Here is a 144,179-nt window from a genome sequence, read left to right as displayed (position 1 = left end):
GGTTGGGAATGGGTGGATGGATCTGGGAGGATCCCGATGGGGATGGTGAGTGGGTGGCGGCGGAGAGGAGAGGGATTTGGTGGATGGGACAATGTCCCTAGATTTTAGGGTTTGCCCTGTATATATATATATATATAGCAGGCCGTTTAGGTTTAGGGGAAAAGGTCCCTCCGATCTTAATCGGACGGTCACGAATAAATAGGTTAGGGAGACCAAAAAGAAAAACGGAGATGTTTTGTAGATGTTAGGGGATGATCCGGACCCAACGGTGACGACTGCTCGGGTCGGGTCCGGGACAACTTTTTAGATGCGCGTGCGAGGAGTGCCGCGGACTGACAGAGAGGTTAGGTTGGGCCTGGCGGTAGGTAGTGGGCTGTGTAGACGGTCTCGAGCTGAGAGAAGAGAAGAGAGGGAGGCCCGGCGACTGTTTCCAGAGACCGAAAACGTCCGACGTTAGACCGGCTACTATTGCCGCTATAGTTTAACGGTTGGGCTATCAAACGAACTCTGAAAGCGATGAAACTTGACAGGCGGTCTATCTACACTATAATAAGACCGCACGCCAACTTTCAACCCATTCCGAGAACATTTTCTAGCCACTTATAAAATGCTATTTCGGACATGCCGCGGGCGCGTGCAAGTGTGGTTGGGCTCAGAACGGACAACGGAGAGAACTCGGAGAACCCGGACGGATGCAAGTTTTGAAAACATGAAGATGCAATGCACATGATGCACATGGTAAGATGCGACACACAAGCAAATGACATGGCAACAACAGCGAATAACTGGAAGATACCTGGCACATCGGTCTTGGGGCGTCACAACACTCCACCACTACGAGAGGATCTCGTCCCGAGATCTAGAATGGCACCGGAGGGACAATGGAGAAGAAAGAGAAGAGGTAAAACTAAGTTGCTTTTTTGACGAATGAGTGAAACCAAAGAACCTTGAAAAGGTTTAGCCATTTCGAGAAAAGAATACAACGGAGATGAACAAAGTTGAAAGCACTCCGTTAAGAAAGAGGAAAAAGAAAGAACCAATACGGGTAGCACTTCGGTTGAAAAGGGATGAAGCCTTGATAAAATGAAATAGCTTGAGCAAAAGGGACACAACACTCTGGTTTAAAAGGATAAACCAAGAAAAGAACACGATCCTGTTAAAACGAAAAGATGGGTTGAAGAGAGCAACATCACAAAGCCTTCGGAACAAAATTAAGAATGGAATGGAATGAACGAAGGGAAGCAACATCTTGAGGGAGCACGCTTACAACAAATGCTAGAACGGAGTTGTTGGAAAACCAACAACGAAAAGAATAAGCTTGATACAGTCTTATGGAATACAACTCAAAATATGAGGTGACATTCTGCCACTCACGGGAAAAAGAATTGGGTTGATAAGAACAAGGAGATGAGAAAGTATATCGCACCGGAAAGGATAAATGAAGACCTTGGATCATTTATAAGCACCATAATAGAAACAAACCTTAGAGAAGGCTTTAGGTGAAATATGACCCAAGATAACTCCAATGACGAGATTGATGGATTTAAAATATCTCATTCATGACAACATGTGAATCATGAAACATGAATTCAAATTATCAAGAATGACAAAATACCACCTCCAATGATACGGAACAAAGAATTGTACTCCGGATGCAAGATGAAGAATGCTTGAGCTCCTTAGAAAAGAATCTCAATGAACGCTTCGAGAAGGAAATAATCCTTGATGAAGCCTCATGTATAGCCTCCATGAAGAAACTCCGGTAACAAAAGAATAAAAAGAAAGAGAAAATGAAAACACAAGGTGAATCCTTGCAATGATTTAGATGGATCTTCGTGGTGAAAAAATTGTAAAGGTTGGAACTCCGGGAAAAGAGAAGATGAAACAATTGAAATCAGGAATTTGATGAGCCTCCGGAATAGGAAATTAATCACTTGGATGAAATAAGAATAAGGATTACATTATTCTTATCCTTCACCAATTAAATTGATGACAATCAATAGATTTGGCATACTACTTATTCTCATAGAAAGGATGTAACGCCCTCGATGCGGCTATATCTCCTACGTGTCGAAGGACGACTTAGAGGCATAACCGCATTGAAAGCAATGTCGCAAGTTAGGCAATCTTCACAACATCCCATGTAATATAGATAATAAAAGGGGAAGGTACATAGTTGGCTTACACTCGCCACGTCAAACAAAGTACATAAATAGCATTACATCATCCAATCACTCATGGCCCGACTACGGTGCCAAAATAAAAGATAAACCCAACATGCGACATGGTCCCGATCGCCCCAACTGGGCACCACTACTGATCATCAGGGAAAGACACATAGTAACGGCGTGAGTCCTCGTCGAACTCCCACTTGAGCTCAAGCGCGTCATCTAGAACGGAGTCATCAGGCCCTGCATCTGGTTTGGAAGTAAACTGTGAGCCACAGGGACTCAGCAATCTCGCACCCTCGCGATCAAGACTATTTAAGCTTATAGGTAAGGCAAGGTAAATATGTGGAGCTGCAGCAAGCGACTAGCATATATGGTGGCTAACCTGCTCGCAAAAGAGAGCGATGAGAGAAGGCAAAGCGCGAACGAATAACTAGAGAACATCCTGCGGCAAGCATTACTCCAACACCGTGTTCACTTCCGGGACTCCGCCGAGAAGAGACCATCACGGTAACACACACAGTTGATTCATTTTAATTAAGTTAAGGTTCAAGTTATCTACAACCGGACATTAACAAATTCCCATCTGACCATAAACGCGGGCACGGCTTTCGAAAGTTCAAATCCCTATAGGGGGTCCCAACTTAGCCCATGACAAGCTCTCACGGTCAGCGAAGGATATTCCTTCTAGCGGGAAGACCCGATCAGACTCGAAATCCCGGTTACAAGACATTTCGACAAGGTAAAACTAAACCAGCAACACCGCCCAAATGTGCCGACAAATCCTGATAGGAGCTGCACATATCTGTTCTCAGGGCACACTCAGATTGTCTTAGGTACGGGTAGGCCAGCCCAGAGTTGCCCCTGGTGGCCACCGGCAGCTGACAGGTTGGACCAACACTCAGAGGAGCACTGGCCCGGGGGGGTTTAAAATAAGATGACCCTCGGGCTCCGGAAACCCAAGGGAAAAGGAGGCTAGGTGGCAAATGGTAAAACCAATGTTGGGCATTGCTGGAGAAGCTTTATTCAAGGCGAACTGTCAAGGGGTTCCCATTATCACCCAACCGCGTAAGGAACGCAAAATCTGGGAACATAACACCGATATGACGGAAACTGGGGCGGCAAGAGTGGAACAAAACACTAGGCGAGAGGCCGAGCCTTCCACCCTTTACCAAGTATATAGATGCATTAAGATAACAAGATAATATAATGATATCCCAACAAGAAAAAAATAATGTTCCAACAAGGAACGGTCTCCAATCTTCACCTGCAACTAGCAACGCTATAAGAGGGGCTGAGCGAAGCGGTAACATAGCCAATCAACGGTTTGCTAGGACATGGTGGGTTAGAGGTTTGACATGGCAATTTGGGAGGCATGATAAGCAAGTGGTAGGCATCATAGCATAGGCATAGCAAAAGAGCGAGCATCTAGCAAAGCAAAGATAGAAGTGATTTCGAGGGTGTGATCATCTTGCCTGCAAAGTTGTCAGAGTTGACTGGATCCTCGAAAGCAAACTCAACGGGCTCCTCGTTAGCGAACTCGTCTCCCGGCTCTACCCAAACAAGACAAACAAGCAACAAGAACACAATCAACCACGTGCAAAGCTCAAACACATGATGCAAACATGGTATGCTATGCGGGATGCGATAAGTGATGCATATGGAAGATTTGACAAGGAATGAATGAACCTGGCCTCAACTTGGAAATCCAAGTGTGCCACTGGAAAGGGGAGATGGTTTCGCTTGAAAATGATATAAAGAACGCCGGAATCGGAGACACGGTTTGGAAATGACAAGCAATTCAAATATGGCACCGGTCTGCGATATACAGCAAGTAGCCATCTAAATGCAACAAGCTTAACATGCTACAACACCCAAACATGGCAACACAATACATGGCAGTGATCCATTCATGAAGCTTAATAAAAGATGAACACTGAGCTACGGCCAATTCATCCATTAACAGGTTCTAACAAGCATGGCAAAAGTGCAATTGATAAACAGATTTCAGACTTAGTGAAATTAACACTTGTCTGGAATTTCAGATCAGGTAGGCACACTTTGGAGCATGAAACCTATATGCTACAGGGCCTGAACATGGCAAAGTAAAGCATGGCATGGAGCTACTCAAAGAGCTTAACAAAAGTCATCAACATAACATACACCCATCAAGAATACACATTATACAAGTTATAAATGGCAAGAACAATAACATAGCCTGCATGGATCAACTACAACATCCTCGACAAAATCGCTAACAAGTAGACAATCTGCCCAGATTCACGAAAAGCAAAATTAGAGCTCGATTGACTCAAGCTAGTGTGCTCCATAATTGCAAACAAAGACATGGATGGATAGAGCACTACAAGATTAAGAAATCATCCTTACTGATCACCCTCAAAAGGGGCACGGATCAGTAGGAAACAACATGAACATATGGCATATTGATAAAAACAGATCAAGGACTTAGTGGAATTGCTAAGTCCCTGAAATCAGCATTAACGAATGCTCCACTTGGCAAGCTTGTGCTAGTCACCACACACATCACAAAAATACATGGATGACACCTCTGGAAAGATGGCAAAGCATATAACAAAACTCATGTAGAGCTCAGGGGCATATCATGCACACAATAATCATGGCAAAAATAACAAATAGCAATTTGGAGCAGTAGATCTGACAATTATCTCAAATAGCACTCTTCCAACAGCATTTCGGGCATCAAGATGAACTCAAAAGAAAATGATGCAATGAAATGATGTACTCTCTGAGACGAACATTTTGATATGCTATATGCCCAAAACGGATCCACGGATGCAAAGTTACGGTATGATGAAGAATGCAAAATATCTAGGGTTTCGGGAGGAAAGTCAACCGAATCAGATCTCAGATCTGAGATCACTGTAGCATCACGCGAACCGAGGATCGCCGGAAATGTCGATGGGGCTGCCGAAGTCGAGGGAGGTGGCCGGAGAGGGGTCGGTTCGCCGGATCCGGCCGGCTCCTGCCCGGATCTGGCCGGAGGAGTCGCCGGCAATGGCGGGGAGCGGCGTGGCGGCGGGGCGGCGCGGCGTGCCGGCAAGCGGCAGCGGCGGGGCATGTCAGCCGGGAGCTCGCCGGTGCCGGAGCTGAGGGCGGAGAGCGGCGGCCGGCTCGAGCGAGGAAGGAGGAGGCGTGCAGGGGCGGCAGCGCGCTGGAGCCGGGCCGAGAGGGCCTCCCGCGGGCTCGCCGGGCCGGTGGCGCGGGGGCAGCGGCGCCTGCCACGTGGCATGACAGGAGAGGGCGGCGGCGATGTGTCCGGCTGGAATCGGACGTGTCCGGCGCGACGCGAGTAGATTTAGGGTTAGGGGGAAGAGGAGACCCAGGATTTTCGGAGGGGGTTCTTTAAATAGGCATAGAGGGAGCTAGGAGAGTCCAAATGAGGTGCGGTTTTCGGCCACACGATCGTGATTGAACGCTCTAGATGATGGAGAGGGTTTTGGTGGGTTTAGGGCAAAAATTGAGGGGTGTTGGGCTGCAACACAAACAAGGCCTTTTCGGTCCCTCGGTTAACCATTGGAGCATCAAACGAAGTGCAAATGGTACGAAACTTGACAGGCGGTCTACCGGTAGTAAACCAAGGCCGCTTGGCAAGTTTCGGTCCAATCTGGAAATTTTTAATCCCCACACACGAAAGAAAGGTAGAAATGACCACCGGAGGAGAACGGAACACCGGAATGCAAAATAGACAACGGGGAAAATGCTCGGATGCATGAGACGAACACGTATGCAAATGCAATGCACATGATGACATGATATGAGATGCAAGACAACAACAACAATGCACGGAGACAAAAACCCGAACCCGAGAAAATAAAATAACTTAACGCCGGAAACGGCAAGAGTTGGATTACATATTAGGTAAATCATATCCGGGGTGTTACAACACTCCACCACTACGAAAGTATCTCATCCTGAGATCTAGGACTGGAAGAACGTCGGGTACACAGAACGGAGGTGATCCTTGTGTTCCCAGGTGGCTTCACGGTCGGAATGGTGTGACCACTTGACTTTGAGGAATTTGATTGACTTATTGTGAGTCTTGCGTTCAGTCTCTTCAAGAATAGCAACTGGGTGCTCAGGATAAGAGAGATCTTCTTGTAGATCAATGTCTTCGAAGTTGACGGTGCGGTCAGGAGTCTTGAAGCACTTGCGGAGCTGAGAGACATGGAACACATCATGCACATTTGCAAAGTTTGAAGGAAGCTCGAGTTGATAGGCGAGATCGCCTCTCTTGCTGACAATCTTGAAAGGTCCCACGTATCTAGGGGCAAGCTTCCCTTTGATACCGAAGCGATGAGTACCTTTCATTGGAGAGACGCGGAGGTAAACATGATCTCCGATCTCGAAAGCCAAATCATGGTGCTTACTATCATAGTAGCTCTTCTGGCGCGATTGCGCTGCTTTGAGGTTATCTCGAATGACTTTACACATCTCCTCTGCCTCTGTGATTAAGTCATTTCCCAGAAGTTGACATTCATCGGTTTCAGACCAGTTGAGAGGAGTACGGCACTTCCTGCCATACAGAATTTCGAATGGGGCCTTGCCCGAACTTGCTGGAAAATTGTTATTGTAGGAGAATTCAGCATATGGAAGACAATCCTACCACTTCATGCCGAAGGAGATCACACAAGCCCTGAGCATATCTTCAAGAATTTGGTTGACACGCTCGACTTGACCGCTAGTTTGAGGATGGAAAGCTGTGCTGAAGCGGATGTTGGTGCCCATGGCCTTCTGAAAAGAATCCCAAAACTTGGAGGTAAAGATGCTGCCACGGTCTGAAGAGATCACCTGTGGAATACCGTGCAGCGAGACAATCCGAGAGGTATACAGCTCCGCCAATTGAGCTGCAGTGATTGACTCTTTGATAGGCAGAAAGTGAGCCACTTTAGTGAGTTTGTCGATGACAACGAATATAGCATCATTGCCACGCTTGGACTTTGGAAACCCAATCACGAAGTCCATCTCAATGTGCTCAAACTTCCATTCCGGAATGGCAAGAGGTTGGAGGAGACCAGCTGGCCTTTGGTGTTCTGCCTTCACTCTTCTGTAGACATCACACTCATTCACAAATTGAGCAATCTCGCGCTTCATTCGAGTCCACCAATAAGCCTGCTTGAGATCCTGATACCTCTTCGTGCTTCCAGGGTGGATGGAGAGGAGTGAATTGTGAGCCTCGTTCATGATCACTTTACGAAGGTCACCTTTGGGCACAACAATACGACCCTCGAAGAAGAGAGTATTCTTGTCATCAAGGCGATAGCACTTGTACTTGGGTTGGCTCTTGGCAATCCCAATCTTCACCTTCTTCACCATAGCATCAAGAAGTTGATCCTCGCGAGTCTGGTCTTCCAAGGTAGGAGAGACTTGAAGGTTGGCGAGGAAACCTTGAGGAACAACTTGCAGATTGAGTTTGCGGAAATCTTCACAAAGCTCGGGTTGATAAGGCTTGAGAATCAGACTATTGCAATAAGCCTTCCTGCTCAATGCGTCAGCAATCACATTGACCTTGCCTGGAGTATACTCGATACTCGGATTATACTCTTGAATCATTTCGACCCATCAAGTCTGCCTGAGGTTGAGATTAGGCTGAGTGAAGATGTACTTGAGACTCTTGTGGTCAGTGAAGATGTCCACTTTTCTTCCCAATAAGAGATGTCTCCAAGTCAAAAGAGCATGCACAACTCCCGCCAACTCGAGGTCATGAGTGGGGTAGTTCTTCTCGTTGGGCTTCAACTAGCGAGAGGTATAAGCCACAACTTTCTTCTCTTGCATCAACACTGCACTGAGACCTTGGAGAGAGGCATCGCAGAAGACCTCGAACGGTTTGGATTCATCAGGAGGAGTCAGAACTGGAGTAGTGACCAATTTCTCTTTCAAAGTGTTGAAAGCAATGTCACACTCCAGAGACCAAACGTACTTGATGTGCTTCTGGAGAAGATTTGAGAGAGGCTTCGCGATCTTTGAAAAGTTCTCCATGAACCTTCGACAGTAGCTTGCTAGACCGAGGAAGCTACGGAGTTGCCTCACGTTCTGAGGTGGTTCCCAATTCACAATTGCAGTCACCTTCTCAGGATTCACCGCAATGCCCTTGGCAGAGATGATATGCCCAAGATAAAGAACGTCATCGAGCCAAAATTCGCACTTTGAGAACTTGGCGTAGAACTGGTGTTCCCTGAGCTTATCAAGTACCAAACGCAAGTGCTTGGCATGATCTTCCTTGTTCTTCCAAAAGACCAGAATGTCGTCGAGATAGACCAAAACAAAGTCATTGGTGTAGGCGTTGAAGATGAAGTTCATCATGCGAGAGAAAGTCGGAGGAGCGTTGACGAGGCCAAAAGACATGACAGTGTATTCATATGAACCATAGCTTGTCCTGAAAGCCGTCTTGGGAATATCTTGCTCACGGATTCGAATCTGGTGATAACCCATACGGAGATCAAGCTTGGGGAATACTTGGGCACCTTTGAGTTGTTTGAACAGCTTGTTGATGTTGGGAAGTGGGTTTTTGTTCTTGATAGTCTTCTTGTTCAATGGACAGTAGTCAACACAAAGTCGGTCCGTTCCATCCTTCTTCTTCACAAAAAGAACTCCACAACCCCACGGAGAAGAACTAGGCCGGATGAGACCCATTCGCTCTTGAATATCGAGTTGCTTCTTCAGCTCCTTTAACTCTTCAGGTCCGAGCTTGTAGGGACGCTTGCAAACCGGTTCCGTGCCAGGCTCAAGATCGATGACGAATTCAACTGGCCGGTGCGGAGGCATTCCTGAAAGCTCTTCTAGAAAGACGTCTTGATATTCGCAAATGATTGGAATTTGCGAGATGGCATCCAGTTCACCCTTCTCATTGGGAGAAAACAGACGGATTGTATCATCACGACCAGCAAAGACAATTCCTCAGACGAATGAGTCAATTGAATCTGCCTGGCAGCACAATCAAGCTGAGCTTTGTGCTTAGAAAGCCAATCCATTCCAAGAATAAGATCAATATCCGAGTCACCAAGAACCGAAGGAGAAGATAGAAATTTGTAGCCACCCAAAGTGATAGTAACATCCGGAGCAATGGAGTTAGCATGCATGCGCCTACCGGGAGAGACAACTGGTAACGGTCTAGGCAAAATTTGCAAGACCAACCCATGCCTAGATGCAAAGGGTCTTGAGATGAAACAATGCGATGCACCAGTGTCAAAAAGAACTTTAGCTGGAATATCGTTAACAGGGAGGTTACCCATGATGACATCTGACGAGTCCTCTGCCTGAGCTGCATTCATCAAATTGACCTTGGCGTGCTTGGGGTTATGCTTGACCACAACTGTACTTGCCGATCTCATAGGAGGAGGAGGGAGACGCCTCTGGTTGAAGCATTTGTTGGCATAGTGACCCTTCTGTTGGCACTTGTTGCACGTGACCTCTGAAAGCGGACGGTGATACAGAGCACTCGATCTTGGAGCTTGAGACGAAGTCTTGTTCTGAAAGCCAGGGTTGGGTGGGTGGGAAGATCCACTGCCACCTTTGCTCTTTTGATACGGCTGATGGAATGGAGGAGGAGGAAGCCAATACTTCTGCTGCTTGGCCACTTGAGTAGAGGAAGGAGTAGCATCTCTGACTCGCTTCTTGGAAGCATCACACCTCAGTTGAGCAGCCTCTTGCTTCAATGCCATGTTGTAGAACTCATCGTACCTCAAGGGCTCAAAGAGAACAAGAGCTAGCTGGATTTCTTCTCTGAGACCTCCCCTGAACTCGTATATCATGCTCTTCTCATCCGGGACGTCCTGCTTAGCGAAGCGGGCGAGCTTCTGAAACAACTTGTTGTAGTCATAGACAGACAAAGAGCCTTGCTTCAGGTTGCAGAATTCCTCACGCTTGCTTTCAACCATGCTCTGAGGAATATGATGAGCTTTGAAGTCTTGACGGAATTCATCCCAGGTAATCACACGGCCTCCTCTGGAATCCTTGTACTGCTGGAACCATTCTGCATCTTGGTCTTTGAGTTGGAAGGAAGCGAACTTGACAAAGTCCTCAGGCCTGACGTTACTGCACTCGAAATGCTTGCACAAGTTCACGAGCCAATCGTCAGCATCAGTTGCCTTAACACAATTGTTGAAGGTCTTTGGCTGGTTAGCAAGGAACTGGTTGAGTGTAACAAAGTGATTCTGATTGTTGCCTTGGTTGCCTTGGTTCGCTTGATTGCGCTCTTGAAGAATTTGCATGATCAACTGCGTGTTTGCATTGGTTGCGGCCATCACAGCTTGCCATGCCTCCGAAGGAGGAGGAGGAGGTGGCGGATCCTGATTCTGATTTTGACTGCTGCTCTTAGCGGGAGCCATCCTGAAGAGGGTGACATCCGTTAGCACATTGACAGATAAAATGAAGCTGAATCAAGCGGGTTGAAATTGCAACATATAGTCTTCACATCCGAACATAAGAACGAATGCATTCCACTTGAAATGGTCACATATCCATAAATTGAGAAGCCACTTAGAATTTAGGTAGAGGAAAAAATCAACAAGGTACGGATCAAGAACGAATACTCGGTAAGAAATCCCAATCTCAAACCAAATATCCGTGGAAGAAGAACTAGAGCTACAAGAATTCCCACCTATGAAACTCCCGAACCTTTCCGGTTATGCAATCAGGTGTTGGGGATACAGGGAAGCATAATATCTCACCCAAATCTAGCAAATCCTACATCCAGCTGTATCCATCCTTCAACACATAACCGATAAAAACTCCGGAAACCATCTACCTCAACCTTCGAAAAGCATACGTTATACAAGTTATGGCAATACTCCTGAACTCCCGCCCCAGTACTGGGTGGCGTCGAGGTTATCTCACCAACAACTGCATAAAAGAGATTTTCGATGTCGGCATACTAAACTCAGGTATTCCAGAACTGCAACGATAAAATTATGACGACAACACCTCGGAGCTCAACTCCCCGGGACACTGCCACAACCCCTAAATGACAGGAAGCACCAAGAACAATGTTCTCGTCACAAATCCATCGAAACGATTCCAAGATACCCGCGTGATCCTAAATTTTTTTAGTGAAATTTGAGAAGAGAAGAGTCAAAACTCTATGTCAGGATGCCTTACCAGAGTGATGAAGGGACTGGGGAGTAAAAAGAATTCCTAAGCTCTCCGATATATAATTCCTAAATGACTCAAAACATTTTTTTCTAGACTCAACTCGGCTGCTAAAAACGATCAAGCAGTGGGGGCTCCTAAGGTCGGGAAAGGCTCTTATTACCAACTTGTAACGCCCTCGATGTGGCTATATCTCCTACATGTCGAAGCACGACTTAGAGGCATAACCGCATTGAAAGCAATGTCGCAAGTTAGGCAATCTTCACAACATCCCATGTAATATAGATAATAAAAGGGGAAGGTACATAGTTGGCTTACACTCGCCACGTCAAACAAAGTACATAAATAGCATTACATCATCCAATCACTCATGGCCCGACTATGGTGCCAAAATAAAAGATAAACCCAACATGTGACACGGTCCCAATCGCCCCAACTAGGCACCACTACTGATCATCAGGGAAAGACACATAGTAACGGCGTGAGTCCTCGTCGAACTCCCACTTGAGCTCAAGCTCGTCATCTGGAACGGAGTCATCAGGCCCTGCATCTGGTTTGGAAGTAAACTGTGAGCCACAGGGACTCAGCAATCTCGCACCCTCGTGATCAAGACTATTTAAGCTTATAGGTAAGGCAAGGTAAATATGTGGAGCTGCAGCAAGCGACTAGCATATATGGTGGCTAACCTGCTCGCAAAAGAGAGCGAGGAGAGAAGGCAAAGCGCGAATGAATAACTAGAGAACATCCTGCGGCAAGCATTACTCCAACACCGTGTTCACTTCCTGGACTCCGCCGAGAAGAGACCATCATGGTAACACACATAGTTGATTCATTTTAATTAAGTTAAGGTTCAAGTTATCTACAACCGGACATTAACAAATTCCCATCTGCCCATAACCACGGGCACGGCTTTCAAAAGTTCAAATCCCTGCAGGGGGTCCCAACTTAGCCCATGACAAGCTCTCACGGTCAACGAAGGATATTCCTTCTAGCAGGAAGACCCGATCAGACTCGGAATCCCGGTTACAAGACATTTCGACAAGGTAAAACTAAACCAGCAACACCGCCCGAATGTGCCGACAAATCCCGATAGGAGCTGCACATATCTCGTTCTCAGGGCACACTCAGATTGTCTTAGGTACGGGTAGGCCAGCCCAGAGTTGCCCCTGGTGGCCACCGGCAGCTGACAGGTTGGACCAACACTCAGAGGAGCACTGGCCCGGGGGGGTTTAAAATAAGATGACCCTCGAGCTCTAGAAACCCAAGAGAAAAATAGGCTAGGTGGCAAATGGTAAAACCAAGGTTGGGCATTGCTGGAGAAGCTTTATTCAAGGCGAACTGTCAAGGGGTTCCCATTATCACCCAACCGCGTAAGGAACGCAAAATCCGGGAACATAACACCGATATGACGGATACTAGGGCGGCAAGAGTGGAACAAAACACTAGGTGAGAGGCCGAGCCTTCCACCCTTTACCAAGTATATAGATGCATTAAGATAACAAGATAATATAATGATATCCCAACAAGAAAAAAATAATGTTCCAACAAGGAACGGTCTCCAATCTTCACCTGCAACTAGCAACGCTATAAGAGGGGCTGAGCAAAGCGGTAACATAGCCAATCAACGGTTTGCTAGGACATGGTGGGTTAGAGGTTTGACATGGCAATTTGGGAGGCATGATAAGCAAGTGGTAGGCATCATAGCATAGGCATAGCAAAAGAGCGAGCATCTAGCAAAGCAAAGATAGAAGTGATTTCGAGGGTGTGATCATCTTGCCTGCAAAGTTGTCAGAGTTGACTGGATCCTCGAAAGCAAACTCAACAGGCTCCTCGTTAGCGAACTCGTCTGCCGGCTCTACCCAAACAAGACAAACAAGCCACAAGAACACAATCAACCACATGCAAAGCTCAAACACATGATGCAAACATGGTATGCTATGCGGGATGCGATAAGTGATGCATATGCAAGATTTGACAAGGAATGAATGAACCTGGCCTCAACATGGAAATCCAAGTGTGCCACTGGAAAGGGGAGATGGTTTCTCTTGAAAATGATATAAAGAACGCCGGAATCGGAGACACGGTTTGGAAATGATAAGCAATTGAAATATGGCACCGGTCTGCGATATACAGCAAGTAGCCATCTAAATGCAACAAGCTTAACATGCTACAGCACCCAAACATGGCAACACAATACATGGCAGGGATCCATTCATGAAGCTTAACAAAAGATGAACACTGAGCTACGACCAATTCATCCATTAACAGATTCTAACAAGCATGGCAAAAGTGCAATTGATAAACAGATTTCAGACTTAGTGAAATTAACACTTGTCTGGAATTTCAGATCAGGTAGCACACTTTGGAGCATGAAACCTATATGCTACAGGGCCTGAATATGGAAAAGTAAAGCATGTCATGGAGCTACTCAAAGAGCTTAACAAAAGTCCCTTAGTGACCTTGAGCCAAAAGGGATCAGAAAATACAATTGCAAGCATGTGAACATTGCAAAAACTTAAACAGATCACAGACTTACTGAAAAACTGGAGCATGCAAATCAGATATCAAGTAGGCATGTTTACGAGCTCGATGCACTCACTACAGAGCAAGTCATGACAAGCTAAGCATACACCCATCAAGAATACACATTATACAAGCTAGAAATGGCAAGAACAATAACATAGCATGCACGGATCAACTACAACATCCTCGATAAAATCGCTAACAAGTAGACAATCTGCCCAGATTCACGAAATAGCAAAAGTAGAGCTCGATTGACTCAAGCTAGTGTCCTCCATAATTGCAAACAAAGACATGGATGGATAGAGCACTACAAGATTAACAAATCATCCTTACTGATCACCCTTAAAAGGGGCACAGATCACTAGGAAACAACATGAACATATGGCATATTGATAAAAACAGATCAAGGACTTAGTGGAATTGCTAAGTCCCTGAAATCAGCATTAACGAATGCTCCACTTGGCAAGCTTGTGCTAGTCACCACACACATCACAAAAATACATGGATGGCACCTCTGGAAAGATGGCAAAGCATATAACAAAACTCATGTAGAGCTCAGGGGCATATCATGCACAAAATAATCATGGCAAAAATAACAAATAGCTATTTGGAGCAGCAGATCTGACAATTATCTCAAATAGCACTCTTCCAACAGCATTTCGGGCATTAAGATGAACTCAAAAGAAAATGATGCAATGAAATGAAATGATGTACTCTCTGAGGCGAACATTTTGATATGCTATATGCCCAAAACGGATCTACGGATGCAAAGTTACGGCATGATGAAGAATACAAAATATCTAGGGTTTCGGGAGGAAAGTCAACCGAATCAAATCTCAGGTCTGAGATCACTATAGCATCACGCGAACCGAGGATCGCCGAAAATGTCGATGGGGCCGCCGGAGTCGAGGGAGGTGGCTGGAGAGGGGTCGGTTCACCGGATCCGACCGGCTCCTGCCCGGATCTGGCCGGAGGAGTCGCCGGCGATGGCGGGGAGCGGCGTGGAGGCGCGGCGTGCCGGCAAGCGGCGGCGGCGGGGCGCGTCGGCCGGGAGCTCGCCGGTGCCGGAGCTTAGGACGGAGAGCGGAGGCCGGCTCGGGCGAGGAAGGAGGAGGCGCGCGCGGGCGGCGGCGGGCGGGAGCCGGGCCGGGAGGGCCTCCCGCGGGCTCGCCGAGCCGGTGGCACGGGGGCGGCAGCGCTTGCCACGTGGCGCGACGGGAGAGGGCGGCGGCGATGTGTCTGGCCGGAATCGGACATGTCCGGCGCGGCGCGAGTAGATGTAGGGTTAGGGGGAAGAGGAGACCCGGGATTTTCGGAGGGGGTTCTTCAAATAGGCATAGAGGGAGCTAGGAGAGTCCAAATGAGGTGCGGTTTTCGGCCACGCGATCGTGATCGAACGCTCTAGATGATGGAGAGGGTTTTGGTGTGTTTAGGGCCAAAATGGAGGGGTGTTGGGCTGCAACACACACGAGGCCTTTTCGGTCCCTCGGTTAACCGTTGGAGCATCAAACGAAGTCCAAATGGTACGGAACTTGACAGGCGGTCTACCGGTAGTAAACCAAGGCCGCTTGGCAAGTCTCGGTCCAATCCGGAAATGTTTAATCCCCACACACAAAAGGAAGGTAGAAATGACCACCGGAGGAGAACGGAACACCGGAATGCAAAACGGACAACGGGGAAAATGCTCGGATGCATGAGACGAACACGTATGCAAATGCAATGCACATGATGACATGATATGAGATGCAAGACAACAACAACAACGCACAGAGACAAAAACCTGAACCCGAGAAAATAAAATAACTTAACACCGGAAACGGCAAGAGTTGGATTACATATTAGGTAAATCATATCCGGGGTGTTACAAAGGATTAAAAGAGATATATCAAAACTTGAGAACGTCTTCAACGAACCACCGGTAGGATTGGAACAATGAATGAATTGATATGATAACGAATGACGAGAACTCTTGCACGAACCACCGTAAGAATTAAAATGACTGAAGGAAAGATAAAGAAACACCGGAAAGAATTATCAAATGAACGAAGAAGCTTGAGGGGATTTAGATACATCAGAACGAAGAGATCAAGAATTGATTAGTGGATATTTCATTGATGCACCGGTAAGATAGGAGAATGATAACTGACAGCTCAGAATGAATTAAACCTGAATTGATGGACTCCGGATAACAAACTGACAAGACTCTTGAATAGCTCCTGATGGGTGAAAAAGGATTCTCACAATCGAAAATAATTATGAGAGGATGGCAACAAGCTAGCACCATGAATCTTGAAGAGAATGGAGCAAGATATGGAGGAGAACTCTTCTTCGGTCTTCAAAAACTGAGAATGACGACGAGAAACACCACCATGAATTGTTGAGATGCTCCGGAATGAAGAAGAATGGAAAAGTTGAAACAACGATGAAAAGAATTTGGAAGATCTTGGAGAAAGACATTTGACTGATGATAAATCATTCTTACATCAAACTTCGAAAAGAAATTTGAGGATAGCTCCGGGAAAACAAGAAGAGTCAGGTAAGATCCTGGGAAAAGACCTGTGGGTTAGGGCCCACTCAAAAGAAACACCGTTGAAATGATTTAAAAGAGAGGTTTCACTAGTTGAATTAAATGACTTGAATGAGATAACAGACTTGAGATATCTTGAACACTCCGGAACAAATGAATAGCGAAGAGTGGATGATTATGAGGTGCACCGGTATGATAAAACTTATGACACGAGGAAAAGGATATGATCAACAAAGCTTGACTTGAAACCACCGGAGATGAAAAGAATGAAGAATGACGAACGAGTAGAGCATCTTCATGAGAAACACCAGGTAAAAACATGAAGGAAAAAGAATGGAGAGACTTCCATCAATAAAATGGATAGTGATTAAGAAATCTGAATCCTTGAAGAAAAAGGGTGGGTGGGCGGGAAAACAAATGCAACTTGGGGACGGATGAAACAAACACCGTTGATAAGAACTGATACTTGATCTTGCGGTTGTTGAAATGATCGGATCCACTTGAAGAGAAGCACGCCGGTGAAAAAGGATTGACATGACAATCTCAATAAACAAGAAGGATTTGTATTCTCAAAGAAATATGAGAACACCGCTTAGAAAGGGTATGGAATCAACATTTGACTCCGAAGCAACTCGAATACCACAACTCAAAACAAAAACAAAGAATTGGCTTGCAAAATAAGCCGGAACAAACATATGATAGAGATTTCGTCTGAAGTTTTCGTGGTGGGGCCTACACGGGCTCGATCGTACAACACCATCATGTACAAGGCAGTGCACATGACATAGGAAGCGTCCCCGAGTCGGCATAGCCAAGGACTCTTTAAGACACAATGAGACCACTGTAAAACCAACCGTGAATAGGGTGACCACTAGACGTCGAACCCCAATTTCATATCATACATCTGTCGGAAAGATATCCTAAGAGCTACTTGAATTCCACTTATGAACTTCCGAAATTTTCCGGTTATGCAATCAGGTGTTGGGGATACAGGGGAAGCATAATAATCTCACCCAAAACTAAAAAATCCTACATCCAGTTGTATCCATCCTTCAACACATAACCAAGAAACCTTCGGAAATCATTTACCTCAACCTTCGAAAAGCATCTGTTATACGAGTTATGGCAATACTCCCGAACTCCCACCCCAGTACTGGGTGGCGTCGAGGTTATCTCACCAACAACTGCATAAAAGAGATTTTCGATGTTGGTGAAACTAATCTCAGGTATTCCAGAACTGCAATGATAAAATTGTGACGACAACACCTCGGAGCTCAACTCCCCGGGACACTGCCACAACCCCTAAATGACAGGAGGCACCAAGAACAATGTTCTCGTCACAAAACCATCGGAACGATTCCAAGATACCCGCGTGATCCTAATTTTTTTTTGTGAAATTTGAGAAGAGAAGAGACAAAACTCTATGTCAGGATGCCTTACCAGAGCGATGAAGGGACTGAAGAGTAAAAAGAATTCCTAAACTCTCCGATATATACTTCCTAAATGACTCAAAACATTTTTCTAGACTCAACTCGTCCGCTAATTCGATCAAGCAATGGGGCTTTTAAGGTCGGGGAAGGCTCTGATACCAACTTGTAACACCCTCGATGCGGCTATATCTCCCACGTGTCGAAGAACGACTTAGAGGCATAACCGCATTGAAAGCAATGTCGCAAGTGAGGTAGTCTTCACACAACCCATGTAATACATAAGGGAAAGAGATACATAGTTGGCTTACAATCGCCACTTCACACAATTAAATGAATAAAGCATTACGACAACCAAATACAATCAAGGTCCGTCTACGGAACCAAAATAAAAGAGGAACCCCAAATGCGACAAAGGTCCCCGATCGACCCCAACTGGGCTCCACTACTGATCAACTAGAACGAAACAACACAAAGGACAAGATCTTCAAAGAGCTCCTCCTTGAGCTTGGTTGCGTCATCTGCACGGACTCATCGGCACCTGCAAACTGGTTTTGGAAGTATCTGTGAGCCACGGGGACTCAGCAATCTCGCACCCTCGCGATCAAGACTATTTAAGCTTATGGGTAAGGTAAAGGTATGAGGTGGAGCTGCAGCAAGAGGGGCTAAGCGAAGCGGTAACATAGCCAATCAACGGTTTGCTAGGACAAGGTGGGTTAGAGGCTTGGTTCAACAATATGGGAGGCATGATAAGCAAGTGGTAGGTATCACAGCATAGGCATATCAAAAGAGCGAGCAACTAGCAAGCAAAGATAGAAGTGATTTCGAGGGTATGGTCATCTTGCCTAAAATCCCGCAAGGAAGAAGAACGATTCCATGAAGAAGACAAACAGATGTAGTCGAACGGGTCCTCACAAACGCGACGTTATCGGAACCAACCCGAAGAAGCCACACCGGAAAGAAGCAAACAATCATGGTAAACAACCACCACATAAGCATGGCATGATGCACAATCAAGTTTGATGCATGTCCGATTTAAATATGCATGGCAAGGCAAAGTGCACAAATAATCCTACAAATTAAGTGGAGCTCAATATGCAACTCCGTTGCATATTGACGAAACACCACATTTAATTTATTTAGTCCGATCTCGTTTAAGTACCCAACAAAAATTAAATGTTGATTAACATGGCAAGAGGTGAAGCAAAGTAAAACTACCTATCTAGTCAAGTTTAAGTGAGGCCGGAAACAACGAACAACAATTTCGGTAATTCCCCATATGCATAAATTAGGTTAGGTCATGTTCTGCCCTAAACCATATTTTAGAGTTGTTAAACATGCTAGATGAGTGCATCATGTTAAACTAGGCATTTTTCTACCCCATTTACATATAAAGTTTGTTAGGTTTGGAGCTACGGTTAAATAGTTATGAATTAAAGCATTTTAACATGACATAGAGAAAAAATTAATCAAACAACATTTTAAACATGTTAAACATGGATAAAAATGGCATAATATGAAACTATATGAAAAACTAAGCAAGTTTTATATATAATTTATTTAGATCCGATGCACGGTTGTGGAGTTATTATATGCATGATCTAGGGGGACTTTTGTGCAAAACAGGCAGCATCTGGAAAATCGCTGGAAAAAAATGTAACGGGCTAGATCTGGAACAGAGCTGGGGAGCTGCTCACATTGGGCCTCGGCCCGTTCGGAGAGGAGACCGGCTGGTGGAGAGGCTGGGCCTCAACGTCTTGCTAGGCCGTGAAGAAGCACAAGTCGAGGCCGGCCCAGGCACTCGATCGGGACGCAGTGGCGGCTGGTGCGCTGCTGTAGCTGGGCTTCACGTGAAGGAGGGAGCTGGGCCTCGGGGCTTGCGGCTGGGTCGGTTGCTGCCAGGCTGAGGAGGCTCGCTGGGTCTTGGAGGCGCGCGAGGGGTGGCCCAGGCGATCGACGGGGAGGGCGCGGTCGATCTGGAATCGGTCAATGAAGGGCAGGGACGCTGCACTCTGCTCGTTTCTGAAAGAAAACGACAACGACAGGTAAACAGCGGCACGAGCGTTGCCTCCCGGAGATGGAGGTGGAGCAAGGACGAGGCGGCACTGGGAGCTCGCACGGGCTTCCATGGCGTGGGACGCGGGGCGGCAAAGGAGTAGGAGGCTGACGAGGTCCCGTATGGGCGTTTTCACGGATCCATCGGAGACGAACGAGTGTCGGCCCGCACGGCTGGACGACGGCAAGGCATGCTCGGGGAAGGAGCACGGCTGCGACGATGCGGGTCTCAGGGAAGCAGGGGCGCGGGACTTGGCGACGGGGAGCTCCGAGTCGGCGGCCGGGGTCCATGGAGGTTCGCTGCTGCGGCTGTCGATGGCGATCCCCTGCTCACAGAAAGAGAGAAAAGAAGGGTGATGAGAGAAGAAAACAGAAGGAGCCCGGGAAGATGAAGAAGAAGTAGGCATCGGCGCTCATCTTGCTAGCTGATTCGGTCCCTAGCGGCGGCGCCGGACGACAAGGCGAGGAGGAGGAGCACGGGAAGGCTCGGGGCAGGGGCTTGAGGATGGGCGTGCTGCGGGAGGAGGTTGCGCGATTGGATGGATCCAGCGGAGGAGGAGGTTGGCCCGATGCTGAAAACGATGGAGTTGGTCGGGATCGGCTGGGAATGGGCGGATGGATCTGGGAGGATCCCGATGGGGATGGTGAGTGGTTGGCGGCTGAAAGGAGAGGGATTTGGTGGATGGGATAATGTCCCTAGATTTTAGGGTTTGCCATGTATATATATATAGCAAGCCGTTTAAGTTTAGGGGTAAAAGGTCCCTCCGATTTTAATCGGACGGTCGCGAATAAATAGGTTAGGGAGACCAAAAAGAAAAATGGAGATGTTTTATAGATGTTAGGGGATGATCCGGACCCAACGGTGACGACTGCTCGGGTTGGGTCCGGGACAACTTTTCGGACGCGCGCGCGAGGAGTGCCGCAGGCTGACGAGAGAGGTTAGGTTGGGCCTGGTAGTAGGTAGTGGGCTATGTAGACGGTCTCGAGCTGAGAGAAGAGAAGAGAGGGAGGCCCGGCGACTGTTTCCGGAGACCGAAAATGTCCGACATTAGACCGACTACTATTGCCGCTATAGTTTAACGGTTGGGCTATCAAACGAACTCCGAATGCGATGAAACTTGACAGGCGGTCTATCTACACTATAATAAGACCGCACGCCAACTTTCAACCCATTCCGAGAACATTTTCCGGGTACTTATAAAATGCTATTTCGGACATGCCGCGGGCGCGTGCAAGTGTGGTTGGGCTCAGAACGGACAACGGAGAGAACTCAGAGAACCCGGACAGATGCAAGTTTTGAAAACATGAAGATGCAATGTACATGATGACATGGTAAGATGCGACACGCAAGCAAATGACATGGCAACGACAGCGAATAACTGGAAGACACCTGGCACATCGGTCTCGGGGCGTCACATTTTCACTCCAGATTTCTCCATCACCAATTCAAATGGCTGATGCATAGGAAGAGCAGTTGAATATACAAACATTGTTGACAAAAGCAATGAGAAATACAAAAAAGGGATGACATGATATAATTCACATATATGACGCTTGGCTAAACAGCATGGCATTGCATAATTCACATATATAATGCCTTGCAACAAGATATCATTGCATAATTCACATATATAATGTCTTGCAACAAGATGGCATTGCATAATTCATATATATGGTAATTAGACACTAAACAGGTGGCATTCACACAAAGCATATCTAAACTAAGCAAATGACATAGCAATGCAAGATACCATACGCACGATATGAGCATCATAACCCTGCCAAGTTAGAGCATGCACCTCGGGGGGGGGATAGGACTCGTCATCTGTCTCTGAATCATCCTCTGAGGAGCTATCTGTAACCAACAAGACATGCGCTTCATCAAATAGCATTGTCTGCTCTGAAGAACTTGTTTCCACTCTAGATTTTTCCATGACCGTGTCGAATGGCTGATGCACAGGAAGAGTAATTGAATGTACTAAAATTGTTGACAAATTTAACATGCAATAAAAAATGATGTCATGATATAATTCACATATAAGATGACTGGCTAACCTGGGTGGCATTGCAAAATTCACATATATGATTCCTGGCTAAACAAGATGGCATTGCATGATTCACATATATGATAAAGAAACTAAACAGATGGCATTGAAACAAAGCATGTCTAAACTAAGCAGATGACATCTTTGATGTATACAGTAAGCAATGCAAGGCACCATATGCATGATATTACCAACATCAGCATGTCAAGTTAGAGCGAAGACCTCATTGGGTAAATAGGAGTGGTCTTCTGCATCTGAATCCCCCTCAGAACAGTTATCTTCCTCTTGATTACGATCTGAAATGGGTGGAGGGGGGCAGCCATTGCACCCACCATGGAGCGACGTCTGCATGAAATTTTATTGCCATGCAAGGCTCGTCTCTTTTGATCTACATGTTCAGTTCCATTGTGTACAATAACTAACATGCATAGGAATAAAACATAGTGAGATTGTAAGGAGTGCATGGACAAATCCATAGTGATGGTAGCATACTGTGGATAGACCCAAAACAAATGATAGCAGGCAGATAATAGCTTTAGTTAAAAAATACAGATAATGGCTCCTTTAATGTTTGTTTGCACCCAACATGAAACTCATAGCAGACACCCGAGATTAACCAGATAGTAGACAGATAGTACTGATTGCTGCCCCAATATGTACCCCACAACCATTTAAAAACTCAAGTTTCAGCATAAGTTTGGACCCGAGTCAGAGTCCAATAGGTGAACACGACGATAAAGTAGCATGTCATCATATTAAGCGATGCATAACGTAAGCAGAAACGGAAGAGTGCGACCTCTCTCACGGACCCGTGTAGTCCTCAAGGTCATCTGCTCAGTTGATGGTGGTAATGCAGTTGCCGTGGCTGCCGGCGGCGGAGAAGAAGATCTGAGGCGGCGAAAGACAGTCTGGAGAGCAGATCCCTGCTGTGGTGAACCCTTCCGTCGTTGGAGCAGCTGAGCTAGGGTGGAACACAACACCGCTGGAGCAGGACAAACCACACAAGGATTTCTTTGACACATATGTGTAACAGAAGTAATTGTGTAAGGGCTTGTTTGAATTTGAGGATTCTAACAATGCAAGGATAGGAAATAGACAGGAATAGGATAGGAATGCACATGCAAAATAGAGAATTTAAAAACACAGGATTTCTGCCAATCTGGGTGTTTGGTTCACAAGAATTGGAAGATCACAGGATGCAAAGAAGCATGTTGAGATTAAGTCAAACCACAAGAAGTGTACAACCTCTTTGGAGAAGCCATGTCGATCTCAGCGTGATTGGGTTGGCTGGTGAGGATGCTTCGGTTGACTTGGCTGTCGGAGGAGGGGAAGAAGATCTTAGGCGTCTGGAGATGGAGCCCGAGGTACTGCTCCACTGTGATGGAGGGTTTCGTCGTTGGAGCAGCTTCGGTGAGTTGTACGACGCCGAGGCTGAAGCAGGACAAGAGAGACAACGTTAACCTGAGTGGAATTCTAATAACATCTCCAATAGATAACGTAAAATACATAACCACAAAGTGCTAGATGTATACATCAGCCTCTCATCTCTGAACTTAACTGTCGAAACTGAATTTAACTGTCGAAACTAAACTTAACAGTCGAAACTAAATTTTGCTGTCGAAACTGAATTTTACTGTCGAAACTGAACGCACTAGAGGTGAGGCTACAAGTCAGTCGACTGACTTTTCCATCTCCGGTCAGTCGATTTTGCAGCCGTTGGGCACGAAATCAAGGGCCTGCAGTTCATCTTCAACCTCCACCCCCCTGAGCCACCAGCCACCACCGGCCAAACAGCCGCCCCCCCGCGGCCGGCGGTGTGCCGCCCTGCCCGCCCCGAAAACACTCCCCACCACCGGTCCACCGCCGCACTGGCCATCCCTGTAGCCCCCCCCCGTGCCGAGCTTTTTCTCTGGCGATCCCCACGCCACCGCCCCACCACCGCCCCCACCCTGAACCCTAAGATAGGTAGTGGGGTACCTCTCCGGCGAGCCCTCCTCCACGTTGTGGCTGGTTCTTCCTTAACTCCGGCGAGCCCCCCACCCCCTAAAATCGACTGACCCAAAAGTCGATTCAGTGGACTGAAGTGTAGCTAAATCGGAGTAGCATCGCAAGGAAGAGCAAGAGCGAGAGCAGCAGCGCGAGCAAGAGCAAGAGCAAACCATGGAGGGGACCGAGAGCAAGAGCACAGCAGCAGCGCGAGCGAGAGCTAAAGTAGCAGCATCTCCTACTGATGTGGACGTCGCCTCCGAGCGAGCGACACCGTGGAGGAAGTGGCCGGCGATGCAGGCGTGGATGGAGCCGCGCCGTGTTGGCTCGGGACCGAGCGCCGGCAGCACCGTGAGATTGAAACAAGAAGAAAATACGGCGATTAGTGTACGACCTCTTTGGTGGCGCCGATTAGGCTGCAGCTTCATCCGAGGAAATGATGATGATGATGCTCTTCCGATGGTGCAGGTGAAGACGACAGTGTGGGAATGGAGGTGGCGCGAAAGACGAGGGGAACATCGGGGCAACTCCTTGGAGGTGGAGGACGGGGTGGCTGAACCGGCGGAACGACCAGATCGACGGCGGATCCTCATCCGGTACGGTGGATGAGGGACATCAAGGTGTTGCTATGGACGACATCATCGGGGAAGAGGCTCCAGCTGGGTGGCGGACGGAGGAGGGTGTGGGGCTTCGCGGATTTTGCTGGCCTCGGTGTATGAATGGGTGGGCGGATGGGATGGGAGTGGGGAACCATGGTTTAGGGACACGCTTTTCCAAAATGTGGGGTAAGTTATGAAAGTAACCCCACCGATTTGAGGCGGTTCTTTTGGTTCAGGGGTATCACGGGCATTTCGCGTGTCGGGATTTCACAGGAGATGGTAGTTTTCGCGCGCGTTGTAATTTTGGAATAGCAAGGTGCGGGTTGAGATGGAGGGAGTTGTCGGAGCACAGCGAGACAAAGATATATCTTAAATATTTCGGCTAACAAGGTGCGGGTTGAAGAGGCGGGAGTTTCGCAGCACGATAGACAGAGACGCTAGCTTGAAATTTTGGCATAACAAGGCGCGGCTTGAAATTTCGGGAGAACAAGCTTAACGTGTACCAAAAAAAGACAATTTATACTAGTATGATATACTACGTACAATGTGTTTAACACGCACAACACACACACGGACACCATTTAGACTAGTAAGGTACGCGTGCATTGCACGCATGAGATTTGACAACTAAATTATGAATAAATACCACATTATAGCATATAAGCTTTTAGTCATATATGCATGATGTAGATGTTGTTTAATTCTTATAGTTCATTTCATTCAAAATCATCTAGTTTTTATAAGAAAGCTAATCTATTTTAAGATTCATGGAATTATGCATTGTAAGGCATAAAGTAAAAACAAATCATGTAGAAAAACATTTGGGCAATTATGATACGAAAGATTCTAGAACAAAGACGAAGTGCTTGTGTTTTAAGGTTTGTGCATTATGCTTAAGTTCAACCATAGAGTCTTCTAGATTGTACATGTGGCAAAATCTAGTTGAATCTAGATGATATCCAACGGTCAGTAGTGCTCAAATTTGCCAGCTCTGCACCATCGGATTGGCCTCATCCAATGACCATCTTTCAAAGTTAAAGTTATCTGCACACTATATAAAAATAGAAAATATAATATATATATATATATATAGGGGTATAGATATAGATATGTGATGCGAAAGCCACCCATCATCTCCAATTAGAACAGTTTGTCCATGCACGGATGCAATGTGGACAAACATATCTGCCGTCGGTATCTCAAATTCAAACCAATTTGATCTTGTTCAATGTGTATACATTTCAACATGCTCGTTTCCAAACCACACCGTGTAGATCTCCGTTATATTCATGTATGCATGGGTTTCAAACATCATGATCTCTTATTCAAATATTTGAATTCAACTTTACATTGATTATGACCTCACCAAGTCTTTTACACCCACACATTGGTCTTCTCTTTATAATTGTACCACTAACTTTCTCTTGTGCATGCATGCACACACACTACCAGTCGGCATTATCCATCGCACACATGCAATCTTTTTCTTCAGGTCGGTCTCCCATGAAGGCACACACACACACATCCCCCTCTCCATCATATCAGGCATTCTTTATCTCTGACGTGCATGTGCAACGATTGATTTTCCTCTATGTGTGTGTGTGTATAGCTAGGTCTTTCATAGTTTTCCACATAAACCGATCAATCTATATATCTAGTGAGGTCTCACCCTCTTTCCCACGTCCACATCGATCAATCTATACCTATCTATATAGGATTACATATATAGCTAATACACCCACATTAATTATATATCCAACATGAAGGAAATATGCCCTAGAGGCAATAATAAAGTTATTATTTATTTCCTTATATCATGATAAATTTTTATTATTCATGCTAGAATTGTATTAACCGAAAACATAATACATGTGTGAATACATAGACAAACAGAGTGTCACTAGTATGCCTCTACTTGACTAGCTCGTTGATCAAAGATGGTTATGTTTCCTAACCATAGACATGAGTTGTCATTTGATTAACGGGATCACATCATTAGGAGAATGATGTGATTGACTTGACCCATTCCGTTAGCTTAGCACTTGATCGTTTAGTTTGTTGCTATTGCTTTCTTCATGACTTATACATGTTCCTATGACTATGAGATTATGCAACTCCCGATTACCGGAGGAACACTTTGTGTGCTACCAAACGTCACAACGTAACTGGGTGATTATAAAGGTGCTCTACAGGTGTCTCCGAAGGTACTTGTTGGGTTGGCGTATTTCGAGATTAGGATTTGTCACTCTGATTGTCGGAGAGGTATCTCTGGGCCCACTCGGTAATGCACATCACTATAAGCCTTGCAAGCATTGCAACTAATGAGTTAGTTGCGGGATGATGTATTACGGAACGAGTAAAGAGACTTGCCGGTAACGAGATTGAACTAGGTATTGAGATACCGACGATCGAATCTCGGGCAAGTAACATACCGATGACAAAGGGAACAACGTATGTTGTTATGCAGTCTGACCGATAAAGATCTTCGTAGAATATGTAGGAGCCAATATGGGCATCCAGGTCCCGCTATTGGTTATGGACCAGAGAGGTGTCTCGGTCATGTCTACATAGTTCTCGAACCCGTAGGGTCCGCACGCTTAACGTTCATTGACGATATAATATTATATGAGTTATGTATGTTGGTGACCGAATGTTGTTCGGAGTCTCGGATGAGATCACGGACATGACGAGGAGCTCCGAATGGTCCGGAGGTAAAGATTCATATATTGGATGATATGGTTTGGCCAAGGGGTCAGGCCCATGGGGCTATAAGTCGGTGCAAAAGGAGTTTTGCGGAGGCCAGGGGGCCAAACGCCGGAGACCCTGGCATCTGGCCCTAGGCCAGACGCCGAGGCCCATGGCGTCTGGGCCAGACGCCAAGGATTGTGGCATTTGGTCCTGGAGTCCGAGTGGGACTCTTGCCTTTCGGGCAAAACCGACTTTGAGGAGGCTTTTGCTCCAAGTTTCGACCCTAGGGCTCAACATATAAATAGAGGGGCAGGGCTAGCACCAAAGACACATCAAGAAACACCAAGACGTGTGCCGGCAACCCCGTCCCCTCTAGTTTATCCTCCGTCATAGTTTTCGTAGTGCTTAGGCGAAGCCCTACGGATATTGTTCTTCACCAACACCGTCACCACGCCGTCGTGCTGCCGGAACTCATCTACTACTTCGCCCCTCTTGCTGGATCGAGAAGGCGAGGACGTCACCGAGCTGAACGTGTGCAGAACTCGGAGGTGCCGTGCTTTCGGTACTTGGATCGGTCGGATCGTGAAGACGTACGACTAGATCAACCGCGTTGATATAACACTTCCGCGTTCGGTCTACGAGGGTACGTAGACAATACTCTCCCCTCTCGTTGCTATGCATCACCATGATCTTGCGTGTGCGTAGGAATTTTTTTGAAATTACTATGTTCCCCAACAGTGGCATCCGAGCCAGGTTTTATGCGTAGATGTCATATGCACGAGTAGAACACAAGTGAGTTGTGGGCGATATAAGTCATACTGCTTACCAGCATGTCATACTTTGGTTCGGTGGTATTGCTGGATGAAGCGGCCCGGGCCAACATTACGCGTACGCTTAAGCGAGACTGGTTCTACCGATGTGCTTTGCACACAGGTGGCTGGCGGGTGTCAGTTTCCCCAACTTTAGTTGAACCGAGTGTGGCTACGCCTGGTCCTTGCGAAGGTTAAAACAGCACCAACTTGACAAACTATCGTTGTGGTTTTGGTGCGTAGGTAAGAACGGTTCTTGCTAAGCCCGTAGCAGCCACGTAAAATTTGCAACAACAAAGTAGAGTACGTCTAACTTGTTTTTGCAGGGCATGTTGTGATGTGATATGGTCAAGACATGATGCTAAATTTTATTGTATGAGATGATCATATTTTGTAACCGAGTTATCGGCAACTGGCAGGAGCCATATGGTTGTCGCTTTATTGTATGCAATGCAATCGCCCTGTAATGCTTTACTTTATCACTAAGCGGTAGCGATAGTCGTGGAAGCATAAGATTGGCGAGACGACAACGATGCTACGATGGAGATCAAGGTGTCGCGCCGGTGACGATGGTGATCATGAAGGTGCTTCAGAGATGGAGATCACAAGCACAAGATGATGATGGCCATATCATATCACTTATATTGATTGCATGTGATGTTTATCTTTTATGCATCTTATCTTGCTTTGATTGACGGTAGCATTATAAGATGATCCCTCACTAAATTATCAAAGTATAAGTGTTCTCCCTAAGTATGCACCGTTGCGAAAGTTCTTTGTGCTGAGACACCACGTGATGATCGGGTGTGATAGGCTCTATGTTCAAATACAACGGGTGCAAAACAGTTGCACACGTGGAATACTCAGGTTAAACTTGACGAGCCTAGCATATAACAGATATGGCCTCGGAACACGGAGACCGAAAGGTCGAGCGTGAATCATATAGTAGATATGATCAACATAGTGATGTTCACCATTGATACTATTCCATCTCACGTGATGATCGGACATGGTTTAGTTGATATGGATCACGTGATCACTTAGAGGATTAGAGGGATGTCTATCTAAGTGGGAGTTCTTAAATAATATGATTAAATTGAACTTAAATTTATCATGAACTTAGTCCTGGTAGTATTAGCATATGTATGTTGTAGATCAATAGCTCGCGTTTAGCTCCCCTGTTTTATTTTTGATATGTTCCTAGAGAAAACTAAGTTGAAAGATGTTAGTAGCAATGATGCAGATTGGATCCGTGCTCTGAGGTTTATCCTCATTGCTGCATAGAAGAATTATGTTCTTGATGCACCACTAGGTGAAAAACCTATTGCAGGAGCAGATGCAGATGTTATGAATGTTTGGCTAGGTTAATATGATGACTACATGATAGTTTAGTGTGCCATGCTTAACGGCTTAGAATCGGGACTTCAAAGACATTTTGAACATCATGGACCATATGAGATGTTTCAGGATTTGAAGTTAATATTTCAAGCAAATACCCGAGTTGAGAGATATGAAGTCTTCAACAAGTTCTATAGCTGAAAGATGGAGGAGAATAGCTCAAGCAGTGAGCATGTGCTCAGATTGTCTGGGTACTACAATTGCTTGAATCAAGTGGGAGTTAATCTTCCAGATAAGATAGTGATTGACAGAATTCTCTAGTCACCATCACCAAGTTAGTAGAACTTCGTGATGAACTATAATATGCAAGGGATAACGAAAACGATTCCCAAACTCTTCGTGATGCTGAAATCGACGAAGGTAGAAATCAAGAAAAACATCAAGCGTTGATGGTTGACAAGACCACTAGTTTCAAGAAAAGGGCAAAGGGAAGAAGGGGAACTTCAAGAAGAACGGCAAGTAAGTTGCTGCTCAAGTGAAGAAGCCCAAGTCTGGTCCTAAGCCTAAGACTAAGTGCTTCTACTGCAAAGGGACTGGTCACTGGAAGCGGAACTACCCCAAGTAATTGGCGCATATGAAGGATGGCAAAGTAAACATAGGTATATTTGATATACATGTTATTGATGTGTACTTTACTAGTGTTTATAGCAACCCCTCAGTATTTGATACTAGTTCAGTTGCTAAGAATAGTAACTCGAAACGGGAGTTGCAGAATGAACAGAGACTAGTTAAGGGTGAAGTGACGATGTGTATTGGAAATGGTTCCAAGATTGATATGATCATCATCGCACACTCCCTATACTTTCGGGATTAGTGTTAAACCTAAAATAAATGTTATTTAGTGTTTGCGTTGAGCATAAATATGATTGGATCATGTTTATTGCAATACGGTTATTCATGTAAGTTAGAGAATAATTATTGTTCTGTTTACATGAATAAAACCTTCAATGGTCATACACCCAATGAAAATGGTTTGTTGGATCTCGATCATGGTGATACACATTTTCATAATATTAAAGCCAATAGATGCAAAGTTAATAATAATAGTGCAACTTATTTGTGGCACTGCCGTTTAGGTCATATTGGTGTAAAGCGCATGAAGAAAATCCATGTTGATGGGCTTTTGGAATCACTTGATTATGAACAAGTTGATGCTTGCGAACCATGCCTCATGGGCAAGATGACTAAGACTCCATTTTCCGGAATAATGGAGCGAGCAACAGATTTGTTGGAAATCATACATACTGATGTATGTGGTCCGATGAATATTGAGGCTCACGGCAGGTATCATTATTTTCCGATCTTCACAGATGATTTGAGCAGATATGAGTATATCTACTTGATGAAACACAAGTCTGAAACATTTGAAAAGTTCAAAGAATTTCAGAGTGAAGTGGAGAATCATCGTAACAAAAATAAAAATTTCTACGATATGATCGTAGAAGTAAAATATTTGAGTTACAAGTTTGGTCTTCAGTTAAAACAATGTGAAATAGTTTCACTAGTCACGCCACCTGGAACACCACAGTGTAATGGTGTGTCCGAACATCGTAACCGTACTTTATTAGATATGGTGCGATCTATGATGTCTCTTATCGATTTACCAGTATCGTTTTGGGATTATGCATTAGAGACAACTACATTCATGTTAAATAGGGCACCATCTAAATCCGTTGAGACGACACCATATGAACTATGGTTTGGCAAGAAACCTAAGCTGTCGTTTCTTAAAGTTTGAGGTTGCAATGCTTATGTGAAAAAGTTTCAACCTGATAAGCTCAAACCCAAATCGAAGAAGTGTGTCTTCATAGGATACCCAAAGGAAAATATTGGGTACACCTTCTATCACAGATCCGAAGGCAATATATTCATTGCTGAGAATGGATCCTTTCTAGAGAAGGAGTTTCTCTCGAAAGAAGTGAGAGGGAGGAAAGTAGAACTTGATGAGGTAACTGTACCTGCTCCCTTATTGGAAAGTAGTTCATCATAGAAATCTGTTCCTGTGACTACTACACCAATTAGTGAGGAAGCTAATGATGATGATCATGTAACTTCAGATCAAGTTACTACCGAAACCTCGTAGGTAAAACAGAGTGATATCCGCACCAGAGTGGTACGGTAATCCTGTTCTGGAGGTCATGTTACTTGACCATGACGAGCCTACGAACTATGAGGAAGCGATGATGAGCCCAGATTCCGCGAAATGGCTTAAGGCCATGAAGTCTGAGATGAGATCCATGTATGAGAACAAAGTATGGACTTTGATTGACTTGCCCAATGATCGGCGAGCCGTTGAGATTAAATGGATCTTCAAGAGTAAGACGGACGCTGATAGTAGTGTTACTATCTACAAAGCTAGAATTGTCGAAAAAAGTTTTTGACAAGTTCAAGGTGTTGACTACGATGAGAGTTTCTCACTCGTATCTATGCTTAAGTCTGTCCAAATCATGTTAGCAAATGCCACATTTTATGAAATCTGGCAAATGGATAAACAAAACTACATTCCTTAATGGATTTTTTAAAAGAAGAGTTGTATATGATGCAACAAGAAAGTTTTGTCAATCCTAAAGGTGCTAACAAAATATGTAAGCTCCAGCGATCCATCTATGGACTGGTGCAAGCATCTAGGAGTTAGAATATACGCTTTGATAAGTTGATCAAAGCATATAGTTTTATACAGACTTGCGGTGAAGCCTGTATTTACAAGAAAGTGAGTGGGAGCACTACAACATTTCTAATAAGTATATGTGAATGACATATTGTTGATCGGAGATAATGTATAATTATTCTGCAAAGCATAAAGGAGTGTTTGAAAGGAGTTTTTCAAAGAAAGACCTCGGTGAAGCTGCTTACATATTGAGCATCAAGATCTATAGAGATAGATCAAGACGCTTGGTAAGTTTTTCAGTGAGTACATACCTTGACAAGATTTTGAAGTAGTTCAAAATGGAATAGTCAAAGAAAGAGTACTTGTCTGTGTTACAAGGTGTGAAACTGAGTAAGACTCAAAGCCCGACCACGGCAGAAGATAGAAAGAGAATAAAAGTCATTCCCTATGCCTTGGCCATAGGTTCTATAAAATATGCCATGCTGTGTACCAAATCTATTGTATACCCTACACTGTTTTTGGCAAGGGAGTACAATAGTGATCTAGGAGTAGATCACTGGACAACGGTCAAAATTACCCTTAGTGGAATAAGGATATGTTTCTCGATTATGGAGGTGACAAAAAGGTTCATCGTAAAGGGTTACGTCGATGCTAATTTTGACACTGATCCAGATGACTCTAAATCTCAATCTGGATAGATATTGAAAGTGGGAGAAATTATCTAGAGTAGCTCCATGCAGAGCATTGTCGACATAGAAATTTGCAAAATACATACGGATCTGAATGTGGCAGACTCGTAGACTAAACTTCTCTCACAAGCAAAACATGATCACACCTTAGTACTCTTTGGGTGTTAATCAAATAACGATGTGAACTAGATTATGACGCTAGTAAACCCTTTGGGTGTTGGTCACATGACGATGTGAACTATGGGTGTTAATCACATGGTTATGTGAACTGTTGGTGTTAAATCACATGGCGATGTGAACTAGATTATTGACTCTAGTGCAAGTGGGAGACTGAAGGAAATATGCCCTAGAGGCAATAATAAAGTTATTATTTATTTCCTTATATCATGATAAATGTTTATTATTCATGCTAGAATTGTATTAACCGAAAACATAATACATGTGTGAATACATAGACAAACAGAGTGTCACTAGTATGCCTCTACTTGACTAGCTCGTTGATCAAAGATGGTTATGTTTCCTAACCATAGACATGAGTTGTCATTTGATTAACGGGATCACATCATTAGGAGAATGATGTGATTGACTTGACCCATTCCGTTAGCTTAGCACTTGATCGTTTAGTTTGTTGCTATTGCTTTCTTCATGACTTATACATGTTCCTATGGCTATCAGATTATGCAACTCCCGAATACTGGAGGAACACTTTGTGTGCTACCAAACGTCACAACATAATTGGGTGATTATAAAGGTGCTCTACAGGTGTCTCCGGATGTACTTGTTGGGTTGGCGTATTTCAAGATTAGGATTTGTCACTCCGATAGTCGGAGAGGTATCTCTGGGCCCACTCGGTAATGCACATCACTATAAGCCTTGCAAGCATTGCAACTAATGACTTAGTTGCGGGATGATGTATTATAGAACGAGTAAAGAGACTTGCCGGTAACGAGATTGAACTAGGTATTGAGATACCGATGATCGAATCTCGGGCAAGTAACATATGGATGACAAAGGGAACAACTTATGTTGTTATGCGGTCTGACCGATAAAGATCTTCGTAGAATATGTAGGAGCCAATATGGGCATCCAGGTCCCGCTATTGGTTATTGACCAGAGAGGTGTCTCGGTCATATCTACATAGTTCTCGAACCCATAGGGTCCGCACGCTTAACGTTCATTGACGATATAGTATTATATGAGTTATGTATGTTGGTGACCAAATGTTGTTCGGAGTCCCGGATGAGATCATGGACATGACGAGGAGCTCCGGAATGGTCCGGAGGTAAAGATTCATATATTGGATGATATGGTTTGGCCAAGGGGTCAGGCCCATGGGGCTATAAGTCGGTGCAAAGGGAGTTTTGCGGAGGCCAGGGGGCCAAACGCAGGAGACCATGGTGTCTGGCCCTGGGCCAGACGCCAAGGATTGTGGCGTTTGGTCCTGGAGTCTGAGTGGGACTCTTGCCTTTCAGGCAAAACCGATTTTGAGGAGGCTTTTGCTCCAAGTTTCGACCCCAGGGCTCAACATATAAATAGAGGGGCAGGGCTAGCAGCAAAGACACATCAAGAAACACCAAGCCGTATGCCGGCAACCCCGTCCCCTCTAGTTTATCCTCCGTCATCTTTTTCATAGTGCTTAGGCGAAGCCCTATGGAGATTGTTCTTCACCAACACCGTCACCACGCCGTCGTGCTGCCGGAACTCATCTACTACTTCGCCCCTCTTGCTGGATCGAGAAGGCGAGGACGTCACCGAGCCGAACGTGTGCAGAACTCGGAGGTGCCGTGCTTTCGGTACTTGGATCGGTTGGATCGTGAATACGTACGACTACATCAACCGCGTTGATATAACGCTTCCGTGTTCGGTCTACGAGGGTATGTAGACAATACTCTCCCCTCTCGTTGCTATGCATCACCATGATCTTGCGTGTGCGTAGGAATTTTTTTGAAATTACTACATTCCCCAACACAACGCCCCCCTCTCATCATCCATGCCTTCCGCTTCATCTCTCATACACGCGCACAATGGCCAAGATAGGGGGCAGCAAGGGCCCTGCCCCCCCTAACATCACTATATATCGAGGCTAATATGAATGTGATCATTAGACAATTGCTGGTAGAAATGGTTTAAGTTGATGAATTGGCCCTCCTCGTAAAGGATTAGCAATGCTTGGCCCCTAGCTCATGGGACATTTTTCATGGCTCCGCCACTGCGTGCAATAGCGCACGTTCTTGCCCCCTCTCTCTAAATATCGATCTCGCAGTTGTGCACCCCTTCATAGTATCCCTCCACTCGGACCCTCGCACCATCTTCTAGCCCCTCGCCGGATTTTGCCACATGTACAATCTAGCAGACTCCATGGTTGAACTTAAGCATAATGCACAAATCTCAAAACAGCAGTGGTTCTCCTTTGTTCTAGAATCCACTGCAAGAAATATGTCAACTTGTGACCTTGACTATTGGTCACTGAAAGGTCATTGTTTTTCATTTGTGACCTTTTTGTGACCAAAAACCGAAGGTCAAAAGCTGGCGGTCGTAAACTGAAATTAACGACCTTCTCTGTGAGAAGGTCGTAGACGTTTACGACCAAAACAGAAGGTCATTGAACCCATGACCTTTTGTTTTGGTCGTTGAACCCATGACCTTTTGTTTTGGTCGCTGGCTGTCTACCCAGGCCACGTCGGATCCGACGTGGCAATCTGACGTGGCAAAGTTGCGACCAATTGAAAATGTCATTGATAAGATTCAGCCCGTTCCAATTTGGTGTCTATATGGGCCGAACCCAACAATTCAGCCCATTTACTGTTTTTTTTCTATGAATTTTTGCTCAGCTTCATGGGCCAAGCCCAACATTGCAGCCTTTTTATTTTTGGGTCATGGTCTTATTTCTTAATACTTAGTTTTCCTTTTTTTAAAAGTGGTCCACTAGTCAGATGGGTCCCAATGCATGTAATAGTTTAACTCATGTTAACTAGCAGTAACCTTCACAAGACAGCCTCAAAGGAACTGCTGCATCAAGTGTATGTATTAGTTTAACTCATGTTAACTAACAGTAAGCTTCACAAGAGATAATCCATTCCAATGACAACCTCAAATGAAATATCAAGTCAACTCATCATACATCACATTTACAGCTAACATCAGCAATACATCATACATCACAGAGAACGATTCACAGAAACCGACAAACTAAAATCATCATAAGCTCACAAGCATGGCTGCCGCAGCAATTTGTTTCGCCAGTAAAGACAGTGACTTTCTTCCTCAACCAGACAGCAGCTCAGCTCACATCCTCTACCTCCTAACAGGAGGATCACCACCATGTACACCAACAACCTGCATGAATGTTTTGGCAAGTCCAAGTGTTAGTGACTATACATACGGATGTATCTGTATATTAACAAATAACAACAGCAGAACATGAATACAATATGACTGTTAGTACTATCTACTTCCAGTTCAAATTAAGCAGATTTCTATGATAGGTCGATCTAAATGTAGCACATTCATACATATAGTTAAGTTGTTAAACACAACAATAAATCATGGACTCGAGCACATTCATACATATACTTAAGTTGTTAAACAGAATCATAGAATGCCATCATGTAATCCGGAAAAATCAAACACATATAAGATAATTAAAGTGCTTTCGATAGTAACCAAATTGTTTTAATACTTAGCCATCCAGTATCAGCCATCCAGTCCCACACAGGAAGCAAATCCTAAAATAAAAATGCACTTCTGAACAGAGCAACACACTACAAGAACTTACCAACAGGGTTGAACAATGGATGACATACAATACAAGAAAAAGAGCAGGAGAATGGATTCTAATAGAAAGTTGCATCTTCCAAATTAAGACGATTTGCTTTTGGAGCTAGCTAGCACATGGAAGAATCTGGAATCCGCCGAGATTAAGAATCTATAATGCAAAAACCATAACCATTGAAGATTGAAAGAATCTGTGAAGTGAGTTCACTCTTTCTAGATATTTTGACAGTTTTGAGTCAACACACATATTAAAGTAAGCGACCATATCATTTATATATGATGGCCCAAACACTACCCTTGAGTAACATCTCAATTAAGCACAAGTAACAAAGTAGAGGATATGGATCAATCATAGCAAGGGTTTAGGATAATGCCCTCAAACTTGTATGTGTCAAGTATTTAGAAACAAAACAGTGTCACATTTATGGAAATAGAGGGACTAAAAAGATATATGAGCATAAGGTCTTCAATAAGTAGACTCAAAGGGAAATGACATCACAGAGAAGATAAAAGCACAAGATGACTGTAGTGACTAGGCTACAAGTTAATACAATTAACACAAGTTAATACAAGTCTGATGTACTACTCAAGCTAAGAAGAAGCAGGTACAGTGGTAGTTTTAGCACACTAGTACATGTGTTAAAATGGAAGCATCGCTGCTGGGTTATATTAATAAATAATCCAAGTGTTGCAAGAGCCAACAAAATTTAAAAAAAATCTCGAAAGCATGCTTGGAACCCACACGTTACATATCTATGCATATATCCCCATACAACTACAGAACCAATACAGCAACTAAGCCTATAAATTTTTTGCTCCCAGCCAGCATCATGAATTTTCTCAGCTAGTACTAACTACCAAGTTGGTCACTGCCTTAGCCATACTACAGTAAGACGTCATTATATACTACTCCATACAGTACTGGAGTAGAAAATAAAGAAGTAGTTTTCAACTGACAGTACGCCACGACGCAGCCAAATAAGAGGGAGGGAGGGCGGACAGGGATGGGGGGATTACCCAGCCCTGGATCTCCTCCTGGACGATGTAGAAGGGGTCCTGCGCGGAGCTCATGGCGGACGCCGGAGGTTGGTGAGGTCGGCGAGGGGCAGCTGCTGCCTCCGAGGACGTAGCCGTAGCAGTAGCATCTCGTCGCCTCCTCCGGCTCCGGCGATTGCCATGGTCCGTCCAGCTCGACGAAGCGCCGCGCATCAAAGCACACGCGCGCGCACCGGCGAGCAAGCTAGGTGTAGTGCTTCGTCGACGTCACATCTAGTAGTGGTTCAGCGAGATGTCATGGACCTGCAAAAACAATTAAAGAGAGAAAATAATAAGGTAACATCGCCAATAAATTGCAGCTTTTGAAAGCAACTATAGTTATTCAGAAAACATGGTTGTTGCAACTTTAAGCCAAGCAGTACACATTCATGTCAAATATACATGTGTAAGATACTAGAAGCATTTCGTTGCATATCTATGTGTACTGTTATAATTTTACGCCAAGCAGTGGACTAGTACATCAATTACACTAAGCCTCAACCCACTGTTTAAAAACGTATTTTATCATCATTCTTCAATATCTTGAATTTTAGAATGGCCATTGTTTATATTTTAATGAAGAACACCCCAAGCAAATAACAACAGATTGTCTGCACCTGTGGACAAAGGAAATACTCAGTTTGTTGGGCTAATTTGATTTGTACTGCTACTTGCTGAAAACTGGAGTAGTAATTATAATCTGTAAAAGGGAAGATCAAGTTTTGACAAGAAAATGTCGGTTGCACGACCAAGTAGTAATAATTGATTTAAGTTGGGTAACATAGAGATCCACAACTCTAGACAGAAATTCTAAATGTGTATATATGCAAGATCGTTTAACGGATTGTTGTTGTACAAAAATAACTATGTTGTGGATCCATTGCTTGACTAGATTTAATGTTAAGCAGAGGTTGTTGTTTTTCCTCAATCAAACTGTTGTGCCACTAGTACTAGCCCTAAAAGATGAAGTTGACAGGAAGGAAATCAAAACAAGGACAATAATTTTCTGTTGCACACAATAATCTAGCATGCCTAGAAGGAGTCAACACAGTTTTTGTTATGCGAGATGATCTTCAAGACTGAACGAATCGCGTATTTCCTTGCACAGAATTTGCACAAGTCTGAAACTGCACATGGACTTGCTCCTTAATACAGTGATGTAAATCCACACATTAGGAGTATCAGCCATCAGCGCAGATTACAAACAGAAACCCATACATCGTCGATGGACTACCTAACAAAACCAGCTTCCCACAAACACAAGACAGTGTGCATGCATGAGCAGGTGCAGGACCAAATGAACCATGGCGGCAGCAGTAGTGATTATGGATGTTGAAGGGAAGGCAGAGTGGGCAGCAGCAGTGATTACCAGGAAGATGTGGTAAACGAACGCCCTGGGCTCCCATGAGGTGACCTTCATCCACTGCGCACCGCGCTTGCCCATCCCCTCGTTGCACCCACCCGACGAACCAGGGATCAGATCAGCCAACGCCGGATCGAAGCGAATCCGGAGAGAGACACTAATGCATTGGAACCACTCTCACACACACCTGAGGTCGTGACGAGCACGGGTGCGCGCGGAGCAGGAGGAGCACCCGGAGGATTCGGACTCCATGGCCCCGCCGTCGTCGGAGGACTCGGTTTCGGCGCCGGTGCCGGCTGTGGTCCCCATCACCATGGCTGGCAAATCCCTCCCTCCAGATCGAGGCCGTGTCCACTAGATCGAGGTCGTGGGCATGGCTGCGACGACAGCTAGATCGATAAGACGACGGTTCGGTGACAGCGGAGTCGAGGACTTCGGGCTTCTCTTGTCTCTGCACCGGCCAGTCAAGGTGGAGCGGGGGGTGGGGACTTGAGGGCAGGGAGGCCGGCAGCGGGGTTGGGGTTGGGATGGCACAGAGGGAGGTCTGGGTCGAGAAGAGGAGAATGGATAGAGGAGAGGGAGGCCATCAGAGGGGAAGAGAGGAAGGGAGGAGCAGAGCGTGGGGATCTTGCCGAAGGGGAGGGAGGAAGGAGCAGAGCACGGCGATCTGGAAGAGCGAGGGGAGGGGATGGAGAGGAGCTCGGAGGATCTGGAAGAGGAGAGGAGGAGAAGAGAGCGAGGGAAAGAAAGGAGGCGGGGGGTGGATGCAAAATGACAACAGGGCAGAGCTAGGGTTTCGGGAATGGTGTGGAAGGGCTGAGAACTGCCGTTGGATCCACGAACATCCAACGGTGTTCAATGCATGATCCGCGTGAGACGTCCACGGACCAATCAGAATACAGTATGACGTTATGACCATCTAAATTGGTCAAAAAAATCATTTTCTATTTTCGAGTGCCTAAATTGAGTCTTTTTTTTTTGTAAATGACCTACCATATATTTGTTGCAAAATGGGACCAGATCATTTTTATAATATATTAGATCATATTTAATGTACAATTGACAAAATGGTTGGTTGTCAAAAGTTTATACACCTCTAGTGAAAAAGACAAAATTCCGCCGTCTCAGCAGTAAGCGGGTCAAATTTAAACTACAGCTGCCTCATAGTTTGCTCTTTATTTTTTTAAATCATTTTTAGGTACATAAGTATCTATTTAATCAGAGAAACACCAAAAAAAATCCAAGATTGAACCATTAGCTAGGAACGGTCATTCCTACCGTTTTGACCGCACTTTGAAACGGGCATAAAAATTTGAAAAAATTCAAAAAATTGCAAAACCTTCGCATTCTGTCATTATATGTGGCCAAGTTACCAAGAAAAATAATAGACTTGTAATACGATAATTCTTAAAAAAAGTGTTCTCAGAAACGAGCTATCATGTGTGGAGATCAATGGCATTCAAGCCAAATGATCGATCTTATGGCCACATTCATGACATAGTTTGTTAGAATGATCTCATATCGTGCACAAGGGTGCATATTGCAATGGCAAACAATGTTGCCTAAGGAAGTTTTCATTTTCTTTGACCGAAAAAGTCATTTTCCATTTTTTGAGAGCCCAAAATGAGTTTTTTGTGTGAAGGACCTACCATATATTTGTTGCAAAATTGGACCAAATCAATTTTCTAAAATATTAGGCCATATTTAATGCACAAATGACCAAATAGTTGGCTGTCAAAAGATTTGATCCACCTGTGGTGAAAAAGACAAATTTTCACCGATTCAGCAGGAAGCGGGTCAAATTCGAACTGTAGCTGCCTCATACTTTGCTCTTTATTTTTTCCCAAAAATCATTTCCAGGTACATAAGTATCTATTTAATCATAGAAACATCAAAAGTTTTCCAAGATTCAACCACTAGCTAGGAACGTCATGCCCGCTGTTTTGACCCCATTTTGAAACGGCCATAAAAAATTCAAAAAAAATCAAAAAATTGGAAAACATTCGCATTATGTCATCATATGTGACCAAGTTACCATGAAAAAACGAACTTGTAATACGACAATTATTTTAAAAAGTGTCATCAGAAATTAGCTATCATGCATGAAGATTCGTGGCTTTCAAGCCAAATGATCAATCTTATCGCCACATTCGTGGCATAGTTTGTTCAAATGATCTCATATTGTGCACAAGGTGCATCTTGGAATTCCAAACAATGTTGACTAAGGGAGTTTTCATTTTCTTTGCACGGAAAATTCATTTTCCATTTTCCGAGTGCCCGAAATGAGTTTTTTTGTGAAGGACCTACCATATATTTGTTGCAAAATGGGACCAGGTCATTTTTATAATATATTAGGCCATATTTAATGTACAATTGACAATGGTTGGTCGTCAAAAGTACCTATACACCTCTGGTGAAAAAGACAAGTTTCCGATGATTCAGTAGGAAGCAGGTCAAATTTGAACTGCAGATGCCTCATAGGTTGCTATTTATTTTTTCCAAAAATCATTTATAGGTACATAAGTATATACTTAATCAGAGAAACATAAAAAAATTCCAAGATTCAACCACTAGCTAGGAACGGTCATTCCCGCCTTTTTGACCGCATTTTGAAACGGGCATAAAAAATTCAAAAAAATCAAAATATTGGAAAACCTTCGCATTGTGTCATTATATGTGACCAAGTTACCAGGAAAAAAATAAACTTGTAATACGACAATTCTTTTTAAAAAGTGTTCTCAGAAAAGAGCTATCATCTCTGGAGATTCATGGCTTTCAAGCCAAACGATCAATCTTATGGCCACAGTCATGGCATAGTTTGTTCAAATGATCTCATATTCTGCACAAGGGAGTTTTCATTTTCTTTGGACGAAAAATCAATTTTCCATTTTTCGAGTGCCCAAAATGAGTTTTTTTGTGAAGTACCTACCATATATTTGTTGCAAAATGGGACCAGTTCATTTTTATAATATATTAGGCCATATTTAATGTACAATTGACAAAATGGTTGGTCGTCAAAAGTACCTATACACCTTTGGTGAAAAAGACAAATTTCCATCGATTCAGCAGGAAGCGGGTCAAATTTGAAATACAGCTGCCTCATAGTTTGCTCATTATTTTTTCCAAAAAATATGTATAGGTACATAAGTATCTATTTAATCAGAAATACATGGTTTGGTGGCAATATGTTGAGGTTGGATGGTGGCCCAGGGCCCCAACGCCAAAGCGCGTAGACTCGCATGCCCGCCGCGTGGTCACCGCGTGACCGTGGTGTTGCCACCCATTCTGGGCGGCCTAGGCATGTCTAGTGGGTTGGGCACTCCCCTGATAGGTTTCAGGAAGAAGAAGGCAATAGAATAATCTCACGAGGAGACTAAACTAAGCTCAAACATGAATTAGCACCCAAGTGTTTGATTAGTGGTGCGGGAAATGCGCTTGGCCAATGGTCCTGAGTTTTGGCTGAGGATGATCATCTACTAAGGACACTATCTTGGAAAATTTGCAGCTCAAATGGAGGAGCCTAGGTGTCAATTGCTTTGCAACATATCACACTGGACAAAAATATGAATGTTGAAGCCACACTCACATGTATTGTTAGATGGGGCTCAAATTTTGTGGAGAGCTATGATTTGGGAATATAGAAGATGTGGCAAAAATTCAGCTCATTAGGATATGCCTAGCTAGTACTTCATTCACAACAGTTCGAGTTGAACAAAAACTTTGGAAATTTGCCAAGGAAGATTTACCAAGCAAATGGAGTTGAATATTGTCATGAGGCAATGATTTGTATAGTAAAGAATGCCCATTTTTTTTGGGAATTTTTTGAATAACAGAAATATAGGTTGCTTCACAACCTAGGGCAAAAATTGACACATGGACATGATACATAGGCAAAACTGATGAGATGGCGCCTAGTCATCACAACCCACCACAATCTACAAGGCTATGACCATCTATATTGGTCGTTAACAACTAGAGATAAGGCAGCGGACCAGCGTTGTTTGCTTTATGACCATTTCGTGTAAGGAAATTACGACCTTTCTGACCAAAATGGTCCCAATGGTTTAGGGTTTGGAGCCCCCCGAACAGCTTTTGACCAATTGGTCTCAAATGGTCATAGATCTATTACCAATTCTTCCAGGGTCACTGGCAGAAGGTCACTAGTTGACATATTTCTTGTAGTGATCTTCCGTATCGTAACTGCCCAAACTTTTTTTTCTAGTTGAATTGCCATTCTTTGTTTGTACTTTATGCTTTACAACGCAGAATTCCATGAATCATAAAATAGATTAAGGGCTTCTTTGATTCAAAGGATTCTCGAAGGAATTTTGGAGGATTCTAATCCTTAGGAATTTTTCCTATCTTGGTTGTTTGATTCGTAGGATTATAAACCAGAGGAATTTTTCCATATGATTCATTTGCACTAGATTTCATAGGAAACATCCCATCCACTCAAACCTCTTTGAAAGAATTCTGCATTTTTCTATGCACAATCAAACACTCATACCATCCTGTAGGATTCAAGACGGCATTCCACTCTAATCCCATGTTCTTCCTATTCCCGCGTTTTGGAAATCCTACGAATCAAAGAGGCCCTAGGTTTTTTTATAAAAACTAATTGATTTTGAATGAGATGAACTATAAGAATTAAACGAAGGTCTACATCAGGCATATATGACTCAGAGCTTACATGCTACAGTGTGGTATTTATTCATAATTTGGTTGCAAAATCTGACGCGTGCAATGCACATGTACCTTACTAGTACTTCGAGTATGTGCAAAACACAATGGAACACTACACAGTGTCTCTCTTACAGTTCATGAATCCATGTGGGCATGTGGCACATGTGGATGCGTTGGCGCGACATCCTTGTGTGGATTGATCACAGTGACGTGCTGCTAGTTCCAGAAGAATGTACTCGTCCTCCCTGATCCGCACTAGTCGTACATGCACGAAGCGAAGATGTGCACGCACGCCACGCACACACTCATTCCCTCACACGCACACGCGGGTACACGAGCGGATGCAATTTTGTACCAAGATCCACCCCATGTGATAATTTGACGCGTGTAAAGTCCTTCACTTCATTGATGGTTAATTAATACAACGCATGCAAATTGAGTGGATGTGAGGGCGGAAGAAAGACATTACTACTCCACTGCGCACATGCGAGTAGTTAAATCATGGGTTGCTAGTAGTACTTCCATTGGTCTCCTTTGTATTTTGTGCCAATTTTGACAGTAACATAATATTTACGCATCTGAGCAGTGCAGTCTACTTGAAATTTATGTTCCACTAAACTCATAGGGAGCCGTTTCGGGCCTCAAAACCAAAAACCATCAATTAATCTTTACCTTGTTCCCATCACATTCAGAAGTACTAGTGCTACAATTAAGTGCAAGCCTGCTCACACCTACCGGTACATACCAAACCTGAACGTGTTCCCACTATGCAGGTTTTAGTACTAGTGCTAGTACTTAGGTTATAAAAAGGGGAACTACCTAACCGAAAATTACTCTACCTTCCTCCTCATAAGTCCTGCTTCTTCGTCCGTCCTTGCCATGGCCGGTGTGCAGAGCTCTAGGTCGAGAACTACTTGTAACAAGGGAGCGGCAACCAAGGATGTGAAAAAAAGAGAGGGCTCGCCGCCACACAGAGACCTCGAAAGATCTCTCACAGGCACGCGATGGCTCCCAAGAGCGCCCTAGACGCGGAGGCGAACATGCCGAGCAGGCGGCGCTGGAGTCCTTATCCCTCGACGGCATGCCCGATCAGCTCAATAAGCACCTCAATAAGTAGGAGTTCATCCATGGCTTGGTCGAGCTGCTGAAGGAGAGCCTCGACGACATGCTCGCTGAGCTCAATGAGCAGGGGGAGTTGACCGCCGGCTTGGTGATGCTGCTGCAGAAGAGCATTGCCTCGGAGAAGAAGGCGACCGACAAAATCCTACAACTTCAGGAGGACAACGTGAAGCTCTGCCACGATCTCGACCTGCTGAAGGAGGAGAATGCCGGCTGGAAGAAGCTGCATGATAATAGTAGTTCCTCGATGAAGATGTTGCAGGCCCTCGTCATGGAACAGAAGGAGGAGTTGGCGAAGCTCCGCATCAAGCACCCGGCTGCTGTCAAGGTACGTAATGCGGCCGTGGAACAGATGATGAAGGCTTGCGTCAAGAAATCCTGCGTCATGGACACAATGATGAAGATGGCGGAGGAGACGCGCAAGGAGATGGAGGTCGTGGAGGCAATGAAGAAGCAGTTACGACTCCGCGGCCAGCAACCCTTCATGTAGTGAGAGCAGCGCCCCAGACTTGTGTGTGCGTCTTCCTTCTTTTTGGGGGGTGATAATCCTCCTTCTTCTTTTGCTCCTGTGTTTCTTATTTTGCTTCGGGTGTTTCGCCGCACGTGTCACCTTCTCTGCGAGGCATGAATAGAACAATGCTAAAAATGATATGACTAGCAAATTAGATCATTCTTTATCGCCAATAGAACAATGCCTCTTGCTAGTAATATATAATAAGAGTAGAGAGTAGAGGATATGGCACTACGCTGCCGTGTTTCATGCTCCTCCATCGTACTCCAGTGGAAAACTTGAGTATACCGCATGGTTCTTTGCTCCTCCTCAGGTTGTCGGCACATTTATACGAGCAGTCAAATCACAAGGCCCCGCCTTCTAGCAGTAATGAGCCGTCAAATCACAAAGGCCCTCGCCTCTCGTGAAAAGGACCAAGCTAGAATGCCCCGCCCTCTATCCTTTTAAAAAATGTATACATTTGTACAGTACTAGTATCGATGGATTGAGCCATGGAGCAAAACTAATAAGATGTAATTAAAGAAAAAAGGTGGTACATATAGAGAGCGCTCGTCGCCAAATTATGCATATACTATATGACACTACCCACTATGAAGGTACTAGTAACATAGACTAGTAACATAGACTAGTAACTAGTCTATGCTACTCTCCACTATGACCAGCCAAGGTTGAGGCGCGGATACCAACGAGGGCCTGGTTGTGTCTATACTTGGACAACTCACCCGACTGCATGCGCACCAGGCAGATGAAGCTCGTGTCGTGTTGGTGCCATGTGCGGCCCGCACATTCATCAGTCTTGTTATAAGTCGCAGTAGATGCTATATAGGTCCGTCGGATCTTACATCAAGATCCGTGCAAAATTTTCTTTTCAGATTTTCTTTTTTCTCTTTTAAATCTCAGTCGAGTGAGACATTGCCACGCCATTAATGGAGACCTTGGGAGAGAGGTGGATGGCAGATGGAGATCAAAGGGCTCCCACGCCTCACGTACTCAAATAACTACCCTGCACGACGCCTCCTAGCTAATAAAAAAAGGGGACGCATGGCAGCACGTAAATGGTAAATGGAACGCCCACGGTTTCAATAATACTTGTGTTTCCGATTGTAACGTGACAACACTTGTTCCAAAATGACTTTGTTGATTATTAATGTGTGCGCCTTCGCAAATCGGACAGCAAAGTTACCACAGCATGTTGGTGCCATGTCATGACACCAAGCCAAGTTTCATGATTTTCATGTGTGTTTCGGATTTACAGGAATTAAAAAACCAAGTTTCTCAATGTTTCCAGCCGAGCCATGACGCCCAGATGTTTGAATTTCATTCCCATTTATGGCATGGGACCTAGGAATTTACCCGAGGACACACATGTGATTTTTCAACCAGCTTTGGTGCACTGGAGCATGTGCTTGTATTTAAAATTTGAATTATGCACACAAAAGTAACACGTTCCCTCTCAGAACCACGAGCCTTCTTGAGAGAAGCTCCGGTTTGCAAGAAACTTATACCAAAACTTGTCCTATTCTGCAAATTTTTTTACCACGGCATGGTAGTACCATGACATGACACCATGCCAAGTTTCATGATTTTCAGGCGTGTTTTGGATTTACAAGAGTTTTAAAACCAAGCTTCTCAATGTTCTCGGCCAAACCACGATGCCCAGATGTTTGAATTTCATTCCCATTTCTTGCATGTGACCTAGAAATTCACTCGAGGACACACATGTGATTTTTCAATCAACTTTGGTGCATGGGAGCATGTGCTTGTAGTTCAAATTTTAATTATGCATATTAAATGACCATAAAATCAATTAATGTATAAAAAAGGCCAAACCAACCCGGAATAATTCCAAAATTTAATAGGGCACTCATATATTTCTATGTTGCCTCTGTAAAGAAAATCTGGGGGGAGGCAGCGTATATTAGAAATGCCATTAAACATTGTTATTTTCACGTCAAACCCGTTGACCATGTTACATGACAAAAATAAGCCGATTCTCGCAATGATAAGTTAATGGTCTCCAGCACAACACACCCCTCAAATAAAACTAAGCACCCTGGAATTCTTTGACAAAACTAAGCACCCTGAAATTCTTTGATAACTAAACTGCTGGCTATATGATGTTGGCCATATATATTGTACGTCTATAATGTGAAGAAACGAGTGGTAGTACTATACCAACTAAAAGATGAAATGTACGAAATATAACGAGAAGAAACATAACATAGTTCTGTTGGGGGCTCAGCACAACACACCCCTCAAATAAAACTAAGCACACCTGAAATTAAACTAAGCAACTAATCTGGTAGACACTGCATTAGAACCACCATGAGCAACGACACTGCCACCTTACTCGGACTCCTCATCCACGTCCTCGACTTCGTCCTTGTCCCTCTTCCTCTTGGCCAATACTTCTTTGCTTGAACCGCACACTTGGCTCTTGCTCTTCATCCAACCCTTGTAGATATTGAAACAAAGGTAGCCATCCATTGCAGCGTAGTGGATGTGGTCTATATCTAGTACATTCCACTCCCATGCATGATGAAACCTGAACGGAGGTTTCTTCAGTGTACCATACGAAGGATGAACCATGGCTCCTATCAGGGTCAGCATTGAAGGCTGATCACGGGAGGGCACCAGCCGTTTCTTCTGGAGGTTGAAGGGGTCGCCTGCAACGAGGCCTATCCGACCCAGGATTTCCTTGTCGTTCCTAAAGTCTATAGTAATGAATTTGACTCACCGTCCTTGAGGAAATTCTTAAAATCCTGGCACTCAACATCGGCATGGCATATGTGGTAGACCAAGCATAAGTCATGCACGCAAACCTAGATCACGGCGGGCTTCTTCTTCTCCGCCTCCTTTAGATTCTTCTCGCTTCCCAGGACTGTGGTGTACTCAACATCTAGCCCAGCGACCCACTCATCATTTGAGTTTTCGAACATGCATTTGAAGCGAGCAAGGCATTCTTTCACCGTTGTAGAAGAACGGGTGTAGATGACGTCAAACTCATCGCCGGTGATGGTTCTAACCTTGTACTCACCGCCGATCATGGAGATTTGGGACACCATGGATTTGGGAGGAGGGTTAGGATTAGTGGAACTGTCGTAATGTGAAAGGACGGGACGACTAGGAGTGGTTTATCGATTGTAAAAATGTCGAGTAGGGGGCGTGTGAATGGCAGGGTAGTGGCTTTCCTGGTGGATAAATGAATTCATGCACAGTACTATGGGGGCCCAATTAGATGTCATGTCTACTCGACGCCCAATTAAATGGCTTTCGATGTCATGTCAAGCATCGGGAAAATTACAGGTGATACGAAGCTTTCCATTCTCTCATGATACGGGCTACCGAGAGCCCTTGGATCTGAGATCGAATGGTTGCATGGCGTGATTCTAGACCTATGGGTGAATATCCTATCCTGGAGGGTTATTCTGCAAATTTTCAGCAACTTAGCATGTGACCGTTCGATCTAAGATCCAAGTGTTGGGGAACGTAGTAATTTTAAAATTTTTCCTACGCACACGTAAGATCATGGTGATGATATATCAACGAGGGGAGAGTGTTGTCTACGTACCCTCGTAGACCGAAGCGGAAGCGTTGACGCAACGTAGAGGAAGTAGTCGTACGTCCTCCGGTTCAACCGATCCAAGTACCGTTACTCCGGCACCTCCGAGTTCTTGACACACGTACAGCTCGATGACGCACCCTCGATCTCCGATCCAGCAGAGGCGCCGAGGGGGAGTTCCGTCAGCACGATGGTGTGGTGACGATCTTGATGTTCTCCTGTTGCAGGGCTTCGCCTAAGCACCGCTACAATATGACTGAGGTGTAATATCGTGGAGGGGGGCACCGCACAAGGCTAAGGAATGATCAATGATCAACTTATGTGTTCTAGGGTGCCCCCCTACCCCCGTATATAAAGGAGGGAGGGAGGAGGTGGCCGGCCCTAGGGGGGCGCGCCATGAGGAGGGGGAAACCTACTCCAAGTAGGTTTCCCTCTCTTTTCCTTATCTTATTTGGAGGGGGAAGGAAAGAGTACTAGTATTAGGAAGTAGTACTAGTAGTAGTAATAGGAAGAGGGGGAAGGAGAAAGGAAAGGGGGGCCGGCCCCCCTCCCCAATTCGGATTGGGCTTGGGGGGCGCGCCCCCCTCCCTTTCTCCTTCTCTCTTCCTCCTACAAGGGCCCAATAAGGCCCATATACCTCCCGGGGGGTTCCGGTAACCTCCCGGGGCTCCAAACTTCTCCGGAACCTTTCCGGTGTCCAAATATATCCGTCCAATATATCAATCTTTATGTCTTGACCATTTCGAGACTTCTCGTCATGTCCATAATCATATCCGGGACTCCGAACAACCTTCGGTACATCAAAATACATAAACTCATAATATAACTGTCATCGAAACCTTAAGCGTGCGGACCCTACGGTTCGAGAACGATGTAGACATGACTGAGACACATCTCTGGTCAATAACCAATAGCGGGACCTGGATGCCCATATTGGTTCCTACATATTCTACGAAGATCTTTATCGGTCAAACCGCATAACAACATACGTTGTTCCCTTTGTCATCGGTATGTTACTTGCCCGAGATTCGATCGTTGGTATCCAATACCTAGTTCAATCTCGTTATCGACAAGTCTCTTTACTCATTCTGTAATACTTCATCTTATAACTAACTCATTAGTTACATGCTTGCAAGGCTTAGGTGATGAGCATTGCCGAGAGGGCCCAGAGATACCTCTCCGACAATCGGAGTGACAAAACCTAATCTCGAATTATGCTAACTCAACATGTACCTTCGGAGACACCTGTAGTACTCCTTTATAATCACCCAGTTACGTTGTGACGTTTGGTAGTACCCAAAGTGTTCCTCCGGTAAACGGGAGTTACACAATTCTCATAGTTACAGGAACATGTATAAGTCATGAAGGAAGCAATAGCAGAATACTAAACGATCAAGTGCTAAGCTAACGGGATGGGTCATGTCAATCACCTCATTCTCCTAATGATGTGATCCCATTAATCAAATGACAACACATGTCAATGGTTAGGAAACATAACCATCTTTGATTAATGAGCTAGTCAAGTAGAGGCATACTAGTGACTATATGTTTGTCTATGTATTCACACATGTATCATGTTTCCGGTTAATACAATTCTAGCATGAATAATAAACATTTATCATGATATGAGGAAATAAATAATAACTTTATTATTGCCTCTAGGGCATATTTCCTTCAGTCTCCCACTTGCACTAGAGTCAATAATCTAGATTACATAGTAATGATTCTAACACCCATGGAGTCTTGGTGCTGATCATGTTTTGCTCGTGAGAGAGGCTTAGTCAACGGGTCTGCAACATTCAGATCCGTATGTATCTTGCAAATCTCTATGTCTCCCACTTGGACTTGGTCCCGAATGGAATTGAAGCGTCTCTTGATGTGCTTGGTCCTCTTGTGAAATCTGGATTCCTTTGCCAAGGCAATTGCACCAGTATTGTCACAGAAGATCTTCATTGGTCCCGATGCACTAGGTATGACACCTAGATCGGAAATGAACTCCTTCATCCAGACTCCTTCATTTGCTGCTTCAGAAGCAGCTATGTACTCCGCTTCACATGTAGATCCCGCCACGACGCTTTGTTTAGAACTGCACCAACTTACAACTCCACCGTTTAATAAAAACACGTATCCGGTCTGCGATTTAGAATCGTCCGGATCAGTGTCAAAGCTTGCATCGACGTAACCATTTACGACTAGCTCTTTGTCACCTCCATATACGAGAAACATATCCTTAGTCCTTTTCAGGTATTTCAGGATGTTCTTGACCGCTGTCCAGTGATCCACTCCTGGATTACTTTGGTACCTACCTGCCAAGCTTATTGCTAAGCATACGTCAGGTCTGGTACACAACATTGCATACATGATAGAGCCTATGGCTGAAGCATAGGGAACATCTTTCATTTTCTCTCTATCTTCTGCTGTGGTCGGGCATTGAGTTTGACTCAACTTTACACCTTGTAGCACAGGCAAGAATCCTTTCTTTGCCTGATCCATTTTGAAGTTTTTCAAAATTTTGTCAAGGTATGTACTTTGTGAAAGTCCTATTAAGCGTCTTGATCTATCTCTATAGATCTTGATGCCCAATATGTAAGCAGCTTCACCGAGGTCTTTCATAGAAAAACTTTTATTCAAGTATCCCTTTATGCTATCCAGAAATTCTATATCATTTCCAATTAATAATATGTCATCAACATATAAAACTAGAAATGCTACAGAGCTCCCACTCACTTTCTTGTAAATACAGGCTTCTTCAAAAGTCTGTATAAAACCATATGCTTTGATCACACTATCAAAACGTTTATTCCAACTCCGAGATGCTTGCACCAGTCCATAAATGGAACGTTGGAGCTTGCACACTTTGTCAGCACCTTTTTGGATCAACAAAACCTTCAGGTTGCATCATATACAACTCTTCTTCTAGAAATCCATTCAAGAATGCAGTCTTGACATCCATTTGCCAAATTTCATAATCATGAAATGCAGCAATAGCCAACATGATTCGGACAGACTTAAGCATCGCTACGGGTGAGAAAGTCTCATCGTAGTCAACCCCTTGAACTTGTCGAAAACCTTTTGCAACAAGTCGAGCTTTGTAGACAGTAACATTACCATCAGCGTCAGTCTTCTTCTTAAAGATCCATTTATTCTCAATGGCTTGCCGATCATCGGGCAAGTCAACCAAAGTCCATACTTTGTTTTCATACATGGATCCTATCTCAGATTTCATGGCCTCTAGCCATTTTGCGGAATCTGGGCTCATCATCGCTTCCTCATAGTTCGTAGGTTCATCATGGTCTAGTAACATGACTTCCAGAATAGGATTTCCGTACCACTCTGGTGCGGATCTTACTCTGGTAGACCTACGAGGTTCAGTAGAAACTTGATCTGAAGTTTCATGATCAATATCATTAGCTTCCTCACTAATTGGTGTAGTTGTCACAGGAACCGGTTCTTGTGATGAACTACTTTCCAATAAGGGAGTAGATACAGTTATCTCATCAAGTTCTACTTTCCTCCCACTCACTTCTTTCGAGAGAAACTCCTTCTCTAGAAAGGATCCGATTTTAGCAACGAAAATCTTGCCTTCAGATCTGTGATAGAAGGTGTACCCAATTGTCTCCTTTGGGTATCCTATGAAGATACATTTCTCCGATTTGGGTTCGAGCTTATCTGGTTGAAGTTTCTTCACATAAGCATCGCAGCCCCAAACTTTGAGAAACGACAACTTTGGTTTCTTGCCAAACCACAGTTCATAAGGCGTCGTCTCAACGGATTTTGATGGTGCCCTATTTAACGTGAATGCGGCCGTCTCTAAAGCATAACCCCAAAACGATAGCGGTAAATCGGTAAGAGACATCATAGATCGCACCATATCAAGTAAAGTACGATTACGACGTTCGGACACACCATTTCGCTGTGGTGTTCCAGGTGGCGTGAGTTGCGAAACTATTCCACATTGTTTCAAATGTAAACCAAACTCGTAACTCAAATATTCTCCTCCACGATCAGATCGTAGAAACTTTATTTTCTTGTTACGATGATTTTCTACTTCACTCTGAAATTCTTTGAACTTTTCAAATGTTTCAGACTTGTGCTTCATCAAGTAGATATACCCATATCTGCTCAAATCATCTGTGAAGGTGAGGAAATAACGATATCCGCCACGAGCCTCAACATTCATCGGACCACATACATCTGTATGTATGATTTCCAACAAATCTGTTGCTCTCTCCATAGATCCGGAGAACGGTGTTTTGGTCATCTTGCCCATGAGGCACGGTTCGCAAGTACCAAGTGATTCATAATCAAGTGATTCCAGAAGTCCATCAGTATGGAGTTTCTTCATGCGTTTTACACCGATATGACCTAAACGGCAGTGCCACAAATATGTTGCACTATCATTATCAACTCTGCATCTTTTGGCTTCAACATTATGAATATGTGTATCACTACTATCGAGATTTAATAAAAATAGACCACTCTTCAAGGGTGAATGACCATAAAAGATATTACTCATATAAATAGAACAACCATTATCCTCTGATTTAAATGAATAACCGTCTCGCATCAAACAAGATCCAGATATAATGTTCATGCTCAACGCAGGCACCAAATAACAATTATTCAGGTCTAAAACTAATCCCGATGGTAGATGTAGAGGTAGCGTGCCGACCGCGATCACATCGACTTTGGAACCATTTCCCACGCGCATCGTCACCTCGTCCTTAGCTAATCTTCGCTTAATCCGTAGTCCCTGTTTCGAGTTGCAAATGTTAGCAACAGAACCAGTATCAAATACCCAGGTGCTACTGCGAGCATTAGTAAGGTACACATCAATAACATGTATATCACATATACCTTTGTTCACTTTGCCATCCTTCTTATCCGCCAAATACTTGGGGCAGTTCCGCTTCCAGTGTCCAGTCTGCTTGCAATAGAAGCACTCAGTTTCAGGCTTAGGTCCAGACTTGGGTTTCTTCACTTGAGCAGCAACTTGTTTGCCGTTCCTTTTGAAGTTCCCCTTCTTCTTCCCTTTGCCCCTTTTCTTGAAACCAGTGGTCTTGTTGACCATCAACACTTGATGCTCCTTTTTGATTTCTACCTCCGCGGCTTTCAGCATCGCGAAGAGCTCGGGAATAGTCTTGTTCATCCCTTGCATATTATAGTTCATCACAAAGCTCTTGTAGCTTGGTGGCAGTGATTGGAGAATTCTGTCAATGACGCTATCATCCGGAAGATTAACTCCCAGTTGAATCAAGTGATTATTATACCCAGACATTTTGAGTATATGCTCACTGACAGAACTATTCTCCTCCATCTTGCAGCTATAGAACTTATTGGAGACTTCATATCTCTCAATCCGGGCATTTGCTTGAAATATTAACTTCAACTCCTGGAACATCTCATATGCCCCATGACGTTCAAAACATCGTTGAAGACCCGGTTCTAAGCCGTAAAGCATGGCACACTGAACTATAGAGTAGTCATCAGCTTTGCTCTGCCAGACGTTCTTAACGTCGTCAGTTGCATCAGCAGCAGGCCTGGCACCCAGCGGTGCTTCCAGGACGTAACTCTTCTGTGCAGCAATGAGGATAATCCTCAGGTTACGGACCCAGTCCGTGTAATTGCTACCATCATCTTTCAACTTTGCTTTCTCAAGGAACGCATTAAAATTCAACGGAACAATAGCACGAGCCATCTATCTACAAACAAACATAGACAAGCAAAATACTATCAGGTACTAAGTTCATGATAAATTTAAGTTCAATTAATCATATTACTAAAGAACTCCCACTTAGACAGACATCTCTCTAGTTATCTAAGTGATTACGTGATCCAAATCAACTAAACCATGTCCGATCATCACGTGAGATGGAGTAGTTTCAATGGTGAACATCTCTATGTTGATCATATCTACTATATGATTCACGCTCGACCTTTCGGTCCCCGTGTTCCGAGGCCATATCTGTATATGCTAGGCTCGTCAAGTATAACCTGAGTATTCCGCGTGTGCAACTGTTTTGCACCCGTTGTATTTGAACGTAGAGCCTATCACACCCGATCATCACGTGGTGTCTCAGCACGAAGAACTTTCGCAATGGTGCATACTCAGGGAGAACACTTCTTGATAATTAGTGAGAGATCATCTTAAAATGCTACCGTCAATCAAAGCAAGATAAGATGCATAAAGGATAAACATCACATGCAATCAATATAAGTGATATGATATGGCCATCATCATCTTGTGCTTGTGATCTCCATCTTCAAAGCACCGTCGTGATCACCATCGTCACCGGCGCGACACCTTGATCTCCATCATAGCATCGTTGTCGTTACGCCATCTATTGCTTCTATGACTATCGCTACCGCTTAGTGATAAAGTAAAGCAATTACAGGGCGTTTGCATTTCATACAATAAAGCGACAACCATATGGCTCCTGCCAGTTGCCGATAACTTCGGTTACAAAACATGATCATCTCATACAATAAAATATAGCATCATGTCTTGGCCATATCACATCACAACATGCCCTGCAAAAACAAGTTAGACGTCCTCTACTTTGTTGTTGCAAATTTTACGTGGCTGCTACGGGCTTAAGCAAGAACCAATCTCACCTACGCATCAAAACCACAACGATAGTTTGTCAAATAGACTCCGTTTTAACCTTCACAAGGACCGGGCGTAGCCACACTCGGTTCAACTAAAGTGAGAGAGACAGACACCCGCCAGCCACCTTTAAGCACGAGTGCTCGTAACGGTGAAACCAGTCTCGCGTAAGCGTACGCGTAATGTCGGTCCGGGCCGCTTCATCTCACAATACCGCTGAACCAAAGTATGACATGCTGGTAGGCAGTATGACTTATATCGTCCACAACTCACTTGTGTTCTACTCGTGCATATAACATCAATGCATAAAACCTAGGCTCGGATGCCACTGTTGGGGAACGTAGTAATTTCAAAAAATTTCCTACGCACACGTAAGATCATGGTGATGATATAGCAACGAGGGGAGAGTGTTGTCTACGTACCCTCGTAGACCGAAGCGGAAGCGTTGACGCAACGTAGAGGAAGTAGTCCTACGTGCTCCGGTTCAACCGATCCAAGTACCGTTACTCCGGCACCTCCGAGTTCTTGACACGCGTATAGCTCGATGACGCACCCTCGATCTCCGATCCAGCAGAGGCGCCGAGGGGGAGTTCCGTCAGCACGACGGCGTGGTGACGATCTTGATGTTCTCCTGTTGCAGGGCTTCGCCTAAGCACCGCTACAATATGACCGAGGTGTAATATCGTGGAGGGGGGCACCGCACACGGCTAAGGAACGATCAATGATCAACTTCTGTGTTCTAGGGTGCCCCCCTACCCCCGTATATAAAGGAGGGAGGGAGGAGGTGGCCGGCCCTAGGGGGGGCGCGCCATGAGGAGGGGGAAACCTACTCCAAGTAGGTTTCCCTTTCTTTTCCTTATCTTATTTGGAGGGGGAAGGAAAGAGTACTAGTATTAGGAAGTAGTACTAGTAGTAGTAATAGGAAGAGGGGGAAGGAGAAAGGAAAGGGGGGGCCGGCCCCCCTCCCCAATTCGGATTGGGCTTGGAGGGGGGGGGGCGCCCCCTCCCTTGCTCCTTCTCTCTTCCTCCTACAAGGGCCCAATAAGGCCCATATACCTCCCAGGGGGTTCCGGTAACCTCCCGGGGCTCCAAACTTCTCCGGAACCTTTCTGGTGTCCAAATATATCCGTCCAATATATAAATCTTTATGTCTCGACCATTTCGAGACTTCTCGTCATGTCCGTAATCATATCCGGGACTCCGAACAACCTTTGGTACATCAAAATACATAAACTCATAATATAACTGTCATCGAAACCTTAAGCGTGCGGACCCTACGGTTCGAGAACGATGTAGACATGACTGAGACACATCTCTGGTCAATAACCAATAGCGGGACCTGGATGCCCATATTGGTTCCTACATATTCTACGAAGATCTTTATCGGTCAAACCGCATAACAACATACGTTGTTCCCTTTGTCATCGATATGTTACTTGTCCGAGATTCGATCGTTGGTATCCAATACCTAGTTCAATCTCGTTATCGACAAGTCTCTTTACTCGTTCTGTAATACTTCATCTTATAACTAACTCATTAGTTACATGCTTGCAAGGCTTAGGTGATGAGCATTGCCGAGAGGGCCTAGAGATACCTCTCCGACAATCGGAGTGACAAAACCTAATCTCGAATTATGCTAACTCAACATGTACCTTCGGAGACACCTGTAGTACTCCTTTATAATCACCCAGTTACGTTGTGACGTTTGGTAGTACCCAAAGTGTTCCTCCGGTAAACGGGAGTTACACAATTCTCATAGTTACAGGAACATGTATAAGTCATGAAGGAAGCAATAGCAGAATACTAAACGATCAAGTGCTAAGCTAACGGGATGGGTCATGTCAATCACCTCATTCTCCTAATGATGTGATCCCATTAATCAAATGACAACACATGTCAATGGTTAGGAAACATAACCATCTTTGATTAATGAGCTAGTCAAGTAGAGGCATACTAGTGACTATCTGTTTGTCTATGTATTCACACATGTATCGTGTTTCCCGTTAATACAATTCTAGCATGAATAATAAACATTTATCATGATATGAGGAAATAAATAATAACTTTATTATTGCCTCTAGGGCATATTTCCTTCACCAAGGGCTGCTAGCAGCCCGTATCATGGTTGCGCCTACCATGACTGTCGCCACGCTCGCGTGGCCGCGCCCTTGGAGATTTAACATGGTGCGTTAGGCTATCTGATGTTTGCATGTCATACATAGTCATCACTTAGTCACTCATACAACAAGGTTAGCTATAAGAGTATTTTTTTGTTTACTTCTCTCTATCTAACTCTTCGTAGTATTTATTGGATTTGCCAAGGAGTGAGCTCTTCCAATGAAATGGTGCTTAGATGGGGTGCTATGGGCATTAAATGGCTTAGCAACTCAAGTCCCCAATGCATAGTTGCTTAGTTTTTTGTTGCTAAGTTTGCTTCATCTAGGTACACACGCTTATCACTGTTCTTCCTGGGGTCACCAAACTAGTTTGTCTCTTCTTAATTAACTTGCCACATCAGACTTTATGCCTATGTGGCAGGCTTAGCACCTGTAGGATCAAGTACAATAGTGGGCTATAAGCCCGCTTTACATGGCATTTTTGCATATTTGGGGGAAAGAGGCAAGGTAAAAGTGGAGGAGTGGGCTCTCAAGAAAGAGCCAACCTCTACATGGTGGAGCATCGGGAGAGGCACCTGTATGGAGGTGGTCAGGAATCGGGAGACTCAAGCCGGTCGTAGCGCCGCAGTTAAAATGATAATGGCAAGTCAAATCACCAGGCCCCACCTGTCCAGCAGTAACTCACTGTCAAATCACACACACCTACGTTTGCAGCAGCCTACTCCCTCATCTTCTCACATCTCTGTCGAACCGACTAGGCGGAACTGCCTCGCCTACCGTGTGGGAAAAGCCCCGCCCTCGACTTTTAAATACTATAGTATACTAATTTTGTATCCATGGATTGCGCCATGGAGCAAAGCCTCAAGAAAACGGTGGTACACATGTATGGAGTATACAGCACGCCGGTCGCGTTCGCGTCGCACCCTAAATGGTCGGTCGGTCTGGCACACCGCTCACCGAATGGAATGCGCGTCATATTGCATTTGCACACACATGTGGGACCGCAATTGAGAACCGACCATAGGCACACACCCCGGCCCCGCAAGTCGGCTGAGTTAATAGAAGTAGTACATACATTGGTACCTGGACGATCCCTGCAAGACACGGAAGATCAGTTCGTCCATGCGTGTGACCAGACTCCAGCAGACATCCACGAAGACTACTCGGCTGCCATCTAGGTCAAGCCGGCTATGTTAATTAGGACATGTATCGACGGACCCCTTTTCTACGAGTTTATCTTTAATTTGAGCTTTGATCCTCGTCTAGTTTGTCCATCGGGATTCATCTTGTCTCCTTTGGGCAGTGAGGTTATGATTTCTTGTCGTGTGGCATTTTTTCGTGTTATATAGGCATTTCTTCGTGTTATGATCAAAATGATGACAACTGCGCCTCCGAGGCACGTGCATGAAGACTTCTCGACAGTCATTGCCGAGGTCAAGCCGGCTCCGGCCGGTAGACAAAAGAAAACTAGTACTCCACTATATAGGCAGGAGCCTCCGCACTTGCTTGCTAGTGTTGCTCTCTTCACACTGTCTCGTCCTCTCTAGATCTAAACACGACAGCAGTGGCCACACTCTCTCTCTCTCTACTCACCGCTGGTCATAGATCCAGCCAGATCCTCTCCGCCGGGGAAGGTGAGAAGGTGCAACGTTCACGCGGTCGTCCTTGGCAACGTCTCTTACCCACTGCCGGTGCGTCCCGATCAGCGTGCCTTGCTGTTCTCTCCCAAGCATCGCTGGCGATGGAGGGCCTCCCACCCCTTCTTCCTCGCTGCCGTAGTGTGGGCAGATCCGGCCTCCCTCCGCCCACCTAGCGACATCCCGGCGACCCTCAGGTATAACTTCCTTTGAAACCGGCCTTGCTCTACTTCCCGAGCTCCTGACGTTGCTGCATTTGTATATTTTACTATTTCTCAGGTCCCCTCGTGTAGATAGGATCGATCGGCTGTTCGAAAACCACCTAATTTTTTACTATTAAGAGGTAAAACTAGTTCATGCACTCGAATCTAGTAGTACTTGGTTCAAACAAGGAAGAAAGGGGGTGGGGGTGGGGGAAGATTTGTTACCTGAATCTAGGACTTGCTTGAAAGAGGAAATAATGGGGGCGAAAAGTAGCAGAGACTGGCTATCCAACTGGTCTCTAGGTCTAATAGGGAAATAAAGGGAACGCAGTACACACTCAATATAAACCCGATCTATTGGTTGGAAAAGGAAAGAAAGTGGGGATTGGGGGACAAGTCAACAGAGTAAGTCCAACACTAGATTTGCTAGCCTCACACAGTATAAGGTGGCTATATACCGAAAAAATGGGACCAACCCAGATATCCTCTTCTGATGTTTGTTGCCCCGAGCCGCTCTTATGTAATGCCACTGGTAAAATGTAGCAGTCGCACTGTCAAAAGTAAGGACACGTCAAACCAATGTTGTTTTCAATGTAATGCCTCCAGTAATATGAATCAATGGCACTTTTTTCATGCCCTTCTAAATTTCCAATTAAAATAAGTTGCTTCTTTTCATTAGAGATGCAACTGTCCTGGTCCGCCTACTCTCCAGGAGCTTCACGACCAACCTTGATGTTGCTCAATTTTATTGCATCTAATGAAGAAGCTCTATGGGTTTCGTTTTCTGATGGAAATGGAACCGGGGCTGGAGCCCTTTTCTTAAAAAAAAGAAGAAGAAGCTGCTAGCTCATGGGACATTGCTTCATTTTAGGTGAACTGCACCAAAAGGTCCCATGAATTGAATCATCCATGTTGGTGACTGGTGTCATCCCTTCTACGATGGCGCTGACTGCAGATATGGTTCCCATCACGAGGTATGTTCCTTTTTGGTCTGACCGTTTTCCAAAGATCCTGCATGTTGATCCTACTCTTGTGCTACTCACTACTAGGAAAAGGCCTACTAATGGCGCACCAGTTTTGCCTACTAATGGCGCATCACTGGTGCGCCATTAGTATCACGCCACTAGTATTTTTTACTAATGGCGCACCACTGGTGCGCCATTACTATCTGGTATACTAATGGCGCACCACCCAGTGCGTCATTAGTATATAACACCATGCGCCATTAGTATGCCTCCCAGGGGCCATATTTAACCATGTGCTTTGGCACACTAATGGCGCACTGCGGATGGATGCGACATTAGTATACTTGGCATACTAATGGCGTACTCTGTAGTGATGTGCCATTAGTATGAATATTAGGTTTTATTTTTTTTACTTTTCTGATTTTTGCACATGTTACAAAATATATTATTTGATAGAATATAGACAGTAGCACACAGCAACAGCAGATTCATCGAATACAATAGAAGATTAGTCTCCAAATACAATTCATCATATTAGTCCCCGAATTCAAAAGACCGAACAAAGATAAAACATTACAAGTCTCGAGACCGCGAGTATCGAGTTTGTCGGAAGTAATACTAATCCTAACAAGTCCTACTAATCATCATCATACAACTTCTACTCGTTATTCATAACAAGTCATACGATCATCATCTTGATAGTCATCGAACCAACCCTACTTAATTGTTCTTAGCACATGATCATCAGTATTAGGCAGGACCTAAATACCCTATTTAAGCTAAAATAGCATAAAACAATATAGACCCTGACTCTCCATTATGGAGAATGGAGAACATCCTGTCTCCAATTCTTGCGCTTCGCTTCCTTTTGCTTCCAAGAAGCTCCTTACGACTGTCCATACATTTTTTCCATCCTTTGATTTTCATGTCTCCACTTCTTTTAGGAATCTCGTATGGACAGTTGTGATTCGTAGGATGACCTGGCTGTATGTTCAAAACATTAGCACTACCTTTCTGATACATCATATGAGGCACACAATTCTCTGGGATTATCTGTTAAAAACATAGTAATAACTTCATAGTTAGCAATGATGTACTAGTTTTAGAAGTATGCAAAAGATGCACGAATGTCGTAATAGTAAAAATCTTACCAGGGTATCTCCATGGTAGTTACTATAGTTGAACACATGCACTAGTGGCACGTATTTACCATAATGTTGAGGAGTTTGATTGTGGATAATGTAATTCTCAATGTCAGTACAAAATCTGACCAGATGATTTTTCTCCTTGTAAGTTGTTAATTCGGAGCCATCGGTGTAGTGGGTTTTGTCTACCATCTCCCGCACATTCTTTGAACAATAAAAATAAGCTGTCAATGGAAATAAGCTATCAACTATTTTGAAATAAACAATATAAATTAGCTAATAACTATGTTTGAGAAACTCACATAGTGGTAGAACTGGAGGCGTATCAACAAGGACCCAAATGTCCATATTGTCTTGGTTGATGTCAGGATTACCAAGATCAATGGTGATAAGCATACCCTCATCAAAACCATACATCTTGCAAAATGCTTCCCAATTTTTGCAACCAAAATGGGTTATGCTCTCAGAATTATATAGATTTACTTCAAAGTCCACATCGTGATGAGTCCTTAGGTGAATTTTCTTTGTTTCAGAAATTTCATAGTCTTCAAAATCCATCCTCTCCAAGACATAGCATCTTGCATGGCATGGGATAAGCTATACTCGAATTGTAAAAGATGAAAATTACACGTTGAAATAGTTGAAGTCATGCTTAATTATGAAAATAACACTTGTCGTCGTTGTGTACCGTTTCAACTTCAAAGGTCTCCTCGAGCTTAATGCTGAAGCGCCGATCATCGTCCAGGTGAGGCATGTCGCACAGACCTCGATCGTCGTGGCACCAGTCGCATTCCACCGGGAGATTTTCGTCGTCCGATGATGATGACGACATATCCTACGTTCATAATTCAAAACTACATCATTTAGGGTTTGTCGACACCGAGGCATCCTAAAAGCTAAGCTTTTATCATTTAGGGTTTGTCGACGCTGAGGCACCCTAAAAGCCTAAGCTTTCATCATTTAGGTTCTTATCGACACCGAGGCACCCTAAAAGCCAAGGTTTTATCATTTAGGGTTTGTCGACGTCGAGGCACCCTAAAAGCCTAAGCTTTCATCATTTAGGTTTTGTCGATGCCGAGGCACCCTAAAAGCCTAAGCGTACATCATTTAGGTTCTCATCGACACCGAGGCACTCTATAGAAGCGAAGTTAAGTTTTAATCATTTAGGGTTTATCGATGCCAAGGCACCCTAGGTTGGGCCTAATCACTTGGCACTAATCACTTGGCTTTATTGCCACCTATGTTGGGTTTATCATCTAGGGTTTATCGATGCTAACGAGAATTCTAAGTTGGGCCTAATCACTTGGCTCTATTGCCACCTATGGTTTAATGCAGCAAGAATGGCGGGGCAGTTGATCCTACTTAACTAAGTACTAAGATACCCCGGCCCATGCATTAGTCGCAAGTACCCCATATGTCCTATTTTTAGCAAAGTCATGCTAAAATTCACGGAAAATTTCAGCATGACCTTTGCTGAAAATAGGACATATGGAGTACCCGAATTTGCCGGAACGGAAGTTAATCGACATTCCGGCAAACTCAAGGGCCTCTCGGGGTACAGCAACAGCATCACAAGTTGACAAAATTCCCAAATAGTACAGCAGCAGGATCACAAGTAGTACCAATGAACATATAGTCCAGCAAGTTGAAAAAGCTGAAGTTCTCAGCATGAAGAATCACACAACACAGCACCTACATTATGATGATACATTTGGAGATTGCACATACAGTTTTCACATAAGCATAATTGTTCTGGAGATTGCACATACAGTTTTTGACAGCACAACACCTATGACAGCACATACAGTTTTCGTTACTGCTCCCAAATGAAATGACACTTTGACATGGCTGCAATTTTTAGTGTCTACTTATCTGCAATTTTTCAGTGTCTGCTTAGGAGAAATAGGTTTCAAACTTCATCTTGCTTTGTATAAGGAGACTAAAAAACTATCTAAGGAGTTCTTCAAGTTCAAGTTACAGCCTGCATGACATTTTCCTACACAATGCTTGTTGTAAATAATTACTTAAAGTAAACACTTTTTTATCTTAGCTTACTTACAACAGAATGCCTATCTTTCTGGTTTTCCAATTCCTTTTGTTTCATTTTCAACATTGCTCTATTTGTAATTGATAGCACTGTTCAAGAAATCTGTATATGCAATCTACAGAGATCCCCCTCCTGACTTTTAGACTGATTTTCCATCAAAATTGAAAATAGTTACACTAAGTTTCAAAATAAAAAAATACACTTCTCAGTTTTACAAACTGAAAATTACTCTAAAACTGAAACTTTAAATGACTTTTAGACTGAATTTTTACTCCAAGAGTTTTTATATTCAGATCACTTTAACTGAATTTTACATTGAGTTTTAGATTGAATTTTAAACTTTCTTGCAATATAAGCTTGCCGTACACTTTATATTTAGATCAGGAGCCAAGCTCTAAAATTGAATTTTTAACTGATTTTTATGACTGCATCTGTTTCAATTTCAGTTTTAGATAAAGTTTATATTCAGATCAGGAGACTGACTTTTAAACTGACTTTATATTCAGTTTCAGGTAAGGACATCAGAGAATCTACAGCGAGGGGCGGCTGGCGCGGTCAGACGAGCCCGCATGCACAAACGGTGACTAAACAAGGAGAAAAACAGGGGAATCGATGGAGACACTCACCGCGGAGCTGGGGAAGGAGACAGCGAGGCCGAGGGTGGTCGGGGCAGCGCGGATCGACGCCGAGAAGCAGTGGTCGGTGATGAGGAAGAAGAGGTCGATGCGCTCGATCCTTGATGACCCGGCTCCAATCCGTGGACGTAGGCGATGAAGGTGATGATGGTGTTGCTCCTGGCGCAGCTCCTAGGCACGACGATGGAGGACGAGGCGGTCGGTGGCCGCGGTGACGCGTGGCGGCGGCGCTCGGGGTGGAGGGAAGGAGCGGGGCAGGTCGTCAGCGGCGAGGACCGAGAGGGCGATTGAGGAGTGGAGGGAAGGAGCGGGGCAGGCCGTCGGCGGCGAGGACCGAGACGGCGAGGCGGGGCGTGGGGGTCGTCGGGCGACTAGGGGGGAATGAAGTTGGCGAGGGGGGAGTGAATCTGGCGAGCGGGAGGGACGAAGGGATCGGGCGACCAGGGGGAAGATTACTAATGGCGCACCCCCTGGCGGTGCGCCATTAGTATGTTTTTTATAGCAATGGCGCACCCCCGAGACGGTGCACCATTAGTATTCTTTTTTTTAGATAGCAATGGCGCACCAGCCAGCCGTGCGCCATAAGTAAGATTTTATTATTATTATTATTTTGTTGCATCTAATAATTTAATAGAAAATTAATATGAATATGAATATGAATATGAATATGAAATAGTAATAAATTTTTATAAAAATAATAATATTTTTTAAAAAATATCATCAAATTTGTTATTTGAAAATATTTATGAATCAAAAAAATACCATCAAATTTATTATTTGAAAATATCATCAAATTTGTTATTTGAAAATATAAACAAATTTGTTTTTTTGGATTTTTAGTTGCATTCATTTGTGACGGTGGAGCGGGGGAGGGTGCGGGGGGTCGTCGGCGGCGGTGGAGTGGGGGAGGGTGCGGTGGGTCGTCTGCGGCGGTGGAGCGGGGGAGGGTGCAGGGGGTCGTCCGCGGCGGTGTGGGTCGGGGCAGCGGGGGGAATTAGCTAGGGGGCGAGGGAGAGGGATGAGGGGGATCTGGCGAGAGGGAGGGAATTAGCTAGGGGGAATCTTACTAATGGCGCACCTCCGGTCGGTGCGCCATTAGTAATCTTTTTTTACATAGCAATGGCGCACCAGGCAGATGTGCGCCATTAGTAATCTTTTTTTTACATAGCAATGGCACACCAGGCAGAGGTACGCCATTAGTAATCTTTTTTTATATATAGCAATGGCGCACCAGCCAGAGGTACGCCATAAGTAATATTTTTTGTTGCATGTAATAATTTTTTAGAAAATGAATATGAATATGAAACTGTAATATTTTTTATAAAAACAGTAATAATTGTTGTTTAACAACAATTGTAGTCTACACTTTTTTATTATTATTTTTTTAAAAATGAAGAGGGGAGAGGAGGCGCGGGTGGGATCGAGATCGAGATGGAGATGGAGGGGGATCGAGGTCGAGTGTCCTCATGAATATTCAATATTTTATCATATTGAATATGAAAAAGTATCATCAAATTTGAAAAAATATTCATGAATTCAAAAAGTGCCCATGAAATTTAAAAATATTCATGATATCAAAAAGTGCCCATGAAATTTAAAAATATTCATGATATCAAAATATATACTAATGGCGCACTTCTACAGGGTGCGCCATTAGTAGTTTAAACTAGTAATGGCGCACTGTGAGGCGGTGTGCCATTAGTAGTTTTGCAAAAAAAAGAATAAAAAAAATTTCAGTACTGGTGCACTCCCTGTCTGGTGCGCCATTAGTATGTATGTAAAAATGAAAAAAAATTATCACTAGTGGCGCACCTGTTTTCTGGTGCGCCATTAGTGTCTTCCACACTAATGGCGCATCACCAACTGGTGCGCCATTAGTATATAGTAGGGGCGCACTACTTCTCTAGTGCGCCATTAGTGTCAATCCTATCTATAGCCCTTTTCCTAGTAGTGACTGTTTTGGCACTGCCATGATAAAGCAGTAATGTTATTATTTTTGCACCTTAATCTAGTGGCACTATTAATTTGAGGCAATGTTTTGGCACCGCTAGTGCCACTATTTTTTTATATATTGAAAGAGGGGGTTCCCTCCGATTTCATTAAAGAAACCCAACCACAGAGAACCATTATCCGACAACATCTCAGTGTAAATGGGCAGTTATGCAACTACTACTAGAACGGATTGAGTACTAGCAGGAGACAAGTTCGCCAGATAAGCTAGGCAGGTAGAGGGACGCAGCACCAGCTCGGCCAAGTTTGGACTACAACCCAAATGCTACCACAGAAACATCAGGGGGAAGATAGGGGCTGAAAGAGCCAGCTTCAGCATTCCAGTCTAAGCACCCCTGGCCTTCATTCTTGTGACACACGGTACACCTCGTTTGCCACCTGCTCGACCCTAGTGTCACTGATAAAATGAAGTAATAATACAGTTAAAATAGAGCGAGTGTCCTCTCTATCATTTCATTTCCAATGTAGATAAAGAAAGTGCTTCTCTTTGTTAATGTATATTTCATCAACTAGTCCCATTATTAATGTTTAAGCGTTTTTGCAAACTGGGGTGCTTAATTTTAGTTGATCTGCACAAAAATAGAGATTTGAATGTCTCAAGGCCCCTCCTTGTACTACCGCTGTACACTAAAGTTCATCACTGGCAAGAGGTGTATCGGGGAGACTTGGGTCAATTTCCAGTATGATGTAATATTTTCTTCTGTTTATTAGTGTATGCTTCATCAACTAGTGCCACTATAATCTAATCACACCTTTTCATTATCTGTGCAAACACGGTTATCCAACTGCATTTGGTGGAACTACACAAATGTACGGCTGGAACCGGCATATATGCAGAGTGCAAGGTGCCAAGTAAAAATTACCGACACCAATCCTGCTCCATTTAAGCATTGGCACCCCCACCATCGGTGGGATGTGTGGCGCTCACTGTGGACAGATCTTTCTCGGCAGCAAATCCTCTAACCAAATACTAGTAGCTTAGACTTAAAAAAATACTAGTAGCTTATATTGGCAGTTTTCTAGGGGTGTACTCTTTTCTGAAAGAAGCACCAATTCTAGAGATCTATTTTTAGCACTTAAAAAAATGTAGTTTCATAGGAGTATAAAAGTGCAGACAGTGTGATTCTCAGAGAAGAAACTGCAAGTTTCAGTTTCAGATAAGAAATTCCAAGTTCAGTTTCAGATAAGAAACTACAACTTTCATAGGCAGAGCATTTATATTAGCACGGCCTTTTCAAACAGTGTTAACATCATGCTGGAAGTTTTATTCATGGTCGAAACTGGAACTACCAGCCAGTTAACATCATGCTGATCAACATTCATGCATAGCACATCTTCATATGATGCATAGTCAAAAAGATAGGCTATTTTCAAAATGCCCACACAATGTCGAGTGTGCGGAAAACAGATAAAACGAGGGACGAAGTTTTGGCAAGTGTAGGACGTGGTGTGTGTAGATGACAATTGGGACCCACATGTCAATAAAGGCAGAGGCAAAATTTTTGGAGATATTTTCTCTGCATAGGTGGAATAGCTGTCGGGTAGTGTCACTCGGCCACTAGGCTAGTTCAGTTGTTTCGTTAGTAATAAGGCACTTCCTCAGGTTGTCGGATCTCCTCCTGCGCCTTTATGCGCTCGCCGCGACGCCGCTGTCTGCTGTTGTGAACATGCTGAACAAACGAGATGAATTTGGAGAGGACTATACATGGAGAGGCGGACAGTCGGGACCCACCAGGTCTATGGCCGTATGCAAGCAAGTGCCTCATCGAAAAAATTCTTCCTCCTAATGCTATACTGACGTTGGGGCCCACGGGTTTGTCAACATAGTTACATTTTTAGGTGCTTCAACGTAGTTACTATAGGAGATAAATTCACAACGAAGCTGGGGAGCTGGCAGGTATCATTTATTATCACTGGGGCAGCAAGTATCAGCTGGGTTTCGGGCTGCCCCATCTAGGCTTTCTTTTTTAACATGCGCAGCCCATGACCTCGGATGGGAGGTCCATAAGGCTGTTTGTATTTTCTTGAGGGCCGTCATGTATCGACCGGCCTATGGACCTCCCATCCGAGGTTTTATTTTTCCTGAAACATCGGCAGCCCAATTTATATATATATTTTAAAGAAAACACAAAGGTCTGTTCTATTTTTCTATATAAGAATAGGAACGCCTTGTCCAACTTATGTTTCCCTTCTAACTATATTATATATATTTAAATTATTTTATATGTTATTATATATTATTGTTATTGTCATCATATATTTAACAGATACTTACATATGTAAAAAAACAATATCCCACATCTTGTTAACTTATAAAAATAATTTCTTAACAATAAAATCCTGGATTTTTTTGGCAACGAAAATCCTGGTGATTGTGTACAAAAGCTTGCTAAGATTTAAGGACCAATGTAATAATAAATCACTTATCATATATATATATATATATATATATATATATATATAAAACAAAATGCTCAACCCCTGTTTATTTTTTGATAACATTGCTGCGCCCACCCCAACATTATAATTAGAATCAGCCCAGCAAAATCGTGTAACTCGAGAAAGTGCAAATGGCCTGTAATTTTTTTAGGAAAAACATAAATGGGCCGCATGGACGCTACATTATTTGTTTACCCATCCCAGCTAATGGACTGTAATTCAAAAAAAAGAGATCAAATGGACTGTAAATTCTACCCCGCAAAAAAGACTGTAAATTCTGAAAAATGGGTTGAATACGTGCCACATTTTTGGAGGCTAAAATGTGGGCCAATAGGTCGAAGCCAATGCAAGTCGTTGTCAACTTAGTCAACAAATGATTCTGACATCGTTAGCCGTTGGATTTACATCCAACAACCGGCATCCATCTTCAATATCTCGTCTTCTTCCTCCAGCGCCGCCGGGACCACCTGCTCCCGCCTCCTGCTCTAGCAGCTCTGCTTAGAACGCTTCGCTGTGAAGCACTACTCCACCGTTGGCAAGGCCATCCCTCCATCCCTCCACACCTCATGTTCTTCTCCACCGACTGCCGAACCACACCGCACCAGAACCAGTTAACCCTCGTACACCTCTCCGTCTATGACTCTACTCCTGCGCCTTCCCATCTGCAGCTCGTTGTTGTCCGGGGCCTCGCCGTCGTCCACCACCTTGGATGCGCTCGACGCGGAGTGGTCAACATGGTCAACAAACGAGACCATCGGAAGTAGACTGCGTGGAGAGGCTGACAGCTGGGTCCACGGCCGCACGCAAGGAAATGCCTCCTTATTACGCGCAAAATAATGATCCCTCCACCTGATAGCTGGGACCCACTGGAAGGGCCTCTGTATTTCGTGAAAAAAACGTTCCCACCACTGACAGGTCGGACCCACCAGCTATATCTTCGCACGCAAGGAAGTGCCTCCTTATTATGCACAAAAAATGAATACCCCCTGCTAGTTGGGACCCACCTTGGTGGGAGGCTGACTTGTGGGCCTACTAAGTTGACGGGGACGGAGTGCTTTGTCAACTTAGTAAATATGAACGATTCTAGCTCCATTGACCGTACGATGTCCATCCAACGGCTGTAGTGCTTCTTCAACCTCTGGTCTTGTTGCTCCAGCCACCCAAAGCAGCGCTGGTCCTACCGCATGCTCCTGCCTCCCGTGGCCGGCTGTGCTGCCGTGGAGGCCTCACCACCCCTACTATTCCCACCACTGGCCAGGCCATCCTTCTACTCACCACACCCCCTATTATTCTGCAGCGACAGCGGCCTCACACCGCAGCGAACCAGTGAACCCTCGTACTCATCTACGCGTGGGCATCCACTACCGCGTCTTCCCCGACTCCGCGTCATCCCCTTCCTAGGCCTCGCCGTCGTCCACCGCCATGGTGCTCTCGGCGTGGCGTGCTCAACGTGGTCAAGGAATGGCTTGCATCGTACGTGGACTGCACGTGGAGAGGCTGACAACTGGGTCCATGGGCGCAACAAGGAAGTGCCTCCTTATTACGCGCAAAATAATTATTCCTCCACCTGACAGCGGGGACCCATCGGACGGCCACCGTATTTCGCAAAAAATGTTTCCCCCTGACTACTGGGACCCACCAGCTACATCTTCGCACGCAAGGAAGTGCGTCCGGCCAAAAAAATGATTCGCCCCTGACTGCTGGGACCCACCAGCTACATCTTCGCACGCAAGGAAGTGCCTGACAGTCGGGACCCACCTGCTCGAAGCGTACGTAGCATTGTCATTCTGGTCGTGAACGTGTACGTACATACTGGTCGACGTAGAGGCGCGCACGTGTCGTAGTAGAGGCGCGCACATAGCACGTACACGTACGTACATCGACCAGTGTACAAGAAAGAAAATACAACCACATACGTACATACGGGCAGGGTCTCGAACGCCTACTCGCGCATACGTACGGCCAGGGCTCGTGTACATGGCTGGGTCGGAATGGAGAAATGTCGTCGTCGTCGTGTTCATGGGGAGAAAACTGGCTGGGTCGGAATGGAATGCGTCTTCGTGTTCATTAGGAGGGCTTGGACGGAACAGCCGATGGAAACGAGGCCTGGTATACCGTAGAACGGAGGAAACGGCCTTGTGTTTAACCGGCCATGTTCGAAACGGGATCCTGTTCATCGGGAGGGGTCTGGCGTACCGCAAAACGGAGGAAACGGACCTCCTATGGTCGAAACGAGGGTCCTGTTGATCGGGGGGTGTGGCGTACCGCAAAACGGAGGAAACGGACTTGTGTTGGAGCGCTATGGTCGAAACGGGGGTCTTGTTCATCGAGAGGGGTGTGGCGTACCGCAAAACGAGACTCCACGGGATACTGTTCATCTCCACCGTCAACCCCCTCCAGCCTCCACGGGCTACTGTTCATCCACCATCGACCTCCTCCAGCCTCCACCTGTGACAATTCATCCACGGGCTCCTGTTCATCCAGCCTCCACCGCGCACTACTCCACCAACTACTGTTCAACCAGCCCTCTCCACGGGCTCCTGTTCAACCACCCCTCCACGGACTACTATTCATCCTGCCGTCCACCTTCTACTGTTCATCCTGCCCTCCATGGGGTGGTCCTGTTCATCCTGCCCTCCATGGGGTCCTGTTCATCCAGCCCCAACCATCTCGATCGATCGGGGTACTGTTCATCCAGAGGCAACACCACCGAGTCCTGTTCATCCACCCCCATCGGGAACTGTTCATCCACCCCCCCCCCGCAATGCTCACTGTTCATCTAGAGGCAACATCGATCGGCTTCAGTTAGCAGCAGTAGCGAAGGAATCGCTCGATCGGGTCCAGTTAACAGCCATCGATCGATCGCTCGGGTTCAGGAACATGTAGCTTGCAGTGCAATCGCTCGGGTTCAGTTAGAGCCCAAACCTCACTCGGGTTCAATTAGACCCCAACGCCTTGCACACATGGGCGTATGTACGAGAGAAACGCGCATCGCTCGGCCCCCGACCACCCACCGTAACCGGGGACTCCCCGATATTCTCCGCGCCCTCGCTTCTACCATGGTTTTTTCCGTCATGGACGGCCCAAAGAATGTCATGCAGCTGCGTCTCCGGCCTACCCAGGACGAAAAGCCCATTTTCTGTCATGATTTTTTGTCATAGAAGTAGGACCACACCACATCTATGATGATTCCGGGTTTTGTCACAATTATCGTCATAGAAGTGTCATAAGTATGACAGAAAAGATTTTCGTTCGGCCCAAAATGTCATGGAGGTGTCTTTTTTTTGTAGTGATGGTCTGGAGTGCTGAGGACGGCTAGTGGATGCGCTTGCTGAAGCGCTGGCATCCCTCGCATTTGAGGACAAGCGACTCGGCGTCTTGGAGGGACGTGGGCCAATAGAAACCATGGCGGAAAGCCTTGGCCACCAGGGACCGCGAGGCGACGTGGTGCCCGCACTCGCCCTGGTGTATGTCGAGGTGGATCTCAATGCCCGATCTTGCTCGATGCAGCGCTGGAACACGCCGGTGGAGCTGCGCTTGACGAGCTCGTTGTTGATGATGCTGAAGGCGGATGCCCGGTGTTGCACTTGCCGGGCCTCGGTCTCATCCATGGGGAGAACCCCGTTCTCTAGAAACTCTAATATGGGCAGGGACCATGAGGGAGCCGTTACTACGGCAAAGACGACCACCACGGCGGGTTCCGGGGCGGCAGCCCCCGGGTTAGGGACCGCGTCGGCCGGGTCGGGGACGAGGGTGGCCGGGTCGACTGCTGCAGCCCCCGGGCCAGGTTTGACAGTCCCTGGGCCGGGTTCCATAGTCCCTGGGCCGGGTTCCGCAGGCCTCGGGCCGGGTTGAGGCGTGGCCGGGTTGTCCGGGACATAGATGGACTCGAAGTCCGGAGACGGCTTGACGGATGGCTTATGCAGGTACTCGAGGGAGATGCCGGACGGGATGGACTGTCGCGACGAGTCGATCTTGGCGAGCGTGTCGGCAGCCTCGTTTTTTGCATGCGGTACGTGGAGGAACTCATAGCCCGCGAAGAATCCGGACACCTTCTGGATGAGGAAGCGGTAGCTTGCCATGTTGGGGTCGCGGGCGTCCCACTCGCCGGAGCACTGCTGCACCGCCAAATCCGAGTCACCGTAGCATGGGATGCGTCGGATGCCGAGTTCCTTGGCAAGCCGGAGGCCATGCACAAGGGCTTCGTACTCGGCGACGTTGTTGGAGGCAGTGAAGTGGATGTGGAGCACGTACCGAAGCCAGTCGCCCTTCGGGGAGGACAGCACAATGCCGGCTCCCAGGCCGAGACGCATCTTGGAGCCGTTGAAGTGCATGCGCCAGTGCGTTGAATCTGGCGGCGGTGGCAGGTACTGGATCTTGGTCCAGTCGACGAGGAAGTCGGCCAGAGCTTGGGACTTGATCATGGTGCGAGGCTCGTAGAGGATGGTGTGGCCGGCTAGCTCGAGCGCCTACTTGGTGACCCGGCCAGAGGCGTCCCGGCACCCGATGATCTCGCTGAAGGGGGGTCGTGCTGACCACGGTAACAACGTGCTCTTGGAAGTACTGCTTCAGTTTCTTGGCGGTGAAGTATATGCCATAACACATCTTCTGGTAGTGCGGGTAGTTTTGGTTGGAGGCGGAGAGCACCTCGCTCAGGTAGTACACTGGGCGCTGGACAACTTGGATCTTGCCCTTCTCTGGTTGCTCGACCACCATCACCATGCTGACCGACCGCGAGGTTGCAGCAACGTAGAGCAACAGCGGCTCCTTCTTGGCCAGCACGGCCAGGACGGGTGCGGTGGAGAGCATGCGCTTGAGGTCCCTGAAAGCTTCGTCCGCCTGGTCGTTCCACTCGAACAACGTCGTCCTCTTCATCAGCTGATACAAGGGCAGGGCCCTCTCGCCCAGCCGGCTGAGAAACTGGCTGACCGAGGCCAAGCAGTCAGTGAACTTCTGGACATCGCACAGCTGAGCTGGCTTGCGCATGCGCTCGATGGCCTTGATCTTCTCCGGGTTTGCCTCAATGCCACTCTCCAAGACAAGGAAGCCGAGTAGCTTTTCGGCCGGGATGCCGAAAACGCACTTCTCCGGGTTGAGCTTGACCTTGTATTTGCGCAGGTTGGGGAAGGTTTCCTTCAGCTCGTCTAGGAGCGTGAGGTGCTTCTTGGTCTTCACCATGACATCGTCCACATAAATGTGGATGTTGCGGCCGAGTTGTGGCAGCAAGCATTTCTGCATGTAGTGCTGGAAGGTGGCGCCGGTGTTCTTCAGGCCAAATGACATGGTAATGTAGCAATATGCCCCAAAGGGCGTGATGAAGAACGTCTTCAGGGCGTCGGCCAGGTCCAGCTTTATCTGGTGATAGCTGGAGTAAGCATCCAGGAAGGACAGGAGCTCATAGCCGGCAGTGGAGTCGATGACTTGGTCGATCCGTGGGGGGCGAATGGATCCTTGGGGCAGGCCTTGTTTAGGCTGGTGTAGTCGATACACATGCGCCAGGTGTTGTTCTTGTTCAGGATGAGGACCGGGTTGGCCAGCCACTTGGGGCGAAACACTTCCATGATGAAGCCGGCCGCCAAAAGCTTGGCGACCTCTTCACCGATGGTCCTTCTCTTCTCTTCGGAGAAACGTCGTAGGGGTTGGCGGACATGCTTGGCATCCTTGCAGACATGGAGTTTGTGCTCGGTGTACTTCCTCGGGATAGCCGACATGTCCTCTGGGGTCCATGCAAAGATATCCCGATTCTCACGGAGGAAGTCGACGAGCTCGCCTTCCTATTTGTTATCGAGGCTGGTGCCTACAACAATGTACTTGCTGCAGCTGGGGTCTTCTGGGTTCAGCTTCACTTTCTTGGTCTCCTTGGAGTGCTTGAACGAGGCCTTGTCAGTCGGCTCCTCAGCCGGAACCGCTGCGGCCGATGTCTCATTGGCCAAGGCGACGATCTGGTCGAGCTGGCGCCGCTCCTCGGCTATGACCAGCGACTCGGCTAGCTTGGCGCCATCTCGGGCGCACTCCAGGGACCTGCAGTAGTCGCTGGTGATGGTGATGAGGCCCTTCGGACCCGACATCTTCATTTTCAGGTAGGCGTAGTGGGGGACCGCCATGAACTTAACGAGCATGACCCGGCCCAGCAGCGCATGGTACACGCTGGACAGGTCCACCACCTCGAACCAGAGCGGCTCGCGTCGGAAGTGGTTGCTGACGCCAAATAGGACGTCGAGCCGGACACGGCCGATAGGAGAGCAAGTGAGGCCGGGAACGATGTCGTGAAGATCGTCTGGGTCGGCTCTAGGTTCTTGGCCTCGAGGCCGAGCTTGGTCATGGTGTCACGGTAGAGGATGTTGATGTTGCTGCCGCCGTCGATGAGGACCCTGGAGAACTTGCACGTGCACCGAGGCACAATGAGAGTAGTGGACTTGAGGTTGTTTCCTCGGGAAGTGTACCATATGCTCATTACCATTAACATGAAAAGTGTCATTGCCTTTGTTGCAATCAATAACAGCCCCTGCAGTATTCAAAAAGGGTCTTCCAAGAATAATGGACATACTATCGTCCTCGGGAATATCGAGAATAATAAAGTCCGTTAAAATAGTAACGTTTGCAACCACAATAGGCAAATCCTCACAAATACCGACAGGTATATCAGTTGATTTACCAACCATTTGCAAAGATATTTCAGTAGGTGTCAACTTATTCAAATCAAGTCTACGATATAAAGAGGGAGACATAACACTAACACCGGCTCCAAGATCACATAAAGCAGTTTTAACATAGTTTCTTTTAATGGAGCATGGTATAGTTGGTACTCCAGGATCTGCTAGTTTCTTTGGTATTCCACCCTTAAAAGTGTAATTAGCAAGTATGGTGGAAATTTCAGCTTCCAGTATCTTTCTTTTATTTGTAACAATATCCTTCATGTACTTAGCATAAGGGTTCTTTTTAAGCATATCAGTCAAACGCATACGCAAAAAGATAGGTCTAATCATTTCAACAAAGCACTCAAAATCCTCATCATCCTTTTTCTTGGATGGTTTATGAGGAAAAGGCATGGGTTTCTGAACCCATGGTTCTCTTTCTTTACCGTGCTTCCTAGCAACAAAGTCAATCTTATCATAACATTTATTCTTTGATTGTGGGTTATCAAGATAAACAGCAGATTCAATCTCTACATCATTGTCATTGCTAGGTTGAGCATCAACATGAACATCATCATTAACATTATCACTAGGTTCATGTTCATTACCAGATTGTGTTTCAGCATCAGAAATAGGAATATCATTCGGATTCTCAGGTGTGTCAACAACAGGTTCATTAGAAGCATGCAAAGTTCTATCATTTTTCTTTTTCTTCTTCTTAGAAGAACTAGGTGCATCAACATTAATTCTCTGAGAATCTTGCTCAATTCTCTAAGGGTGGCCCTCAGGATACAAAGGTTCTCGAGTCATTTTACTCCCTCTAGTCATAACTCTAACAACATTATCATTTTTCTTATTATTTAATTCATTGAGAAAATCATTCTGAGCTTTAAGTACTTGTTCTACTTGAGTGGTAACCATAGAAGCATATTTACTAATGAGTTTAAGTTCAACTTTAAGTCTAGACATATAATCACTCAAGTGTTCAATCATATAACCATTACATTTCAATTGTCTACCAACTTAAGAATTGAAGTCTTCTTGTTTAACCATAAAATCATCAAACTCATCCAAGCATTGGCTAGCAAACTTAGTAGATGGGATTTCACATTTATCAAATATATAGAGAGAATTTACCTTTACTACCTGTGTCGGGTTATCAAGACCATGTATTTCTTCAATAGGTGGTAAATTCTTAACATCTTCAGCTTTAATACCTTTTTATTTCATAGATTTATTTGCCTCTTGCATATCTTCAGAACTAAGAAATAGAATACCCCTTTTCTTCAGAGTTGGCTTAGGAGTTGGTTTAGGAAGTGTCCAATCATTTTCATTACTCAACATATTATTCAATAGCAATTCAGCTTGATCAACAGTTCTTTCCCTGAAAACACAACCTTCACAACTATCTAGGTGGTCTCTGGAAGCATCGATTAGTCCATTATAAAAGATATCAAGTATTTCATTTTTCTTGAGAGGATGATCAGGCAAAGCATTAAGTAATTGGAGAAGACTCCCCCAAGCTTGTGGGAGACTATCTTCTTCAATTTGCACAAAATTTTATATTTCCCTTAAGGCAGCTTGTTTCTTATGAGCGGGGAAATATTTAGCAGAGAAGTAATAAATCATATCCTGGGGACTACGCACACAACCAGGATCAAGAGAATTAAACCATGTTTTAGCATCACCCTTTAATGAGAACGGAAACAACTTAAGGATAAATTAATAGCAAGTTTTCTCATCATTAGTGAACAGGGTGGCTATATCATTTAATTTAGTAAGATGTGCCACAACAGTTTCAGATTCATAGCCATAAAAAGGATAAGATTCAACCAAAGTAATTAACTCAGGGTCGACAGAGAAATCATAATCCTTATCAGAAATAAAGATAGGTGAAGTAGCAAAAGCAGGGTCATATTTCATTCTAGCATTCAAAGACTTCTCTTTAAGCTTAACTAATAATTTCTTAAGATCATATCTATCATTGCAAGCTAAGAAGTCTCTAGCAGTTTCTTCATCCATAACATAACCCTCAGGAACAACAGGCAATTCATATCTAGGGGAGAATCTTCATCATTACTTTCATCAATATTATCAGTTTCAATAATTTCATTCTCTAACCCTAGCAATTTGTTCATCAAGAAATTCACCTAGTGGCACATTATTATCAAGCATAGAAGTAGTTTCATCATAAGTATCATGCAAAGCAAAAGTGGCGTCATCAATAACATGCGACATATCAGAATGAGTAGCAAGTAGGTGTCGCAAGTTTACTCAAAACAGAAGGCGAATCAAGTGCAGAGCTAGATGGTACTTCCTTACCTCCCCTCGTAGTTGAGGGATACATCTTGGTTCCTTTATCTTTGAAGTTCTTCATTGTGAGCAGTAGACATAAATCCCAAGTGACTCAAAGAATAGAGCTATGCTCCCCGGCAACGGCGCCAGAAAATAGTCTTGATAACCCACAAGTATAGGGGATCGCAACAGTTTTCGAGGGTAGAGTATTTAATCAAAATTTATTGATTCGACACAAGGGGAGCAAAAGAATATTCTCAAGTATTAGCAGCTGAATTGTCAATTCAACCACACCCAGAAACTTAATATCTGCAACAAAGTATTTAGTAGCAAAGTAATATGATAGTAGTGGCAACAGTAGCAAAAGTAATAGTTTTGGTTTTATAGTGATTGTAATAGTAGAAACGGAAAAGTAACTAAGCAAAGATCAATATGTGAAAAGCTCGTAGGCAATGGATCAGTGATGGATAATTATGTCGGATGCGATTCCTCATGCAATAGTTATAACATAGGGTGACACATAACTAGCTCCAGTTCATCAATGTAATGTAGGCATGTCCGAATATAGTCATACGTGCTTATGGAAAAGAACTTGCATGACATCTTCTGTCCTACCTTCCCGTGGCAGCGGGGTCCTATCGGAAACTAAGGGATATTAAGGGCTCCTTTTAATAGAGTACCGGAACAAAGCATTAACACATAGTGAATACATGAACTCCTCAAACTACGGTCATCACCGGTAAGTATCCCGATTATTGTCACTTCGGGGTTAACGGATCATAACACATAATAGGTGACTATAGACTTGCAAGATAGGATCAAGAACTCACATATATTCATGAAAACATAATAGGTTCAGTTCTGAAATCAGGGCACTCGGGCCCTAGTGACAAGCATTAAGCATAGCAAAGTCATAGCAACATCAATCTCAGAACATAGTGGATAATAGGGATCAAACTCTAACAAAACTAACTCGACTACATGATAATTCTCTGATACATCTCCAATGTATCTATAATTTTTGATTGTTCCATGCTATTATATTATCTGTTTTGGATGATAACATGCTTTATTTTACACTTTTATATTATTTTTGGGACTAACCTATTAACCGGAGGCCCATCCGAAATTGTTGTTTTTTGCCTATTTCAGTGTTTCGTAGAAAAGGAATATCAAACGGAGTCAAAACGGAATGAAACCTTCGGGAACGTGATTTTTGGAACAAACGTGATCCAGAAGACTTGGAGTGGACGTCAAGCAATCAACAAGGAGGCCATGAAGCAGGGGGCGCGCCCTCCACCCTCGTGGGCCCCTGGTTGCTCCACCGACCTACCTCTTCCTCCTATATATATCCATGTACCCCGCAAACCTCCAGGAGCACCACGAAAAGCCTATTTCCACTGCCGCAACATTCTTTACCCAAGAGATCCCATCTTGGGGCCTTTTTCGGAGCTCCACCGGAGGGGGCCTTGAACACGGAGGGCCTCTACATCAACTCCATGGCCCCTCCAATGATGTGTGAGTAGTTTACTTCAGACCTTCGGGTCCATAGCTAGTGGCTAGATGGCTTCTTCTCTCTCTTTGGATCTCAATACAAAGTTCTCCTCGATTCTCTTGGAGATCTATTCGATGTAACTCTTCTTTTTGCAGAGTGTTTGTCGAGATCCGATGAATTGTGAGTTTAAGATCAAGTTTATCTATGAACAATATTTGAATCTTCTCTGAATTCTTTTATGTATGATTGGTTTATCTTTGCAAGTCTCTTCGAATTATCAGTTTGGTTTGGCCTACTAGATTGATCTTTCTTGCAATGGGAGAATTGCTTAGCTTTGGGTTCAATCTTGCGGTGCTCGATCCCAGTGACAAAAAGGGAAACAACACGTATTGTATTGTTGCCATCGAGGATAACAAGATGGGGTTTACATCATATTGCATGAGTTTATCCCTCTACATCATGTCATCTTGCTTAAGGCGTTACTCTGTTCTTATGAACTTAATACGCTAGATGCATGCTGGATAGTGGTCGATGTGTGGACTAATAGTGGAAGATGCAGGCAGGAGTCGGTCTACTTGTCTCAAACGTGATGCCTATATACATGATCATGCCTAGATATTCTCATAATTATTCGCGTTTCTATCAATTGCTCAACAGTAATTTGTTCACCCACCGTAATACTTATGCTATCTTGAGAGAAGCCACTAGTGATCCTATGGCCCCCGGGTCTATTTTCCATCATACAAGTTTCCAATCTATTTTATTTTGCAATCTTTACTTTCAGTATATATCATAAAAATACCAAAAATATTTATCTTATTATTATCACCTCTATCAAATCTCACTCTTGCAAGTGGGCGAGAAGGGATTGACAACCCCTTTATCGCGTTGGTTGCGAGGTTCTTATTTGTTTGTGTAGCTACGAGGTGACTCATGCGTGGTCTCCTACTGGATTGATACCTTGGTTCTCAAAAACTGAGGGAAATACTTACGCTGCTTTACTGCACCACCCTTTCCTCTTCAAGGGAAAACCAACGCAGTGCTCAAGAGGTAGCAAGAAGGATTTCTGGCGCTGTTGCCGGGGAGATCTACGCCAAGTCAAGACATACCAAGTACCCATCACAACTCTTATCCTTCGCATTACATTATTTGCCATTTGTTTTCCTCTCCCCCACTTCACCCTTGCCGTTTTATTCGCCCTCTTTTCCTTTCACCCTCTGTTTCCGTTCGCCTCTTTTCCGCTTGCTTCATCGTTATGGATAGTCTTTTATCCGCTCCTTTTTCTCCCGAGATGAAGTTCTTAATTTTAAACAAAGGGAGGGGAAAATCTAAAAGATGCTTGGTATAGAATTTGAAATGCGCAAAATAGATCTACTAGGAAGCAATCTACTTCCGTTCTGCTTTGCAATTTTTATGTAGGCATCACGCCTTGGAATAGATATATTCTTGATACCATTACCAGAGGAAATTTCTTGGGTAGCCATACTTTTTACTCTTATAATGCTATGATAGATTTGTTTGGCCCACCACCTCTTTTGGTTAATGGAACTACTTTAACTTTGGAACATGTGATGCAAAGGCTTGAAATTATTGAAAATAAAGTTTCTACCGTAGAGTTGATTGAAAATTTGGATAGAAAGACCCACAACCAAGTTATCCAATACGGATCTACGGTAGGAGTGGCTCTTAATTTTTTTAAAGAAAAGGGACCTATGGTTAATGATAAGATAGATCAAGATTCCACTAGAATTGATAAAATTGAGGATATTATTACCAACCTTGGGTCTGCCTTTTCTTCCATGAAAAATACTCCTCCTAATGCTAAGATTGCCAAATTGATGTATGTTCCTAAAAATAAGGGTGAAACTTCTAGTAAGGAAAATGCGGACCTCAAATCCACAAGTGTTCACCCCAATTTTCTCACTATCCTCAAGGAACCTTTTGCTACAAATGATTTTCTTGATTTCGTGCCTAGGAGTTTGATAATTAATAAAAAGAAAGAAACTCCTAAGACCTCCTTTGGTTTGTAGGAATCTCATAGGATTTCTATAGGATAGGATTTGCATAGGAATTTTTTTTAAAGCCCTTTGGTTTGTAGGACTGGATTCCAATTCCTATGTAGGATAGGAATCAATCCTTCACATTTTGGAGGAAAAACATTAGCTAAGACTCAATGGAAAAATTCCTATCCTATGCATCAAATGACATCTCTTTCCCTATAGGAATTGAGATACATGTCATCTCACTTCCTATGATTTTCCTATTCCTATAACATTCCTATCCTATGAACCAAAGGAGGCCTAAAAGTTATTGGTGTCTTATTGAAGAATTGCCTACCAAAGATGACAATACCTAGATCTATCCTCGCTTTTATTCCTAGCTAGGGGCGTTAAACGATAGCGCTTGTTGGGAGGCAACCCAATTTTATATTTGTTCCTTGCTTTTTGTTCCTGTTTAGTAATAAATAATTTATCTAGCCTCTGTTTTGGTTGTGTTTTTTGTGTTTAATTAGTGTTTGTGCCAAGTAGAACTGTTGGGAAGACTTGGGGAAAGTCTTTTTGATCTTGCTGTAAAAAAACAGAAACTTTAGCGCTCACGAGAATTGCTGCCATTTCTTACTGGAGAGCGCTATTTAGTTAATTCTTTTGCAGATGATTAATATATAAATTCCTCACGTCCACCAATTTATTTTAGAATATTTGGGGTTCCATAAGTATTCTAAACCTACAGATTACTACAGACTGTTCTGTTTTTGACAGATTCCGTTTTTCGTATGTTGTTTGCTTGTTTTGATGAATCTATGTCTAGTAATAGAGTTTATAAACCATAGAGAAGTTGGAATACAGTAGGTTTAACACTAATATAAATAAATAATGAGTTCATTACAGTACCTTGAAGTGGTGGTTTGTTTTCTTTTACTAACGAAGCTCTCACAAAGATTTTCTTTTAAGTTTTGTGTTGTGAAGTTTTCAAGTTTTGGGTAAAGATTTGATGGATTATGGTACAAGGAGTGGCAAGAGCCTAAGCCTGGGGATTCCCATGGCACCCCAAGGTAAAATACAAGGACACCAAAAATCCTAAGCTTGGGGATGCCCAGGAAGGCATCCCCTCTTTCGTCTTCGTTCGTCGGTAACTTTACTTGGAGCTATATTTTTATTCGCCACATGATATGTGTTTTGCTTGGAGTGTCTTGTATGATTTGAGTCTTTGCTTTTTAGTTTACATAATCATCCTTGCTGTACACACCTTTTTAGAGAGACACACATGAATTGGAATTTATTAGAATACTCTATGTGCTTCACTTATACCTTTTGAGCTATATAGTTTTTGCTCTAGTGCTTCACTTATATCTTTTAGAGCACGGTGGTGGTTTTATTTTATAGAAATAATTGATCTCCCATGCTTCACTTATATTATTTTGAGAGTCCTTTAGAACAACATGGTAATTTTCTTTTAGGCGTAATAAAAACTTTCATATAAGTGCATTGAATACTAAGAGAAGTTTGATACTTGATGATTGTTTTGAGATATGGAGATAGTGATATCAACGTTGTGCTAGTTGAGTAGTTGTGAATTTGAGGAATAATTGTGTTGAAGTTTGCAAGTCCCGTAGCATGCACGTATGGTAAACATTGTGTAACAAATTTGAAACATGAGGTGTTATTTGGTTGTCTTCCTTACGAGTGGCGGTCGGGGATGAGTGATGGTCTTTTCCTACCAATCTATCCCCCTAGAAGCATGCGCGTAATACTTGGTTTTTGATGACTGGTAGATTTTTGCAATAAGTATGTGAGTTCTTTATGACTAATGTTGAGTCCATGGATTATACGCACTCTCACCCTTCCATCATTGCTAGCCTCTTCGGTACCGTGCATTGCTCTTTCTCACCTTGAGAGTTGGTGCAAACTTCGCTGGTGCATCCAAACCCCGTGATACGATACACTCTATCACACATAAACATCCTTATGTCTTGCTCAAAACAGCCACCATACCTACCTATTATGGCATTTCCATAGCCATTCCGAGATATATTGCCATGCAACTTTCCACCGTTCCGTTTATTATGACACGCATCATCATTGTCATCTTGCTTTGCATGATCATGTAGTTGACATTGTATTTGTGGCAAAGCCACTGTTCATAATTATTTCATACATGTCACTCTTGATTAATCGCAATCCTGGTACACCACCGGAGGCATTCATATAGAGTCATATCTTGTTCTAGTATCGAGTTGTAATCAGTGAGTTGTAAATAAATAGAAGTGTGATGATCATCAATAATAGAGCATTATCCCATCAAAAAAAAGAGAAAGGCTGAGTTCTTTATGACTAATGTTGAGTCCATGGATTATACGCACTCTCACCCTTCCATCATTGCTAGCCTCTTCGGTACCGTGCATTGCTCTTTCTCACCTTGAGAGTTGGTGCAAACTTCGCTGGTGCATCCAAACCCCGTGATACGATACACTCTATCACACATAAACATCCTTATGTCTTGCTCAAAACAGCCACCATACCTACCTATTATGGCATTTCCATAGCCATTCCGAGATATATTGCCATGCAACTTTCCACCGTTCCGTTTATTATGACACGCATCATCATTGTCATCTTGCTTTGCATGATCATGTAGTTGACATTGTATTTGTGGCAAAGCCACTGTTCATAATTATTTCATACATGTCACTCTTGATTAATCGCAATCCTGGTACACCACCGGAGGCATTCATATAGAGTCATATCTTGTTCTAGTATCGAGTTGTAATCAGTGAGTTGTAAATAAATAGAAGTGTGATGATCATCAATAATAGAGCATTATCCCATCAAAAAAAAGAGAAAGGCCAAATAATAATAAAAAGGCCCAAAAAAGGGGCAATGCTACTATCCTTTTTCCATACTTGTGCTTCAAAGTAGCACCATGATCTTTATGATAGAGAGTCTCTTGTTTTGTCATTTTCATATACTAGTGGGAATTTTTCATTATAAGAACTTGGCTTGTATATTCCAACAATGGGCCTCCTCAAGTGGCCTAGGTCTTCGTGAGCAAGCAAGTTGGATGCACACCCACTTAGTTTCTTTTGTTGAGCTTTCATACATTTATAGCTCTAGTGCATCTGTTTCATGGCAATCCCTACTCCTTGCATTGACATCAATTGATGGGCATCTCCCTAGCCCGTTGATTAGCCGCGTCGATGTGAGACTTTCTCATTTTTTGTCTTCTCCACATAACCCCCTTCATTATATTCTATTCCACCCATAGTGCTATATCCATGGCTCACGCTCATGTATTGCATGAAAGTTGAAAAAAGTTTGAGATTACTAAAGTATGAAACAATTGCTTGGCTTGTCATAGGGGTTGTGCATGATGAGAGCATTCTTGTGTGATGAAAATGGAGCATGACCAAACTATATGATTTTGTAGGTATCAACTTTCTTTGGCCATGTTATTTTGAGAAGGCATGATTGCTTCGTTAGTATGCTTGAAGTATTATTATTTTTATGTCAATATTATACTTTTATCTCGAATCTTTCAGATCTGAACATTCATGCCACAATAAAGAAAATTACATTGAGAAATATGTTAGGAAGCATTCCACATCAAAAATTCTGTTTTTATCATTTACCTACTCGAGGACGAGCAGGAATTAAGATTGGGGATGCTTGATACGTCTCCAATGTATCTATAATTTTTAATTGTTCCATGCTATTATATTATCTGTTTTGGGTGAAAACGGGCTTTATTTTACACTTTTATATTATTTTGGGACTAACCTATTAACTGGAGGCCCAACCCAAATTGTTTTTTTTTGCCTATTTCAGTGTTTCGTAGAAAAGGAATATCAAACGGAGTCCAAACGGAATGAAACCTTCGGGAACGTGATTTTTGGAACAAACGTGATCCAGAGGACTTGGAGTGGACGTCAAGGATTCAACGAGGAGGCCACGAGGCAGGGGGCGCGCCTACCCCCGTGGGCGTGCCCTCCACCCTCGTGGGCCCCTCGTTGCTCCACCGACCTACTTCTTCGTCCTATATATATCCATGTACCCTGCAGACATCCAGGAGCACCACGAAAACCCTATTTCCACCGTCGCAACCTTCTGTACCCAAGAGATCCCATCTTGGGGCCTTTTCTGGAGCTCCGCCGGAGGGGGCCTTGATCACGGAGGGCCTCTACATCAACTCCATGGCCCCTCCGATGATGTGTGAGTAGTTTACTTCAGACCTTTGGGTCCATAGCTAGTAGCTAGATGGCTTCTTATCTCTCTTTGGATCTCAATACAAAGTTCTCCTCAATTCTCTTGGAGATCTATTCGATGTAACTCTTCCTTTTGCGGTGTGTTTGTCGAGATCCGATGAATTGTGGGTTTATGATCAAGTTTATCTATGAACAATATTTGAATCTTCTCTGAATTCTTTTATGTATGATTGGTTTATCTTTGCAAGTCTCTTTGAATTATCAGTTTGGTTTGGCCTACTAGATTGATCTTTCTTGCAATGGGAGAAGTGCTTAGCTTTGGGTTCAATCTTGCGGTGCTCGATCCCAGTGACTGAAAGGGAAACAACATGTATTGTATTGTTGCCATCAAGGATAACAAGATGGGGTTTACATCATATTGCATGAGTTTATCCCTCTACATCATGTCATCTTGCATAAGGCATTACTCTGTTCTTATGAACTTAATACTCTAGATGCATGCTGGATAGCGGTCGATGTGTGGAGTAATAGTTGTAGATGCAGGCAGGAGTCGGTCTACTTGTCTCGGACATGATGCCTATATACATGATCATGCCTAGATATTCTCATAAATATTCACTTTTCTATCAATTGCTTGACAGTAATTTGTTCACCCACCATAATACTTATGCTATCTTGAGATAAGCCACTAGTGAAACCTATGACCCCCAGGTCTATTTTCCATCATACAAGTTTCCAATCTATTTTATTTTGCAATCTTTACTTTCAATCTATATCATAAAAATACCAAAAGTATTTATCTTATTATTATCATTTCTATCAGATCTCACTCTTGCAAGTGGCCGAGAAGGGATTGACAACCCCTTTATCGCGTTGGTTGCGAGGTTCTTATTTGTGTGTGTAGGTACAAGGTGACTCGCATGTGGTCTCCTACTGGATTGATTCCTTGGTTCTCAAAAACTGAGGGAAATACTTACACTGCTTTACTGCACCACCCTTTCCTCTTCAAGGGAAAACCAACACAGTGCTCAAGAGGTAGCAATCTCATCCAACCCATCACCGTGTAGCAAGCCTATGATGGAATTACTCACGCACGGCGGTGAGCATTATGAAATTGTTGATGGAGGAAGGTTGATGATGATGATGGTGATGGATTCCCCTCTCCGGAACCCCGAACAGACTCCAGATGAGCCCTCCCAAGAGAGATTAGGGCTTGGCGGCGGCTCCGTATCATAAAACGCGATGAATCCTTCTCCCTCATTTTTCTCCCCGAACGTGAATATATGGAGTTGGAGTAGAGGTCGGTGGAGCGTCAGGGGGCCCACGAGGCAGGCGCGCCCCCCTCACCCTCGTGGATAGGGTGTGGGTCCCCTGGCCTTGATTCTTTCGCCAGTATATTTTTTATATTCCAAAAATATTTTCTCCATTGATTTTCAGGTCATTCTGAGAACTTTTATTTCCGCACAAGAATAACACAATGGCAATTCTGCTCAAAACAGCGTCAGTCCGGGTTAGTTCCATTCAAATCATACAAGTTAGAGTCCAAAACAAGGGCAAAAGTGTTTGGAAAAGTAGATACAATGGAGACGTATCACCCCGTCTGTTGCTCGCCCGTGGTCGCGCCCACGCTGCACGAGCGCTGCTGCCCGTGCGCCTCTATTGTGCCTCACTGTTGTCCCCTCGCACTGTCAAAGTTTGCTTCCTGCGCCCGCCATCCCCGCTGCACCGCAGTCATCGCATGCTCGCGACCACCCGATGTTTCCTGCTGCTTGCTGTCGCAGTCGTGCACCCGGGGTTCTACTCCCCTCGCCAAACCTTGCCACACTCGTGCGGCTCCACTGCTGCCCGCCCATACTCGCTCGCCGCTCGTCCTCGCTCCGGCCACACACGCCCGCCCTTCTGCTCGCCCCCGCAACTATTGCGCTCGTGCTCGACCTCACCGCTGACCATGTTCCCGGTGACCCTGCACCCAGCTGCCACACCCCACTAGCGCTGCCCACGCCGCCTCCCTCGCCCCACGCCATCCTGCTCACCCGCTCGGCGCCCGCGGTCGGCGCGATCGCGCCGCCCTGCCGCCCCATCGCCGCGGCCACCAGTGCCCGGCCGCACCCTGCGCTGCCTGCATGCCGCTTCTTCTTGAGCTTGCGTTGGTTTTTCCCTTGAAGAGGAAAGGGTGATGCAGCAAAGTAGAGTAAGTATTTCCCTCAGTTTTGAGAACCAAGGTATCAGTCCAGCAGGATAGAACGCGCAAGTCACCGAATACCTGCACAAACAAACACCAACTTGCACCCAACGCGATAAGGGGTTGTCAATCCCTTCAAGGATATTTGCAAAGTGAGATCTAATAGGGATGGATAAACGGTAAAGTAATATTTTTGGTATTTTTGGTTTATGGAACGGAAAGTAAAAGATCGCAAAGAAAGTAAATAGGAAACTAAAATTGTAGATCGGAAACTTATATGATGGAAAATAGACCTGGGGGCCATAGGTTTCACTAGAGGCTTCTCTCAAGATAGAAAAATATTCTGGTGGGTGAACAAATTACTGCCGAGTGATAACCCACAATTATAGGGGATCGCAATAGTTTTCGAGGGTAGAGTATTCAACCCAAATTTATTGATTTGACACAAGGGGAGCCAAAGAATAATCTCAAATATTAGCAGGCGAGTTGCCAATTCAACCACACATGGAAACTTAATATCTGCAGCAAAGTGTTTAGTAGCAAGTAATATGATAGTAGTGGTAATGGTGGCAAAAGGTAACGGTAGCAAAAGTAATATTTTTGGGTTTTGTAGTGATTGTAACAGTAGCAACGGAAAAGTAAATAAGCGAAGAACAATATAGGAAAAGCTCGTAGGCATTGGATCGATGATGGAGAATTATGCCGGATGCAATCGATCATGTAACAGTCATAACATAGGCTGACGCAGAACTAGCTCCAGTTCATCAATGTAATGTAGGCATGTATTCCGAATATAGTCATACGTGCTTATGGAAAAGAACTTGCATGACATCTTTTGTCCTACCCTCCCGTGGCAGCGGGGTCCTAATGGAAACTAAGGGATATTAAGGCCTCCTTTTAATAGAGTACCAGACCAAAGCATTAACACATAGTGAATACATGAACTCCTCAAACTACGGTCATCGCCGGTAAGTATCCCGATTATTGTCACTTCAGGGTTAACGGATCATAACACATAATAGGTGACTATAGACTTGCAAGATAGGATCAAGAACTCTCATATATTGATGAAAACATAATAGGTTTAGATCTGAAATCATGGCACTCGGGCCCTAGTGACAAGCATTAAGCATAGCAAAGTCATAGCAACATCAATATCAAAACATAGTGGATACTAGGGATCAAACCCTAACAAAACTAACTCGATTACATGATAAATCTCATCCAACCCATCACCGTCCAGCAAGCCTATGATGGAATTACTCACGCACGGCGGTGAGCATCATGAAATTGGTGATGGAGGAAGGTTGATGATGATGATGGCGACGGATTCCCCTCTCCGGAGCCCCGAACGGACTCCAGATCAGCCCTCCCGAGAGAGTTTAGGGCTTGGCGGCGGCTCCATATCGTAAAACGCGATGAATCCTTCTCTCTGGTTTTTTTCCCGAAAGTGAATATATGGAGTCAAGGTTGAGGTCGGTGGAGCGTCAGGGGGCCCACGATGCAGGGGGCGCGCCCCCGACCCTCATGGAAAGGGTGTGGCCCCCCTGACGTGGATCTTTCTTCCAGTATTTTTTATATATTCCAAAATAATTCTCCGTTGATTTTTAGGTCATTCCGAGCACTTTTATTTCTACACAAAAATAACACCATCACAATTCTGCTGAAACCAACGTCAGTCCGGGTTAGTTCCATTCAAATCATGCAAGTTAGAGTCCAAAACCAGGGCAAAAGTGTTTGGAAAAGCAGATACGACGTAGACGTATCAACTCCCCCAAGCTTAAACCTTTGCTTGCCCTCAAGCAATTCAGTTGATATATTGAAAGTGATAAAGAAAAACTTTTACAAACTCTGTTTGCTCTTGTTGCTGTAAATATGTAAAGCCAGCATTCAGGTTTTCAGCAAAGATTATGAACTAACCATATTCACAATAACATTTAGGTCTCATGTTTACTCATATCAATGGCATAATCAACTACCGAGCAATAATAGTAAATCTCGGATGACAACACTTTCTCAAAACAATCATGATATGATATAACAATATGGTATCTCGCTAGCCCTTTCTGAGATCGCAAAACATAAATGCAGAGCACCTTTAAAGATCAAGGACTGACTAGACATTGTAATTCATGGTAAAAGAGATCCAGTCAAGTCATACTCAATGTAAACTAACAGTAATGGATGCAAATGATAGCAGTGCTCTCCAACTGGTGCTTTTTAATAAGAGGATGATGACTCAACATAAAAGTAAATAGATAGGCCCTTCGCAGAGGGAAGCAAGGATTTGTAGAGGTGCCAGAGCTCGGTTTTGAAATAGATATGAATAGTATTTTGAGCGGTATACTTTCATTGTCAACATAACAACCGAGAGATCTCGATATCTTCCATGCTACACACATTATAGGCGGTTCCCAAACAGAATGGTAAAGTTTATACTCCCCCTCCACCAACAAGCATCAATCCATGGCTTGCTCGAAACAACGAGTGCCTCCAACTAACAAGAGTCCCGGGGGAGTTTTGTTTGCAGTTATTTTGATTTGATTTGCATAAAGCATGGGACTGGGCATCCCGGTGACCAGCCATTTTCTCGTGAGTGAGGAGCGGAGTCCACTCCTCTTGAGAATAACCCGCCTAGCATGGAAGATACAGACAACCCTAGTTGATACATGAGCTATTCGAGCATACAAAACAGAATGTTTATTTGAAGGTTTAGAGTTTGGCACATACAAATTTACTTGGAACGGCAGGTAGATACCGTATATAGGTAGGTATGGTGGACTCATATGGAACAACTTTGGGGTTTATGGAATTGGATGCACAAGCAGTATTCCCGCTTAGTACAAGTGAAGGCTAGCAAAAGACTGGGAAGCGACCAGCTAGAGAGCGACAACAGTCATGAACATGCATTAAATTTAATCAACACCGAATGCAAGCATGAGCAGGATATAATGCACCATGAACATAAATATCGTAGAGGCTATGTTGATTTTGTTTCAACTACATGCGTGAACATGTGCCAAGTCAAGCCACTCGAATCGTTCAAAAGAGGATACCACCCTATCATACCACATCACAACCATTTTAATAGCATGTTGGCACGCAAGGTAAACCATTATAAACTCCTAGCTAATTAAGCATGGCATAAGCAACTATAATCTCTAATTGTCATTGCAAATATGTTTTTTTCATAATAGGCTGAATCAGGAACGATGAACTAATCATATTTACAAAAACAAGAGAGGTCGAGTTCATACCATCTTTTCTCATCTCAATAAGTTCATCATATAATCATCATTATTGCCTTTCACTTGCACGACCGAATAGTGCGGATAATAATAATAGTGCACATGCATTGGACTAAGCTGGAATCTGCAAGCATTCAATTCAAGAGAGAAGACAAGGTAATATGGGCTCTTTGTTAGATCAACAATAATGCATATAAGAGCCACTCAACATTTTCATTATGATCTTCTCCTCTCGACCCCCAAAGAAAAGAAACAAAACTATTTACACGGGAAAGCTCCCAACAAGCAAAAGAAGAACGAGAAATCTTTTTAGTTTTTGTTTTTAATTACTACCACTATAGGCATGGAAAGTAAACTAGCTAAAAAGCTACAACTATTTTTTTGTTTTTTCTTAAGGTTTATCAAACACACAAGAAGAAAGCATAAAAAGGAAAATAAACTAGCATGGATATTACAGTGAAAAAGTATGAGCACCGATAACTAGCATGAGTGTGTGAACATGAATGTAATGTCAGTGAGAAATACGTACTCCCCCAAGCTTAGGCTTTTGGCCTAAGTTGGTCTATGGCCACGGCTGGCCTGGCGGATATCCAAAGTTATAGCTGGGGTCGTACTGAGATGCAGCAGCAGTTGCCTGATGAGCTGCAGCTTGGATGCGAGCTGTCTCCGCCCTCCTCTCGTACTCGGTCGCCTCCTCCCTGGTTATAACATATCTCCCCTTTGCCTGAAAGTCAAAGAAAGTAGGAGCAGGGAGAGAGACGTGATAGGTGCGTTGTGTGTCAAAGATTAGTCGGTACTAGAGGAACTGATCGTTCCTCTCAACAAACTGATGACGAACCATAGCATCATAATCAAGATAGGAAGGAGGCAACTCAATATCATCTCCATGTATGGGTATCTCAAGAAAGTTAGTTATACGAGTTGCATAAATTCCACCAAAGAAATCTCCATGAATACGATTATTATGAAACCTACATGCAACAATAGCCCCCAAGTTGTATTGTTTATCTCCTAAAACAGCGCTCATGAGAACGCTAAGATCAGGTACACACACGTGACATGCTTCATCTTTACCGTTTATGCACCTTCCTATGAAGAGAGCAAAATAATGTATAGCAGGAAAATGAATGCTCCCTATGGTGGCTTGTGTTACATCTCTAGATTCCCCCACTTTAATACTAGTAAGAAAATCTCTAAATTCAGATTTGCGAGGTTCACTAACATTACCCCACTGTGGGAGTTTACAAGCAGTGTTAAAATCTTCTAAGTCCATGGTATAAGATTTATCATAAAGATCAAACAGGACAGTTTGAGAATTGCGTGATGATGAGAATTTAAACCTTCTCACAAATGAATTAGTTAAATAGAGGTATTGATGGAACTTATCTGCCTTGAAGCTCTCCAGATCAGCATTACACACATATGCATCAAATTCCTCTTTAATTCCTGCTCGGATCATGAAATCCTCTGACGACCATTCACAAGGCCGCACTTGAGCGTCTCTTGGTGGTTCCTTGTCTGCATCACATATTGCGGGCCTGGGTCCTTGCTTCCTTGAAGAACCACCTTGGTACATTTTCCTAAACATATTTCTTCCTCTGAAAAATTTCTGAAAATTTTAGTAACTTCAAAATAAAAGTGAACCAAACTCAACAATATTGATAGCAACTACTCCTACAAGTGCCTAGAGGCAATATCATGCATCAAAGCTACTTTTGACCACATAAATTTGACATGCAAGCTCAAGAACAGGGTCACCTAAGCAGCAAAAAATTGCAATGAATAAAGCACCAGAACAAAAACTAATTGGACCATTGGAGGAGTCACATACCAAAGAACAATCCCCCAAAGCAGTTTTGTGAATGGGGCTTTGAGCTAGGAGATCGAAAATGGCAGCAAGATGAGCTAGAACTCGTGCTTGAGCTGGCTGGTGAATTTTTTGGGAGGAAGAAGGAGTGTGTGGTGGCTAGAATAAGTGGAGGGGACCCACGTGGGTTCCACGAGGCAGGGGGCGCGCCCTCCACCCTCGTGGGCACGTGGCTGCTCCCCCTGCTGTGTTTTCAGTGCCAGCTATTCTCAAATATTCTAGAAAAAATCATATTTAATTTTCAGGGCATTTGGAGAACTTTTGTTTTCGGGGTATTTTTTATTGCATGCATAATTCAGAAAACAGACAGAAAAATACTTTTTTTGCTTTATTTAATATAATTAACAGAAAGTGAAAAGAGGGTACAGAGAGTTGTGTTTTCTAAATTCACCATCTCATGCTCATCAAAAGGAATCCACTAACAAGGTTGATCAAGTCTTGTTAACAAACTCATTCGAATTGCATGAAACCGGAGAATTTTTGAATAACACTAGGTTACCTCAATGGGGATGTGCATGTCCCTAACAATAAGAATATCATATTTCTTCTTGACAGTAGGAAGAGGAAATCCAAAACCTCCAATAGTGATTGTTGAAATTTTTCCAATAGAATTGATACTGTGGACTTGAGGTTGTTTCCTTGGAAAATGTACAGTATGCTCATTACCATTAACATGAAAAGTGACATTGCCTTTGGTGCAATCAATAATGTCCCCTGCAATATTCAGAAAGGGTCTTCCAAGAATAATAGACATACTATCATCCTCGGGAATATCAAGAATAACAAAGTCCGTTAAAATAGTAACGTTTGCAACCACAACAGGCACATCCTCACAAATACCGACAGGTATAGCAGTTGATTTGTCAGCCATTTGCAAAGATATTTCAGTAGGTGTCAACTTATTCAAATCAAGTCTACGATATAAAGAGAGAGGCATAACACTAACACCGGCTCCAAGATCACATAAAGCAGTTTTAACATAGTTTCTTTTAATGGAGCATGGTATAGTTGGTACTCCTGGATCTCCAAGTTTCTTTGGTATTCCACCCTTAAAAGTATAATTAGCAAGCATGGTGGAAATTTCAGCTTCCGGTATCTTTCTTTTATTAGTAACAATATCTTCATGTATTTAGCATAAGGATTCATTTTAAGCATATCAGTCAAACGCATACGCAAAAAGATAGGTCTAATCATTTCAGCAAAGCGCTCAAAATCCTCATCATCCTTTTTCTTGGATGGTTTAGGAGGAAAAGGCATGGGTTTCTGAACCCATGGTTCTCTTTCTTTACCGTGCTTCCTAGCAACAAAGTCTCTCTTATCATAACGTTGATTCTTTGATTGTGGGTTATCAAGATCAACAGCAGGTTCAATCTCTACATCATTGTCATTGCTAGGTTGAGCATCAACATGAGCATCATCATTAACATTATCACTAGGTTCATGTTCATTACCAGATTGTGTTTCAGCATCGGAGATAGAGATATTATTGGGATTCTCAGGTGTGTCAATAACAGGTTCACTAGAAGCATGCAAAGTCCTATCATTTTTCTTTCTCTTCCTTTTAGAAGGACTAGGTGCATCAATATTAATTCTCTGAGAATCTTGCTCAATTCTCTTAGGATGACCCTCAGGATACAAAGGTTCCTGAGTCACTTTACCTCCTCTAGTTGCAACTCTAACAGCAAAGTCATTATTTTTACTATTCAATTCATTGAGCAAATCATTCTGAGCTTTAAGTACTTGTTCTACTTGAGTGGTAACCATAGAAGCATGTTTACTAATAAGTTTAAGTTCACCTTTAACACTAGCCATATAATCACTCAAGTGTTCAATCATATAAGCATTATGTTTCAATTGTCTACCAACATAAGCATTAAAATCTTCTTGCTTAACCATAAAGTTATCAAATTCATCCAAACATTGGCTAGCAAACTTAGCAGGAGGGATTTCAGCTTTATCATATCTATAGAGAGAATTTACCTTTACTACCTGTGTCGGGTTATCGAGACCATGTGTTTCTTCAATAGGTGATGAATTAAGACCATGTATTTCTTCAACAGGAGGTAAATTCTTAACATCTTCAGCTTTTATACCTTTTTCTTTCATAGATTTCTTTGCCTCTTGCATATCTTCGGGACTGAGAAATAGAATGCCCCTTTTCTTCGGAGTTGGCTTAGGAGTTGGTTCAGGAAGTGTCCAATTATTTTCATTGGTTAACATATTATTCAATAGAATTTCAGCTTGATCAACAATTCTTTCCCTAAAAACACAACCAGCACAACTATCCAGGTAATCTCTGGAAGCATCGGTTAGTCCATTATAAAAGATATCAAGTATTTCATTTTTCTTGAGAGGATGATCAGGCAAAGCATTAAGTAATTGGAGAAGCCTCCCCCAAGCTTGTGGGAGACTCTCTTCTTCAATTTGCACAAAATTATATATCTCCCTTAAAGCAGCTTGTTTCTTATGAGCGGGGAAATATTTAGCAGAGAAGTAGTAAATCATATCCTGAGGACTACGCACACAACCAGGATCAAGAGAATTAAACCATATCTTAGCATCACCCTTTAATGAGAACGGAAATAATTTAAGGATATAATAGTAGCGAGTTTTCTCATCATTAGTGAACAGGGTAGCTATATCATTTAATTTAGTAAGATGTGCCACAACAGTTTCAGATTCATAGCCATAGAAAGGATCAGATTCAACCAAAGTAATTAACTCAGGATCAACAGAGAAATCATAATCCTTATCAGTAATAAAGATAGGTGAAGTAGCATAAGCAGGATCATATTTCATTCTAGCATTCAGAGTTTTTTCTTTAAGCTTAGCTAATAGTTTCTTAAGATCACTTCTATCATTGCAGGCAAGAAAGTCTCTAGCAGTTTCTTCATCCATAACATAACCCTCAGGAACAACAGGCAATTCATATCTAGGGGAGAATCTTCATCATCACTTTCATCAATATTATCAGTTTCAATAATTTCATTCTCTCTAGCCCTAGCAAGTTGTTCATCAAGAAATTCACCAAGTGGCACAGTAGTATCAAGCATAGAAGTAGTTTCATCATAAGTATCATGCAAAGCAGAAGTGGCATCATCAATAACATGCGACATATCAGAATTAATAGCAGAAGCAGGTTAGGTGTCGCAAGTTTACTCAAAACAGAAGGTGAATCAAGTGCAGAGCTAGATGGCAGTTCCTTACCTCCCCTCGTAGTTGAGGGAAAAATCTTGGTTCTTTGATCTTTCAAGTTCTTCATAATGATAAGCAGATATAAATCCCAAGTGACTCAAAGAATAGAGCTATGCTCCCCGGCAACGGCGCCAGAAAATGTTCTTGATAACCCACAAGTATAGGGGATCGCAACAGTTTTCGAGGGTAGAGTATTCAACCCAAATTTATTGATTCGACACAAGGGGAGCCAAAGAATATTCTCAAGTATTAGCAGCTGAGTTGTCAATTCAACCACACCTGGAAACTTAATATCTGCAGCAAGTTTTAGTAGCAAAGTAATATGACAGTAGTGGTAACGGTGGCAAAAGGTAACGGTAGCAAAAGTAATATTTTTGGGTTTTGTAGTGATTGTAACAGTAGCAATGGAAAAGTAAATAAGCGAAGAACAATATAGGAAAAGCTCGTAGGCATTGGATCGATGATGGAGAATTATGCCGGATGCGATCGATCATGTAACAGTCATAACATAGGGTGACACAGAACTAGCTCCAATTCATCAATGTAATGTAGGCATGTATTCCGAATATAGTCATACGTGCTTATGGAAAAGAACTTGCATGACATCTTTTGTCCTACCCTCCCGTGGCAGCGGGGTCCTAATGGAAACTAAGGGATATTAAGGCCTCCTTTTAATAGAGTACCGGACCAAAGCATTAACACATAGTGAATACATGAACTCCTCAAACTACGGTCATCACCGGTAAGTATCCCGATCATTGTCACTTCGGGGTTAACGGATCATAACACATGATAGGTGACTAGAGACTTGCAAGATAGGATCAAGAACTCTCATATATTGATGAAAACATAATAGGTTCAGATCTGAAATCATGGCACTCGGGCCCTCATGACAAGCATTAAGCATAGCAAAGTCATAGCAATATCAATCTCAGAACATAGTGGATACTAGGGATCAAACCCTAACAAAACTAACTTGATTACATGATAAATCTCATCCAACCCATCACCATCCAGCAAGCCTACGATGGAATTACTCACGCACGGTGGTGAGCATCATGAAATTGGTGATGGAGGAAGTTTGATGATGACGATGGCGACAGATTCCCCTCTCCGGAGCCCCGAACGGACTCCAGATCAACCCTCCCGAGAGAGTTTAGGGCTTGGCGGTGGCTCCGTATCATAAAACGCGATGAATCCTTCTCTCTGAATTTTTCTCCCCGAAAGTGAATATATGGAGTCAAGGTTGAGGTCGGTGGAGCGTTAGGAGGCCCACGAGGCAGGGGGCGCCCCCCCCACTGTCGTGGACAGGGTGTGGGCCCCCTGACGTGGATCTTTCTTCCAGTATTTTTTATATATTCCAAAACAATTCTTCGTTCATTTTCAGGTCATTCCGAGAACTTTTATTTCTGCGCAAACATAACACCATGGCAATTCTACTGAAAATAGCGTTAGTCCGGGTTAGTTCCATTCAAATCATGCAAGTTAGAGTCCAAAACAAGGGCAAAAGTGTTTGGAAAAGTAGATACGACAGAGACGTATCACCGAGAAATTGATAGAAAAGCGCATAATTATGATGATATCTAAGGCAATGATCATGAATATAGGCATCACGTCCGTATCAAGTAGACCGACTCCTGCCTGCATCTTCTACTATTACTCCACACATCGACCGACTCCTGCCTGCATCTAGAGTATTAAGTTCATAGAACAGAGTAACGCATTAAGTAAGATGACATGATGTAGCGGGATAAACTCAAGCAATATGATGAAAACACCATCTATTTATCCTCGATGGCTTAAATACAATACGTGTTGGTTTCCCTTCTGTAACTGGGATCGAGCACTGCAAGATTGAACCCAAACCTAAGAACTTCTCCAATTTCAAGAAAAACCAATCTTGTTGGCCAAACCAAATCGATAATTCAAAGAGACTTGCAAAGATATCAAATCATGCATATAAGAATTCAGAGGAGATTCAAATAATATTCATACATAAGCTGATCATAAATCCACAATTCATCGGATCTCGGCAAACACACCGCAAAAGAGTATTACATCGGATAGATCTCCAAGAACATCGAGGAGAACATGGTATTGAGAATCAAAGAGAGACGAGAAGCCATCTAGCTACTAGCTATGCACCTGTAGGTCCGAGATAAACTACTCACGCTTCATTGAAGAGGAAATGGTGTTGATGTATGCTACCTCTTGAGCACTGCGTTGGTTTTCCCCTGAAGAGGAAAGGGTGATGCAGCAAACTAGCATAAGTATTTCCCTCAGTTTTTTGAGAACCAAGGTATCAATCCAGTAGGAGACTAGCAAGTCCCTTGTACCTGCACAAACAAATAAGAACCTCGCAACCAACGCGATAAAGGGGTTGTCAATCCCTTCACGGTCACTTACGAGAGTGAGATATGATAGAGATAATAATAATAAGATAAATTTTCTTGGTAATTTTATGATATAGATTGAAAGTAAAGATTGCAAAATAAAATAGATTGGAAACTTATATGATAAAAGATAGACCCGGGGGCCATAGGTTTCACTAGTGGATTCTCTCAAGATAGCATAAGTATTACGGTGGGTGAACAAATTACTATCGAGCAATTGATAGAAAAGTGCATAATTATGAGAATATTTAGGAATGATCATGTATATAGGCATCACGTCCGCGACAAGTAGACCGAAACGATTCTGCATCTACTACTATTACTCCACACATCGACCGCTATCCAGCATGCATCTAGAATATTAAGTTCATAAGAATAGAGTAACGCATTGGGCAAGATGACATGATGTAGAGGGATAAAACTCAAGCAATATGATATAAACCCCATCTTATTATCTTTGATGGCAACAATACAATACATGCCTTGCCGCCCCTGCTGTCAGTTGGAAAGGACACCGTAAGATTGAACCCAAAGCTAGGCACTTCTCCCATTGCAAGAAAGATCAATCTAGTAGGCTAAACCAAACTGATAATTCGAAGAGACTTGCAAAGATAACCAATCATACATAAAAGATTTCAGAGAAGAATCAAATATTGTTCATAGATAAACTTGATCATTAACCCACAATTCATCGAATCTGGACAAACACACCGCAAAAAGAGTTACATCAAATAGATCTCCAAGAAGATCCAAGAGAACATTGTATTGAGATCCAAAGAGAGAGAAGAAGCAATCTAGCTAACGACTATGGACCTGAAGGTCTGCGGTAAACTACTCACACATCATCGGAGAGGCTATGGTGTTGATGTAGAAGCCGTCCGTGATCGATTCCCCATCCGGCAAAGCTCCGTAAAAGGCCCCGAGATGGGATCTCTTGGGTATAGAAGGTTGCGGCGGTGGAAATAGGATTTTGTGGTGCTCCTGGATGTTTTGGGGTATATGGACATATATAAGAGGAAGAAGTAGGTCGGTGGAGCTACGAGGGGCCCATGAGGGTGGGGGCGCGCCCAGGGGACAGGCGCGCCTCCCTGCCTCGTGGCCTCCTCGTTGATTTCTTGACGTCTAATCCAAGTCCTCTAGATCACGTTTGTTCCAAAAATAACTCTCCCGAAGGTTTCATTCTGCTTGGATTCCGTTTGATATTCCTTTTCTGCAAAACGCTGAAATAGGCAAAAAAAACAACAATTTGCACTGGGCCTTGGGTTAGTAGGTTAGTCCCAAAAATAATATAAAAGTTTATAAATAAGCCCATTAAAATCGAAAACAGATAATATAATAGCATGGAACAATCAAAAATTATAGATACGTTGGAGATGTATCAAGCATCCCCAAGCTTAATTTCTGCTCGTCCTCGAGTAGGTAAATGATAAAAACAGAATTTTTGATGTGGATTGCTACCTAGCATAATTCTCAATGTAATTTTCTTTATTGTGGCATGAATGTTCAGATCCGAAAGATTCAAGACAAAAGTTTAATATTGACATAAAAATAATATTACTTCAAGCATACTAATAAAGTAATCATGTCTCCTCAAAATAACATTGCCAAAGGAAGTTATCCCTACAAAATCATATAGTCTGGCTATGCTCTATCTTCACCACACAAAATATTTAAATCATGCACAACCCCGACGACAAGCCAAGCAATTGTTTCATACTTTTGATGTTCTAAATTTTTTTCAATCTTCACGCAATATATGAGCGTGAGCCATGGACATAGCACTATAGATGGAATAGAATGGTGGTTGTGGAGAAGACAAAAAAAGGAGAAGATAGTCTCACATCAACTAGCCGTATTAATGGGCTATGGAGATTCCCATCAATAGATATCAATTTGAGTGAGTAGGGATTGCCATGCAACGGATGCACTAGAGCTATAAGTGTATGAAAGCTCAACAAAAGAAACTAAGTGGGTGTGCATCCAACTTGCTTGCTCACGAAGACCTAGGGCATTTTGAGGAAGCCCATCATTGGAATATATAAGCCAAGTTCTATAATGTAAAACTCCCACTAGTATATGTAAGTGACAACATAGGAGACTCTCTATCATGAAGATCATGGTGCTACTTTGAAGCACAAGTGTGGTAAAAGGATAGTAACATTGTCCCTTCTCTCTTTTTCTCTCATATTTTTTTCCTTTTTTGTTTGGGCCTTTCCTATTTTTTATGGCCTTTTTTTCTTTTTTATCTATTTTTCGTCCGGAGTCTCATCCCGACTTGTGGGGGAATCATAGTCTCCATCATCCTTTCCTCACATGGGACAATGCTCTAATAATGATGATCATCACACTTCATTTACTTACAACTCAAAAATTACAACTCAATTCTTAGAACAAAATATGTCTCTATGTGAATGCCTCCGGCGGTGTATCGGAATGTGCAATGACTCATGAGTGACATGTATGAAATAATTATAAAGGTGGCTTTGCCACAAGTACGATGTCAACTACATGATTATGCAAAGCAATATGACAATGATGAAGCGTGTCGTATAAACGGAACGGTGGAAAGTTTCATGGCAATATATCTTAGAATGGCTATGGAAATGCCATAATAGGTAGGTATGGTGGCTGTTTTGAGGAAGGTATATGGTGGGTTTATGGTATCGGCGAAAGTTGTGCGGTACTAGAGAGGCTAGCAATGGTGGAAGGGTGAGAGTGCATATAATCCATGGACTCAACATTAGTCATAAAGAAATCACATACTTATTGCAAAAATTTATTAGTTATCGAAACAAAGTACTACGCGCATGCTCCTAGGGGGGTAGATTGGTATGAAAAGACCATCGCTCGTCCCCGACCGCCACTCATAAGGAAGACAATCAATAAATAAATCATGCTCCGACTTCATCACATAACTGCTCACCGTACGTGCATGCTACGGGAATCACAAACTTTAGAACAGGTATTTCTCAAATTCACAACTACTCAACTAGCATGACTCTAATATCACCATCTTCATATCTCAAAACAATCATCAAGTATCAAACTTCTCATAGTATCCAATGCACTTTTTATGATAGTTTTTATTATACCCATCTTGGATGCCTATCATATTAGGACTAATTTTATAACCAAAGCAAATTACCATGCTGTTCTAAAGGACTGTCAAAATGATATAAGTGAAGCATGAGAGATCAATAATTTCTAACTAAAAGATATAAGTGATGCACATAGAGTATTCTAATAAATTCCAATTCATGTGTGTCTCTCCAAAAAGTTGTGTACAACAAGGATGATTATGGCAAACTAAAAAGCAAAGACTCAAATCATACAAGACGCTCCAAGCAAAACACATATCATGTGGCGAATAAAAATATAGCCTCAAGTAAAGTTGCCAATGGAAGAAGACAAAAGAGGGTATGCCTTCCAGGGCATCCCCAAGCTTAGGCTTTTGGTTGTCCTTGAATTTTACCTTTGGGTTCCTTGGGAATCCCCATCTTAGTCTCTTGCCACCCCTTATTCCACAATCCATCAAATCTTCACCCAAAACTTGAAAACTTCACAACACAAAACTCAACAGAAAATCTCATGAGCTCCGTTAGTATAAGAAAACAAATCACCACTTAAGGTACTGTAATGAACCCATTCTTTATTTATATTGGTGTTAAACCTCCTGTATTCCAACTTCTCTATGGTTCATACCCTCCAATAGTATGCATATATTCGTCAAAATAAGCAAACAACACACGAAAAACAGAATCTGTCGAAAACAGAATAGTCTGTAGTAATCTGTAGGTTTCGAATACTTATGTAACCCCAAAAATTCTGAAATAAATTTATGTGCATGAGGAATTTATCTATTAATCATCTTCAAAAAGAATCAACCTAATCTCACTCTCCAGTAAAAAAATGGCAGCAAATCTCGTGAGCGCTAAAGTGTTTGTTTTTTACAGCAAGATCGCAAAGACTTTCCGCAAGTCTTCCCAAAGGTTCTACTTGGCACAAACACTAATTAAAAGCATAAAAACACATCTAAACAGAGGATAGATGAATTATTTATTACTAAACAGAACCAAAAAGCAAGGAACAAAAATAAAATTGGGTTGCCTCCCAACAAGCGTTATCATTTAACGCCCCTAGGTAGGCATAAAAGCAAGAATATCTAGGTATTATCATCTTTGGTATGCAATCCATAAGTGGCTCTCATAATAGATTCATAAGGTAATTTATTTTTCTTTCTAGGAAAGTGCTCCATGCCTTTCCTTAATGGAAATTGGAATCTAATATCCCCTTCTTTCATATCAATAATTGCACCAATCGTTCTAAGGAAAGGTCTACCAAGAATAATGGGGCATGTAGGATTGCAATCAATATCAAGAACAATGAAATCTACGGGATATAATTCCTATTTGACACAATAAGAACATCATTAATCCTTCCCATAGGTTTCTTAATAGTGGAATCCGCAAGATGCAAATTTAAAGAACAATCATCAAATTCACGGAAACCTAACACATCACACAAAGTTTTTGGAATCGTGGAAACACTAGCACCCAAATCACATAAAGCATAGCATTCATGATCTTTAATTTTAATTTTAATATTAGGTTCCCACTCATCATGAAGTTTTCTAGGGATAGAAACTTCTAATTCAAGCTTTTCTTCATAAGATTGCATTAAAGCATCAACGATATGTTAGGTAAAAGCTTTATTTTGACTATAAGCATGCGGAGAATTTAGCACGGATTGCAACAAGGAAATGCAATCTATCAAAGAGCAATTATCATAATTAAATTCCTTGAAATCCAAAATAGTGGGTTCATTGCTATGTAAAGTTTTGACCTCTCTAATCCTACTTTTACCAATTTTTGCATCAAGATCTAAAAACTCTGAATCATTGGGACGCCTTTTAACTAAAGTTGACTCATATCCAGTCCCATCATTATCAAGATTCATATTGTAAAACAAAGATTTAATAGGAGATACATCAATCAATTTTATATCTTCATCCTTATTATCATCAAAACTAGAAGAACACGGTCTTATGAAGCAATCTTTTCCACTCAAAACATTAATTTCTTCTATAGCATGAACCTTTTTACTAGTAGATCTTTCGGTGTGCCATTAAGAATAATTAACCATAATGTTATCTAGGAGTTTGATAGCTTCTCCTAAAGTGATTTCCATAAAAGATTTCTAGAAGCAAAATTCAATCCAGCATAAAAAAATTTGTATGATCATCCACAAATTCAAACCATGTGTAGGGTAATTATGTATCATTAATTTCATCCTCTCCATGCTTGTGCAACATGCTCATAATCAAGTTGCTTAAAATTCATAATATTGATTCTAAGAGAGATGATCTTAGCAGGAGGGAAATACTTAGAGACAAAAGTATCTTTGCACTTGTTCCAAGAATCAATACTATTTTTAGGCAAAGACGAAAACCAAGTTTTAGCACAATCTCTAAGCAAAACGGGAATAGCTTCAATTTAACAATATCATTATCCACATATTTCTTCTTTTGCATATCACACAAATCAACAAAGTTGTTTAGATGGGTAGCGGCATCTTCGCTAGGAAGGCCAGAAAACGGATCTTTTATGATAAGATTCAGCAAAGCAGTATTACTTTCACAAGATCCAACATCGGTAAGAGGAGCAATCAGAGTGCTAATAAAATCATTATTGTTGGTATTGGAAAAATCACACAATTTAGTATTATCTTGAGCCATCGTGACAAACAATGCAACACACAAGCACACAAGAAGCGAGCAAAAAAGAGGCGAACGGAAAAAGAGGGCGAATAAAACGACAAGGGTAAAGTGGGGGAGAGGAAAACGAGAGGCAAATGGCAAATAATGTAATGCGAGGGATAAGAGTTTATGATAGGTACTTGGTATGTCTTGACTTGCGCGTAGATCTCCCCGGCAACGGTGCCAGAAATCCTTCTTGCTACCTCTTGAGCACTGCGTTGGTTTTCCCTTGAAGAGGAATGGGTGATCCAGCAAAGTAGCGCAAGTATTTCCCTCAGTTTTTGAGAACCAGGGTATCAATCTAGTAGGAGACTACACGCAAGTCCCTCGTACCTGCCCAAACAAATAAGAACCTCGCAACCAACGCGATAAAGGGGTTGTCAATCCCTTCACGGTCACTTACGAGAGTGAGATATGATAGGGATAATAACAATAAGATAATTTTTTGGTATTTTTATGATATAGATTGAAAGTAAAGATTGCAAAATAAAATAGATTGGAAACTTATATGATAAAAGATAGACCCGGGGGCCATAGGTTTCACTAGTGGCTTCTCTCAAGATAGCATAAGTACTAAGGTGGGTGAACAAATTACTGTCGAGCAATTGATAGAAAAGTGCATAATTATGAGAATATCTAGGCATGATCATGTATATAGGCATCACGTCCACAACAAGTAGACCGAAACAATTTTGCATCTACTACTATTACTCCACACATCGACCGCTATCCAGCATGCATCTAGAATATTAAGTTCATAAGAACAGAGTAACACATTAGGCAAGATGACATGATGTAGAGGGATAAACTCAAGCAATATGATATAAACCCCATCTTTTTATCCTCGATGGCAACAATACAATACGTGCCTTGCTGCCCCTGCTGTCACTGGGAAAGGAAGCTGCAAGATTGTACCCAAAGCTAAGCACTTCTCCCATTGGAAGAAAGATCAATCTAGTAGGCCAAACCAAACTGATAATTCGAAGAGACTTGCAAAGATAACCAATCATACATAAAAGATTTCAGAGAAGAATCAAATATTGTTCATAGATAAACTTGATCATAAACCCACAATTCATAGGATCTCGACAAACACACCGCAAAAAGAGTTACACCAAATAGATCTCTAAGAAGATCGAGGAGAACATTGTATTGAGATCCAAAGAGAGAGAAGAAGCCATCTAGCTAATAACTATGGACCCGAAGGACTGCGGTAAACTACTCACACATCATCGGAGAGGCTATGGTGTTGATGTAGAAGCCCTCCGTGATTGATTCCCCCTCCGACGGAACTCCGGAAAAGGCCCCAAGATGGGATCTCTTGGTTACAGAAGGTTGCGGCGGTGGAAATAGGGTTTCGTGGTGCTCCTGGGTGTTTTCGGGGTATATGGACATATATAGGAGGAAGAACTAGGTCAGTGGAGCTACGAGGGGCCCACGAGGGTGGGGGCGCGCCTCCCTGCCTCATGGCCTCCTCGTTTATTTCTTCGCGTCTACTCCAAGTCCTCTAAATCACGTTTGTTCCAAAATAACTCTCCCAAAGATTTCATTCCGTTTGGATTCCATTGATATTCCTTTTCTACGAAACGCTGAAATAGGCAAAAAAACAACAATTTGCACTGGGCCTTGGGTTAGTAGGTTAGTCCAAAAAATAATATAAAAGTGTATAAATAAGCCAATTAACATCCAAAACAGATAATATAATAGCATGGAACAATCAAAAGTTATAGATATGTTGGAGACGTATCAATGTAGAAGCCCTCGGTGATCAAATCACCCTCCGGCAGGACGCCGGAAAAGGCCCCTAGATGGGATCTCATGGGTACAGAAGGTTTCGGTAGTGGAAAAGTGTTTTCGTGGCTCTCTTGGTTGGTTTGGGAATATTTGAGAATATATAGGCGGAAGAAATAGGTCGGTGGAGTCACGAGGGGCCCACAAGGGTGAGGGGCGCGCCCTCCATCCTTGTGGGTAACCTTGTGGCTTCCCTTACATGTACTCCAACTCCTCTGGATATCTTCTGGTCCAAGAAAAATCATCGCGAAAGTTTCATTCCGTTTGGTATTCCTTTTCTGCAAAACTCTAAAACAAGGGAAAACGGGAACTGGCACTGGGCTCTAGGTTAATAGGTTAGTCCCAAAAAATAATATAAAATAGCATAATAATGCATATAAAACAACCAAAACAGATAATATAATAGCATGGAACAATCCAAAATTATAGATACGTTGGAGACGTATCAAGCATCCCCAAGCTTAATTTCTACTCGTCCTTGAGTAGGCAAATGATAAAAACGAAATTTGTGATGTGGAATGCTACATAACATAGTTATCATGTAATTTCCTTTATTGTGGCATGAATGTTTAGATATGTATGATTCAAAACAAAAGTTTAATATTGACATTAAAACAATAATACTTCAAGCATACTAACAAGATAATCATGTCTTCTCAAAATAACATGGCCAAATAAAGCTTATCCCTACAAAATCATATAGTCTGGCTATGCTCCATCTTCATCACACAAAATATTTAAATCATGCACAACCCCGATGACAAGCCAAGAAATTGTTTCAAACATTTGATGTTCTCAAACTTTTTCAACTTTCACGCAATACATGAGCGTGAGCCATGGATATAGCACTATAGGTGGAATAGACGGTGGTTGTGGAGAAGACAAAAAGAAGGAGATAGTCTCACATCAACTAGGCGTATCAACGGGATATGGAGATGCCCATTAATAGATATCAATGTGAGTGAGTAGGGATTGCCATGCAACGGATGCACTAGAGCTATAAGTTTATGAAAGCTCAAAAAGAAACTAAGTGGGTGTGCATCCATATTGCTTGCTCACGAAGACCTGGGGCAATTTGATGAAGCCCATCATTGGAATATACACGCCAAGTTCTATAATGAAAAATTCCCACTAGTCTATGAAAGTGACAATATATGAGACTCTCTATCATGAAGATCATGGTGCTATTTTGAAGCACAAGTGTGGTAAAAGGATAGTAGCATTGCCCCTTATCTCTTTTCTCTCATTTTTTATTTGGGCCTTCTCTAATTTTTTTGGCCTATTTTTTCGTCCGGGGTCTCATCCCGACTTGTGGGGAATTATAGTCTCCAACATCCTTTCCTCACATGGGACAATGCTCTAATAATGAAGATCATCACACTTTTATTTACTTACAACTCAAGAATTACAACTCGATACTTAGAACAAAATATGACTCTGTGTGAATGCCTCCGGCGGTGTACCGGGATGTGCAATGAATCAAGAGTGACATGTATGAAAGAATTATGAACGGTGGCTTTGCCACAAATACGATGTCAACTACATGATCATGCATAGCAATATGGCAATGATGGAGTGTGTCATAATAAACGGAACGGGGGAAAGTTACCTGGCAATATATCTCGGAATGGCTATGGAAATGCCATAATAGGTAGGTATGGTGGCTGTTTTGAGGAAGGTATATGGTGGGTTTAAGGTACCAGCAAAATTTTGCGGGGCACAAGAGAGGCTAGCAATGGTGGAAGGGTGAGAGTGCATATAATCCATGGACTCAACATTAGGGACTCGCACTTGTTGGCGGCATCCTTGAGCGCGTACTCCACTTCGGTCACCCACTCCTCATATTGGCAGCGGACGACCTACTCGGATTTAGGTCCTCTGTCGCTTTATCAGTGGCTGCTTTTTTCACCCTCGCCTGCTCCTTGGCGTGGGCAAGCTCACCCCTAAGGGCCTCGACTGCAGCAGCACTGCCTGCAATCATACACATAAGCAGCGCATGAGCTTTGACTCAAGATCTGCATATTAATACAGGCATGAACGAAATATTCGGAAACAAACCTTGGGCTTCATAAATTTTTTTGTTGATACAGACGAGATCATCATCGGCCATCCCCAGCTTACGCATGAGCTCGGATACTTCGGCGGCCTGGACGGTTGCTGCTAAGAATGAAGCATATGTCTCAACATATAAAAGTACATTATCTCTTGTGAATATTATCGATCCTCTATTCGCCTTTTTTTCAAAAGACGACCAGAGTCTCAGGGGCTACTATCTATACACAGGCATCTTGTTCATTTGAAAAGCGGTCAGGAATATTACATCGCATACCTCGAAGCTTGTTAGCAGGCTAGTGACGGCCTCGTTTAGCCTGCTCTTGGCGGACTGAACCTTTTCAATCACCACACCCATCAGGGTGCAGTGCTCCTCCACGACGGAAGCACGTTGCAGTGCCTCCATCAGTGTGTTCGGCTCCTCCAGATTAGTGGAGGTTTTCGCGGAAGTTGGCACTCCCCCCTCCCTTGCGGGGGGTCACCTATTCGATTTCGGAGCCACTTGGGTTTCCGGAATATTGTTCGGCTGGGGGCCGGACTGGTCAAGGCCCCACCATCAGTCTCCGTGGGGATTGTTCCCCCCGTGTTTTCGGCGGCCAAGGCGTTACCCTCTGGCGCTGCTTCGGCGGCCTCCCGTACCACCCCGTGGCCCAAAAAGGCCCTTCAAGACAACATTTCGGTGTCATCTGTGCTGATAGGCGGGGAGGCTCGCGAGGGCGACTCGGTCTCCATCATCTTCGGGTCCAAAGAATTCCCCTCTAATGATTGTTGCGGGAGATCGCGGGCCAGACTACACCATATAATGCTTTAAATTACAATCATAAAGACTGGGCGTATGAAAGGCACCCTCGTATACTTATGATGCCGAAAGGGGCTTCAGCCTGGGGTGCCACTTGGGGATGGCGTCAGCATCCGAATCCGAGCCATCCGGGAGGGATGTCTTCCCCCTCTTGGGTGCCTCCGCTTCTGGATCTATAGAGGCCCCCCCTTTTCTTCCTTCTCCCCTTAGGGGGGATTGTTCTCTTCCTCCTCCTCCTCTTCATCTTCATCTTCCTCATGGGAGGAGTGAGTTTCGGTCTCTCCAGACACTACGTCCGAGGTACCCTTTCGGCGGAGGCCACCTTTGGCCTCCTTGCTCTTTTTCTTGGCCTTTTTCTCCGGCGCCTGATAGGGCGCCGAAACCAGCATCTTCATTAACAGAGGATCAGCTGGGTTTTCGCGGAGTGGAGCCGGACACCTGATCCACTCCACCTTCTTTGTCCAGTCCTATTATAAGACGAAAGTCTCAGTACACCCGTTTTTTGATTGAGGAACTGAGCTGTGTTCGGACATATGGCAGTTACCAGGGAAGCCGGATGATTGCAGTCAAGGTCGATGTCTTCGAGCGTCTATGGCCACGACTTTTGAGTCTTGAAGAGAAGCTTCTAGATTACTTCGTGCGCCGTGCCAAAGAACCGCCACAGGGTCCGCGGCCCTTCTGAATTTAACTCCCACATGCGGAGAGACCGGAGTTAGCAGGGAAGGGTTCGGCGGATAAGCATCACCTGGACCATAGCAGTGAGGCTAGTGCCCTTCTCTATGATACTTTTGGTGCGCTTTTGCAGCCTCAGCACCTTGTCGGATGATCCCCAGTCCAGACCCTTGTTGGTCCACGACGTGAGCCGCAGCGGGGGTCCGGATCTGAAAGCAGGAGCGACCGCCCACTTGGTGTCGCGAGGTTCGGTGATTTAGAACCACTCCTGCTGCCACGTCTTGATGGTATCCACAAAAGTCCATCTGGGCCAGGTGACGTTGGGGTGTTTGCTCACCATGGCACCACCGCAATCCGCGTGCTCTCCGTCGACCACCTTCGGCTTCACGTTGAAAGCCTTGAGCCACAGGCCGAAGTGTGGGGGGATGCGGAGGAATGCTTCACACACGACGACGAATGCCAAGATGTGGAGGATGGAGTTCGGGGATAGATCGTGGAAATCTAGCCCGTAATAGAACATGAGACCTCAAACAAAGGGGTGGAGGGGAAACCCTAGTCCGCGAAGAAAATGAGGGAGGAACACAACCCTCTCACCGGGCTCTGGAGTGGGGATAACTTGCTCTTTGGTAGGGAGCCTGTGTCTGAATTCCGCTGTCAAGTACCTCGCCTCCCGCAGCTCCTTGATGTCCTTCTCCGTTACTGAGGAGGCCACCCACTTGCCTTGAGAGCCGGATCCGGACATGGCCGGAGTGTTTGGTGGGAACGAAAAAGATTGAATCTTGGGCGCTGGAGCTCGAGGGCGGATGGGCTAAGGAAGAAGAAGGCATCGGGTAGAAATATGGATCCTTATCCTCTTATAAAGGCAGTGAATATCAAGCTCCCCCCCCCCACGGGCCTTAAAACTCGCCTATTCCCAAGGGGTCGTGCAAACGGCACGGTTGGATTACCCAAACCCGTATTGATGAGAATCCCGCAATAAGAGGACATGATCTCTGTTTTGACAAGAAGTGTCAATAGAGGCCACGCCTCGAGGCGCGGAGCAGGAGGCCACAAAGCAGTTCGAAATAATGATAAGGCGAGAGCATAACGTCTCGCCAAAAAAAGCTGTCAATGGGCATTGAGGGAGTCCTGGACTAAGGGGTCCTCGGGCGTCTGGCGTGTTGGACATGGGCTGGACTGATGGGCTGTGAAGATACAAGACCAAAGACTCGCACTCGTGTCTGGATAGGACTCTCCTTGGCGTGGATGGCAAGCTTGGCGTTCGGATATGAAGATTCCTTTCTATGTAACTAACTTTGTACAACCCTAGTCCCCTCCGGTGTCTATATAAACCGGAGGGTTTAGTCCGTAGGGACAATCATAATCACATAGGCTAGACTCCTAGGGTTTTAGCCATTACGATCTCATGGTAGATCAACTCTTGTAACCCCAATACTCATCAATATTAATCAAGCAGGACGTAGGGTTTTACCTCCATCAAGAGGGCCCGAACCTGGGTAAACATCGTGTCCCCTGTCTCCTGTTACCATCAACCTCAGACGCATAGTTTGGGACCCCCTACCCGAGATCCGCCAGTTTTGACACCGACATTGGTGCTTTCATTGAGAGTTCCGCTGTGCCATCATCAGAAGGTTCGATGGCTCCATACATCATCTACAACAATGCTGCCCGGGGGGATGTCTTTCTCCCTGGCCAGATCTTCGTATTCGGCGGCTTCGCACTGCGGGCCAACTCGCTTGGCCATCTAGAGCAGATCGATAGCTACGCCCCTGGCCGTCAGGTCAGGTTTGGAAGCTTGAACTACGTCGCTGATATCCGCAGAGACTTGATCTTCGACGGATTTGAGCCCATGGCAGCCGCTCCCTGCCATCGCGATGAACATGACCTAGATCTATCATTGGACTATACCCAGGAGACTGCGCCTATAAGCGCTCTGGCCCTAGATCCGGAGCAGCTTGCGCCATCCGAAGACGGTAGGCTTGTCCGCGCCATGAAAGCCGCAGACTCAGCGGCATTGGAGCCGCACACAGACCCCACCTCAAGCGGGATCTGCGTCACCGGACCCCCGAATCCATCTCCAGTCACTGGCTCCAAACTGCGTGCATCCGCGTCTGCCGAGCCTTACCCGACGCCGATCATCAAATTCAGTTCCGCAGACATCTTCCGGTACTCACCTCTAGGCGATGTGCTAAACTCACTAAAAACCCTCTCTTTAGCAGGGGACTCGCAGCCGAATTATATCCGGTTTGAACTGGGGGTTGATGACGGGGAATTTCGCTTCCCACCCACCTCCCACTTAATAGCCACTATCGAAGATCTAACCGACATGCTCGACTACGACTCCGGAGACATCGACGGTATGTACGACGATGCCGAAGAGGAGTAGGCCCAAAACCCGCCATTTACCGGGCACTGGACGGCCACTTCCTTCTACGACGTGTACATGGTGGATACACACAAAGAAGTTAACGGCGATGACAAAGGAGACCCAGTGGAAGATAAAACCCCTGCGATACAGCAAAGCACCGATGACAGCGGTGCCGCTCTAAGTCACGCCGTGAAAAAGACAGCAATACCGACACAGGAGAAAACAATACTCTAGACGATGCCGGAGACAATGAAGACCCCGTTGAGCCAGCTTCCGAACAGGCCGAACGGGAAGATGGGCGAGTCAGCCCTGATGAACAGGCTGTGCACGAAGACTCGAAGGACAACAATTATCTTCCACTCTCCGAGGATGAGGTGAGCCTCAGGAACGAGGATTTTATCGTGCCTGAGGAACCTCTCGAGCAGGAGCGCTTCAAGCGCCAGCTAATAGCCACTGCAAGGATCCTAAAAAAGAAACAGCAAGAGCTTCAAGCTGATCAAGATCTGCTCAATGATAGATGGACTAACGTCCTGGAAGCCGAGCAATACAGCCTCAAGCGACCACTCAAAAGTTACCCGAAGCGCAAATTACTACCTCAATTCGATGATGAGGCGTTGGAGCCCGTGCCATCAGCGCACAATGCGGCTGACCAGCCACCACGTTGTCGGGACAAAGCGGCAACCCAAGCTGAACACCAGCCCGCACTACCTCGCTGTCAAAGCAGAGACAAAATTGCTCAGGGATACATGTATGATCTCCGGCAGGGCCTGAAGAATAAAGCAGGCCCGGCCAGATCGATCTACGAATCACGGGGGCGTGCCTCGACGCGCGACGACGGCTATCAAGCCGAACACAGCAAACACAATTATGTCTGAGCCGAAAACCGCAGACGGACTCCATCCGAACTACATCGCGATCTGGCCCGATATAGAGGAGCCGCACACCCTCTCTGCTTCACTGATGAAGTAATGGAACATGAATTCCTAGAAGGGTTCAAACCCGTGAATATCAAATCATATGATGGAACCACAGATCTTGCGGTATGGATTGAAGACTTTATTCTCCATATTCACATGGCCCGCGGCGATGATCTTCATGCCATCAAATACCTCCCCCTAAAGCTCAAGGGGCCAGCCCGACACTGGCTGAACATCCTTCCTGAAAACTCTATTGGCAGCTGGGAGGACTTGGAAGAAGCCTTCCTTGACAACTTCCAAGGTACATATGTTCAACCTCCGGATGCCGACGACTTAAGTCACATAATCCAACAGCCCGGAGAGTCAGCCAGGAAATTATGGACTAGATTCTTAACCAAAAAGAACCAGATCATCGACTGTCCGGACGCCCAAGCCCTAGCGGCATTTAAACATAGCATCCGGGACGAATGGCTCACCCGACACCTCGGCCAAGAAAAGCCGAAGTCCATGGCAGCCCTCACGGCACTTATGACCCACTTTTGCACGGGCGAAGATAACTGGCTAGCCCATAGCAATAACAATACAAGCGAACCTGGCACTTCGGAAGCCAGAAATGTCAACGGCAAGCCCCAACACAACAGACATAAGCGTCGAAGCAACAGTGATAATACCGATGACACGGCGGTCAATGTCGGATTCAGTGGCTCCAAGTCCGGTCAGAGGAAGAAGCCATATAAAAGAAATAATCAGGGCCCTTCTAGCCTAGACCGCATACTCAATCGCCCATGTCAGATCCATGGCACCCCCGATAAACCAGCCAATCATACCCACAGGAGTTGTTGGGTCTTCAAACAGGCCGGCAAGTTAAATGCCGAAGACAAGTAGAAGGGGTCGCAAAGTGAGAACGACGACGAGGAGCCCCGTCCACCGAACACAGGGGGACAGAAGAAGTTTCCCCCTCAAATCAAAACGGTGAACATGATATACGCCACCCATATCCCCAAGAGGGAGCGCAAACGCGCGCTCAGGGACGTGTATGTGATAGAGCCAGTCGCCCCAAAATTTAACCCATGGTCGTGATGCCCGATCACCTTCGATCGTAGGGACCATCCGACCAGTATCCGTCACGGCGGGTCAGCCGCACTGGTCCTCGACCCAATAATTGATGGATTTGACCTCACACGAGTCCTCACGGACGATGGGAGCAGCCTCAACCTGCTTTACCAGGATACAGTGTGCAAAATGGGCATCGACCCATCAAGGATCAAGCCCACCAAAACTACCTTTAAAGGAGTTATACTAGGTGTAGAGGCCCGCTGCTCGGGCTCAATCAGATTGGAGGTCGTCTTCGAATCTCCGGACAACTTCCGAAGCGAGGAGTTAATCTTCGATATTGTCCCCTTCCGCAGTGGCTATCATGCACTGCTGGACGAACTGCGTTTTCCCGATCCAATGCGGTGCCGCACTATGCTTATCTCAAGCTCAAGATGCACGGACCACGCTCTGTCATAACAGTCAATGGAAATATGGAGCGCTCCCTCCGTACTGAGGAGCACACCGCTGCCCTGGCAGTAGAGATACATAGGGGCCTCCACAAGCAGAACCTTAATTCGGTAGCCATACTCCCGGACACTGTCAAATGAGTCCAGACTACTATGTGCCAGGACAGCCCAGCTCGTCAAGAGCTCAACTAGCAATTCGGCCTCCGTCCCAGACCACACCAAGTGGCGGCGTTAGTGGCGGCGTTCGTGCCGTGCATACATAACTACACACTCAAAATACCATGGGCATAGACGGAGGCATAACTAGATTGTGATCCATAATACGGCTCAACCTCCGCTGGACACACATACTTTCACTTTTTCTTTTTTCTCTCTTCTTTTATTTTTTCCTCTTCAGGTTTCCTTTCCGCAGGCCCCTCTCAACGGCCTCATAATCGGTTCTTTCGAAGGATGGACACACCAAGGTGGCAAGTAGCACAGACGTGCTGGGGAGGGGGGTCTCTAGATGTCCTGCTTGGCGATCATTCTACCTGTTTTCAGGACCCAGACGCAGCTCCCCCTTGGTCTTGGCATGTTAAATAGCCACTGTTGCTTCTCGCACTTTTTGCTCAAGTACGCTCTGACGTATTAATTAAAATTATAATGGAAACAGTTTGCGGCCCAATATGTGGCACTAGCTTCTTCTTTATTTTTTATTTCGCTATTTTAATTTACATCTGTACACCTTGGTACGCCGTAATCCGCCAGGGGCTTTATTACGCCCCACACTATGGCAACAAGTCCGAACACTTCTATAGTATAGTTCGGCACCCCGAATTTAGCATTATATGCATTGGCTCCGAATATTGTCTTTGGTCAATAGTTGGGTTGCCCGGCTCCTGTGCTTACTACCTTACGTTCCGCTATATCGGCTAGGGTAGTAAAGGGAGAACTACTGCGATTGTGTCTTGGTTTATCCGGATGAGCACCTCAGTAGAGAAAGCCGAAAACTGATTGTCATGATGCGGCATGAGCCGATCAGCTCTTCGGAGGTTTCAAATCTTTAGCGATTTTACCCGCATTATGCGACGAATCGGTTCTTATCCGATCAGCTGTTTACAACACCCTAGTCTGGATTCTAGGGGTTGTGCCTACATTTTCATTGTCAAACTCCTATGGCTAAGTGAGGGTAATAAAGCCACATAGTCCGATTGCCTGGTTCGTTGCGCTAAACACCTCCTTTAAGGACCAAACTCTTGGATAAAGAGTGTTTAGATTCACCCCGAACACCCCCGTACTACCTACATGGGGGCTGAAGCCGATGACTGGCCAACTCTCAGACTTGATGAAATGGCCGCACGGGAGGTAAAACTTTAACAAACAGCAAAGCATTATATTACATATCAAGCCTTGTTTTCATCATATAGGATGGGATTACATGAATGTATTCATTCAAAAATAATGTCCTTAGCACATTGCTCCGCCACAATGCGGGATCCCTTCAGAACATCTTCAAAATACCGCTCGGGCGTGTGGTGCTCCTTGCCCGTGGGCTGTCCTTCGGTCGCTAGCTTGACGGTGTCCATCTTCGCCCACTGTATCTTGACACGGGCGAACGCCATCCGTGCACCTTCTATGCAGACCGACCGCTTGATGGCATCAAGCCGAGGGCAGGCATTGACCAGCCGCTTCACGAGGCCGAAGTAGCTGCCAGGTATAGCTTCTGCAGGCCACAGCCGGATTATTAAATCCTTCATGGCTAGTTCTCCCATCCTATGTAGCTCGACCAACTGTTTTAGCTGGTCGCTAAAGGGCACCGGATGTTTTGGTGCAAGGTATTGCGACCAGTACAACTTCTTCGTTGAGCTCCCCTCTTCGGCCCGGAAGAATTCCGCAGCATCGGAAACACTGCACGGCAAATCTGCAAACGCCCCTGGAGAACTCCAAATCTAGGTCAGTAAGAGATACCTCTGGCTCACATACTTGATTTGCATAATAAAGCCTTACCCGCCGTGATCTTCTTGGCCTCTTGGATCTCCCGAAGGGCGCCTTGGGCTTCGGCCCGGGCCTCTTGTGTGCTTTGGCGGGCCTTAGCGAGTTCGGACTCTTGGTCCGCATTCTGGCGCTCCAAGGACTCGCATTTCTTCACTATGTCCTGGAGCTCCCGCTGGACCTCACCAACCCTGGCCTCATGCTTTTCTCGGGCGGCTTTTCCTTTACCGCTCTCTCCTCGGCATTGGCCAGCACCTTCTTGAGGGCCCCCACCTTGGTTGCCGCCCCTAATAAATGTCATGGCACTATGATCAGCTTACATAATTCATCCCTTCCGGACATACACAAGCTCATTGCATACCTTGGGTATCCTCTAGCAACTTTTTCGCACGGCTGAGCTCTTCCTCGGTCCGTTCAAGCCTCTACTTCAGTCTGGAGACCTCGGCAGGATGAGAAGTCGCGGCTAGCAGCGACGCCTGCTTATTCACAAACACATATATGATTAGTCTCATGTGACAAAGTATTTGATCCTCCATTTGGCTTTTCTTTCCGAACACCAGACAAAGTCTCAGGGGCTACTGTCTATACTGTAACTTTATTTTCACATAAATGTAGCACTTACCTCAAAGCCTGTTAGAAGGCTCGCGCAGGCTTCGGTCAGTCTGCTCTTCGCAGACTGAATCTTCTCAATCACCGCACCCATGAGGGTATGGTGTTCCTTAACAATGGAAGCGCTTCGCAGCGCTTCCAGTAGAGTATCCGGAGCCTCTAGTTGGACAGAGGTCACCGGCGGAATGGGCACACCTCCTTCCGATGAAGGAGGCCGCTTGCCGGATTCCGGAGCCGTATAGGTCTCTGGGACAGTATTCGGCTGGGGGCCAAATTGGACATGGCCCCCATCACCAGTCTCCATGGGGATATGCTGCCCCATGTGTCCGGAGGCCGAGGTATCGCCCTCTGGCGCCGTCCTAACAGCCTCCTGCATCTCTCCCTGGCCTGGGGTCCTTCGGTACAACACCTTGGCGTCGTCCATGGCCTTGGGAGAGGAGGCCGTTGGAAGGGACCCGCTATCCATCACCTTCGGGTCCAGCGAGTTCCCCGAAGACGAGGATTGCTCGAGGGCGGAACGAGCCGGACTGCAAATGCATGATTCAACATGTTAGAATTATGAAGTGAAAGAGGAGGATATATGAATACATCAGGGTCTTTGGATACTCACGATTCGGCCAGGGGCTTGTTTCGAGGGCGCCGCTCTAGGCTGCTATTGACGTCCCATGTGGAGCTATCCACGAAGGAAGCCTTTCCCTTCTTGGATGCCTCCTCTTCCAGATCTGTGGAGGCTGCCCTCTTCTTTCCCCCCTCGGGGAGGGGAAAGTTGCTTTCTTCCTCCTCTTCCTCCTCCTCCTCGTATTCGGCGGCGGAGTGAGTTTTGGCATCTTCGGACACCATGTCTGAAGTACCCTTGGGACGAAGGCCTCCGCTGGTCCCCTTAGCCTTCTTCTCCGGCGCCACATAGGGCGCCGGAACCAACATCTTCGTCAAAAGTGGGATGGATGGTTCCTCGGGCAGCAGAGCTTAACACCGAATCCGCTCCGCCTTCTTTTTCCAACCCTGAAAAGGCAAAATAGAGAAGTTGGGACATCCTCCTTGAGCAAGCAAGAAAGGGATACGCCTTGAAGCACGGAAAACTTACCGAACTGGCGGGATGGGCTAGATCGTGCCCGCAGTCCTCGGTTGTCTCCGGCCACGTCTCGTTGGCCTTGAAGAGCACCTTCCAGATGTCTTCGTGTGTAGTTCCGAAGAATTGTTGCAAGGTCTTCTGCTTGGCCAGATTGAACTCCCATAGATGGCAAGCCCGGTTCTGGCATGGAAGGATCCGGCGAATTAGCATCACCTGAATCACATTGACGAGCTTGATGTTCTTGTCCATCATGCTCCTGATGCGCATCTGAAGCATTGTCAGCTCGTCCGACAAAGACCAATCCAGGTCCTTCTCCTGCCAGGAGGTAAGCCACATTGGGGCCCCGGATTTGACTTCGGGAGTCGCGGCCCAGGCAGCGTCGCGGGGCTCAGTGACGTAGAACCACAACTTCTGCCACCCCTTGACGGTCTCCACAAAGGTGCCTTTGGGCCACGGGACGTTGGACATTTTGCTCACCATGACGCCTCCGCATTCTGCCTGTTCGCCGCCCACCACCTTCGGCTTCACATTGAAGGTCTTCAGCCATAGTCCGAAGTGGCGGGATGCGGAGGAAGGCATCACGCACGACGATGAATGCTGAGATGGTGAGGAAGGAATTGGGGGCTAGGTCATGGAAATCCAGCCCGTAGTAGAACATGAGTCCACGGACGAATGGGTGGAGAGGAAATCCCAGCCCGCGGACGAAGTGAGGGATGAACACGACCTTCTCATGGGGCTCCGGAGTGGGGACGATCTGTCCCTTAGCGGGAAGCCGATGGGCGATTTTCTTGGCCAAATATCCGGCCTCCCGAAGTTGGACGATTTCCTTCTCCTTGACGGTGGAGGCCATCCACTTGCCCTGCGCCCCGGACATTGTTGGAGTGCTTTCTTGAGGCAGAAAGGATGAGAACTTGGGCGATGGAGCTCGAAAGTGGGTAGGTGGGGAGAGAGAAGGCGTGGGTGAAAGATGTAAATCCTTATCTCCTTATAAAGGCAGTGAATATCAAGCGCCTCCCCACTCGCCATAAAACTCGCCTATTCCCCAGGGGTCGTGCAGGTGGCACGGCTGGATTACCCATACCCATATTGATGAGAATCCCACAATAGGGGGACATGATCTCTACTTTGACAAGACGTGCCAATAAAGCCACATCTCGAAATATGGAGCGGCAGGCCGAAAAACGGTTCGAAATAATAACCAGACAGGGACGTGATGTCACGATACAAAAAGTTGTCAGCAGATTGGACTCGTGAAATATTATACTCTCTATGGTGGTGTGTGGTACTTTTCTTGTAGATCCGGACGCGTTCGTTGTGTTCGAAGAATGTGTTGGAGTATTCGGAAGAGGAACCCTCCTTGCAATGCCGAAGACAATCTGCGCACCGGACACCTCGTCATTAAACCTTGGTTCAGGGGCTACTGAAGGAGTCCTGGACTAAGGGGTCCTCGGGCGTCCGACCTGTTGGACATGGGCCGGACTGATGGGCTATGAAGATACAAGACCGAAGACTCTCACTCGTGTCCGGATAGGACTCTCCTTGGCGTGGATGGCAAGCTTGGCGTTCGGATATGAAGATTCCTTTCTATGTAGCCGACTTTGTACAACCCTAGTCCCCTCCGGTGTCTATATAAACTGGAGGGTTTAGTCCGTAGGGACAATCATAATCACATAGGCGAGACTCCTAGGGTTTTAGCCATTGCGATCTTGTGGTAGATCAACTCTTGTAACCCCAATACTCATCAATATTAATCAAGCAGGACATAGGGTTTTACCCCCATCAAGAGGGCCCGAACCTGGGTAAACACCATGTCCCCTGTCTCTTGTTACCATCAACCTCAGACGCACAGTTCGGGACCCCCTACCCGAGATCCGCCGGTTTTGACACCGACAGGCGTGACTTGTTTTGTTTAAGTATTTCACCCTTCTAGTTCAGGGTTGTAACTGATTATACAAAGCCGGATATAGTTCTTTTGTTCAGCTACTTTGGAGTATTCGGAGGAGGAACCCTACTTGCAATGCCGAAGACAATCTGCGCGCCGGACACATCGTCATTGAAGCCTGGTTCAGGGGCTACTGAGGGATTCCTGGATTAGGGGGTCCCCGGGCGTCTGGGCTATGTGACATGGGCCGGACTAGTGGGCCGTGAAGATACAAGATAGAAGGCCTTCCCCCGTGTCCGGATGGGACTCTCCTTTGTGTGGATGGCAAGCTTGGCGTTCGGATATGAAGATTCCTTTCTCTGTAAACCGACTCTGTATGACCCTAGGCCCCTCTGGTGTCTATATAAACTGGATGGTTTAGCCCTTAGAGGCAATGATAATCATATAGGCTAGACATCTAGGGTTTAACCATTACGATCTCAAGGTAGATCAACTCTTGTAACCCCTATACTCATCAAAGTCAATCAAGCAGGAAGTAGGGTATTACCTCCATTAAGAGGGCCCGAACCTGGGTAAACATCATGTCCCTCGTCTCCTGTTACCTTCGATCCTCAAATGCACTGTTCGGGACCCCCTGCCCGAGATCGGCCGGTTTTGACACCCACAATGGTGTCCTGGGATGATCTCCCAACCTCTTCTGAAGATGACTCGGTGACCAACAAGGTTAGTCATGTCCTCTTCTCCATGCAGCTAGGGTTAAACAGCTTCTAGGGTTATACTTAACAAATGTATTTTTTTTCTTTTTTTAGCCTCCTTCAACAACTTTCTGCAAAGAATGGACTAGCCTCGACACAGATCTGCCTAGCTTTACATGTGAGCATGGATCTTTGTGTGAGAAGCATGTGGCTTTTCAATCAGTTGACAGTGGAAGAAGATTCCTGGCTTGTGCACACAAGGTTTGTAAAAATCCAGATAATAGTGCCATTTTATCATCATTTTACAGTGACAATGGCTTTTATCTGAAGATCCGTAGATAACTGAATAATGTCACTTAACTGAATGTTTGTTTGGATGATAGGAAGTACCTAAATGCACCTATGTGGAATGGATAGACCCTGAGTGGCATGAAGCATTGAAGATGAGCCTAGCTACCATATGGAGCATGTATGAAGAGGAGACAAAACAAAGGCTAACAGAAAATGTGTTGAGTGCTGAACATAACTTGAAGATCATGGAAGAGAAGACAAAATGGAGAATGATCTGAGACATTTCAAGCTTGATTTTGCCAAGATGGTGGCTGAAAAGGAGCATGCAATGAGCCAATTAGGCAACACACAAATTGCTCTAGCTGATCTGAAGGAAGATCTTGAGAAGAAGAAGAGCACTGACAAATCAGTAACAAACATTCATCAGGTATTCAGGGTTAAGGCAGAGAAAGAGAGGGACCAAGTCATGCAGGAGATGGATCAATTGAAGCAAGAGAAGAGAAAGATTGAGTACATGATTGGTGACTTATTCAAACACAAAGAGGAGACCAAGGAGAAGATAAGGAAGCTTAAAGGGATGTTGAATGATTTTGACTTATCTTGTTCTTGTCCCTGTGTAAACTGAATTTGTCCAAGTATGTTGTGAAATGAATTTGGTTGTCAACTCAATTTATCTTGCCTATCAACTGAATTTTAAGTGCAATGGATTTGGTTTTCAACTATAATATGTTGCGAAATGATTAGAATTGAATTGACATGCTGTGTTGCTGTTTAAATAAAGAAGTAATATAACAGCATTGGTACATATTCAACATTCCAAGATAACATAACAACATTGGTACATAACTCCACCTTCATATTACTTGAGTTATCCATTACAACCATCACAGCATGCAACCATTACAACCATCAAAGCATGCATCCAAACCAAAACACAAGTACTTAATCTACTTAGTTTGCTCACTGATTTCACTACATCTCACTTCTTCATAACTACTATGAAACACAACACACAAAGCACCATAACAGCAGCCATCACCAGCTTCAGTAGCACTAGAATTTCTCCACCTAATCCAAGCAGCATAGCAACTTGCTGCTTGGTAGCAAAGTTCTTCTCACTAGGGGTGCCAAATGACCCAAAATCAACTCTGCCAGCACCTCTCCCAGCCATGCCTCTTCCAGCTATGCTTCTTGTGTTCATTGGTTCAGTCCTCTTCCTCTCAAGCTCCTCCCTTTTATCCTCAGCTGCTCCTATTGCATCCACAGCAGCATCACCAACAAGAACCCTATGTTCAACAAGATGCTGCACATATTCAAGCTCCCAACGCCAGAAATCACAGGTGTCCTTTAAAACAGAGGAAACACAACATATTCAGTTAACTGAAAAAGTTCAGTTACCTATAAAGTTCAGTTAACTATTAGGCATATTCAGTTAACTATAAAACAAAGTAAACACAACATATTCAGCAGCACCAACCAATTGCAGTACCCTAATCTTACCCAAAACCATAATGCAGTCTTATAGATCAATCCAATGCAGAACCAGGGGCAATATGGAGCATGTACAGATCACCCCTCATGCACCTGTAGAGGCAATCTGATGCAGATCTGAGGTAGAGGAACTTGACCTGGTGTTTGGTGCACCTGTAGAAGACCCACCCCTCGTGCACGTCGGTGCCAGAGCGGTAGAACTTGACCTGCTCGCCACAATCTAGGCACGGGATCAATGGAATTACAATGGAGCGGCCACGTAGCCCAGATCAAACAGAGCTCGAAGATGACATGAGGAGAGAGGGCGACGGCAATGGCTGCGGCGGCGTCGAGGCAGCGGAGGGCGGCGGCGGCGACGTGGCGGAGGGAGGCGACGACGACGGAGTCTGCGAGCTAGGGTTAGGAGAGGGCAGCGAGTGGGCTCGGTCGGAGTGGGTGTGGCTCGATCCGACCAGGTGTGCGACCAGGTGGAGGGTCTTTTAATAACTGGTAGTTTTGCACAAAAAAAACCCTGCGTGCATGGGTATTCGAGCGAGCTGGGCACATGTGGCAGTCAATGCACACTTGGCATCGGTTGACTAGCACCAGCTCAACACATATGTACACAAAACCGTATAATGGACCATAGATGACTCCCTAGAACAAGTTTAGTGACTGTATTTCGGGTATTTGTAACCACAGGGACTAAAGTTGACGCCAATGCAAGTAATAGGCCCTGTAGTGAATTTTTCTCTTTATAGTAAACCGAGCTTCTTTTGTGGCCCAACTGGAGCAGTTACGAGAACAACTAGCTTATCGTACGTACATAGAGGGAGGGGGTTCACTCGGGGGCTCTTTCCAGCGAACAGAATCGTTGACTAGATCGAACCCTCTAGGGAAAATGCATCGTTCACTTGAATCCCGCTAGAGCTGACCTACACCAGTTATTGGCGTCCATTGCAAAATAGCAGAACAACAATTTCCCATTCTGTCATAGTTTCAGATTTCTAATATATAATATATATCTATATCTGTATCTATATCTATATCTATTATTAAAGGAAATAGGTATTTTTGGTTTGGCTCTGCTTTGTTTCGTCCCGTCTTAAACACACGACCTACACGATGCATTCTAAAATGAAGTTATATTTTTTATAGATTTTGTTATCTGTGACGCTGGTTAAAGAACCCAGGCAAAGTCAAAGCCCACGCAAGATTGAGCTTCCACGTTGCTGGGTTGGGTCTTCGCCTGAAAACCGGGAGTCTGTTGAAGACTAAAAAATAATGGCCACAGCTAGGAGTTTAACACACGACCTACACGAGAGACAACCTAGGGGTTGCCACCCAACCAGACAATATGATGCGTTCTAAAGTGAAGTTATATTTTTTTTATAGATTATGTTATCTGTGATGCTGGTTAACGAGCCTAGGCAAAGTCGAAGCCCACGCAAGATTGAGCTTCCACGTTGTTGGGTTGGGCCTTCGCTTGACGGGTTCCTCCAGTTGTTTCGCGGGGCCTGTGTGTGGATGAAAATTCAAATTATACCAAGAAACTAATGCATGGATATTTCATGTTGTACGGGGCAAAAGACCGCCTTTCATCAAGCGAGGCATGGCTAGCCGGCGGTGTCGAGATGACTACCTGTGGTCTGGGCGTCTAATAGGCACCGATGACCTTACGTGTAACTCTCAACCACGCCCCAAAAAAGAGAACTCCCAACTACACCGTAGTTTCTTTTGTGATTGTGCGGCTGTGATGTATTTCTTCTAGACCTCAACGTGTGCCTCCCTACTGTCGGTAGCACTGTTGGATGTTTAGGTGAATGGGACAACTAGCGTTTCTTTGAATATATAGGTGGGACAACTAGCGTTTCTTCATAGTGTATTCACTGTGAATGGGACAATCGGTATTTTTTTGTAGTGAAGAATAATGCACGGCAAGACACTACCGCTCTGGTCCTAGGAAGGCCAGCGCTCCTTCCCTCCCGTCGACGCCAAGCTTGGTGTGCTGAGCATCTTCGGCCGATTAATCGCTTGGCGGCGATGTGGAGGCAGACAGCTTCACTTCCCGGGTCTCCGGAAGCGGAGGTTATGAAGGCAGAGCTGGAGAGCGCTGAGGCAAAGCTTCAGTTCTCTTGGTTCATGGCTGGACACGAGGAACGGGCGCCGGCGACCATTTAGACCTAGCCAGACGAGATCCGCTTAGTCAATGTAATGTAATGAAATCTGTCATGTTTATATGAAATTTGACGTGTTTGATCAAATTTCGTCAGATTAGTTTGAGTTGTTGTCGTTGGATGGCGGTCTCCCGCATCCGTGCCCGCAGACTTGTCTCCCCCCCCCCCCCCCTCCTCGGTTCACGGACGGATGCATGAGAAACTTTGCTGGTTGCCATTAGAGATGCCTTTAGATTGTAGCAGGTCAGAGAGCGCTCGGGCCAAAAGAGGATCTCGGGTGAACTACTTACTACGGAATTGGTAACTAAACGTGCATTTTGAAAAAAGTAGGACTAAACTGACACTTCGATAAAAGATTTAGGACCTCCAGTGTATTTAACTCTTTTCCTTTTAGTGCTCGCGTCCGTCGACGAATAATTTGAAAAGATCCGCCCACTCAGCAGCCGTTAGATCCGGTCCAACCAACGGTTAACCCCATCGTCATTATTGCAACAAAGTCAGTGTTGCAGAACCCTCTTTGCAACAGAGTTCATGCTGCAGAAACATTTAAGTGTTACAATTTTTTTCGTCTTCACTTTTTTGCAACATTGATGATGTTGCGGAGGCTTTTTACAACATAAATGGCGTTGCACAAATTAGAGAAAGAATGGGAGCTTGGGAGGAACACGGAAGGCAACTGCACTCGAGGGATTTAGATTCAGATCCTGCAATGTCCTGATGGGAAAACTGGAACAAAGGCTCAATTACATAACATAAAAGATAATGCTAGGTAAGCCCGCAGGACACATGTCACAAGGACGAGGCGCCGGACGTCCACGTGCGATCTGCCGGCTGAAGCCAAGCCTTTTCCTTTTATTACTAATAAATAAATGCGCACGTGCAACACACGTTAATATTTAGGCAATATATTAATTGCACGGGATATTAGGTATGTTATTATTTGTGTGTTAATTCTGTGATTAATGCAATATTTGGTATGATATTAATTGCATGTTAAACACGTTTAACGCTCGTCATTGGAGCAGTCTAGGTCATTAGATTGACTTAGTTCGATGGTCGAGATCAGTTGGATCTGCCTCTTTAGATCTTTTTATTTTAGGATAGATATACATATGCCATGGAACTTCAAAATACCCCTTTTGAGACTTGATAGAAAGCTTATCGTACACAGAGGGAGGGGGTTCACTCGGGGGCTCTTTCCAGCGAACAGAATCGTTCGCTAGATCGAACCCTCCTGGGAGAAAGCATCGTTCGCTTGAATGCCGCTAGAGCTGACCTACACCAGTTTTTGGCGTCCATTGCAAAATTGTAACAGAAGTACAGAACAACAATTTCTCCCATAATTTCAGGTTTCTAATACTATAAAATTACATATGCATGACATCCATTTCCGGCAACATTTGTCGAATCTCTACAGCCTACTAGTCACTCTACATACAGTACGTCATTTTCCGGTCTGTGTCTAGACCTCGACCTGCTGCTGCAGCTGCAGGGTCTCGAGATGCATCTTCCTCCTCATGCTGGCGATGAACTCTTCGAATTTCTTGTTCATCTCGTCCACGTCGTCAACTATCTCAGGCTGTGCTTTCTGCCGGGTCGTGTGCTCCCCTCCTCTGCTTCCCTCGTCATGCAAACTAGAGATCCTATCCGCCACCACGGCAATCTCATAGCCAGCACCATGATGAAAGTGGTTGAAGCTGTAGTCCGATCTCTGTTTCTCCGCGGGATCCATGTCTTGGACCGTCGCGGCATATTCCCCCTCTCTCGCTCTCGTCAGCGGCTTCCTGCGCCGTACTCGCGCCGTGGCCGTCTCAGCGCCTCGATGTTCACGCTCGAGACGACCTTCGTCGTCGCCGGTCGCGCCAGCCGCCGTACTGGTCCGCCGAGTCTTGGGCTGAGGCCGTGCCTCGGAGCTGGAGCACGCAGCTCCACGGGCCGTTACGGCCGCGGAGCTGCGTGGCCGAGCTGGAGCAGCCAGGAGCCCGGCGTCCTTGAGGATGACCAGGAGGATGGCGTTGCAGAGGAGGATCATGTTTCTCCTGTTGACGAGCTCGACGAGGCGGCGGCCGTCGAACCCGAAGGCGTCGACGGTGGAGAGGAGCCAGGCGGTGGCGCGCGGACGGTGGAGGAGGAGCGTGTGCGCGAGCAGGGTGAGTGCGACGAGTGAGAGCAGCGCGGGGGCCGCGAGCTTGGCCTCCATTTTCCCAGCCATGGACACGGTCGTGCTTGGGACGGTGTGGATCCACTGATCTCCACTCCACTTATAAATAGCATGCACGCCCGGACGGCTCGGGGAGGAAGACTGAACTTGCATGACCCGATCCCGGGTATTCCTGGCCCTTGGATTGCCCATCGAACCAAACTAATTCGTCAGGAAGACTCGGGAGTTGACGTTGTCCTCGTCTCGGTGGGGACCGGCGCGACTCCGAGTCGGTCTAATCTTCCGGTTGGGATGGGGCCAGCGGGAACTTTCAGACTTTCACACCTGACCTGACATGAGAGAGAGCGAAAGCGACGGAGACCGGATCAAGTCGACGGCTCGGCGCAGGGTTCACGCCATGGAGCGAGGGCAGGCGTCGACACGTACATACCCCGCGCGCGGTAGGGTGTATGGAAGACGCGGGGTCAATCAACGGCCACATGGGACTGATTTGGTGGTCTGATCATATGCTCACCAGTTACCACTGCGTGACAGCGGACAGTGTGTCGGTCTACTCCGTGTACTCCTCCGACCCCGTTTGTCGTCCACCCGGCTGCTGCCTCCATTGACTGGTAGCTCGGCAGAGACTGAACTGGCTTGGCTGAGCACGGTATGATGGACATTTGCGCCTTTTAACTCCCCATCATCGCAATCCGCAGGCTATCTTCGTGAATCATCGGAACTTTGCGTGACGGTCAGTGGACGCCGAGCATTCGGCATGCATGCGTTCTCGACCTGGGCTGGGCTCATCGTTGAGTCCCAGCTGCAAAAGATGCAACAGAGACAGAAGCAAGTGTGCTACGGGCTACGGCCAGTGTTAAGATCATAGTACTACTACTGACTCACTCAATTGATAACTAATTCACTGAATATGGCTCGAATTACACAGGAACTTAGAGGAATGACTCATTTTTTTAGGGGTGAAAAAAACTTTTATTCATCATCAAATTCCACATGATGTGGGATACAACGAGGGTCATGAGGGGTGTCAAACCAGACGTGACGGTCCAAACCCTGAGAAAGAGAAAAACGAGCTAATCTATGTGCTTCATAATTAACAGCACATCCCTCGAAAATGAACATAGAATTAAATAAAGAAGCTTTTGCCCTGATCTCGGCAATGATTGCCCCATGAGCCCCTAGGGTTCCTTTAGAGATGTCGGACACCACTTGCTTACAGTCGCTGGAGATGACACAGTTCGTCAGGTTAAGATCCTCCACCAGGGCTAACGCCTCCCTGCATGCTACTGCCTCCAGCGTGGTTGGGTTACTCACGCCATAAACGACCAACACAGAGCTACCCAGATAATTTCCTCTGTCATCCCTGCAAACCACTGCTGCAGCACCACCTCGCTCATGCCTGACAGCAGCGTCCACATGGATCTTGGCATAAGGAAGAAGATGAGCAGTACAAGCCGAAGGGCCCTCCTATTCGCCGCAAAGCGAGATCCCTACTGGGCTGGCCCAGGAGCGTGGAACACCCACTGCCACGTTTTTTTCGTCTTTTTGTTTTTTACTTTTATTTATACTTCCAAATATTCTAAACGCATATATTACACAAATATAATTTCATGCACCTTCGAAAAATGTTAATTATGCACTTAAACAATAACTATGTATAAAAACATGTTTGCAATGTATAAAAACAATGTACAATGTGTAGAGAAAAAGTAGACATAGAAAAGATTTTTAAAAATGTTAATCATTAACTCAGAAAATAATAAACATGCATATATAACGGAAATCCAACTCGGTGCCCAGGCTCATCTGCTCCCTCTTAGAAAAACAATCAAAAAAATTGCTAGAAAAATTCGAAAAACATCCAATTTCTTTTTGTTTGGTAGATAATTTGATGCGTGAGGTCTGCTCCAAATTTCAACTCATTTGGACATCTGAGCAGCTCTCGGCAAAAAAGACAAAATTGGGGTACCGAGAGTTGCTCAGATGTCCAAATGAGTTGAAATTTGAAGCGGACCTCACGCATCAAATTATCTACGCACACGATTTTTTTTTGGATTTTTTCTGATTTTTTCTAGTATTTGTTTTGATTATTTTTTTCGGAGCGCGGGCGCAGTTGAGACTAGGAGCAGAAACTCCTCGTCCCATATATAAATGTTACTGATGTATAAAAATTATGTATAATGTGTATGGAAAAGGTAGACATCCAAAAATATGCATTTTCCAAAAATGTTAATCATCTATGTAAAATATGTTCCTTAAGTATACTAAATATGTAGAACGTGTATTAAAAAATAAACATAAAAATTTAGAAAATTCAAATGTTGTCCGCGTATCGAAAATGTTAATTATATATTTCAGATGTATTAAATGTGTAAAAAAATATTTCCGTGTATATAAAAAGTGTACAACGTGTATGAAAAAGGTGGTCATCAAAACTATTTGAATGAATGTTAATCATCTATATTAAAAAATTAAACATGTACAAAAAATGTTACCAGTGTAGACAAAAAGATAGATTGTGTATTATTTTTTAATGTAAAAACATAAATTCTACAAAATGTTAATCCTATATTCTTAAAAAGACAATTTATGTATTTAAAATGTGCCAGACATATACCAAAGAATGTACAAAGTGTTCCGCTTGGAATAAGAGGGTATCTATTTTAAAAAAATCAACAACTAAAAGAATATACAATGTGTATGAAAAAACCTGTCATCATACATAATTAAAAAATGATAATTATATTTTTGAGTGTTTTTATAAAAAAATGTTCCCTAATGTATGCGTAAAGTGTACAATGTGTATGAAAATGTTAACATGTGTTTAAAGAAGAAGAAAAATGAAGACAACAGTGAAAACCAAAGAAACGGAACAAAAGAACACCTCGAAATGAAGAAAAACAAAAGAACCCAAAGAAAACCATGAAATAAGCAAATAAAACTAATAAAGAAACACAAAAACCAAAAGGGAAACAAAACAAAGCTGAAGAAAAGTAATGAAAACTAACAAAGGAACAGAAGAAACCGAAGAAAATAAAGAAAATAGGAAATAAAAAATCGAATCAAATGGAGAAAGAAACAAAAGAAAACCAAATAAAAACATAGACAAAAGAAGAAAAAAGGGGGTAAAACCGAAGCAAAATGAAGAAAATGTTGGGGAACTCAGTAATTTCAAAAAAATCCTACGTACCCACGCAAGATCCATCTAGGTGATGCATAGCAATGAGAGGGGAAGAGTGTTGTCCACGTACCCTCGTAGACCGTAAGAGGAAGCGTTATGACAACGCGGTTGATGTAGTCGTACGTCTTCACGATCCGACCGATCCTAGCACCGAAGGTACGGCACCTCCGCGATCTGCAAACGTTCAGCTCGGTGACGTTTCGCGAACTCTAGATTCAGCTGAGTGTCGAGGGAGAGTTTCGTCAGCACGACGACGTGATGACGGTGATGATGAAGCTACCGGCGCAGGGCTTCGCCTAAGCACTGCAACGATATGACCGAGGAGGAAATATGTGGAGGAGGCACCGCACACGGTTATACAATCAACTTGTGTGTCTATGGGATTCCCCCTCCCTCGTATATAAAGGAGTGGAGGAGGGGAGGGGAGGCCCCTCTACGGTGCGCCCAAGGGGAGTCCTACTGCCACCGGGAGTAGGATCCCCCCCTTCCCTAGTTGGATTAGGAAAGGAAGAAAGGGGGAGAGGGGGAAGGAAAGAGGGGGGCCGACCCCCACCCAATTCGGATTGGGCTTGGGGGCGCCCCCTCCTAGGCTCCCTTCTTCTCTCTCCCACTTTGGCCCAATAAGGCCCATATACTTCCCTGGGGGTTCCGATAACCTCCCGGTACTCCGGTATATGCCCGAACTCACTCGGAACCATTCCGATGTCCAAACATAGGCTTCCAATATATCGATCTTTATGTCTCGGCCATTCCGAGACTCCTCGCCGTGTCCATGATCTGGGACTCTGAACTACCTTCGGTACATCAAAACACATAAACTCATAATAGCGATCATCACTGAACGTTAAGCGTGCGGACCCTACGGGTTCGAGAACTATGTAGACATGACCGAGACTCATCTCCGGTCAATAACCAATAGTGGAACCTGGATGCTCATATTGGTTCCTACATATTCTACGAAGATCTTTATCGATCAAACCGCATAACAACATACGTTGTTTCCTTTGTCATCGGTATGTTACTTGCCCGAGATTCGATCGTCGGTATCTCAATACCTAGTTCAATCTCGTTACTGGCAAGTCTCTTTACTCGTTTCGTAATGCTACATCCCGTAACTAACGTATGTGATGTGCATTACCGAGAGGTGAAGGAAATATGCCCTAGAGGCAATAATAAAGTTATTATTTATTTCCTTATATCATGATAATTGTTTATTATTCATGCTAGAATTGTATTAATCGGAAACATAATACATGTGTGAATACATAGACAAACAGAGTGTCACTAGTATGCCTCTACTTGACTAGCTCGTTGATCAAAGATGGTTATGTTTCCTAACCATAGACATGAGTTGTCATTTGATTAACGGGATCACATCATTAGGAGAATGATGTGGTTGACTTGACCCATTCCATTAGCTTAGCACTTGATCGTTTAGTTTGTTGCTATTGCTTTCTTCATAACTTATACATGTTCCTATGACTATGAGATTATGCAACTCCCGTTTATCGGAGGAACACTTTATGTGCTACCAAACGTCACAACGTAACTGGGTGATTATAAAGGTGCTCTACAGGTCTCTCTGAAGGTACTTGTTGGGTTGGCGTATTTCGAGATTAGGATTTGTCACTCCGATTGTCGGAGAGGTATCTCTGGGCCCTCTCGGTAATGCACATGACTTAAGCCTTGCAAGCATTACAACTAATAAGTTAGTTGCGGGATGATGTATTACGGAACGAGTAAAGAGACTTGCCGGTAACGAGATTGAACTAGGTAGTGATATACCGACGATCGAATCTCGGGCAAGTAACATACCGATGACAAAGGGAACAACGCATGTTGTTATGCGGTCTGACCGATAAAGATCTTCGTAGAATATGTGGGAGCCAATATGAGCATCCAGGTTCCACTATTGGTTATTGACCGGAGACATGTCTCGATCATGTCTACATAGTTCTCGAACCCGTAGGGTCCGCACGCTTAAAGTTTCGGTGACGATTGTATTATGAGTTTATGTGATTTGATGTACCGAAGGTAGTTCGGAGTCCCGGATGAGATCGGGGACATGACGAGGAGTCTCGAAATGGTCGAGACATAAAGATCGATATATTGGATGACTATATTCGGACATCGGAAAGGTTCCGAGTGATTCGGGTATTTTCGAGGGTACCGGGGAGTTACGGGAATACGAGGAAGAAGTAATGGGCCTCATGGGCCAAGTGGTGGAAGAGAGGAGGCAGGGTGCACGGCCCCCTATCCCAAACCGAATTGGACTAGGGGGCCGGCCCCCCTTTCTGCCTTTTCCTCCTTCTCCTTCCTTCTCCTTCTCCTCCTTCCTTTCCTCCTCCTAGTAGGAGTAGGAAAGGGCAGTCCTACTCCTACTAGGAGGAGGACTCCTCCTCCTGGCGCGCCCATAGAGGGTCGGGCGGCCTCCCCCCTTGCTCATTTATATACAGGGGCAGGGGGCACCTCTAGACACACAAGTTGATCAGTTGATCTCTCCCAGCCGTGTGCGGTGCCCCCCTCCACCATATTCCACCTCGGTCATATCATAGCGGTGCTTAGGCGAAGCCCTGCGTCGGTAGCAACATCATCACTGTCACCACGCCGTCGTGCTGATGGAACTCTCCCATGAAGCTGTAGGATCGAAAGTATGTCTAGAGGGGGGGTGATTAGACTACTTGATCAAATAAAAATCTAGCCTTTTCCCAATTTTAGTTCTTGGCAGATTTTAGCTATCTTAGCACAAGTCAAGCAATCTCCACACAATTCAAGCAAGCATGCAAAAGAGTATATGAGCAGCGGAAAGTAAAGCATGCAACTTGCAAGAATGTAAAGGGAAGGGTTTGGAGGATTCAAACGCAATTGGAGACACAGATGTTTTTGTCGTGGTTCCGATAGGTGATGCTACCGTACATCCACGTTGATGGAGACTTCAACCCACGGAGGGTAACGGTTGCGCGAGTCCACGGAGGGCTCCACCCACGAAGGGTCCACGAAGAAGCAACCTTGTCTATTCCATCACGGCCGTCGCCCACGAAGGACTTGCCTCACTAGCGGTAGATCTTCACGAAGTAGGTGATCTCCTTGCCCTTACAAACTCCTTGGTTCAACTCCACAATCTTGTCGGAGGCTCCCAAGTGACACCTAGCCAATCTAGGAGACACCACTCTCCAAGAAGTAATAAATGGTGTGTTGATGATGAACTCCTTGCTCTTGTGCTTCAAATGATAGTCTCCCCAACACTCAACTCTCTCTCACAGGATTTGGATTTGGTGGAAAGAAGATTTGAGTGGAAAGCAACTTGGGGAAGGCTAGAGATCAAGATTCATATGGTTGGAATGGAATATCTTGACCTCAACACAAGTGTAGGTGGTTCTTTCTCAAAAAATGTGTATTGGAAGTGTAGGTATGTTCTGATGGCTCCCTCCACGAATGAAGACTGGGTGGAGGGGTATATATAGCCTCCACACAGAATCTAACCGTTACACACAATTTGCCAAACTCGGTGGGACCGAATGGTTAAACTCGGTCGGACCGATTCAGCAAACCTAGTGACCGTTAGGATTTTCGGTGGGACTGAGATGCAACTCGGTAGGACCGATATGGTTAGGGTTAGGGCATAACGTAATCTCGGTGTGACCTATTACACAAACTCGGTGGGACCGATTTTGGTAATAAGCTAACCAGAGAGTTGGTCAGGTAAACTCGGTGGGACCGATTCGCTCATCTCGGTGAGACCGAAATGTTACAAAAGGGAAACAGAGAGTTTAGATTGCAATCTCGGTGGGACCGATCGCTCATCTCGGTAAGACTGAAACGTTACAAAGGGAAACAGAGAGATTACAATCCCATCTCGGTGAGACCGAGATCCCTATCGGTGGGACCGATTTGCTAGGGTTTGTGGCAGTGGCTATGACATTTGAAACTCGGTGGCGCCGGATAGAAAGAATCGGTGGGGCCAAGTTTGACTTTTGGTTTAGGTCATATGTGGATGTGGGAAGGTAGTTGAGGATTTTGGAGTATATCACTAAGCATTTTGAGCAAGCAAGCCATTAAGCAACACCTCATCCCTCCTTGATAGTATTGGCTTTTCCTATAGACTCAATGTGATCTTGGATCACTAAAATATAAAATGTAGAGTCTTGAGCTTCAAGCTTGAGCCAAACTTTTTGTCCTTATAATTTTGAGGGATCCACTTTCCTCATCCATGCCATGCCATTCATTGAGCTTTTCCTGAAATATTAATCTTGGAATAATGTTAGCTCAATGAGCTATATGTTGTTAGGAATTACCAAAACCACCCAAGGATAGTTGCACTTTCAATCTCCCCTTTTTGGTAATTGATGACAACATATAGATCAAAGCTTCGACAAATGATAATAAGAGTGAAAGATATTGTCGCTTTGAGAAGTATGTGAAAAGCAAGAGCTCCCCCTAAAATTTGTGCATATCTTAAGATTTGCTTTGGACTGCAAATGCACAATGAGTTAGGATCATGGGTTACTCTTCCATGTCACATACATCTTGGTGGAGCGCTAAAAACAATAAGAATTAAATACATGCACTCATCACCAAGCAAAGTGAATGATCATATAAGGATAAGTAAGATAATATCATCTAACAAGCATAAGTGTAGCTTATGATCAACCGCATGATCATCAATGTCTCACAGATAATAGCATAGTATCTCAAGTAATCAAAAGCAACCAAAGTTCAACCAAGAAGACAAGAGAGAACAAAAGCAAACTCTCTCTCTCGAAGCCTATGATCTATACATTTTTCTCCCCCTTTGGCAACAAGTTATCAAAAAGTTCATAGAAAATGCATAGCACTAAAACGTCTCTCAGGCTTGGTCTTTAGGTGGTGGTGTCCGGAGAACGCCAAGGACGAAGGCTTTAGTCGAAGTAGATGGAGCTGATGGAGTTGGTGCTGGAGTTGGTTGCGCTGGAGCTGTAGCTGGTGCAGATGAAGTGACTCTAGTGTCTGAAACAGGCACTGCAGCAGATCTCTGAGCTCGAGGCACTCTGGCAAATGCATTAGTGGTTGTCTTGCCCATCCTCTCCTGCATGTCATCCTGTAGCTGCTCCACAACAGACTGAATCTCAGTTACTTTGACATCTAAATCATAGATTTTTTGTTCCATGGTTCTTTCCAAGCTCTCCTGGTTTTGAGTCAGGGTGGCCAGTCCCTTCTCAATCCTCAGAGTGGATGCAATCAGGTAGCCAAGCTGATCTTACTTGCTTTTCAAAAAGTACTCAGATGTCTCCTCTTGAGTTGGCATCTTGGCAGCCTTCTCTTTCTTTGCTTTCTCCTTCTTCTCTTGAGCTTGTACTGATGATGGTTCATTCTCATTCATCACAACTTGATTGTCCTCGAAGTTTGGGTAGATAGGCAAGTGTTCCTTATCCAACAGGTATGTGCCTGTGCCCATCTTCGAGTTTATCAACTCCTGAATTTGTGGGGCATATCCACAACTTCTTTTCTGGTCTGCTGCAGTCCTCTTGATAGTCTCAACTATAAGGCTCATGACCTTGAACTTCTGCGTCACATCAAATATATGTAGCAAGTTAATTGCATGGCCTCTGATCATTCTGTGATCACCAGACTTGGGCAAGAGAGTGTGCCTAAGGATCCAATTGATTGTAGACAGCCCTGACAGCAAGTGTTTTACTGACCCAAACTGGTGAGTCTCAAGATCATCTTCAGGAATCTCCTTGTACATGTTTTTCATAGAGTTGTGATCCATCTTCTTCTTGGCATAGACATCCAAGTCATCTTCTTCTTCCTTAGGAGCATTGATCAGATTTGCCGATTCCTCAATAGTTGAGTGGTACCTTGTACCTTCAGACATCCATACTATCCTGCCATCTGGATAGAAGTGTGTTGTGGAGTAGAATTGCATTATGAGATCCTCATTCCACTTTGTGAGCTTCTGCCCAACAAAGTCTGCAACTCCACAAGCACTGAAGCTGTCAAACACACCAGACATATTGCAAACACTGACAGCAGACCCTGTGAATAGATATAGATGAGATAGACTGGATGAGCATCACAAAATGCAGAGGTTTTTGCAAAAGAATGAGTCAAAAACTTAGTTTTAGTTTTCCACAGAAAGCATTTCGGATCAACCGATTTGTAAACTCGGTGATACCGAAGCAGCTGTTGGAACCTAAACTAGTGAACTCAGTCAGACCGAGTCACAGTTCGGTGGCATCGAGACTGCTAGGGTTTCACAAAGTCCTGAACTCGGTCACACCGATTTGCAATTATCGATCAGATCGAAAATTACATGTTCAATGGCCTGAGCCGAATCGGTGGTACCGGGTTCCACAACTCGGTTGGTCCGAGATGGTTTCGGCGGAAACCTAACCCTAAACTTTCAATTCAACTCTAATCTACGGAGTGTTCTGACTGGATAGAAGCGTTTCAATCATGGTAAGAATCATAATGAACACAATGTGCTAGGAATCATACGGGGATATCACTGTGATCGAGTCCATACCCTAGTTCGGCGATGAACTCGCTACAGCGGCAACGGCGGGGAAGAATTCCGTTGACGGCGATGGAGACCAGCGACAGGAGGTGGCTGGCGATGAGGAGGACGATCCGGAGACCCAGGAGGCAGAGCGAGCTATGCGCGGGCGAAGGGGTTTCGGAGAAATTTCCAAAATTTTGCCCGTGAGTATATAAAGCCCGACCCTGTCGGTGTGACCGAGTGGAACAACTCGGTGGCACCGAGATTCATAACTGCAAGCAGTTACTGAAACTCGGTGTGACCGAAAGGTTCAAATCGGTTGCACCGAGATTGAAAACCTAGATCGACTTAGTGATCTCGGTATGACCGAAATGGATGAATCAGTCAGACCGAAACGCACAAAGAAGTTTTGGAAGTTTAAGTCTATGACGAATCAGGGACTCCGAGTTCTCCTCACACAAAGTGGTTCGAATCTGACTTGATCAAATTTTTTGATGTAGCATGAATAGAGTTTGAGACGAGAAAAGCATAGATAGCTAGAGAGGGTTCTTAGGCATTCTTGTCCATCCACTTGGCAAAAGAAAAGAAAAACAATCAATCAAAACAACAAGTGGATGTCTTCGAATGAGTGAAATATGCAATGAAAATGCTCACACAATAAAACGGCAATTGAAATATGTGGCAAAGCATGCACAACCAATTCTAGCATCTATCAAACAATTTGCGATGACTAGGTCATCTATATATGAGTATATTGACTTAGGAGTCAAATGAGAACATTTGATCATAGGTCATACTCATCGTTTAAGCACAAGTGGGGTTACCACTTTTACATAAAGCATTGTTGTGTTCACACCATTATAGTTGCTTTAGCTCAATTCTTAGAGTAAAGCTCCCCCTAGATGTGAGATCCCCCCTAAGAGGGATGAACTAACCTTGGATTTTGTCGATGATGACTTCATGTAGATGTTGAAGATGTGGATGCTCAATGTTGATGTAGATCATTTGGAGCTATCCATTGGAGTGAGTTGCACTTTCAATACCTACACGGGTTAGTCCCACAAGGAACAAACAAGGATATCCATAGACATAGAGTGATGCACACACAAGATGATGTCTATGAAAGCATTTAGGTTACCTTGTCCCTTGTCTTACCAACAAGAGGGTTTGTGACTCCTTGAACTAGTGCAAGATGTGGAAGTTGATTGCACTTGTTCTTGCCAAGATGATAAGAGTGAAGTATGTTGGCAGAGTCACCCTCAAGAACTCTCTAGTTCTTCTTCTTCGGGATCCACACCGTCTTGATGGGAATCCTCCGTGTTGTAGTTGTACTTGATGAAGTGGAACTTGAAGTAGTCTTGGGAACCCACTTGACTAAGGCCTTAGGAGCTTCTTAAAATGCATCAATTTCCTCTTGAAGCTTGTCCTTGCCTTTTTTGCTTGTGGTCTTGTGGTGGAAGATCATCTTGAGCTTGTGTCCCTTTGAGAGAAGTAGGATCATACTTCTCTTGTTGAGGAACAAACTTCGTCTTGGGGTATTGATCTTCTTCCCACTCAACTCCATTGGCATTGAACTTTCATTCAAAACCAACACCTTGATTCTTCCGGTGCCTTCCTTGCTTGCGTACAATTTCCTCGAATTGCTTACTTCCGGCAAGGCTCTTGTAAACACCTTTCTCTATAATTCCCTTCAATAAGCTATTTTCTTGCTCAAGTGTAACTTGGCTAAGAGTATCATTAGTGGAATCAAGAGAACTACTAGAAGAAACAATATTGGATTTAGCATGATTATTGTTACTACTAGAGGAAGAATCTTTCTTGTTCTTGTTACTAGACTTGACTTGAGGCATGTAAGTGGATAAGAGTAAATGCTTGGCAATGTAAGAAGAACTTTTCTTGCGAAGATTAATTGACTCAATCTTCTCCTTATCATTGTCATTCCTTTTATCTTGATTAGCATGATTAATTGACATTTCATCATAGGATTCATCACTAGAGTTGTCAACAAGTAAATCATCATCACCTAACCAGTCATCTTCATCACTATTGAAATCAACATACTCAGGGTGTGATACCTTTGGGCCTTTAGCCATTAAGCATGTTCCAACTCCTTCATTTGGTGAGTCAAATATGTCGTAGGAGTTGGTTGTCACAAGTGCTAGACCGGCAACACCTTCATCTTGAGTATATTCGGAGTTGGAGTGATAGCTTCTCTCGGAGTGGTTGTCGGAGTCGGAGCCGGATACCCATTCACCAACATGAGCTTGATGTCTTCGTTTTGTGTAGCTCCTTGATGACTTGTCCTTTCCTTCCGAATCCTTGCTTCTCTGTGAGGATCTTCGTTCATAACGATCATCTCTACTCCTTCTTTCTCTAGATGGTGATTCTTCTCTTCTACTTATTCTCTTGGTAGAATCTTCTCTTCTCTTGTAGGGGGGCGTACACTCATTGGGATAGTGTCTGGTCCTTCCATAATTGTAGCAGTTTCGCTCTTGACTAGAAGATCTTTTGTCATTGTAGACCTTGACTTGGAGCTTCTCTCTTTGCTTCTACTCTTGTAGAACTTGTTGAAGTTCTTCACCATTAAGCTCAATTCTTCATTGAAGGTTTGTTTCTCACTCGATGATGTGGGGGCTTCACATGAGACTTTGTAAGCACCACTTGATTTGTTGTGAAGTTCCTCTTTATCCTTGAGTGACATCTCATGAGCAACAATTCTTCCGATGACTTCCGTTGGCTTGAGATCTTTGTAATTGGGCATCATTTGGATCAATGTGCACACGGTATCATATTTTCCATCCAAGGCTCTTAGGATCTTCTTGATGATGAATCTATCGGTCATCGCTTCACTCCCTAAGTCGGCAATCTCATTTGTGATAAGAGCAAGCCTAGAGTACATATCAGCGACACCTTCACCATCCTTTATTTTGAACTTGTCAAGTTGACTTTGAAGTACATCCAATTTGGATTCCTTGACGGAGTCGGTACCTTCGTGGATATCAATCAAAGTATCCTAAATTTCCTTTGCATTGTCAAGACGGCTGATTTTGTTGAATTCTTCGGGGCACAATCCGTTGAAGAGGATATCACACGCTTGAGCGTTGTATTGCAGCATCTTCAACTCTTCCGCGGTAGCTTCACGATTCGGTTCTTTCCCATCAAAGAATTTACCTTGCAAGCCAATACATACAATAGCCCAAACGGCGGGGTTATGTCCAAGAATATGCATTTTCATCTTATGCTTCCAACTAGCAAAATTAGTGCCATCCAAGTAAGGACCTCTACAGTGATAATTTCCCTCGCTAGACGCCATACTCTTCTAGGTTGTGAGACCAAGGCTATGATCACCAAAAGCTATGGAAATCAAAGCAAATGGAGACCAAAGCTCTGATACCACTTGTAGGATCGAAAGTATGTCTAGAGGGGGGTGATTAGACTACTTGATCAAATAAAAATCTAGCCTTTTCCCAATTTTAGTTCTTGGCAGATTTTAGCTATCTTAGCACAAGTCAAGCAATCTCCACACAATTCAAGCAAGCATGCAAAAGAGTATATGAGCAGCGGAAAGTAAAGCATGCAACTTGCAAGAATGTAAAGGGAAGGGTTTGGAGGATTCAAACACAATAGGAGACACGGATGTTTTTGTCATGGTTCCGATATGTGGTGCTATCATACATCCACGTTGATGGAGACTTCAACCCACGGAGGGTAACGGTTGCGCGAGTCCACGGAGGGCTCCACCCACGAAGAGTCCACGAAGAAGCAACCTTGTCTATTCCATCATGGCCGTCGCCCACGAAGGACTTGCCTCACTAGCGGTAGATCTTCACGAAGTAGGCGATCTCCTTGCCCTTACAAACTCCTTGGTTCAACTCCACAATCTTGTTGGAGGCTCCCAAGTGACACCTAGCCAATCTAGGAGACACCACTCTCCAAGAAGTAATAAATGGTGTGTTGATGATGAACTCCTTGCTCTTGTGCTTCAAATGATAGTCTCCCCAACACTCAACTCTCTCTCACAGGATTTGGATTTGGTGGAAAGAAGATTTGAGTGGAAAGCAACTTGGGGAAGGCTAGAGATCAAGATTCATATGGTTGGAATGGAATATCTTGACCTCAACACAAGTGTAGGTGGTTCTTTCTCAGAAAATGTGTATTGGAAGTGTAGGTATGTTCTGATGGCTCCCTCCACGAATGAAGACTGGGTGGAGGGGTATATATAGCCTCCACACAGAATCTAACCATTACACACAATTTGCCAAACTCGGTGGGACCGAATGGTTAAACTCGGTCGGACCGATTCAGCAAACCTAGTGACCGTTAGGATTTTCGGTGGGACTGAGATGCAACTCGGTAGGACCGATATGGTTAGGGTTAGGGCATAACGTAATCTCGATGTGACCGATTACACAAACTTGGTGGGACCGATTTTGGTAATAAGCTAACCAGAGAGTTGGTCAGGTAAACTCGGTGGGACCAATTCGCTCATCTCGGTGAGACCGAAATGTTACAAAAGGGAAACACAGAGTTTACATTGCAATCTCGGTGGGACTGATCGCTCATCTCGGTAAGACCGAAACGTTACGAAGGGAAACAGAGAGATTACAATCCCATCTCGGTGAGACCGAGATCCCTATCGATGAGACTAATTTGCTAGGGTTTGTGGCGGTGGCTATGACATTTGAAACTCGGTGGCGCCGGATAGAAAGAATCGGTGGGGCTGAGTTTGACTTTTGGTTTAGGTCATATGTGCATGTGGGAAGGTAGTTGAGGATTTTGGAGCATATCACTAAACATTTTGAGCAAGCAAGCCATTAAGCAACACCTCATCCCTCCTTGATAGTATTGGCTTTTCATATAGACTCAGTGTGATCTTGGATCACTAAAATATAAAATGTAGAGTCTTGAGCTTCAAGCTTGAGCCAGACTTTTTGTCCTTAGAATTTTGAGGGATCCACTTTCCTCATCCATGCCATGCCATTCATTGAGCTTTTCCTAAAATATTAGTCTTGGAATAATATTAGCTCAATGAGCTATATGTTGTTAGGAATTACCAAAACCACCCAGGGATAGTTGCACTATCAGAAGCTCTGCTGGATCGGAGTTCGCGGGACGTCATAGAGCTGAACATGTGCTGAACTCGGAGGTGCCCTGCGTTCGGTACTTGGATCGGTCAGATCGTGAAGACGTACGACTACATCAACCGCGTTGTGCTAATGCTTCCGCTTTCGGTCTATGAGGGTACATGGACAACACTCTCCCCTCTCGTTGCTATGCATCACCATGATCTTGCATGTGCGTAGGAATTTTTTTGAAATTACTACATTCCCCAACAGTGGCATCCGAGCCTAGGTTTCATGCGTTGATGTTGTGCACGAGTAGAACACAAGTGAGTTGTGGGCGATATAAGTCATACTGCTTACCAGCATGTCATACTTTGGTTCGGCGGTATTGTTGGATGAAGCGGCCCGGACTGACATTACGCGTACGCTTACGCGAGACTGGTTCTACCGACGTGCTTTGCACACAGGTGGCTGGCGGGTGTCAGTTTCTCCAACTTTAGTTGAACCATGTGTGGCTACGCCCGGTCCTTGCGAAGGTTAAAACAGCACCAACTTGACAAACTATCGTTGTGGTTTTGATGCGTAGGTAAGAACGGTTCTTGCTAAGCCCGTAGCAGCCACGTAAAACTTGCAACAACAAAGTAGAGGACGTCTAACTTGTTTTTGCAGGGCATGTTCTGATGTGATATGGTCAAGACATGATGCTAAATTTTATTGTATGAGATGATCATGTTTTGTAACCGAGTTATCGGCAACTGGCAGGAGCCATATGGTTGTTGCTTTATTGTATGCAATGCAATTGCGCTGTAATGCTTTACTTTATCACTAAGCGGTAGCGATAGTCATGGAAGCATAAGATTGGCAAGACGACAACGATGCTACGATGGTGATCAAGGTATCGCGCCGGTGACGATGGTGATCATGACGGTGCTTCGAAGATGGAGATCACAAGCACAAGATGATGATGGCCATATCATATCACTTATGTTGATTGCATGTGATGTTTATCTTTTATGCATCTTATCTTGCTTCGATTGACGGTAGCATTATAAGATGATCTCTCACTAAATTTCAAGATAAAAGTGTTCCCCCTGAGTATGCATCGTTGCCAAAGTTCGTCGTGCCCAGATACCACGTGATGATCGGGTGTGATAAGCTCTACGTCCATCTACAACGGGTGCAAGCCAGTTTTGCACACGCAGAATACTCAGGTTAAACTTGACGAGCCTAGCATATGCAGATATGGCCTCGGAACACTGAGACCGAAAGGTCGAGCGTGAATCATATAGTAGATATGATCAACATAATGATGTTCACCATTGAAAGCTACTCCATTTCACGTGATGATCGGTTATGGTTTAGTTGATTTGGATCACGTGATCACTTAGATGATTAGAGGGATGTCTATCTAAGTGGGAGTTCTTAAGTAATATGATTAATTGAACTTTAATTTATCATGAACTTAGTCCTGGTAGTATTAGCATTTCTATGTTGTAAATCAATAGCTCGCGTTTAGCTCTCCTGTTTTATTTTTGATATGTTCCTAGAGAAAACTGAGTTGAAAGATGTTAGTAGCAATGATGCAGATTGGATCCATGATCTGAGGACTACCCTCATTGCTGCACAGAAGAATTATGTCCTTAATGCACCGCTAGGTAACAGACTTATTGCAGGAGCAGATGCAGACGTTATGAATGTTTGGCTATCTCAATATGATGACTACTTGATAGTTTAGTGCACCATGCTTAACGGCTTAGAATCGGGACTTTGAAGACGTTTTAAAAGTCATGGAACATATGAGATGTTCCAGGAGTTGAAGTTAATATTTCAAGCAAATACCCGAGTTGAGAGATATGAAGTCTCCAACAAAAGTTCTATAGCTAAAAGATGGAGGAGAATAGCTCAAGCAGTGAGCATATGCTCAGATTGTCTGGGTACTACAATCGCTTGAATCAAGTGGGAGTTAATCTTCCAAATAAAATAGTGATTGATAGAATTCTCTAGTCACCATCACCAAGTTAGTAGAACTTCGTGATGAACTATAGTATGCAAGGGATGATGAAAACGATTCCCGAGCTTTTCATGATGATGAAATCGACGAAGGTAGAAATCAAGAAAAGCATCAAGTGTTGATGGTTGACAGGACCACTTGTTTCAAGAAAAGGGCAAAGGGAAGAAGGGGAACTTCAGGAAGAACGGCAAGCAAGTTGCTACTGAATTGAAGAAGCCCAAGTCTGTACCTAAGCCTGAGACTAAGTGCTTCTACTGCAAAGGGACTGGTCACTTCAAGCGGAATTGCCCCAAGTATTTGGCGGATAAAAAATGATGGCAAAGTGAATGAAGGTATATTTGATATACAGATTATTGATGTGTATTTTACTAGTGTTTGTAGCAACCCTTCGGTATGTGGTACTGGTTCAGTTGCTAAGAGTAGTAACTCGAAACAGGAGTTGCAGAATGAACAGAGACTAGTTAAGGGTGAAGTGACGATGTGTATTGGAAATGGTTCCAAGATTGATATGATCATCATCGCACACTCCCTATACTTTCGGGATTAGTGTTAAACCTAAAATAAATGTTATTTAGTGTTTGCGTTGAGCATAAATATGATTGGATCATGTTTATTGCAATACGGTTATTCATGTAAGTTAGAGAATAATTGTTGTTCTGTTTACATGAATAAAACCTTCTATGGTCATACACCCAATGAAAATGGTTTGTTGGATCTCGATCATGGTGATACACATTTTCATAATATTGAAGCCAAAATATGCAAAGTTAATAATGATAGTACAACTTATTTGTGGCACTGCCGTTTAGGTCATATTGGTGTAAAGCGCATGAAGAAAATCCATGCTGATGGGCTTTTGGAATCACTTGATTATGAATCAGTTGATGCTTGCGAACCATGCCTCATGGGCAAGATGACTAAGACTCCGTTCTCTGGAACAATGGAGCGAGCAACAGATTTGTTTGAAATCATACATACTGATGTATGTGGTCCGATGAATATTGAGGCTCGCGGCAGGTATCATTATTTTCTGATCTTCACAGATGATTTGAGCAGATATGAGTATATCTACTTAATGAAACACAAGTCTGAAACATTTGAAAAGTTCAAAGAATTTCAGAGTGAAGTGGAGAATCATCGTAACAAAAATAAAAGTTTCTACAATATGATCGTAGAAGTAAAATATTTGAGTTACGAGTTTGGCCTTCAGTTAAAACAATGTGAAATAGTTTCACTACTCACGCCACCTGGAA

This window comes from Triticum aestivum, chromosome 1A (assembly GCF_018294505.1).
Source record: "Triticum aestivum cultivar Chinese Spring chromosome 1A, IWGSC CS RefSeq v2.1, whole genome shotgun sequence".
NCBI lineage: Eukaryota > Viridiplantae > Streptophyta > Magnoliopsida > Poales > Poaceae > Triticum > Triticum aestivum.
Note: the sequence above shows the minus strand (reverse complement) of the source record.